The sequence below is a fragment of the Elephas maximus genome, chromosome 5 (assembly GCF_024166365.1).
Source record: "Elephas maximus indicus isolate mEleMax1 chromosome 5, mEleMax1 primary haplotype, whole genome shotgun sequence".
NCBI lineage: Eukaryota > Metazoa > Chordata > Mammalia > Proboscidea > Elephantidae > Elephas > Elephas maximus.
In genome coordinates this window covers 90,833,954-90,978,132 of record NC_064823.1, presented here as the reverse complement: position 1 = coordinate 90,978,132, position 144,179 = coordinate 90,833,954, and the positions used below count along the sequence as shown (strand labels likewise).

Genomic DNA, 144,179 nt, shown 5'->3' with positions numbered 1-144,179 from the left:
TAGCATTTTTATGCCTGATATATACCTGAAATTAAGAGAAAGGATAAACAAAGTAGGAAAAGAAATAATCCAAACATAAACCAGTCCTTTGCTTAAATTACTTGAGGTATAGGACAACATATCCATAGGAGAGCCTGGAAAAGACACACAAGGACCTTTCTTTACTTGTTTCTCATTCAACCCTATTACTCAGGCCTGATTAGCTGTGTGTGGACAAGGCCTATCCCTCTATCTCCACATTAGAGGACTCACTAACAGTTGGGTGTGTTTGTTTCTAAATTACTCAATGGGGAATGAGTCTCGCATCATATTTCACCTAATCAAGAGTTTCAGAACAAATGCCTCTGTCGCCACTACTACCCCATTCTTTTATTGAGAAACAAGGAAGAAGAAGGAGAAAAAAAGAAATTGACGTGTCTGATTACCAAGGAAGTATAGTCTCTTAAAAAGGAAATAATAAAGATAATCAGTTGAATTTGAATCAACTTAATCTATAGATTTTCAAAAAATATCTATTATGTTAAAGCACTATACAGAGTTCTGAGGTTAGAAAGTAGTATGATTAATTTGTTTCTGCAAGAAACTCCCGGGAAAGGCGGATATGGATGTCTAGTATGAAAACAAAGTGCAGAGGGAATAGAGAGAATGGAGCAATTGGCTCTTCCTGGGAGAGATTTCACAGAAGGCCAAGGACTCATGAATGATTAAGATGTTACCAGGCTAATAAAGAAAGTTCACTGCAGGAAGAAAAAGCAACATATACAGAAGTTTGGAGAATTTAATGAATTATGCAATATACTTATAAAATGTTCACAAACAAAAGTTCAATATGAAGAGAATACATTTTTTCTCCTAATCTACATCTATAAGTAATCAAACTCTTCATGCTAGTCCCTTCTAGATGTACCACTATAACAAGCAACCGCAGAACCAGCTCCTATACTAAAGGACATTTTGACAAACTTTTCACTTCTAAAAAACCATCCTGGCAGGTTAAACAAGAGTTAAGTTCTCATTCAAATATAAAGAATAACCACCATGTCACCCCTTCCTTGCTTCTCTTCTTCTTATACTAATTCACATTTTTGGAAGACTCCTTTAATCCATTTAATATACCCGCTCTGTGCTTCATAGGGCATTGTACTTCACCTAGCATAGCACTTATTGGACTTGTAATTGCTCATACACTTGTTTGTGTCCTCCACAACTGTGTAGACTCCTGAAAGACTGAGATCCTGTCCTTTTTTAACCACAGTACCACCAAGGCCCAGCTAAGTGCCAGGAACATAGTTGACACTCAGTCATGATTTATTAAATGAACGAATTCTTAAACATTTGTGCTTTATGGATCCAAGTTCATCTTGCAGGGTTCAGGACCAGGTCTGACCAGGGCAAGGCAAGAGGGCTGGAAGCTGAGGACTAGTTCCTAGGATAGAGCACACTACCTGAGGAGGCCCAGGGTAGAAAAGGCAAGGGGAGTAAATTCAAGTCAATATCCCTGAAGAGAATAGAGTGTCAAAGTCAAGGGAATAAAGTCAAAGGGCAGAAGCAGGGTCTTAAAGGGGAAGAAAAGCTGAGTCTGGGAATCTTAAACTGGGGACCTTGTGTTCCAGGGGCATTCGTTGGGTGCCTCAGAGGACAGGAATCCATAAAAGCAACATGAAACATAGTTCTACAGTGTCAAATTTATTCAATAGTGAGTAATTTAAAACATTCTATTAAGCAAAGATAGATGGGCTGAAATGCAAAATTTCACAGATTTTAAAAATAAAAAGGAAAATTCAAATAACTATTGTTCAGCCAGTCACTTGATTCTAAACTTCCAGTCTCCTAAACAAAAAAAAAAAAGACCAAACCCGGTGCTGTTGCGTCGATTCTGACTCATAGCGACCCTATAGGACAGAGTAGAACTGCCCCATAGAGTTTCCAAGGAGAGCCTGGTGGATTCGGACTGCCGACCCTTTAGTTAGCAGCTGGAGCACTTAACCACTAAGCCACCAGGGTTTCCTCCCGTCTCCTAGGGTTATATATTTTCTACCTAAAGTTGTGGGGCGGGGCGGGGGGGATACTACAATACAAATCTTTGAGAAGCATGGATGGGTTTAGAAGCTGAGTAAAACCAGACTTTCAAGGAAATAAAGCAAGCACAATTTGAGGGGAATCTTGGGCAACTGACAAGAACAATATCAGCCTATCCTTAGCTTAGTTTTATTGATTTTCTTAAAAGGGCTAAGAGAAACTGTTATCAGGTGACTAAATCATTACTTTTTTTGTATTACAAAACAATGCGTGAAACAAGACTTGCTATAAATTGATAATTGCTGAAACGGGGTAATGGGCACTTGAGAGTTCATTATATTATTCCTTCTATTTTTAAATTTATTTGAAAATTTCCACACTAAAAAAGTCAAAAAGACAAAGCAATGCATGCATATTTACAGAGAAATATTACATACAGGTAAGCAAAAGGAAGCAAAATTAAGAGAAACGCAATTTCATTGCCCGGATACTACACATGTTATAGTATTAATTTTCCACATACAGATAAAAGAGAAAGAAAGAATGGAAAGAAGGAAGGAAGGTTTGTTTTAAAAATTGTGTTTGACTCTCCAAATGTATTCTACCATGTTCTCCACTGAATGGCAGAATTCTGATTTTGAAAATTGATCTTAGCTCAATGGGTGAGCCTGACTGATCTAAAGATAATCACATCCTCTTTGTCAATTATCTGTTTAGAAATTGACGTATGATGCAATTCTAACCAATGATATATGTGGAGATGGTTGCTGGAGGCTTCTAGAAAAGTTCTTCTTTGGTTTTTAGAGAAAGTTCCAGTAAGCCATTCTCTCCTTCTCCATCTGAATGTGAATGAGGAAGCAAGTAGTTATATCCAATTGCTCCTGAAATATAGCTTACAATTATTTGGGGAACCATCTATAAGATGAAGCAGATATTTTGGGCAATAGTGCAGAGAACAATAAAGAACCCGGTCCTTCATAGCTTTTTTGGGTCAACCAATCCAGAAGCCTGCCCTTCCTCTGGACTTCTTCAGAAATCTAGTAGTTATAGTAATAAATGTCTCATTCTTTAATTTAGTTTTGATTAAATGCTCTGTTACTTGCAACCAAAAGCATTCTAACTGACACAGTATGGTTTACTCTTTCTACACTTAACAGTATGCCATGAAGAGCTTTCCATGTTAATAAATTCAATTCTACAGCATCATTTTAATGTCTGTGTAGTTTTCCACTGCAAACTTGTTGCTTTTCAACCTCTCTAAAGTTTATTGTTGTGTAATCTTCTTGTACGTCAGCTATGTAAAGTTTTTTAGTGTGAATCGATTAAGGACCAGATCCCCATATCTGTGCCCTTTCTGAAGGCAGAACTGCTCCTCCATTGAATGAACCGGATAAAGAAAATAGCTACAATGTATTCAAAACCATTTTATTTAAGTTTAGGATCTGACACCAAAATAGTAGCTAATTCTTGTGTACCAGCGGCAAGTTTTATATGGTATTGTCTTCTTTTCTACCCCTAATTAGAGGAAAAATTACTATAACCTGATACTAGAACAATTTCTCCACCTCATGTAGAATGCTATGCAAAGCTCCTCCTTGTTGAGGCCGAGGCAAAGGTAGAGCTCCATGGCTTGAGATGTGTTACAATTGTTTGCCTGCATACTCACACATCATTCAGAATCGATAGCGAATGACCTCAAAGGAAGCTCTGGTTATTGTAGGGCAAGGCAGGTTTTGAAAAAAACCTATTTAGGTATTTTTAGGTCAACTTTATTCTTTGGCTGCAATTTTTTTTTTAATTGTATTACCAGATTAAGATGAGGTTGTTAAAGGAGAATAGGCAATGATTTTCCTTTCAACAATAAAATTCCTGACTGTTATTGAGGACCCCCAAAAGGAATGGAAAAAATAGTTTAAAAAAAGGTAAACAGTTCACAGGTATATTATAATGTAATAATTTCAGTAAACAGCCGTATCAAATAATCTACCATGATGAAAAGAACTTTTTTGTTGCTGTCACATGGATTCCAACTCATTGCAACCCTATATGTGCAGAGTAGAGCTGCTCCACAGGGTTTTCAAGACTGTGACCTTTTGAAAACAGATCACCAGGCCTGTCTTCCAGGACACCTATGGGTAGATTTGAACTGCCAACCTTTTGGCCAGTAGTTGAGCACTTAACTATTTACTTCATCCAGGGACTTTAAAAAAACTTACTGTGCCATAAATATTGAAAGTATCAGTGTTCTATTAAATTTGACTGCATCTATGCTACTTCCCTGGTTATTTATCTTTATACTGAATGTTTTATCAAAATCTTAAATATTCATATCATTTTCAATTTCATGTGTACTCGGGTCAAATTATTTCCTATTACCTTCCTTTGTTCTGATCAGATAATGCTGCTGAATTGGCAAGGATCCTAATCCAGGCTATTTTATAAATTAAAGTTATTATCATAAAACAGAGTACAGTTAATATTCACTACAATCTACTTGATTTCCTAGCACATATCCAAAGACATACCTACAGTTCCAAAAATGACCCTGTCAAATATAATCCAACTATTCCATGTGCCACCAAATATAGCTACATCCTCCCTGATGAGAAATTACCCAAAATCATGTCCACTAAACCTACAGAGACAATGTCCTGGGGTCAGTGCTCCTCAAGGCCAGACTTCCTGTGGATTGTACAATCCTCTTCAGTGTAGTTGAATCAGACTCCATTGTGTGGATGGAGGAACCTGGAGTTTACTAGCAACTGAGCCATTGCCCCTCAGCCAGAAGTTACCAAGGGAGGGAGTCACATGGAGTTATCTGGCTTGAGATGAGCAGTTACCTTCAGTTGAGGGACACAACCTATTGTAGGCAACCTTACAGGAAGGGAACCAGGAGATAAGTATCCTGAACTTACCATCTCCCCTCCAGTCCTCATTGGCTGAAACCAACTGGAAATCAAAGGACTTAAAAATCCGGTGAATTTATCTCTGCATGTCAGTCTCCTGTGACAGAGCAGAGTAGAGGAGGGTGCAAAGATAATGCAGAGGGAGAAATAAAGGCTGACCTTTTGGTTAGCAGCTATAGCTCTTAACCACTATACAACCAGGGCTTCCATACCAAAGGCAGAGTCAAAAAAACCAAACCCAGTGCCGTCGAGTCTATTCCAACTCACAGCGACCCTATAGGACAGAGTAGAACTGCCCCATAGAGTTTCCAGGGAGCGCCTGGTGGATTCAAACTGCCAACCTCTTGCTTAGCAGCCATAGCACTTAACCACTATGCCACTAGGGTTTCCAAAGGCAGGGTAACTGTTATAAAATATCTCATTTAGAAAGAAGAAACAGAGGAGAATTATTCCCTGTTAGGAGCATGTACTATGAAATATAAATAATAGAACTAACAGAAATATCACCTGTATCCTTTTATTGACTTACTTCCTGGAAAGCAAGGGAATGTACTTGATGTGCCAATCTGGCACCTTGAGCTCTGCTCCCTAGAGAGTTTTCCCTTGTCCTGTAACTTTCAGGGCTGCTCCTAAGAGAGGTATTAAGGAGACTCTCCCTAGGTGACTGTACTACCTTTGCAAATCCAAATCATTCCTATGGGTATAGATACTTACATCTAAGGATCGCATTGCAAATTGAGCAATCACTGTTCCTAGGGCAAGGATTCCCTCCCCACTCCTCAAAAATTCAATTAGTTTAAAACTCTTGCTGGCTTCAGGTCAATTTCAATTTCAAAGACTCTATTTGCTAATAACTAAATCCAGAAATCTCGTAGAGTCACGCCCATTGAAACCTTTGATTTGCTAAAGGAAAGAGACAAAGTTGGGCCATCTCTGCATCACACCTGGGATCTCTGCCCTTCCTTATTGTTGTTAGGTGCCGTGGAGTCAATTTCAACTCGTAATGACACCATGTGACAGAGTAGAACTGCCCTCACAGGGTTTTCTAGGCTGTACTCTTTATGGGCACAGATCACCAGGTCTTTCTCCTGTGTTGCTGCTAGGTAGGCTTGAACCACTAACCTTTTTTGCTCAGCCAAGTGCTTAAACTGTTGTGCCAGCAGGGCTCCTTCCCTATCCTATACCAAAACAGAACCCGTTTCCGCTGAGTCAGTTCAGACTCATAGCAACACTATAGAACAGAGAAGAACTGCCCCATAGGGTTTCCAAAGAGCACCTGGTGGATTAACTACTGACCTTTTGGTTAGCAGCAGAGCTCTTAACCACTGTTCCACCTGGGCTCCTTCTTTCCCTATAGCAGTTTGTTAATGATCTTTGTCAATGTATTGAGGGTGGGGTTGAGAGCAGCCTTTCTTTTATAATTTGCCCTCCCAGTCAAATTCTAGGGAAATGTGTTTTACAATGGAATGCAATATTCTTTTAGCCTAATTAGGTAGGAGCTGTCAGAGATACTTAAGGAAGTATTCTCAATTCTTCTGGATTCTCCTAGATGTCCCCATTCCAACTGTAAGGATCCCAAGATTTCCTAATTGGTACAATAACTTTGAAGCACTTACTGATTGTCTTGGTTATCTAGTGCTGCTATAACAGAAATACCACAAGTGAATGGCTTTAACAAAGAGAAATTTATTCTCTCACAGTTCAGTAGGCTAGAAGTCTGAATTCAGAGTGCCAGCTCCAGGAGAAGGCAGTCTCTGTTGGTTCTGGGGGAAGGCCCTTGTCATCAATCTTCCCCTGGTCTAGGGGCCCCTCTAAGCAGGAACCCCAGGTCCAAAGGATGCAATCTGCTCCCAGGGCTACTTTCTTGATGGCATGAGGTTCCCCTGTCTCTCCGTTCACTTCTCTTTTATTTGTCAGAAGGGACTGGCTTAAGACAAAATCTAATCTTATAGATTGAGTCCTACTTCATTAACATAACTGCCACTAATCACACCTCATTGACATTATAGAGATGGGACTTACAACTCTTAGGAAAATCACGCCAGATGACAAAATGGTAGACAGTGACACAATACTGGAAATCATGGCCTAGCCAAATCGATACACATATTTTTGGGGTACACAATTCAATCTACGACACTGATGAAGATCAAAGATACAGCCTTTAATATGGATTACACCTCAATAGAAGGAAAACAAAAATCCTCACAATTGAACTAATAAGCAACTTTATGATACAAACATGATAAATAGAGAAGAGACTGAATTTGTCAGTGATTTCATTGTACTTGTATCCACAATCAATCCCCAAAAGACCTCTTCAAAGCGTTAAAAAGCAAAGATATCACTTTGAGGACTAAGGTACGCCTGACCAAAGCCCTGGTATTTTTTAATTGCCTCATATGCATGCCAAAACTGGACAATGAATAAGGAAGACCAGAGAAGGATTGATGCATTTAAATTATGGTGTTGATGAATACCAAATGTACTATGGACTGTCAGAAGAACAAACAAGTCTGTTTTAGAAGAAGTACAGCCAGAACGCTCCTTAGAAGAGAGGATGGTGAGAGTTCATCTTACATACTTTGGATGTGTTCTCAGCAGGGACTAGTCCCTGGAGGACATCATGCTTGGTAAAGGGTCAGCAAAAAAGAGGAAGGCCCTCAATGAGATGGACTGACACAGTGTTTGCAACAAGAGGTTCAAACATAGCAATGATTGTGATGGTAACACAGGACCAGGCAGTGTTTCATTGTGTTGTACATTGGGTCGCTATGAGTTGGGATTGACTCAATGACCTAACAACAACAATGGTAACTTTAAGATGTGGTACAGAACTAAGAAATTTGGATGATTTCCTGACCTCCAAGAATTTCATATCTGGCTATAGAAATAAATTGTTTTAATTAACAAAGTTATATATTTGTCCTGTTTTTTCATATCTGCTTTACAGTGGGCCAGATTAGGCAGAAATTAGTGTCTTTCTTGTATTAATTTTACTTAGCTTTCAGCTTCTTTAAGTAACTCATCTCCTTCAGTCTAGACTACCCAGAAAAACCACCCAGTGCCATCGAGTCGATTCCGACTCATAACGATCCTATAGGACAGAGTAGAACTGCCCTGTAGAGTTTCCAAGGAGTGCCTGGCAGACGACTAGTCCTTCCTAATTCATACTTTCCTTAGCTATAACATCTATTACACTGTATTAGAATTTTTAATCATGTTTTATGGATTTTTTATTATTAAAAAACAATATTGGTCTGTTGTGAAAATTTTGGAAAAGAAGTCTAAAATCTTAATCAAAACACCACTGTCTGGAGCTAATCATTTTGTGCCTTCAAGTGAACATACCTGGGGGTACATTCTCCTCCCTATGTGTATTTGTGCTTCCCTTATTCATTCTCCACAACGCAGGCAGTCTTTTTTACACTGTTGATTAATTAAGTCACTCATGCTATTAAAATTATTTTAAAATTTCCTATTGGCTTTAGGAAAAGTTTTCCTATCCTTATTATACTGATGTGGCCAGGAAAGATCCAGTCTGTACCTACCTTTCTGTTCTTACTGTATGCCAGTCACTTCCTCCATACTGCCACATGGGAGCTCTCACCAATTCATACATACCATGCTTTTTCCCACCTTAGAACTTTTGCCCATCCTATTCTTTCTGCTGTGAACACTTTTATTCCAGATCTTTATGGAATTAACTTGAATTTATCAATTGGGTCTCAGTTTAAACTTTTTTTTTTTTTCAAAAAAGTGATCTTTTAGTCTAGTTTAACTCTAGAAAAGCTGGTATAGCACTTTGTACTTCTGCTTCATAGCATGCATCCTACCAAATTTGTAAACTCTGTGTGTACTCCTCTATATACTTAGTGCCTAACATGTACTTGAGCTACATGAGGTACTCAACACTGCTTACTGAAAAAAAAAAAGATTGAATATGTAATAAAAAATAGGTTTATATCTATTTTTATTTAATAACATATTGTAGATGTCTTTCCATATTAATAAATTGAGGCCCATGTCAATTTTGGTGGCTGCATAACATGTATGGATGTATCATTTCATGTTATTGCTGTTTTCTCTTTCCTTGTGTATTTTCCTGGCTAGAGTAAGAGCCTCTTAAGCACAGGGACTGAGCTTTTTTTCCTGAGCCTCAGCACCTATCATGTAGTAGGAGTTCAATAAATGTTAATGAACAAAGGTATGAGAAAAGCTTACAAACATAACAATAATGGCTACTATTTACTGAGAATTTACTATGTGCTGAGCACTATTCTAAATTCCTTATATGTATTAGCTCTTTTAATCCTCACAACAAGCTTATTATCCCTTTGAAGATGAACCAACTGAAGTCGGGAGAAGTTAAATAATTTTCCGGGGTCACCCTATTAATAAACAGTGGAGCCAGGACTAGGACACAGGCAGTCTGGCTATAAGCATGATCCCATAATGATAATTTTTTTTAAATTGATGGATCAAAGGGGACTTTAGTAGTGACCTTCAAGAGAAAAGAGCAGTGAGGCAGAAGTTGGTTTTTCAAAGTGCTGAAGACAAAGTGGAAGGTTTGAATAATAAGTCAAAAATTTAGTTTGATGGGGAAAGAAGAGCCTCTTCAATAAATGGTCCTGAGAAAATTGAATTTCCACATGTAGAAAAATGAAACACGATCCATGCCTCACACCATACACACACACACAAAAATTAAAATGGATTAAGGACCTAAATGTGCAAACTAAAATGATAAAATTCTTAGAACAAGCTGGGGCAAAGCTGTCAGCCCTAGCTTTCAACAATGGATCATCTAATTTGATAACAAAACACAAAAGGCAAAAGGTGAAATTAATAAATGAGACCTCACAAAATTAAAAACTTTTTTTATCATAAAACTTTACTAAAAAGTTAAAAGACAAGCTACCAACTTGGAGAACATCTTCTGAAACCATATATCCAACAAGAATATAATCACCAAAATATACATAAAACTTCAAAAACTTAACAACAACAACAAAAAATACCCCAATCATAAATGGGCAAAGGACTTGAATAGACATTTCTCCAAAGAGGACATTCAAATGGCCACCAAATACATGAAAAGATGCTCAGTGTCCTTAGCCATCAGAGAAAGACAAATCAAAACTACAAGATATCACTTCACTCCCACTAGATAAAAGATGTAAAAAACAGAAAATAACAAATATTGGCGAGGATGAGGTGAAATTGGAATCCTTATCCATTGCTACTGGGAATGCAAAATAGTACAGCCACTGTGGAAAAACAGTATGGCAATTCCTCAAAAAACTGAAAAGAGAACTACCATAAAACCCAAACCCATTGCCATCGAGTTTATTCTGACTCATAACGACCATATAGGACAGAGCAGAACTGCCCCGTAGGTTTCCCAAGGAGTGGATTGTGGATTTGAACTTCCGACCTTTTGGTTAGCAGCCGAATGCTTAACCACTGCACCATCAGAACTACCATATGACCCAGCAATTCCACTCCTAGGTATGTAACCAGACTTAAAAGCAGAGACTCAAAAAAAGATATGTACACCAATGTTAATTGCAACACTATTCACAATAGCCAAAAGGTGGAAACAGCCTAAATGCCCATCAACAGATGAATAAATGAGCAAAATGTGGTATATACATATATGGAATACTACTCAGCCAGTAGGAGAAATGAAGTCTTCACACGTGCTGCAGTATGAATGGAGCTTGAAGACATTTTGCTGTGACTGAAATAAGTCAGTCACAGAAGGACAAATAGTATATGCCCTCAATTATATAAAAAGACAAGAAAAGGCAAATGTATAGAGAACAAAGTTTATTAGTGGTTCTGTGGGGTGGGAGGAAGGGGGAAAGGTGGGGTTAACAGTGATGGAAAAATTGGATTGATTAAGGGTAGGGTTGCACAGCTCATTATTTTAATTACTGTAAATAAATTGTACACCTGTAAAAAGTTGAATTGGCAAAGGCCGTGTAATAGGTATAACTACAACAACAAAAATAATAGTAAGAGTAGCTTCTAAGGCTGCTTATGTATAATCAACATGTCATGGGAATTGGTTCCTTGGTTTGGAGGTTTAGGGTCATGGTTTCATGGCACATCCCAGTTAATTGGCCTAATAACATGTTTAGTACTTCTGTCCTACCTCCTAGGTCATTGTGTAGTTATTGTGGTCTGAAAAACTTGCAAGAAGCCATTCAAAGCACAGCAATTGATCTCTATCCACCTGCGGCAACAAAGGAAGAAGGAAAGTCAGGAGTTGGAGGAGGATACGGAATGTGTGGCTGCCTGCCTCTATGAACAATTGCCCGCTTTGCCATGAGATCAGAAGAACTGGATAGTGACCAGCTACCATTACTGAACATTATGATCTAAGATTACATAGAAGAACCCTGATAACAGAGGGAAAATGTAGAACAGAATTTCAAATTCTCATGGCCTCTAGACTTCCTGGAGCCATGGAGAATGGATGATCCCCTGAAACTACTGCCCTGAGATATCTTTAAAACTATAACCAAAAATATCCCCTGAAGCCTTCTTCAAACCTAAGAATAGTTTAGCTTAACTAGTAAAAAAAAGGTCTGCCTTGAGCTTTATGCCCTTTTAAGAACTATCTTTAAGGGATCAAAATGACAACAGCAACTCGAAAGATTAGATAGGAACCTTAGAGGGCAGTGAGTTTATGTTAATGAGAGACAGCCAGCTCAGAAAAGGAAAGAATGATCGTACAAGTCAAAGAATGTAATAAATGTCACTAAATTATGCATGTAGAAACTGTCAAATTGGTGTATTTTTTCTATGTATTCTCAACAGGAACAAAATAAATCAAATTCAGAAGAATAAAAAATTAGTATTCTTCTATTGGAAATAAGGATAGGGACCAAATCAGGAATTAGTTAAATGATTGGAGAAAGGCCTGAGGGCCCAGCACAGGAGCATTCATGAGAACCATGGAGAATCACGGTAAGAGTTCTAAGTTAAAAAAAAAAAAAAGCACGAACTCTTGAGGTTGGGTTTATAGATAAATAAAAGGTATAAGTCCAAACAAACAGGATTTTCCGTAACCATTCATGGAGCCATAATGGCAATGAATGAGCCTTACATAAACCAGTGATCCTAAATGACTCTTTCCTTATCCTATTCAAGCCTTGAGTTGCAATATTGAAGGATTCTATGGTCAAAATATTGAACAACCCAGGAAGCATCAAAAGAAGATGGAAGTAATACACAGAGTCATAGTACCAAAAAAATTGGTTAATATTCAACCATTTCAGGAGGTAGCATATGATCAAGAACCGATGTTATTGAAGGAAGAAGTCCAAGCTGCATCGAAGACATTAGTGAAAACAAGACTCTAGGAATTGACTGTCTACCAATTGAGATGTTTCAACAAACAGACATAAAGCTGGGAGTACTCACTTATCTATGCCAAGAAATTTGGAAGACAGCTGCCTAGCCAACCAACAAGAAGAGATCCAAAATTTGCTCATTCCAAACAATGAGTGGACCTAGCAGAATGCAGAAACTATTGCACAATAGCATTAATATCACACGGAAGCAAAATTTTGCTGAATATCATTGAAAAATGGCTGCAGCAGTATATTGATGGGGATGTGGAGTGGTTTAAAATCAGAAAAGATGTGCATCAGGGTTGTATCCTTTCACCATACTTATTCAATCTGTATGCTGAGCAAATAATTCAAGAAGCCAGACTAAATAAAAAATAATGTGGCATCAGAATTAGAGCAAGACTCATTAACAACTTGTGACATACAGATGACAAATCCTTGCTTGCTAAAAGTGAAGAGGATTTGAAGCACTTACTGATGAAGATGGAAGACCAGGGCCTTCAGTATGGATTACACCTCAACATAAAGAAAACAAAAACCTTCACTACTGTACCAATAAACAATACCATAAACAACAGAAAAGGTTGAAGTTGTCAAGGATTTCATTTTACTTGGATCCACAGTCAACACCCATGGAAGCAGCAGTCAAGAAATCAAACCATGTATTGCATTTGTTAAAAACCTGCTGCAAAAGACCTCTTTAAAGTGTTAAAAAGCAAAAAGGTCACCTTGAGGACTAAGGTGTGCCTGACCTAAGCCATGGTATTTTCAATCACCTCATAAGCATGTGAAAGCTAGATAATGAATAATGAAGATGAAAGAGGAATCGATGCTTTTGAAATATGGTGTTGGTGAGAAATATCGAATAAACCGTGGACTGCCAGAAGAACAAACAAATCTGTCTTGGGAGAAGTACAGCTGGAATGCTCCTTAGAAGTGAGTATGGCTAGGCTTCATCTCACATGCTTTGGACACATTCTTAACAGGGACCAGTCCTTGGAGAAGGACGGCATGCTTGGTAAAGTAGAGGGAGAGTGAAAAAAAAGGAAGACTCTCAATGAGATGGATTGACACAGTGGCTGCAACAATGGGCCCAAACATAGCAATTATTGTGAGGATGATGCAGGACCAGGCAGTGTTTCATTCTGTCGTACATAGGGTTGCTATGAGTTGGAACCAGCTCGAAACACCTAACAACAACAACTAAACCATATCCTCCCAGTTTTCCTTCATTGCTTTTCCATCATTATTTAATTAAAGGTTATGTCTTCAAACTATAGTTAAATATACTCATAATGTATGCATTTGCTTATGCTGAGCATATAATATGTATCTGTACATATGTTTAGAGGGAAATGGATAAACCAGAGGGAATGGAAGCCGAGGTAAATTTGTAAGAAATAAATGTTGGAATAAACCAAAAAACCAAACCCGTTGCCATCAAGTTGACTCTTACTCATAGTAGAGAAAAAAATCTAGTTAATTTTTTTTCCTCAGACAATTCCATAAATAATAGTTTGGTTATGATACCAGTGAAAGAACTGTTGGAAGCAGACTTTCAGTTTCAAATTGTGAAATTTGGTATAGCCCCCCTCCTTACACTAAATTCATAGAAATCGAAGAAAGTATTTTTTTTTTAAAGAAATAAAAACAGCCATGGTGTGTGTGTGTGTGTGTGTGTGTGTGTGTGTGTGTGTGTAAGCCCCACCTACAAAACAGTAATAAATCTTCGAAAAATATAGAGCAGAAAGGATTCCATTGGGAAAGTTCTAAACCATGGGGTGGGACCAGCTACACAAATGCTTTATGCCTGGAGTTGATGGAATCCAGGAAAAGGAGGGAACACGGAAGCAACTGACAGGATGATTAGTTGGAGCAACACAAAAAGAGGAACCAGGAAATAGGCAGGTCACACTCCCCCACCCCTCCGCCCACCCCACACACACATCTCTCTGTCCACCACCTCCCACAAAATAAATAGCAGGCTGGAAAGATTAATATGGGCACATACTGCAGAGAGATAGGGCAGTGTATTAGTGGGCTGGCAACACCAAGAAAGAATGGAAAGTACTCACAATCAGACTACCAGTCATCAAGTCACCTCACCAGGCATAATCACCTTTAACAAATTTAGTGAGAATGTACTGGAAGAAATATTTCAGGAAGTAAAAGAATTGACCACCAGCCATCTGTCAGTTTGTTATACTGTGGTTGTTTCCATGTTGCTATCACGCTGGAAGCTATCGCACTGGTGTTTCAAATACCAGCAGGGTCACCCATGATGGACTGTTTTCAGGGGAGCTTGCAGAGTAAGACAGACTAGAAAGATCTATTTCTAAAAACTAGACAATGAAAACCCTATAGATCACAGAATATTGTCTGAAACCTTGACTCTCTTACTTCAGGCTTAACAGCAGGAGGGATCAGTCACTGGAGAGGGATAGTATTTTTGGTAAAGTGAAGGGCCAGCAAAGGCAAGGGAAGTCCTCAATGAGATGGATTGACACAAAGGCCACTAAAATGGATTCAAACATGCCAATGATCATGAAGATGGTGCAGGACTGGGCAACATTTCTTCCTGTTATACATGGGTAGCCATGAATCACAGCCAAATTGCCATCAACTAACAATAAAAAAAAAAAACCCAGTTGCCATGGAGTTGATTCTGACTCATAGTTATCCTATATTGCAGTGTAGAACTGCCCCATGGTGTTTCCAAAGAGTAGCTGGTGGAATAGAACTGCTGACCTTTTGGTTAGCAGATGAGCTCTTAAACACTACACCACCACAGCACTCAATTTTTCAAAGCTGATAAAGGCATGAAAACTCACCAGAAAAGGGCCAGTGGAAACCAAGCAAAATAAAAAATAAAAATACAGACACAGGGTGATGAAATCTTAGAACACCAGGAATAAACAGAAAAATCTTAAAGCTACTAGAGAGAAAAGATAGACTTCTTACATGAAAATAAGAACAAGAGTGATTATCAGACTCTTTATTAGTATGTCACTTGCAATGAAACAACTGAACAAATTGAAGCAAAAAGTTTTGAATTTAGAGTTCTATATCCAGTCAAATCATTAAGTAAACAAAGACACTTTAAGAACAACAAACCAAAAAACCTGTTGCTGTGGAGTTAGTTCTGACTCATAGCAACTGTACGGGACAGAGTAGAACTCCCCCATGGGGTTTCCAAGCAGTGGGTGGTGGATTTGAACTGCTGAACTTTTGATTAGCAGCCGAGGTCTTTAACCACTGTGCCACCAGGGCTCTGCAACAACTGAGAACTTGATGGTGTTTTCTAGTTGTGTGTTAGAATTTGGCTTAACATTGAATAGTTAAGTTTTATCCGTATTTCAGATATAATATATGACTGATCTTATCTCTACACCTCTTGGCAATTGTAATTTCTGTTTTCTCTGCCACTGAATAGATTCTTTGGCAGTTACACTTAGTTTGTTCCTTTGGCTAATATGCTTATTTTCTACCAGTTTTCTTGCACCTCCCTACCAATCTACAAAGAATGAACGCCTAGATTTTAGATTTACTTGAAGCATCATGCCTGCGACCTTATTCCCATATCTCAAAAGCCCATCCTTCTACCAACCCTACATTTCTGAGAGACAGGGGTCATGGCCTCTCCCAATCTAGCTTATTCAAATACCACTTAAATTTTGGATGGGGCAAATTAAAACTTTTAGTATGTTCTTTTAGGGTTTTAGTCTACAATGTGCCAATAATAAATCATAGAGGATAAAACAGTCACCTAAAGCCTTGGATTTAAATCTTAATCTTGCAATTTTAAAGCTGTATGACTCAGGGCAAGTTTTACTAAACATGCCTAAAACCCGTTTTTATAAAATAATAAGACTACCTCCCCTCACGTGTCTGTCAGTTTGTTATACTGTGGGGGCTTGTGTGTTGCTGTGATGCTGGAATCTTTGCCACCGGTATTCAGATACCAGCAGGGTCATCCAGAGAGGACAGGTTTCAGCTGAGCGTCCAGACTAAGACAGACTAAGAAGAAGGACCCAGCAGTCTACTTCTGAAAAGCATTAGCCAGTGAAAACCTTATGAATAGCAGCAGAACATTGTCTGATATAGTGCTGGAAGATGAGCCCCCCAGGTTGGAAGGCACTCAAAAGATGACTGGGGAAAAGCTGCCTCTTCAAAGTAGAGTTGACCTTAATGACATGGATGGAGTAAGGCTTCCGGGACCTTCATTTGCTGATGTGGCATGACTCATAATTAGAAGAAACAGCTGCAAACATCCATTAATAATCGGAACCTGGAATATACGAAGTATGAATCTAGGAAAAGTGGAAATAATCAAAAATGAAATGGAATGCATAAACATTGATATCCTAGGCATTAGTGAGCTGAAATGGACTCGTATTGGCCATTTTGAATAGGACAATCATATAGTCTACTATGCTGGGAATGGCAACATGAAAAGGAATGGTGTTGCATTCATCATCAAAAACAACGTTTCACGATCTATCCTGAAGTACAACGCAGTCAGAGATAGGATAATATCCGTACGCCTACAAGGAAGACCAGTTAATACGAATATTCTTCAAATCTATGCACCAACCACTAGGGCCAAAGATGAAGAAATAGAAGATTTTTATCAGATGCTACAGTCTGAAATTGATTGAACATCCAATCAAGATGCATTGATAATTACTGGCAATTGGAATGCAAAAGTTGGAAACAAAGAAGAAGGATCAGTAGTTGGAAAATATGGCCTTGGGGATAGAAACAATGCCGGAGATCGAATGATAGAATTTTGTAAGACCAGCGACTTCTTCATTGCAAATACCTTCTTTCACCAACATAAACGGCGACTATTTTTTTTTTTTTATACACATGGACCTCGCCAGACGGAACACACAGAAATCAAATTGACTACATCTGTGGAAAGAGACCATGGAAAAGCTCAATATCATCAGTCAGAACAAGGCCAGGGGCCGACTGTGGAACAGACCATCAATTGCTCATCTGCAAGTTCAAGGTGAAACTGAAGAAAATCAGAGCAAGTCCAACAGAGCCAAAATATGACCTTGAGTATGTCCCACCTGAATTTAGAGACCATCTCAAGAATAGATTTGACACATTGAACACTAGTGACCACAGACCAGACGAGTTGTGGAATGACATCAAGGACATCATCCATGAAGAAAGCAAGAGGTCACTGAAAAGTCAGGAAAGAAAGAAAAGACCAAGATGGATGTCAGAGGAGACTCTGAAACTCGCTTTTGAGCATCAAGCAGCTAAAGCAAAAGGAAGAATTGATGAAGGAAAAGAACTGAACAGAAGATTTCAAAGGGTGTCTCGAGAAGACAAAGTGAAGTACTATAATGACATGTGCAAAGAGCTAGAGATGGAAAACCAAAAGGGAGGAACACGCTCAGCGTTTCTCAAGCTGAAAGAACCGAAGAAAAAATTCAAGCCTCGAGTTGCAATAGTGAAGGATTCCATGGGGAAAATATTAAATGAGGCAGGAAGCATCAAAAGAAGATGGAAGGAATACACAGAGTTGTTATACCAAAAAGAATTATTCAATATTCAACCATTTCAAGAGGTGGCATATGATCAGGAGCCTATGGTACTGAAGGAAGAAGTCCAAGCTGCTCTGAAGGCATTGGCGAAAAACAAGGCTCCAGGAATTGATGGAATATCAGTTGAGATGATTCAACAAACAGATGCAGCGCTGGAGGTGTTCACTCTTCTATGCCAAGAAATATGGAAGACAGCTTCCTGGCCAACTGACTGGAAGAGATCCATATTTATGCCTATTCCCAAGAAAGGTGATCCAACCGAATGTGGAAATTATAGAACAATATTGTTAATATCACACACAAGCAAAATTTCACTGAAGATCATTCAAAAATGGCTGCAGCAGTATATCCCCAGGGAACTGCCAGAAATGCAGGCTGGTTTCAGAAGAGGACGTGGAACCAGGGATATCATTACTGATGTCAGATGGATCCTGGCTGAAAGCAGAGAATACCAGAAGGATGTTTACCTGTGTTTTATTGACTATGCAAAGGTGAATAATTAGACTGTGTGGATCATAACAAACTATGGATGACACTGCAAAGAATGGGAATTCCAGAACACTTAATTGTGCTCATGAGGAACCTTTACATAGATCAAGAGGCAGTTGTTTGGATAGAACAAGGGGATACTGATTGGTTTAAAGTCAGGAAAGGTCTGCCTCAGGGTTGTATTCTTTCACCATACCTATTTAATCTGTATGCTGAACAAACAATCCGAGAAGCTGGACTATATGAAGAAGAACGGGGCATCGGGACTGGAGGAAGACTCATTAACAACCTGCGTAATGCAGATGACAGAACCTTGCTTGCTGAAAGTGAAGAGGACTTGAAGCACTTACTAATGAAGATCAAAGGCCACAGCCTTCAATACGGATTACACCTCAACATAAAGAAAACAAAAATCCTCACAACTGGACCAATGAGCAACATCATGATAAATGGAGAAAACATTGAAGTTGTCAAGGGTTTCACTTTATTTGGATCCATAATCAACGGCCTTGGAAGCAGCAGTCAAGAAATCAAAAGATGCATTGCATTGGGCAAATCTGCTCCAAAGGACCTCTTCAAAGTGTTGAAGAGCAAAGATGTCACCTTGAAGACTAAGGTGCACCTGACCCAAGCCATGGTATTTTCAATCAAATCATATGCATGTGAAAGCTGGACAATGAATAAGAAAGACCGAAGAAGAGTTGACGCCTTTGAATTGTGGTGTTGGTGAAGAATATTGAATATACCACGGACTGCCAAAAGAATGAACAAATCGGTCTTGGAAGAAGTGCGGCCAGAATGCTCCTTATAGTCAAGGATGGCGAGACTGTGTCTTACATACTTTGGATATGTTGTCAGGAGGGATGAGTCCCTGGAGAAGGACATCATGCTTGGCAGAGTACAGGGTCAGCAGAAAAGAGGAAGACCCTCAACAAGGTGGATTGACATAGTGTTTGCAACAATGAGCTCAAGCATAACAATGACAGTAAGGATTGCGCAGGACTGGGCAGTGTTTCATTCTGTTGTGCATATTGTCACTATGAGTCGGAACTGACTCTACTGCACCTAACAACAACAACAACAAGAATACCTCCCCTGCCCCGCACAGGTTTATTTTGCAAAACGAATGGCATAAAATATTTAAGGGACCAAACAATTGTGAACTGTCAGCAAATGTAAATTTTCCCCCTTCCTCCTCCTTAACAGAATTGGGAGTTCCACAAATAGAGAGATTAGTTCATTTAATCTTGAAAAATAATTACAGAAATAAAAATAACTTATTTTTTTTTTCAGTCCATCTATTAGACCAACTAAGAAAAGAAAATTAAAACCTTTTTATTTCACATTCACTTAATCCTTTGCTATTCATTTTTGGAAGTAGATTTGAGTTTCTGACCTATATCATTTTCCTTCTCTCTGAAGAACTTCTTTTAACATGTCTTGCAGGGCAGGTCTACTGACAACAAATTCTCTGATTTTTTGTTTGTCTGAGAAAATCTTTATTTCTCCTTCCCTTTGGAAAGATAATTTCATGGGATACAGAATTCTAAGTTAGTGATTTTTTCTTTTTTTCTTTCAACACTTTAAATATTTCACTCCACTCTCTTTTTTTGTTTGTATGGTTTCTGAAGGAAAGTCTGATGTAATTATTATTTTTGTTCCTGTACATTCTGGTTGCTTTCAAGATTTTCTCTTCATCTTTGATTTTTTGCAGTTTGAATAGGATATGCCTTGGTTTAGCTTTGGGGGGATCTATCCTGCTTGGTGATCTCTGAGCTTCCTAGAGCTGTAATTTGGTGTCTGTCATTAATTTTGGAAAATTCTCAGCAATTATAACTTCAATTTTTTTTTCTGCTTCTTTTTCTCTTCTTCTTCTGGTATTCTCATTATACATATGTTACACATTTTGTAATTGTCCCACAGTTCTTGAATACTATCTTGGTCATCTAGTGCTGCTATAACAGAAATACCACAAGCAGATGGCCTTAAAAAGAGAAATATATTCTCTCACAATTTAGGACGCTAGAAGTTCAAATTCACCGTGCCAGCTCTAGGGGAAGGTTTTATCTCTGTATCAGCTCTGAGGGAAGGCCCTTGACATCAATCTTCGCCTGTTCTAGGAGCTTCTCAGCACAGGGACCTCTGGTCCAAAGGACACCCTCCCCTCCTGGTTCTACATTCTTGGTGGTAGAAGCTCTGCCTGTTTCTCTGCTCACCTCTCTCTTTTACATCTCAAAAGAGATTGACTCAAGATACAACTTAATCTTGTGAATGAGTCCTGCCTCATTAACATAACTGCCTCTAATGCTGCCTCATTAATATCATAAAGGTAGGATTTACAACACAGGAAAATCACATCAGATGACAAAATGATGGACAATCACACAATACTGGGAATCATGGCCTAGCCAAGTTGACATACATTTTGGGGGACACAACTTAATCCATAACAAATATCCTGTTCCTTTTTTTTTAATTCTTTCTTTTTCTCTTTTCTTCAAAGTTCAGAAAGTTTTTATTGACATACATTCAAACTCACTGATTCTTTCCTTGGCTGTGTTCAGTCTACTGATGAGCCCATCAAAGGCATTCTATATTTTCATTACAGTGTTTTCCTTTATTTTGTTTCTAGCATTTTCTTTAGATTCTTATAATTTCCATCTTCTTGCTTGCATTACCCCTCTGTTCTTGCATGTCGTTGACTTTTTCCATGAGAGACCTCTCTTTATTAATTAGTCATCTACCAGGTGCTCCTTGGAAACTCTATGGGGCAGTCCTACTCTGTCCTATAGGGTCACTATGAGTCAGAATCGACTCGACGGCACTGGGTTCTTTCTGGGTTGTTTTAAATTAGCCTGATAATGCCAAAATTTCTGACATATTTGAGTTTAGTTTTGATGCTTGCTTTATCTCTTCAGACTGTGTTTTTTGTTTGTTTATTGGTTTTGTTTGTTTGCCTTTTAGCATGCTTTGTAATTTTTTTGTTGAAAGTTAACATGATGTGTCAGGTAAAAAAAACAAAATAGGTCTTTAATGTGAAATATTATGTAAATCTGGTTAGGAATTAGGCTGTGTTTACTGTTTACTGTGTGTCATGGATTGAATCATGTCCCCCTAAAAATGTGTGCATCAGTTGGGCTGGGCCATGATTCCTGGTATTGTGTGATTTTACTATATGCTGTAAATCCTGTTTCTGTGATGTTAATGTGGGAAGATGGGTGGCAGTTGCGTTAGTGAGGCAGGACTCAACCTACAGGATTGGACTGTGTCTTGAGGCAATCTCAGGAGATAAAAAGGAAAGGGAAGCAAACAGAGGGGGACCTCATACCACCAAGAAAACAGTGCCAGAAGCAGGCTTCATCCTTTGGACCCAGGGTTCCTGCGCAGAGAAGCTTAGTCTGGGGGAAGATTGATAAGAAGGCCAACAAAGAAAGCCTTCCGCTGGAGCTGACACCCTGAATTTGAACTTTTAGCCTACTTTGCTGTGAAGAAAAAAAATTTCTGTTTGTTGAAACCATTCGCTTGTGGTATTTCTGTTACAGCAGCACTGGATGGCTAACACACTGTGTCTATGGTGTCAGAAGCTAAAATTTCCTCTAGTGTCCTTGTTTTTGTCTCCCCTGTTGTCTTTGGGCTTTCCTAGACTCTTCTTCCTAAATTAGGTCTTAGCCTTGCCGTTCTTTTGGCTGTAATCCCCTGTTATTACATAGAAGCCCTATTGCTATGGTGATAAGTTATGAAAGGAAGAGAAGTGGTCTAAAATCTTATGATTAGATCTCAATCTTTAGTGACTCTGTGTCCCTGACTTTAGTGAGCTTGTGACCTTCACAAGTGCTTCTCAGCTCCCCTCACCCACTCTTAGGTGAGACAGGGAAGCTAAAGGGGGCCGGAGTTGACCAAACTTTGTTAATTTAATGTTATTCAGTGAATTAAAGGCTAGAGGAATTGGGTATTTCTCTTCTTCCACTTCTGTTAGGCTCTTGTAAAAACCAAGTTATTTTGAGTCTGGTAAAATAGTTGTCCTTGAGAGTAGGCCTTTGTTAAAGATAAGAGTGCTCTGGATTTATTTCAGAATGATTACTTTCCCCCTCCCCCTGCCGCAAGCAGGAGGAGATTTTTCTCAAGTCTTTATCCTGAAAGCCTAGTGGGGCTCCTATAGGTAAAATTCATAAATGTGTGGGGACTCCCTTATGCCTCGGCCTCCAGGATTTTTTCTCTCTCAAGCTAGTCCACACTCAGTCTCCATCAATTAGTCGATTACCCTTTAAGTGTTCTTACCAGGCCCCAGCAGCAGCTCTGCTCTCAGTAAACTGTGATTCTCCATATTTGCCTGTCTCTCGAGTTTTGGAGATGACAGTTTGCCCTGTGACCTCAATTCTATGTTGACTGATGGATCTAAGAGGAGTTGTTGATTTTCAGTTTGTTCATCTTTTTCCCTGTTGTGAAGACAGGAGTGATGACTTCCAAGCTCTTTACATGCCAAACCTGAAACTGGAAGTTATGATTTTTTTTGTTATCCAAATATTCCACACTACAGGAAAACCAACTAGATTGAATCTTATGCTTTGATTTAAAAATAAAGAATTTTCCCAACAGCGACAAGGTACTTAACAACTACACATGGGAAACCTTGTTAATATATCATCCAGTGAATCAAATTGTGTGCTAACAAATGAGAGTGGTGTGTATATAAGACCTGGCTGTATCAAAATTAGGAAAGAATTTACTTTTAATATATCCACATGTCTCTAAGGCCCTTGAATTTAGTAACATAATAAAAGCAGACAGCTATGAAATGGTATTAATGAACCTTCACTGGTATTGAACAGCAGTTGTAGGCACTATTTGTGAGTACTAATTCACTGAACACTAATATGTCCTAGTGTTGACTAGGATTTACAGGATCAAATTTGGTTGTTTAAATGTAACCAGTTTATGTAAGGTTAGAGTTCTCCTGAGGTAATAGTAACATACCATGGTGACGGAGACATAAGTGAGTGATCAGTAAATACCCTCTCCTTAAGGTCATCCTAGGTCTGGAGTGTGAGATTGGGCCATCAGATGATCAGGGCTAGGCTACTGGAATGAGTAGCTGAATTGGTCTCACAATTTCTTCCACATTACTTCTTCCAATACCTTCCATTTTTGCTTCTTGACATTGTTATTATTTTGTTTCTGTATAATAGAGAAAAATAATGTTTCATTTTCACACTATTGTCACCTCTGAGGTCTCAAAATAAATTATAAAGGTTGAGTGAAATGTTTTCCTAATGTAAAATTTTCTTTTTTTCCATATTAATCAGAAATATCACAAGTTATGTCCTTATATTCAACTCTGGTGAGAGCCACTCTCTCTCTCACCTTTAAAATTTTGACATTCCCAATTAGCTTTATGTTGAGAATTGTTTCCTGATTTGGGGTCACAAAATCCTCTACCAGTCTTCTTTCCTTCACCTCTGTTCTTTCTCACTTTGGTGAGTATTCCTATTACTCTTGAGATTTCTCATTGTCCTCTGCACTCTTTCCTTTCTAGCCCTTCTCTAAACTACATTTGTCTCAACCCATACACAAGAAATAGGTTCCTGTACTGGACTACTTCCAAAACTTAAAGCCTCTGTTTTCTTTTTTCCAGGTAGGTTTTTCTAGAATTTATTCCAAATGCTCATAATGACTCATACTATGAACAGGTATCTTTCCTGACAAAGAGAGAGAGAGAATACATGCTCATCTTCATAATAAGGACTAGAATACTTTGTAACTACATACTCTTGCTTCTAGGCCATTTTAGAAATGACTTAAATCGGAGAAGACAAGAAAGAGAAGAGAAGGAGGAGGTGAGAAGGGAAAGGAAGAAGAGGAGGAGGGTGAGAAAACATTAATCTAAATGTCTTAGTTATCTAATGCTGCTATAACAGAAATACCACAAGTGAATGGTTTTAACAAACAAAAGTTTATTCTCTCACAGGCTAGGAGGCTAAAAGTCTGAATTCAGGGTGCCAGCTTCAGAGGAAGTCTCTCCACCTCTCTCTCTCTCTCGGCTCTTGGGGAAGGTCCTTGTCATCAGTCTTCACCTGGTCTAGGAGCTTCTCAGCACAGGGGCCCTGGATCCACAGGACATGCTCTGCTCTGGTTATTTCTTGGTGGTATTAGGTCCCTGCCTCTCTCTCTGCTCCCATCTCTCTTTTACGTCTCAAAAGAGATTGACTCAAGACACAACTGAATTCTGTAGATTGAGTTCTGCCTCATTAACATAACTATCTCTAATCCTTGCTCTTTAACATCGTACCATACCTATTGCCATCAAGTTGATTCTGGCTAATAGCGACCCTATAGGACAGAGTAGAACTGCCCCATAGAACTTCCAAGGAGCAGCTGGTGGATTTGAACTGCCAACCTTTTGGTTAACAACCAAGTCCTTAACCACTGCACCACCAGGGTTCCTGTTAACATCATAGATGTTAGGATTTATAACACATAAGATAATCATATCAGATCACAAAATGGAGGACAACTACAGAATACTAGGAATCATGACCTAGCCAAGTCGACACACATTTTGGGGAGAGCACAATTCAATCCAGAGCACCGAACATATTTTGAAATGATTTCTTTTTTATATTTTCTATTATAGTAAGTTTTTTTTAACATAATTAATGTATGCTCCAGTTTTTTATGTTTTTCTTTTCACATTCTTGAAATTTTTCAATGAACATGTGTTACTTTAGAGAGTTTGAAAAAAAAATAGCGAGAGACTGAAGAAGAAACAGGAAACAAGATAACATTGAGGTTATCAGTTACCACCATAACCAGTTTGGGGCCTTCTAGAAGTTTGCCATCTGGGCCTGGAGGAGTCATTCCCTTTGGTAAACTATAATCTGCTAACCTTGGTGGTTGAAAGGTCTGTTGCTTCCTCAGACACAGGTATTATGAGGGAATAACAACAAGTGAAATTAAATGAGAGCAATGACATCCAAGAAATAGGTGAGCCAGAAAACCATCCAAGGATAGTTTTGATCTATAAAAAAGGGATGTTAAAAATGGGGATAATTAAAAATAATGGTAAAATGTCCCTTTCCTCTCCAATCAACCATGGCTAGGAGCCAAGCAAATAGTTAATAATCCTTGCCTAAGAAAATAAGTCACTCAAGAACTTCTCATCTGAAAATTTTTCTCCCATCTTCCTGTTTTTTATATATTAATTTATATTCTTATCTGGGTTTTAGAATAATTTAAGGTGTATTTTTTTTTTGCCACTGAAAAGAGATATTCATAATTATTTATGCCTTGCCCATTTTTTGAAAAGCAGTATAGCAATGTTTTTAATACAGTAATTGCCAAATGAGTCTGACACATCCATTCGTGCATATACAAGTTCTCATTAGGCATGACAAATGCTGAGTGACATGTAGAAATTAACTTTAGCAAAAATCCTGACGTATGGCATATGCCTTTACAGAAAAATTGCCTAGCATGGCACGTATGCAACCAGAGATTTTTGACTAAGGAAAGGTACAGATGTACATACACTTTGCTATTCTGAGAAGTGATTTATTTTAATTTGTTGAATGTAGGTTCATTTACATCACACAACAGAGACTCATAACAAAAGAACAAAAAATTCTCAAATTTTCAGCGAAGACAATGAAGCCTGCTTAATCCAGATTACTATTTGGGGCAAAAAGAAAGAGAAAGATTGTATTTACTGATTCCTTTGAAAAGTTGGTATCTTGCTAAGCTTGCTTTTCTTAGAGGGAATCACATTTCCCTGCTTTTTAAAATGCCACTTAGAAAAAAAAGGTTTGTAAATTAAATCCTGAAATGCGGAAGCTCAGTATCAGTCTTTAGTCTCAGTATCTCTGGTACTGGATTCCTCTCCTGGAAACCACTTACATGTTTATAGGTTTTTTGTTGAATAATAAAAGATTAAGAAAAAAATCCTTTTGCACATTTTTAAAGCCCTCAATCCCAGAATTATCATCTCTCTAAACTCTCTTCTTTTCTACATAATATCAAGGTCAAATGCTTTCCATTCTGAAGCCTCTTTTGACATCTTCATAATCCCAGGAAGAAATTCCTGCTTATTCAACTCCCAGGATGAGAAAAAAGACAAAAAAAAAAAACATGACTAGCCAGTTCTACTACATTTCAAAAGTAGAAAGATAGTTGGATCAAGAGGGAAGAAAGCATCCTACCTTCAGATGTGTATAAGAACTTTGCAAGGAGACAGGGGTGGAGCATGCAGAAAGCACCTCACCCATGTCAACAAAGCTCATGAGGGTGCCCTCATCATCTGCACAGGAGCCTGTGGAAGCCAAGATCCACGGTGACACCCATGTTTATAGCTAGAGCAACTGCACCACGTCAAAAGGATTACTCTACTGTCACAATTCATTAAGGGCCACCCTTGAAATGAGAAAATATAGGCTTGAATTTTTGTTTTGAGTGTTTGTATTTTTTAAATCACTATTCTGATCTGATCTAGGCCTGTAAAATCAACAAATCCTAAACTAATAAGCAGATTTTCACACTATTTTAATTGTTTTTTAATACTGAACAGAGTTGACCTGTGGGATTTTTTTTTTACTTAAAACAATCATGCTGATTAAATTATTGCATAATTTTCATATTTTAATTTGTGACAGGACAGGTTCCTTGTCCCAGTTCTCTTCATTTCAAATAATTCTCAGTCATTATTGTCTATTTATTCTTCCAGGTAAACTTTTGAATCTTTTCATCAAATCTTCCCCCAGGAAAAAAACCTCTAATTTTTTCACCAAAATAAATTCCACACAGTCTTCAGTTAAATATAAACATACAAACACCAGGAACAATTAGAAAAAAATCGTAATTGAATAAGTCTCATCTCTAAGCATAAAAGGACTTCCTAAGCATAAAAAGTAAAGGGAGAAACATAAAATAAAGATTGATTGGTTTGACTATTCTTGGCTTTCTCTTTTTTTTTTTCCTAGATTAGTTTTACTAGCTGGGTAATCTTGAGCAAAACACATAACCCCTCTATTTCTTTGTGTCCTCATCTAGACAGCTGAGAGATAAGCTCAGTTATGATGAGTTTACGGAGCATCCACTGTATAAAACATTGACCAGGAATTTAAAAACATATTGAAGAAGTATAGGCATGGAAACAAAAAACAAACAACAACAACAAAAACTAATCTTTTTAAGTAGTGCGGTATTGTCATAAGAATTGACCTTGGTTTTGAAAAAAACCTAGGTTGTAATTCTGGCTTTGCCCCTTCATTACCTCTGTAACTTAGCTATGGTCATAACAATACCTGTTTAAAGGGTTGTTTTTAGAGTTAGAAATGGCAGAGGCTGTAGTATAAAACCCTATGCAACAAAGTTCTACTCTGAAACACATGGAGTCTGCATTAGTCAGAATCACGCAACTGGCTTGGTTTTGTTTTGTTTTGTTTTTTATAGTACAAAAATGACTGTTATTGTCCAAAAGGGTAAACCAATTGTCTTTATTCTAATTCAGTCCAAACACCACCACACATGTCCCCAACTCAACCAGTGCCTTTGTGATGAATCATCTGACCAATCATCTATCTTTGTCTAATTTCCCCGATAACAAGTTTACTGCCATCACCACGATCTACGTATAAAAGCATGTCAAATAGATAAGAAGGCAATTTATTAAAAAAATAGAATACTTAGAATCCACTTGACAAAGGGTTAATGTCCTTAATATATAAATAACTCCTAAAAATCTATATGAAATATGAGCATATTCAATAGAAAAAAATATGTAAATAACTGACAATTCATAAAATAATATAAACAAATGGTGAAAATATTGGAAGATGATCAGTCTCATTTCTAATAAAAAAATGCACATTAAACCAAGGTATACCATTGTTTACTTATTAGTATCAAGGATTAAAAAGAACGATAAAACTTTTTTGCAGACAATAAGGGTAAACTGGAACTGTAGTTAAGTTTGTAAATTGGTACAACCAATTTGGAAGGCAATTTGGCGATATACACAAAAAATGTATTAAAAGCTTAAATTCTCTTTGATTTAGCCATGTCCCTTCAAGGAATTTGGCCTGAAAAAATCAGGCAGAAACAGGAATATTTAAGTACATCCATGTTTATTGCAGCACAATTTAGACAAAAAAGGAAAATAATATAATCTGGGTGATGTTTTGATTGCAAAGAACTGGGGCAAATATTGGCGAAAAGTTAGATAAATATGCTGTTGCCATTATTGGCCATTATAACAACTACTGAAAATCATGAATTCAAAGCCTATTTAAAAAATAAAGTAATGCTTATCACTAAGTGTTAAATGGAAGAAAAAGGATACAAAATGCATTTCTTATACCTTTCCAGTTCTGAAAATGAACCATGCGACTACGTTCACACATACACATATATATGGATGTTGTTGTTGTTGTGTTAGGTGCCGTTGGGTCAGTTCCGGCTCATAACAACCCCATGTACCACAGAACGAAATACTGCCCGGTCCAGCAGCATGCTCACAATCGTTATTATGCTCGAGCCAATTGTCGCCCCTGCATCAATCAACCTTGTTGAGTCTTCCTCTTTTCCCCTAACCCGGTACTTTACCAAGCATGATGTCTGTCTCCAGGGACTGATTCCTCCTGACAACACGTCGGAAGTCTGTAAGGCACAGTCTCACCATCCTCGCTTCTAAGGAGCATTCTGGTTGTACTTCTTCCAAGAGAGATTTGTTCGTTCTTCTGGCAGTTCATGGTATATTCAATGTTCTTTGCCAACACCAAAATTCAAAGGAGTCAATTCTTCGGTCTTCCTTATTCATTGTCCAGTTTTTACATGTATATGATGTGATTGAAAATATCATGGCTTGCGTCAGGCGCACCTTAGTCTTCAAGGTAACATCTTTGCTTTTCAACACTTTAAAGATATCCTTTGCAGCAGATTTGCCCAATGCAATGCGTCTTTTGATTTCTTGACTGATGCTTCCTTGGGTGTTGATCGTGGATCCAAGTAAAATGAAATCCTCCACAACTTTAATCATTTTTCCATTTATGATGATGTTGCTCATTGGTCCAGTTGTGAAGATTTTTGTTTTCTTTATGTTGAGGTGGGAAACCCTGGTGGGGTAGTGGTTAAGTGCTACAGCTGCTAACCAAAGGGTCAGCAGTTCGAATCCACCAGGGGCTCCTTGGAAACTCTATGGGGCACTTCTACTCGGTCCTATAGGGTCGCAATGAGTCAGAATTGATTCGACGGCACTGGGCTTGGGCTTGGGTTATGTAGAGGTGTAATCCACATTGATCTTCGTCAGTAAGTACTTCAAGTCATCTTCACTTTCAGCAAGCAAGGTTGTGTCATCTGCATAATGCAGGTTGTTAATGATTCTTCCTCCAATCCTGATGCCCCATTCTTCTTCATATAGTCCAGCTTCTCAGATTATTTGCTCAGCACACAGATTGAATAGGTATGGTGAAAGGATACAACCCTGATGCACACCTTTCCTGATTTTAGACCACTCAGCATCCCCTTGTCCTGTCTGAACAACTGCCTCTTGATCTATGTACAGGTTCCTCATGAGCACAATTAAGTGTTCTGGAATTCCCATTCTTTGCAATATTATCCATAATTTTTTAGGACTCACACAGTTGAATGCCTTCGCATAGTCAATAAAACACAGGCATACATCTTTCTGGTATTCTCTGCTTTCAGCCAGGATCCATCTAACATCAACAATGATATCCCTGGTTACATGTCCTCTTCTGAATCCAGCCTGAATTCCTTGCAGTTCCCTGTCCATATACTGCTGCAGCCACTTTTGAATGATCTTCACCAAAATTTTGTTTGCGTGTGATATTAATGATACTGTTCAATAATTTCCTCATTCAGTTGGATCGCCTTTCTTGGGAATAGGCATAAATATGGATCTCTTCCAGTCGGTTGGCCAAGTAGCTGTCTTCCAAATTTTGGGGCATAGATGAGTGAGTATTCCATCAGTTCCTGGAGCCTTGTTTTTTGCCAATGTCTTCAGTGCGCCTTGGACTTCGTCATTCAGTACAGTCCATTCTGATCATATGCTACCCCTTGAAATGGTTGAACGTCAACTAATTCTTTTTTGGTATAACGACTCTGTGTATTCCTTCCATCTTCTTTTGATGCTTCCTGTGTCATTTAATATTTTCCCTGTAAAACCCTTCACTAGCAACTAGAGGCTTGAATTTTTTGTTCAGTTCTCTCAGCTTGAGAAATGCCAAGCATGTCCTTCCCTTTTGATTTTCTATCTCCAGCTTTTTGCATATGTCACTATAATACTTTACTTTTCTTCTCGAGCCGCCCTTAGAAATCTTTTGTTCAGTTCTTTTACATCATCATGTCTTCTTTTTGCTTTAGCTGCTCAATGTTCAAGAACAAGTTTCAGAGTCTCTTCTGACATCCAATTTGGTCTTTTCTTTCTTTTTAATGACCTCTTGCTTTCTTCATGTATGATGTCCTTGATGTCATTCCACAACTTGTCTGGTCTTTGGCCATTAGTATTCAACACATCAAATCTATTTTTGAGATGGTCTCTAAATTCAAGTGGGATATACTCAAGGTCATACTTTGGTTCTCATGGGCTTGTTCTAATTTTCTTTAGTTACAACTTGAACTTGCATATGAGCAATTGATGGTCTATTCTACTGTCAGTCCCTGGCCTTTTTCTGACTGATGATATTGAACTTTCCCATTGTCTCATTCCACAGATGCAGTTGATCTGATACCTGTGTATTCCATCTGGTGAGGTCCATGTGTATAGTAGCCGTTTGTGTTGGTGAAAAATGTGTTTGCAATGAAGAAGTTGTTAGTCTTGCAAAAGTCTATCATGCTATCTCAGCCATTATTTCCATCACCAAGGCCATATTTTCCAAATACCAATCCTTCTTCTTTGTTTCCAATTTTCATATTCAAATCACCACTAATTATCAATGTATCTTCGTTGCATGTTTGATCAATTTCGGACTGGAGAAGCTGGTAAAAATCTTCAATTTCTTTACTTTTGGCCTTAGTGGTTGGTGCAAAAATTTGAATAATAGTCATATTACCTGGTCTTTGTTGTAGCTTATGGATATTATCCTATCACTGATAGCATTGTACTTCAGGAAAGATCTTGAAATGTTCTGTTTGACAATGAATGCAATGCCATTCCTCTTCCAGTTTTCATTCCTGGCATGGTAAACCATATGATAGTCTGATTCAAAATGGCCAATACCAGTCCATTTTAGCTCATTAATGCCTAGGATATTTATATTTATGCATTCCGCCTCATTTTTGATGATTTCCAATTTTCCTAGATTCATACTTCTTAAATTCCAAGTTCCAATTATTAATGGATGTTTGCAGCTGTTTCTTCTCATTTTGAGTTGTGCCACATCAGCAAGTAAAGGTCCAGAAAGCTTGACTCCATCTGTGTCATTTAAGATTGACAGTACTTTGAGGTCTCTTGTTTGGTACTTTGAGGAGGCAGCTCTTCCCCAGTCATCTTTTGAGTGCCTTCTAACCTGGTGAGCTCACCTTCCAGCACTGTATCAGACAATGTTCTGCTGTTATTCATAAGGTTTTCACTGGCTAATTCTTTTCAGAAGTAGACTGCTGGGTCCTTCTTCATAGTCTGCCTTAGTCTGGAAGCTAAGCTGAAACCTGTCTGCCATGGGTGACCCTGCTGGTACCAGAATACCAGTAACATAGTGTCCAGCATCACAGCAACACACAAGCCCCAAGAGTATGACAAACTGAGAGCCTCATGGGGGTACATATGCATACACAGAGAAAAGACAGAAAAACATAATAATGTTAACAGTGAATATCTCTAAATGAGATTTTGAATTATTTTTATTACCTCTTTATCAATATTTTCTGAAGATTTTACTACATTTCCTACTTTTAGGTTAAGAATGAATGCAATGTTTATTTTTCTTCCCCCAAAATATGACTACCTCATATGCAAGTGACTTTTCTTCTTTCTACTTTAATTTTTCCAAATGTTTATTTCGAAAACAATAATAAGAAAAAATATTCATTATTTACTTTATTTTTTAAAAGGCCTTGGCAATGAAACTGTTCATTTTTGTGTCCTATAAGCACACTATAAAAAATTCTGAATGAACAAATGAGAAATAATTATGGTAGCTATATACGATGTTTTAAGCCCAGCTGAATAAGATTTGGTTTAAACGATTTGGTTTAGACTTAGGCAAATTCACTATAGTGGCATTCCCCATAACATGAACTGTTGCACCAAGCCATAATCTCTGCCTAGCTAGAAAGATAAAAAAAAAAAAAAAAAAGACAACTAAAATGATTTGGAATGGAGTATGAAATTAAAAAAAAATTAATAGTAGACATCTTAGTATTGGGTAACTACGAGTTGGAATCAAGTTGACGGCAACAGGTTTGGTTATTTTGGTACTTTGATTTTAAGAGGTTTTTCTTGCCATGAAACCAGAAATTAACCATAAAAACCCTAACCAAAACTGCAAAAGTACTGCAGTCTGATGCATTGCTTTTACATGGCCTTTTTTGCCATGGTCTTATAACTTCCACGCAAGTAATTAGGTTAAAAAAAAAAAAAAATCTGTTGCTGTCAAGTCGATTTAACTCATAGAGACCCTATGGGACAGAGTAGAACCACCCCATAGGGTTTCCAACTAGTGGCTGGTGGATTTGAACTGCCAAACTTTTGGTTAGCAGCAGTGCTCTTAACCACTGTGCCACCAGGTAATTGTGGCCCACCAATGGAATTGGCCAGTTTTGCCATTCTGCTAGACTTAAAATGAGCCAACCCAGAGGCGAGAGGGCAGGATCTCACCACCACCAAGGAAGAAGAATCAGGAGCAGAGCACATTCTTTAGACCTGGCACCCCTGCACTGGGACCCTCCCAGACAAAGGAGATAGAGAGAGAGCTTTAACATCAAAGATGGCAAGAGAAAGTGGCAGAAAAACAGTGGCAGCAGAGGCATATTGGCAGGAGAAATAGTGGCAGGAGTTACCAGCAAGAGACAGCACAGTGGACTTGCATGTGAAGTTAAAGGAGGTTATATGCCTCCACCACACCATTTTGACAATTGGTGTCAGAAGCAGGATTTGTTGCAATGGCTCCAGACTTATGGAAGCATGGGACTTTGTAAGAGAAAGAACAAAAGGACGTGGGAAGTAAAACTTGGGATTCTTGAGTAGTTACTTTGTTTATTATTATCTGTAATAGTTGATAGGAAAGTAAAAGATTTTATACCGCAGCTGAGGAGAAAAGCCACTTCTGGAATGGCTTGAGGTAAAACCCAGGCCAGCTGAAGGAGATGATTGAGAGGAGGCCAGCGTCTACTGGCTCTACCCAGCCAGAGGCCCAAGAACCATATGACTTTCAATGGGGAGATAATCAAGGGGTGGAGAAGAGAAGATGAAACTGGAATATTCTTTTTTTTTTTTTTTTTAAGGGTTACATGTATAGAATTATGTGTTTATTTGAATGTTCTAAGGATATTGAAGGTTTCTCCTACCTAGTGTTATAAAACAAACCTAAATATATGACGGAAACAAATTTGGGGTATTAGAGATTACAGAGAGCGTGTAACTCTGCCTTCAGCCAATACCAAAGCTAAACCAAACCCAGTGCCGTAGAGCCAATTCTGACTCATAGCGACCCTATAGGACAGAATGGAACCGCCCCATAGAGTTTCCAAGGAGTGCCTGGTGGATTCGAACTACCAACCCTTTGGCTAGCAGCCATAGCGCTTAACCATTATGCCACCAGGGTTTCCCCTTCAGCCAATAGTTGATTGGATATGCTAAAAGGGGAACTAGGATTTGTTTGAAAAAAACACAGACTTTTTGTTTCAAGCCAGTAGCCCTGTGAAGAGTAGGGGCTTAGGCTGGAAAACTGAGCCCCACCCAGATTTTGCATTTGAAAATACATGTAGACCTACCCAGAAATGCTGATAGAACAGAAGATTTGCATTTGAAGAAAGGACCTGCAAGGGAAAAAAAAAAAAAAGATTGCTTTGCTTTTTGAATTTCTAGCAAGAAAGTGGCTTGCCTTTGGGTGCACTGAAGCAGGAAAAGCCAGTGTCAATCAGAAGTAACCCCCTTCCAGGTCTGGAAGTTAAAGGAAGCCAGCGAGTAGACAGCTTGGTATGCTTGTTTGTGGTGACAACCTGTGCTCACTCATGAGTGGAAGAGGGGGAAGTGCAGCAATGAAGAGCCAGGCTAAGTTTGGACATGTTCCATTGGTACCCATTGACCTAGCCCATTGAGACTAGGAATGAGAGAGAGAGGAAAGGCTGGCTGGTAAGAAATGCAGGGAGTTGCATGGACTCCTGAGTTTATGGGTGCAGCCAATTCACCTAGCCCAAGGGGGATAGGAATGACAGAGAGAGAGAAGGGGATGGCTGATCTGAAGTGCTGAGAGGTCTGTGTGAACTCTCCAGCCTAAGGCTGGTACCCATTGTGACCTAAATTGGATGGCCAGGGATGAGCTGACCATAAATGACTGAATGAAAAGAAAGATAATTTGACACCATGAGCTGGTGTAGATAGTTGCAATTTGATGGTTTACTCTGGGCTGGACTTTGCTTATGGATGCAGATGCTCAAAGTTCCAACTGGAGCAAAAGATTCTTCAAGACCAAGGAACATGCTTGTCTTCTCAGGGTACTGGTTTAATAAAATCCAAAAAACCCATTGCTGTCAAGTCAATTTCAACTCACGGCAACCCTATAGGACAGAGCAGGACTGTCCCATAGGGTTTCCAAGGCTGTAAATCTTTATGGAAGCAGATTGATACATGTTTCTTCTGCAGAGTGGCTGGTGGGTTTGAACCACCGACATTTTGATTACCAGACAAACACTTTAACCACTGCGCCACCAGGACTCCTAAACTGGCTTGATATGGATGCACAGCTTAAACATTGGCTATCTAAAATGGGGGCGATAAAGACATGAAGTGTCTGACTTACACATTTTTGTGGATGTGCTTGCACTCAAAATGAGGGGGACAAGAGAAGGTCTCCACTGAATAGATTCCTGTCTTCCTGATAGGTCTGGGGAAGAGAAGGTGGGGGAAGATGTTAATAGAATTGTCTGATTCAGCCATGAGTAATGATTGTTAACAGGGTTAATTGTACTTGTAAAAGCTGTAATTATAGAAGCCGTAAGTGCAAAAGAGTAGACGAAGGGGGAGGCACTGCTAGACTTGAGTATAGTGGCCAAACCCAAAGACCCTTAAAGGTTTTGCTGATATCTTTTAAGGCTCAGGGCAAGGAAACAATCTTCTGTCAGTTAAATTTTATCAGACACCAGAAGGGGTGAAGCCAAGATGACTTTTGGAGAGTCTGATCAGATCAGATGTACACCTGTAACAGACCTGAATGGCTGGTACCTGAGTAGCCGCACCCTGAGGACTCTTTGCCCTACAGAAGTACTAATTATTAATGACTGTTTTGGACTGGTAAAATGATTGGGAGGGGGAAGTTATCCTCCAACACTGAAAAAATACATGGCTAGAAAAGACAGAGGTTGGCCTGCACTGTGATGGATCTCTTTTATACAATCTTCCTCACCATAGTCTAGTAGTTCCCACCCAAGTGATTGGGTGGGACTATGCAAATAAGTTAATTGTGGCCCACCAAGGGAATTGGCCAGTTTTGCCACTCTGCTATGCTTAAAATGAGCTATCCCAAATGCAGGAGGAGAGGGTCTCACTACCACCAAGAAAGAAGAATCAGGAGTAGAGTGTATCCTTTGGACCTGGCATCGCTGAGTTGAGATTCTCCCAGAACCGGAGACAGAGCTGTAACATCAAAAACAGCAATATGGTGAGAAGCAGTGGCAAAGAAACAGAGGCAGCAGAGGCAGGAGACCAGCAGGAGAAATAACAGTAGGAGAGACCAGCAGGAGACGGTGCATTGGGCTTCCCCGCCCATGGAGCAAGAAAACTGAGTGCCTTCAGGCAGGAGGCTTGCTGGCAGAGTACATTGCCTCCAGGCACTTGGTGGAGCTAGGTTTGCCCACTCAGGGAACTAGAGTTGAGTGCCTTCCGGCTGAGACTTCCCGGAGGAGTGGGGTACCTCTGGGCACTTATTGGCAGAGCTAAAAGAGAGCTTTGTAATGTTTGCAGGAGCAGGGCAGAGGCTGAGAGGCCAAAGAGGGGAGTGGCTGCAGGTATGGTTAAGAAGAGGTTGTCCTGATGGAAGAACTGTATCCTGACGGTTACTGAACCTGAATTATAACCTGTAACTTCCTTAATAAATCCTGTAACCATGAGTATGATATGTGAGTTCTGTGTGGTCATTACAACAAATTATCGAACTCAGCAGAGAAGTAGAGAGTGCCACGGGAGGGACGGTTGGTGTCAGAATTGGTAAAGATGGCAGACAGATGTTTGACCTCTGCCTCCTAGGAATCAGCCTTGGGTTGTTGATCTTGATTTTCCTTCCTCCTTGTGAAGTGAGAGGATGTCAGAAACTTCTGCTACACCATTTTTACAAGTATTGTTTTTTTCACCAGAAACCAGAAAGAGTGGTATAAATTTGTCTTTTCCAGCTAGAAAAGTGTAATTAATAACAAACCTATTACCTTATGATTTAACAAAAATGGACTGTGTGCTTGCTCAACTTTAATTTCAAGAACTCTCAGGACTACAAATCGGTGAAGGCCAAATTTTCAGGAGCTACTTTTTAATGTTAATTCAGTAACCATTAAGTACTCAGTCACCATAGAATCTTGTATTCATTATGAAAAAAATATTTAAGCTTCTGTGAAATCTCCAATCCTCAGGAGCAGTTTTTCTTCATTTTTCCTCCGTGCAAGGACACTCAAACACTCTTCCAATTTGTAAATTGTTTATTATATAATGAAACAATCAAATATTATGTTATTGTTTCAAGCTAATTTAAAAGTTTACTTTTTACAGTTGTAACTAGCCTACTTTCAGCCATGTTTTTAGAAACAAAAATCATCTCCCTGCATGCATATAGAATGACTGCTCAGAATAATCCTTATGTTTCAATTTCTTGGAGTATTGATTATTTTTAACAGGAGAAGAAAACAGGCCCAATTTACTCATAGTATCAGGGACTCTTCAATGAGCTGTCTAATCACTCAAATAATGTTAATTTGAGTTTGAGATTGATGGGAAAGGGCCCAGGGCCAGAAATAACTTAAGGAGATCTGCAGGCCCTACACAACTTGAAAGTGCAAGTCACTTCATCTCCTGGGACAGCCTATTCAGTAGTAAAATCAACATTTCTATGGTCTTTCTCAATTCTAACATTCTGTGACCTTGAGTGCTGTTTTACAATAAGTGAGTTTAAGTACATTCAGGGACTTCCAGTCTTCTGGTTTCACTCTGGGAAATATTGGACTGAAATGAAATTAATAGCAGAAAAAATCGTTGAAGATTCATTATCGTATAAAGACACGAAAAAGAAGCTACTAGATTGTAATTTTAGCTGTGGTTCTCAACAGGAAAATGCCTGAATGTTCCCTAAATTACTGCATTATGTTCTTTATGAGGGAATACCCCTAAGCAGGCAGCATGTGGTTAAGGCAACAACCCTCACAACTCCCTTCAATTTAGTTCTAAAGTGCCTAGCCAACAGCAACATGGTGGAATCTTTGAACCTGACCCCTTGGCCCCATCATGACAACATTCAAACATTTTAACAACATGGATGTTAATAACTGTGGTCACCTGCATAATTTCTCTAGGAGTTCGTCTGTTAATCTCACCATTCACAGAAGCAGTTGTGAAACTGTTGATGTGTGTAGTTATTTTTAAAAAGCCTCAAGATGGTAATTACAGTATGGGGGTGGGTGGATGGCACTGGATGCATATAATTTGAGATTTTAACCCAGAGATCCCTATCTAGAAACTCTCTGACAATGAATTTTTTTCAGAGAGACAAATGCTCATACACGTAAAGGGGAAAATTAGAAGAGAGGGTGTAGTCAAGTCAAAAAGAACCTAGGCGGTGCTTTGGTTGCAAACCCCAAAACTAGTATTTCTCTTTGGCAGCCTTCCTTTTGCTTTAGTCTTCTAAATGCTACACAGACTCATTCACAGTAAATTCTAAAATTTTGAAAGTCCTTGGGAAAGAAATTAAGTAGTTGGCAGTACTTCATTTCGGAAAGCAAAGAATCTTATTATTCCGTCCAGAGAAGAGGCAGTATTTTTCAGGAGATTGGTAAATCCTTCCACATTCTTACCTAGGAAAGACCCCTTAGAAGTTGTTTGATCTTTCATACTATCTTAGCTAGAATAGTAAACTGAAAGTATGGTATGTGTTTCAGACATCTTTTCTCTTGCCATTGGAGCTAGTATCATTGGCTCATTTCTAAGAAGCCACCTTGAAGCCCTCAGGTAAGGAGTCACTGTTATTACTAAGTTGAGCAAGTTTAAATCAGTGACAGAAAATTTCTAAAGTGAGAGCCAATCCTCTTCTTTGCTCTAAATAGAGACATAATTTCTGCATTCTGTTGGATCACCTTTCTTTGGAATGGGCACAAATATGGATATCTTCAAGTCGGTTGGCCAACAGTCTTCCAAATTTCTTGGCATAGATGAGTGAGCATTTCCAGGGGTAGCATCAGTTTGCTGAAACATTTCAGTTGGTGTTCTGTCAATTCCTGGAGCCTTGTTTTTCACCAATACCTTCAGTGCAGCTTGGACTTCTTTTAGCACCATTAGTTCTTGGATATGCTACTTCCTGAAATGGTTGAACATCTATTACTTCTTTTTGATACAGTTGCTCTATGTGTTCCTTCCATCTTCTCTTGATGCTTTTTGTGCCATAAAATATTTTCCCTGTAGAATCCTTCAATATTGCAACTTGATGCTTGAATTTTTTCATCGATTCTTTCAGCTTGAGAAATGCTGAGCATGTTCTTGTACTCTTTTGGTTCTCCAACTCTAGGTCTTTGCACATGTCATTATAATACTTTGTCTTCTCAAGCTGCCCTTTGAAATCTTCTGTTCAACTCTCTTACTTCAACATTTCTTCCTTTCGCTTTGGCTATTCTACATTCCAGAGTAAGTTTCAGAGTCTTTTCTGACATGCATTTGGTCTTTACTGTCTTTCTTGTCTTTTCAGCGACCTCTTGCTTTCTTCATGTATGATATCCTTGATGTAAATCCACAACTATCTGGTCTTCTGTCATTTGTGTTCAATGCCCCAAGTCTATTCTTGAGATGGTCTCTAAACTCAGACGGAATATACTCAAGGTTGTACTTTGGCTCTCGTGGACTTGTTCTAATTTTCTTCTGCTTCAACCTGAACTTGCGTATGAGTAATTAATGGTCTGTTCCACAGTCAACCCCTGGACTTATTCTGACTGAAGACATTGAGCTTTTCTATCGTCTCCTACCCCAGATGTAGTCGATTTGATTCCATCCAGTGAGGTCTAAGTGTATAGTCACTGTTTATATTGTTGAAAAAAGATATTTGCAGTAAAGAAATCATTGGTCTCACAAAATTCTATCTCATGATCTCCAGCATCGTTTCTATCACCAAGGCCATATTTTCCAGCCACTGTTCCCTCTTCTTTGCTTCCATCTTTCACATTCCAATCACCAGCAATTATCAATGCATCTTGGTTGCATTGTCAATCAATTTCAGACTGCTGAAGTTGGTAAAAATCTTCAATTTCTTCATCTTTGGCCTTAGTGTTTGGTGTAAAATTTGAATGATAGTCATGTTAACTGGTATTCCTTGTAGGTGTATGAATTTTTTCCTATCATTGATAGCATTGTACTTCAAGACAGATCTTAAAATGTTCTTTTTGACAATGAATGCAATGCCACCCCTCTTCAAGTTGTTATTCCTGGTATAATAGACCATATAATTGTCCAATTCATAATGGCCAATACCGGTCCATTCCAGCTCACTAATGCCTAGCATATAGATCTTTGTGTGTTCCATTTCATTTTTGGTGACTTCCGATTTTCCAAGGTTCATGCTTCATACATTCCACATTCCTCTTATTAATGGGTGTTTGCACCAGTTTATTTTCATTTTGAGTTGTGCCACATCAGCAAATCAAGGTCCTGAAAGTGTGACTCCATCTACGTCATTAAGGTCAACTCTACTCTGAGGAAGCAGCTCTTCCACAGTTGTATTTTGAGGGCTTTCCAATCTGAGAGGCTCATCTTCTGGCACTATATCAAACAAGGTACTGCTGCTATTCATAAGGTTTTCACTAATTTTTTTTCAGAAGTAGACTGCCAGGTCCTTCTTCCTAGTCTTAGTCTGAAAGCTCAGCTGAAATCTGTCCACCATAGGTGACCCTGCAGGTATTTAAAATATCAGTGGCATAGCTTTCAGCATCACAGCAACATGCAAGCCACCACAATATGACAAAGCGACGGAAAGGTAATCCAACACAATATGGAACTTATCTAACAGTATCATTAATATCACTGTCTTAGTTTCTGCTATAACAGAAATACCACAAGTGGATGGCTTTAACAAAGAGAACTTTATTTTCTCACGGTCTAATAGGCTACAAGCCCAAATTCAGGGCATTGGCTCCAGGGGGAGGCATTCTCTCTCTCTGATGGGTCTGAAGAGAGGTCCTTGTCATCAATCTTCCCTGGATTAGGAGCGTCTCTGCACGGGAACCCTGAGTCCAAAGGATGTGCTCTGCTCCCAGCACTGCTTTCTTGGTGATATGAGGTCTCCCCTCTCTTCTCACTTCCCTTTCCTTTTTATTTCTTGCGAGATAAAAGGTGGTGCAGGCCACACCCCAGAGAAACTCACTTTACATTGGATCAGGGATGTGACCTTAGTAAGGGTGTTACAATCCCACCCTAATCCTCCTTACCATAAAATTACAATCATAAAATGGAGGACAACCACACAACACTGGCAATCATGGCCCAGCCAAATTGATACACACAATTTTGGGAGGACAAATTCAATCCATGACAATCACACACAAGTAAAATTTTCCTGAAGATCATTCAAAAGTGGTTGCAGCAATACATCAACAGGGAACTGCCAGAAACCCAAGCCAGATTCAGAAGAGGATGAGGGATGAGGGATATCACTACAACTGTCAGATGGATCTTGGCTGAAAGCAAGGAGTACCAGAAAGTTGTTTACCTGTGTTTTATTCACTATGCAAAATCATTCGACCATGTGGATATAACAAATTATGGATAAAATTGTGAAGATTGGGAATTCCAAAGCATTTGTTGTGCTCCTGAGTAACCAGTACACAGATCAAGAGGCAGTCATTGGAACAGAAGAAGGGGATGTTGAGCTGTTTAAAGTCAGGAAACGTGGGCATCAGGGTTGTATCCTTTCAACATACTTATTCAATTTGTATGCTAAATAATGCGGGAGCCTGGACTATATGAAGAACGCAGCATCAGGATTTGAGGAAGACCTATTAACAACCTGCGATATTCTCACTTGCTGAAAGTGAAGAGGACTTGAAGCACTTACTGATGAAGATCAAAGACGATAGCCTTCAGTACAGATTGCACCTCAACATAAAAAAAAATCTTCATAATTGGACTAATAAGCAACATCATGATAAATAAAGAAAAGATCGAAGTTGTCAAGGATTTCATTTTACCTGGATCCTCAATCAACACTCATGGAGTCAGCGGTCAAGAAATCTAACAGCACGTTGAGAAAATCTGCTGCAAAAGACAGCTTTAAAGTGTTAAAAAGCAAACATGCCACTTTAAAGTCTAAGGTGAGCCTGACCCAAGCAATGGTATTTTCAATCTCATTATATGCATGTGAAAGCTGAATAAGGAAGAATGAAGAATTGATGCCTTTGAATTATGGTATTGGTGAAGAATATTGAATATACCATGGACTGTCAGAAGAACAAAGAAACCTGTCCTGAAAGAAGTACAGCCTGGATGCTTCTTAGAAGCAAAGATTGTGAGACTTTGTCTCACATAGTTTGGACATGTTATCAGCAGGGGCCAGTGCCTGGAGAAGGACATCATGCTTGGTAAAGTAGACGGTTAGAGAAGGAGAGGAAGACACACAATGAGATGGAATGACACAGTGGCTGCAACAATAGGCTCAACCATGATAACAATTGTGAGAATGGCGCAGGGCCGGGCAGTGTTTCATTCTGTTGTACATATGGTTGCTGTGAGTTGGAAGCAATTTAAGGGCACCTAACAATGACAACAACAAAGCTATTAACAGTACGTCTATTGTAAGATGCAATCTAACAGAGGGCTAAAAGGAAAAGGAGAGATAGAGGGAAGGAGGAAGGCAGAGAAAAAAGGAGAGAGACAAGGAGGGAGAGGGAGAGGGAGTGAGAGAGAGAAAACTGGCTTTACAGAACAAGTTACAAGGATTAAAAGGTTATAATAGAACTGCTTCTACTCAGATTTATTTATTCATATCGTCAAGTGAAATGGCAGAGTCTGATTGAAATTAAAAATAAAGATCTTTTATTGAGAGGCAGGGAATTTGCAAATTGGAACCACAAGGTCCAGAGGATTCTGAACTAAGTGCCTGAGAAGGAGACAGTTCAGGGAGTTTTTATAAGAAAATACCAGGAATTTCAATAAAAATTTAGTGATTGGCTGACATTTAGGTAAGAGTTCCAAAATTCAGTGAGGGTATATTCAATTGATAGGAGAGTACATAAGTTTCTAAAATTGTTTTTATTAAAGTTACAAAGTAATTAAGTTGGATACATCGGCTTCTAAACAATCACAAGACCCTCCTTGCGTGACTGTAGGGAGGTCACGCATAATGCTAAAATTTATCTTGAGTGAGCATCCATTCTGAGAATTGTTTTGGACCTGGTTTTCTGAGCAGGGTGTATTCTGAAGCAAGGAAAAGACCTTGAGCAAACAAAATCACATTCTTCTCTAAAATTATTAAGTAATTTTCTCAGAGTATAATGGAGAGTTACAGAAATGACAGGCTGTATTCTTGTTGCAGAAATTACTTTTGATTCAAAATGGAGTTTTGGCCTCAGACCTTAACATAGCCACCATCTCATGTCAAAAACCCTGAGTTAATTTGGGGTGATCTTGCATGTATGACCTCTACAGGCATAAATACTCATTTGGGATGGAGTCATCCTCTGCTTGATGAGTTAATTCTGATGGATTCATCTTGACCACACCCTCTAAAGACTGATATGGTTTCTAAAGTCCCTCAAATATGGTTAACTAGTCATTTGTACTCCTTCGTCTAAAAGTCCATTTCCTCACAGGTCCTTCCTCACCCTGCAGGCTAAATTAACCACTTCCTCCTCTTTGCTCCCAAAGGGCTTTGTAGATACTCCTATTATAATCATAGCTAACACATACAGAGCTTACTATGTGCTAGACATTGTTCTAAGTGCTTTAAATATATTTACTCACTTAAAATTCAAAGTAACCCTATGAGGAAAGTTCTATTGCTATCCCCATTGAGGCACACAAATGTTAAGTAATCTTTCAAAGCCCACACACCGAGTAAAGTGAATAGCTGGTATTTGAAACCAAGCAATCTGACTCTAAAGTCCATGATCTTAATGAAAAAAAAAACAAACCCATTGCTGCCGAGTCAATTCCAACTCATAGCGGCCCTATAGGACAGAGTAGACCTGCCCCATAGAGTTTCCAAGGAGCAGCTGGCGGATTCGAACTCCTGACCTTCTGGTTAGCAGCCATAGCTCTTAGCCACTACACCACCAGGGTTTCCATGCTCTTAACTGCTATCTATTTCATTGTATTATAACAGTGTCTTTACATGTCTAAGTCATATTTATAGACTATTCTCTCTCTGAGGGTCAGGGTTGTAACTTATTTATCTTTATATCCCCACTGCTGAACTTAATAGTTTAATGTAGAAAAGCCACTGTCTCTGTTGAAATGTCTTACAAATGCTTTAAAGACTAAAGTCTTTTTTTTTAACATTATATAGTGTACAGTGTACTTTGAATGGGGTGTACACTGAAAATGATAAATAGACGTAGATAAAGGCATGGATTTGTCTCCTCATGAATAGGATAAATCTTATTGTAGGGAAGGGTAGCAAATGATGTAAAATATAAAATAAAAATGGAACTTATTTTTAAATAGGGTATCTTAGGGTTCTCTAAGGACATCATGCTTGGTAAAGTAGAGTCAGCAAAAAAGAGGAAGAAAATGAAATGAATTTTCACAGTGGCTGCAACAATGGGCTCAAACATAGCAATGATTGTGAGGATGGCACATGACCAAGCCGTACTTCATTCTGTTGTACATACGGTCGCTATGAGTCAGAACCAATGGCATGTAACAACAATTGGGTTCTCTAGAGAGAACAGAACCACTGCGATACTCTATGTACATAGAGAGAGATTCACTTTAAGGGTTTGGTTAAAAGTGTGTGGGGGTGGCAAGTCCTAAAACCACAGGTCAGGTGACATCCTGGAGACTCCTGCTAGTTCACAGGATTAGGAGGTAGGGAAACTGGCAAGACCAAAATTTGTAGGTCAAGCAACAGGCTGGAGACTTCTGCAGGCTTGCATCCTGAGGTCTGTAGGTTAAGTGATAGTAAGACGGAGTGGAGAGAGAAAAAGAGAGATTTATGTCAAAATAGTTATAGTCTGGAGGAAGACCACATCCTAAAGAAACTACCCTTTCAACTGATTGATTGGCTATATTAGGTTACATTAAGGAAGATGATTATATTACATTGCATTAGATTACTTTATGGAACAGCATCTAGTCTAGTGTTTGGCCAAACCATTGGGAACCATAGCCTAGCCAAGTTGACACATAAAAGTAACCATCACATAAGGGAACTGTTAAAGGAAAAAAAAAGTGATCTAATCTGATTCCCTTCTTAAAATTCATTTCTTCTTTCTCCTTTGTAAACACTCCAGTAACTTACTTTTCTTAAAATTAGATTTTCATCATCTTATGTACTGACCAAACTTGTCCATGGGAATTCTTAACCTTTCATATTTTAGACGAGCAATTCTGAGCTTATTTATTTATTTCCTCTTTGGCACAGATGTTGTTCCTTAGAAGAGACGAGCTCACACAAAATTCCCATCCATAGGACTCGCTAAAACTCTACCCTTTCCTCCAAGAACTTTTTCCAAGTCACTTAAATGGCTCCCCCACTCCTTTCCTATATTCTCCCCTGGGCAAGTATTCCCCACCTGCCATCCTCATCACCAATCCAAAACCCTCAATCCAGGCTCACCAGATGATATGCAGTCCTTTCCATCAGGAATAAGAAATATAGCAGTTACAGGTTTGGACAAATTCTGAAATCCCATAAAAAATAGGACAGAGAAAATCATTGATTAGACTCTGATTATGTTTTCTGGGGTTGTTGTCAGTTGTGGTCAAGCCCACTCTCACTTCATAGAGACCTCATTTACAATGGAACAAAATGCTTCCCAGTAGTGCACCATCCTCATGCTCTGTTGGGGATTGGACTGTTGTGATCCATAAAATTTTAGGTTTTTCATTGGCTGATTTTGGAAGTAGATTGCTAGGCCTTTCTTCTTTGTCTGTGCTAGTCTGTAAGCTCCACTGAAACCTGGCCAGCAACATATCCACACACAAGCTTCACTGATAGGTGGTAGCTTCACATGAGATGTGTTGGCCAGGAATCAAACCCATGTCTCCCATAGGGGAGGGGAGGTTTCTACCACTGAGTCATTGATATCCTCACATTTTCTGCAAAGGACTCCCTTATCCAGTGTTCTTATGGCCCCTGCCTTCACCTTCTGGAAGGTTCCTCCTTTTCCAGTATTCCCCTTTTTAGGGGCTGTAGAAAAAAAAAAATTTTTTTTTTTTAATTGACTCATCAGCAACGAACGATACTTGATGTAAAAGCCTGCCTCATGGTTCAAGGTTGGAGATCTATGGATTGCTGTAAATCTTAGTATCCCAAGGACTTTTTTTTTTTTTATTACAATTCCATGGTTTAATTGGCAATGCCACTTCTTCAAAACGTTCTGATCTATTTGTTTCCATATACCAGTACCATACCAATAGTTTCCTCCTTGACAAAATTCTCCAGTTCAATTTGTTTTACTTCTTTGTGCTTATGTCTTTATCTTTTTATTTACTGCTAGTAACTTGGAGTAAAAGATATGAAGGACATACCCTTAATCTTAACTTTGCCAGGATTCCCTTTATCCAAACTTCAAACTGTTACAGGTTTTTTCATTCAAAGCTTTTTGTAAGTCCATCTCTTACTACTTAGGGTTTAGAAGTTAGGCCTGTTCAGCTTCAAGCCCCTGGATTTCTGTTTTTCCTCTCTATTTCTTATCATTTCTGCTTCTCAACTGGCCGATTTTTTCATAGATCGTCTGTTTTTAATTACATTTTGTCAAACAAACCAATAGTCCCAAAAAATATGGCTAACATTTGCCTTCCCAAATTCTTCTTCTAGATCTACAAGTACAATAGGCCCATAGTCTGCCTCATAATCAAAAGCAACACATAACATAGATCTCTAGGTGTGCAGCCAGCTGTATCTCTTTCCTCACTATATAGTCAGCATACTTGAGTTAATACCACATATTTTAGGTTTTTATTATGGCAGCACCTCACTTTTGCTACCAATCTCTGTGTTAATTGGAGTAAAGAGCATTACCTGCTCTAATAATAAACTGCCAAGTCACAGGGAGTTAATACAATAAAAAGTTGATTCCCACTTATATCAGTCTGATACAGACCAGGTAGCTGTCAACTCCTAGTGAAGTCACAGAGATTTGTGTTCCTTTTATGATGAGACTCTTCCATCTAACTTGGACAGAAAAAGAGTATGTAAAAGATTGAGAATGCATTTAGTGGCCAAGTCTAGAAGGAGCATACATCATGTTTGCTCATTGCCCATAAACCAGTCACATGGCCCCAAACTAATTAAAAAATAGGCCGTTGAGTGTAGATTTTCTGCATGCTTTGTTGTTGTTGTTGTTAGGTGCTATCGAGTCAGTTCCGACTCATGGCGACCCTATGCACAACAGAATGAAACACTGCCCGGTTCTGAGCCATCCTTACAATAGTTGTTACGCTTGAACTCATTCTTGCAGCCACTGTGTCAATCCACCTCCTTAAGGGTCTTCCTCTTTTCCACTGACCCTGTACTCTTGCAAGCATTACGTCCTTCTCTAGGGACTGATGCTTCCTGACAACATGTCCAAAGTATGTAAGATGCAGTCTCGCCATCCTTGCTTTTAAGGAGCATTCTGGTTGTACTTCTTCTAAGATAGATTTGTTCATTCCTTCTACAGTCCATGGTATGCTCAATATTCTTAGCCAACACCACAATTCAAAGGCATCAATTCTTCATTGGTCTTTTTTCTTCATTGTCTGACTTCCGCATACATATGATGCGATTGAAAATACCATGGATTGGATCAGGCGCACCTTAGTCTTCAAGGTGACTTCTTTGCTCTTCAACACTTTAAAGAGGTCCTTTGCAGCAGATTTACCCAATGCAATGCATCTTTTGATTTCTTGACTGCTGCTTCCATGACTGTTGATTGTGGATCCAAGTAAAGTAAAATCCTTGACAACTTCAATCTTTTCTCCGTTTATCATGATGTTGCTCATTGGTCCAGTTGTGAGGATTTTTGTTTTGCTTATTCTGATGTGTAATCCATACTGAAGGCTGTGCTCTTTGATCTTCATTAGTAAGTGCTTCAAGTCCTCTTCACTTTCAGCAAGCAAGGTTCTGTCATCTGCATAACGCAGGTTGTTAATGAGTCTTCCTCCAATCCTGATGCCCTGTTCTTCTTCATATAGTCCACCTTCTTGGATTATTTGTTCAGCATACAGATTAAATAGGTATGGTGAAAGAATACAACCCTGATGCACACCTTTCCTGACTTTAAACCAATCAGTATCCCCTTGTTCTGTCCAAACAACTGCCTCTTGATCTATGTAAAGGTTCCTCATGAGCACAATTAAGTGTTCTGAAATTCCCATTCTTCGCAATGTTATCCATAATTTGTTATGATCCACACAATCAAAGGCCTTTGCATAGTCAATAAAACACAGGTAAACATCTTTCTGGTATTCTCTGCTTTCAGCCAGGATCCATCTGACATCAGCAATGATATCCCTGGTTCCACCTGCTCTTCTGAAACCGGCCTGAATTTCTGGCAGTTCCCTGTCAATATACTCCTGCAGCCATTTTTGAATGATCTTCAGTGAAATTTTGCTTGCGTGTGATATTAATGATATTGTTCTATAATTTCCACATTCGGTTGGATCACCTTTCTTGGGAATAGGCATAAATATGGATCTCTTCCAGTCAGTTGGCCAGGAAGCTGTCTTCCATATTTCTTGGCATAGACAAGTGAGCACCTCCAGCGCTGCATCAGTTTGTTGAAACATCTCAATTGATATTCCATCAATTCTTGGAGCCTTGTTTTTCGCCAATGCCTTCAGAGCAGCTTGGATTTCTTCCTTCAGTACCATCGGTTCCTGATCATATGCCACCTCTTGAAATTCTTTTTGGTATAAGGACTCTGTGTGTTCCTTCCATCTTCTTTTGATGTTTCCTGTGTCGTTTAATATTTTCCCCATGGAATCCTTCACTATTGCAACTCAAGGCTTGAATTTTTTCTTCAGTTCTATCAGCTTGAGAAACACTGAGCATGTTCTTACCCTTTGGTTTTCCATCTCCAGCTCTTTGCACGTGTCGTTATAATACTTTGTCTTCTCGAGACGGCTTTTGAAATCTTCTGTTCAGTTCTTTTACTTCATCAATTCTTCCTCTTGTTTTAGCTGCTCGATTTTCGAGACCAAGTTTCAGAGTCTCCTCTGACATCCATCTTGGTGTTTTCTTTCTCTCCTGTCTTTTCAATGACCTCTTGCTTTCTTCGTGGGTGATGTCCTTGATGTCATTCCACAACTCATCTGGTCTTCGGTCACCAGTGTTCAATGCATCAAATCTGTTCTTCAGATGATCTCTAAATTCAGGTGGAATATACTCGAGGTCATATTTTGACTCTTGTGGACTTTCTTTGATTTTCGTCAGTTTCAGCTTGAACTTGCATATAAGCAATTGATGGTCTGTTCCACAGTCGGCCCCTGGCCTTGTTCTCTGACTGATGATATTAAGCTTTTCCATCATCTCTTTCCACAGATGTAGTCAATTTGATTTCTGTGTGTTCCGTCTGGCGAGGTCCATGTGTATAAAAAATAGTCACCGTTTATGTTAGTGAAAGAAGGTATTTGCAATGAAGAGGTCATTGGTCTTGCAAAATTCTATCATTTGATCTCCAGCATTGTTTCTATTACCAAAGCCATATTTTCCAACTACTGATCCTTCTTCTTTGTTTCCAACTTTTGCATCCCGATCGCCAGTAATTATCAATGCATCTTGGTTACATGTACGATCAATTTCAGACTGCAGCAGCTGGTAAAAATCTTCTAATTGCTTCATCTTTGGCCCTACTGGCTGGTGTGTATATTTGAATAATAGTTGTATTAACTGGTCTTCCTTGTAGGCATATGGATATTTTCCTTTTACTGACAGTGTTGTACTTCAGGATCGATCTTGAAATGTTCTTTTGACGATGAATGCAACACCATTCCTCTTCAAGTTGCCATTCCTAGCGTAGTAGACCATATGATTGTCCAATTCAAAATGGCCAATACCAATCCATTTCAGCTCACTAATGCCTAGGATATCAATGTTTATGTGTTCCATTTCATTTTTGATGATTTCCAGTTTTCCTAGATTCATACTTCATACATTCCAGGTTCCAGTTATTAATGGATGTTTGCAGCTGTTTCTTCTCATTTTGAGTCGCATCACATCAGCAAATGAAGGGCCCGAAAGCTTTACTCCATCCACATCATTAAGGTCAACTCTACTTTGAGGAGGCAGCTCTTCCCCAGTCATCTTTTGAGTGCTTTCCAACCTGCGGGACTCTTCTTCCAGCACTATATCAGACAATGTTCTGCTGCTATTCATAAGGTTTTCACTGACTAATGTTTTTCAGAAGTAGACTGCCAGGTCCTTCTTCCTAGTCTGTCTTAGTTTGGAAGCTAAGCTGAAACCTGCCCTCCATGGGTGACCCTGCTGGTATCTGAACACCGGTGGCATAGCTTCCAGCACCACAGCAACATGCAAAGCCCCCACAGTACGACAAACTGACAGACATGTGGGGATCTGCATGCTTAGTAAAGAAAAGTGGATTGTTTAGTATATAGTCAACTCTGCCACATTGTGTTAGAGTAAAAAGGGCCCCAGAGTTAGAGTGGTTAAGTTTGAATCCTGGCTCTTATTCTCACTAAATGTTTGATCAGAGCCAAGTTAATTTCTCTCTCTTGGCCTTTGTTGATTCATATACAAAACAATATTCATAAAACCTACCTTTATAAGGTTGTTGCTGTTGTCAGTTGCTGTCAAGTCGATTCTGACTCATGGCAACCACATGCTCCAAAGGGTTTTTAAGGCTGTGACCTTTCAGAAGCAGATCACCAGGCCTGTCTTCTGAGGTGCTTCTGGGTGCGTTTGAACTGCCAACCTTTCAGCTAGAAGTCGAGTGCTTAACCATTTGTGCCTCTCCAGGGACTCCCTTATAAGATTATAGAAGTACGCAATTCAATTCAGGTTATTAACACAAGTAACAGAACCAACTCTAAGCTGAAACATAATTTACTGAAAAGATTCTATGCAGCTAAGAGAATTGCTAGAAAGTCTGGAGAACTACTTTCTGAAAAAGTGAAAGGACAAAAGACACTAGGCAGCAGTCAGGACCACACCGTGGATCCAGGGAGGTAGGGCATTGCTCCCACCATTGCCAAATGCTGGATGCCACCATTTGCAAAGTCAGCACTACTGGTATAGACACCATATGCCACAACTAGTTACACATCCATTACTGCCCTGGAACAGGTTGTTGCTTCCATACTACTGCCACTATCAGATTCTCCACCATTCCAGCTTCTTTGTATCACTAGCTCCAATTATAATGTAATATATTTATATTATAGTATAATATAATATATTATATTATACTATAATATAGTATATTAATTATATTATAATTATAATATTATATTATATTGTGAGGCTAGCACAGGACTGGGCAGTTGTACATAGGGTCTACTGTCACTATGAGTAGGAACCAACTCAGTGGCACAGAACAACAAGATCATTATAATGGATTTTTGATATTTATTATTTTTATACAGATTTATGTCAAAATATCCATCTAATTTAAGCTTTAGCTTAGTCTACTCAAAGAGCCTAGACGTCTGACTCTATGTGCACATTATATTTAACTAATAATATTTGATGAAGATTAGCTGATAGCAACTTGAAAGGTACAAAGTACACAATATGTGAGTTTCTGTGATTTCTATTTAACTAGTAAAGCTGTAGTAACTGATACAGCAGAAGTATCACCTGTATTCCTATGGGGCCATGTCAAAAAAATTAAGGGAAAAAAAAAGGTAAACAAAATAAAAATAAAAGTTACTTGTTTCATACAATAAATAGAGATTTTGAAATTTCAGAAAATATTTTCATAAAGGAGCATATTACCTTTTGTACATTATGAAATAAAAGAATTGTGGATATCTGAAGAGTATCTCTACTTACAGGGAACTGTGTCTCTCCCAGGGCTCAATTATTAATTAACCAGCAGTGAATTGAATGGCTGATCTTCTGAAAGTAAGCATTGTAGGTCATTCTTAGTTACTTAAAAAATTGTGGCAATGAACCAGGGAATTTGTGATTTAGCCTGATCCAGATTTTTTTTTAGAGAGATAGGACAAAATCAAAAGTGCAACCATGTTTCACAAATGCTACTCTATTGGGAACATATTTTGAGGAACAGGTGATTAGACCAGCAAATCAATAAGTAAATGTAAGAAAATAAATGAAATCTTATGGTTCGAACAGGAATCACTGGGTATTCAAACAGTTAACACTCTAGGCTGCCAACTCAAAGGTTAAAAGTTCAAGTCCACCCAGAGGTACCAAGAGAAAAGTCCTGGTGATCTCCTTCCAAAAATTGGCCATTGGAAATCCTATGGAACACAGTTCTATTTGGACACACATGGGGTTGCCATGAGTTAGAGTCAACTCCATGGCAACTAGTTACTAGTTATAATTCCAATACTATCAGATCTCAAGTGGTTAGCTTATTTAACTGTCTTTGAATTTCAAAATAACTATTTTGCAAGTGCAAAATCATTTTGAAATCCAATATGTATAAAAATTCACATGAAATAGCCAGAAACCTAATTATGATAAAAAATAAAGAGAAAAGCAGTACCACCATCAATCTACAGGGTAAATACGACACATTTTTCCATAATAACCAGTTCCTAAGGTTATCATTCTTTTTTTAAGGTAATCATTCTAAATCTATTCCTTCTCAATTCACCTAGTCAAAGAAATAAGTAATCTCACTTTGTCCACTGGTTACTTGGTCAAAGAAACAGACGATGGCTGAATTATAATGATCACTTTGAGTGATATAATAATGTTTTTAAGATTTTTTTCTCAGTAGGCAATGTCTATTCTTCCTCTCCCTAAAAAAATACAAAATGTATATTCTTCCCTGTAAAATTTGTGAAGCACTTTAATCAGCAGCCAGAAACTTTCTTTACATTCCCTACGATGGGAAGTTGGCATTTCCCCAGTCATGAACATTCATAACCATCAACTAAGGAGGAATCAGTGATGTTAAAATGCACTGTATATAATTAAATGTTCTACATGAAAGCATAATACCCTCAATATTCATATTCAACAGTTAAGAAAATATTATCTTAGTCATTTCCTCTAATAAGCTTTGCTGTATACTCCAATGCCTTCTTTTGTCTTTTGTGATTGTTCAGAGGAAGCAAGACAACGAGGATATAGCACAGGTAATTGCAAGTCAAATAATTTTGAGAGGTACCGAGGTTCAATGGTAATCATTATTAAAGGTCATTAATGATAACTAAAGGAAGATATAATAACAGCTTCAACTGAAGTAATTTCTAATGATGACACATCAAAATCCATGAATGCACTTTAAGCCTCATACCGATTAGCAATATAATTGCAAAAGAAATTCCACTGTGAAAAAAATTACCATATTTATTATGTGGAAAGGTCAGATTTTTGATGATCATGGTACCTCACACTCTTTTTAAACATATTATCCACATTTATGTTTACTAATATAAATAGGCACATCAAGTTAAGCTTTATAAATTATTTTGTTATTATCATTTGCCAAATTAAAACCAGAATTAAAATATAACTACTATCAAAAATACAATTTCCACAGTATTACATGTATGTACAAATTCACAGGTTTGTTTTTCAGTTCATGAATTTTGGAATTTCTGATCTTGAATCAAACAAGAGTTCCAAAGAGTGGTACAAAGCAAGAGGTTTTTTAAGCGCAGACATATGGGAACAAGAAAGCTGTACTGGGCAAATTTCAAATTGGCTGACAGACATTTTGTTTCCTTATTTGGGAATAAAGGGGAAATTTTAAACTTGGCTAAACTGAATAGGCATGCCCTAACTGGTTAGCTTAGGTTTCTGGTTTCAGGAGGGTCAATTGATGACCTGAATTTTGGCTAATGGAGAGGTTAGGCTTTTACAAGAAATAGAAACTTAGGTTTCAGTTCGCTGACATGGGGGTCAGCCCAAGTGACTCCATCTTGTACCTAGTACAGTTAGGTTAACACTTCTGAGATAATTATTATCTTTATTTTTTTTATTTAGACCCAGAAAAAATCTAAAAGCAGGGCATCATCAGAAGCATAAGAATGCAATGTACTCATCCTCAAATAGCAGTGACTTTCATATTCTCTCCCAAATTCCCCTAGCCCTCATACTCTGGATTCTCCTGTTTATTATTTTTAGAATATCAAGTGGACAAAACTGAATTACTCACACTCTCCATTTCATTGTATACTACCAGCAGCTATATATGTCCTTTCTTTATTTTACTTTTTTGCTTTTATTTTACTGTTTTTCCATTCATCTACCATCTCCATCCCCACTTTTATTTATTTAATATCCATCCTTTCAGTCTGTCATTTCTATGTTTATTTAGATACACATGTATTCTTAAAAAGAAGTGTAGCATTGTTTTCTGGGTATGTGTGTAAAATCTCCGTGGAAGGCATTCTATTATAATTTTTTTTCCCTTTGCTATGATATTTTAAGACCCATCTAGTTATATATTAATCTAGGACCTTGTTTCTGAGTGCTGTATGTAACTTCATTATGTGCCTATCTCTCGTTTTATTTCCCATTCCTTTCCTGATAGATATCTAGGCTTCCCCCATCCTTGTAACTATAGTGCTGTGATAAACACATTACTGGGTAAATTAGGGATATGTGCAAGGGACCTAGGTGTGTAATTGCTACATCATAAAATATAAGTATAATCTACCAAGTACTTCCAAGTTGCTCTCTGAAATAGTTGTGCTGTTTTCTTTCCCTCAAGCAGTATAGATGGTTTCTTATTTTGCAACTTCCTCACCACTGATATTATCAGACTTTCTAATTGTTTTAATTTGTATTTTTCTAATTACTAGTGAGGGTGAACATCCCTTCATATGCTTATTAGCCACTGGAATTTTCCTGTTTATTTGTGTGTTGCATTTTTGTATTTCATAGATGCTGTTGTTTATTTGCACCTTCTTTCTTTTTCCTGATTTGTTTTTATCACAAGTTTGACTAATCAATAATTTCAAAAGAAACACCAGCTTTGGATTTTGATAGCAATGCCTACCAGATAGTGGGTGTTCAGTATATGTTGAATGAATGATGAATAAATGAATAAGAGAATGGAAGAACGTCTTTTGCTGTATGACAAACAACCCCACAACTCTATGGTTTATAACAACAAATCTTTATTTCTCACTCATGGGTGTGAACACCTTGTCTGCAGGTAGTTAGGGCTCTGCTGAGATCTGCTGGACTTAGCTCCAGCCAGCAGTTTAGTTGAGGTTGCAACGAGAAGAAGCAGTTCTTTATATTTAAAAAAATCTTTGTTTAATAGGTTCTATGTTTTAAATTGTCTTCCTTTAAAACATAAGAGAGAAGATGATACAAAATATTTACAACCCCATGAGCCAAACGAAAACCTTGCAAGCTGATTTGTCAGACAAATATCTCAATTATGCTTTCTTCTTTATTATACATGATTATGCTCGCTTCTTTGTTATAACTTAATAATATCCTCTACTTACATTTTCTGACTTTGAATATAAAAAAGATAAGATTCTTCTAAGTGTCAAATTGTTTTACTAAAGAGACTATCTTAATCTCTTAGAAATGTGCCTACTCAAGATTTGTTTTAAAAAACAAATAAAGCGGAGGCGGGGCCAAGATGGCTGACTAGGTAGAAGCTACCTCGGATCCCTCTTGCAACCAAGACCTGGAAAAACAAGTGAATTGATCACATACATGACAATCTACGAACCCTGACCATCAAACACAGATCTAAAGAGTTGACCTGAGTGACAGAGACTGAGAACGAACAACCACGGGGAAGCAGCGACTGTTTTTGGAGCCTGGAGCCAGCATCCCAGTCAGGAAACCTTGGCACCAGGCTTTGGATCGGGTGCAGGGGAGCTGAGCACGGCATCCTGAGACAGCGCAAACACAGGGCACAGCCCTAGCCCCCTGAACTGACCTTGGGGGAAACCCAGCCAGTGCACGCAGGCAGCACAGCGATGTGGCTGACAGGAGGAGAAGTCACCGAGAGGCAGCAACTGGTTTTGAGCTGGGAGTGCGGCGTCCCAGCTGGGGAAACTTGGTGCTGGGCTTTGGACTGGGAGCGGAGGAACTAACCGTGGCTTCTGAGACAGCGCAAGCACGGACGCGGGCCTGACCCTAGGGGGCAATCTCCACCCAGCCAGCTCACACAATCGATGCGTCCCCCTCAGGAATCACAGATAAAACAGTCATCCCAAGCAAGATAAGTAACTTTGTCTATATTCCGGGGTGCTACTCTCTCCTCTTTATCTGAACCCTCCCCTCCCCTTCCCAGGTGGCTTCATTAACATTGGAATTTCCTGAGCCAGAGAGTGAACCGCTCTGTGGTTTTTCTTTTCTTTTTTTTTTTTTTTTTGGTCTTTCCCTAACCCATTCTCCTGGCCTGAGAGAAGCAGCTACAAAAAATCCAGGGACCAAAAATCCTTCCCTAATTGGACTAAAAACACAGAACCAGCTCCAGCCAAGCATATGTGAACCACAGTCTTGGGGTTTCATCCCTACATGGAACAAGTTGGCTATTATAATGCAAAGGCCTTTCTGATAGGGATCTGACTGTAACTGTTTTAGCGGATTACTGGAAAGACAAGTTTCCCAGGTCTGATATCTCTGCGTATTCAACAGAGCCCTCACTGACCCACAACAGGGAACTGAGGGCTGAAGCTCCCCCCAGACCACCTAGCCTCCTGTCTTAGGGATCTAAGGAGGGTGACACCTACCAATCTGTAGAGGTACTTGCATTGGGGGCCTAAGGTACAGCTGCAGAGCCCACCCACCAAGGTGCTTTAGGAATAGAGACACACTTACCTCACTGACACTTGGGGGAAGCCTGTCAGCATCCTGCGCCCCCTAGAGTGTGAACTCCTGCTGCTACTAGAATCTGGTGCACACAACTATCACCACTACTTCTCTGGGTGGATAGGTGACAGTCTGCACTACACACTTGATGATCCAAAATCAGATTCTACTCAAGAATAGTGAAGGGACTCTTAGGCTTATATATCTGGTAACAGCCCAAACCAGCTGGTAATAGGACATAAGTGACTCAAGGGCTACAATAATCAAGACAGTGCAATCTAGTAGCCCATCTACATATAATGAAAGAAAACAAAACAAGGTAAGACTCAGTGAGCAAATACAGAATAAATCACTACAATATCTTAGTGATGGCTCGGAGACAGCAGTTAATATCAAACCACATAAAGAAGCAGACCATGATTGCTTCTACAACTCCCCAAACTAAAGAATCAAAATCTTTCCCAAATGAAGATACAGTCCTGGAATTGCCAGATGCAAAATACAAAAACCTAATTTACAGAATGCTTCAAGACATCAGGGATGACCTCAGAAATGAAATAAGGCCATCTACAGAAAAAGCCAAGGAACACACTGATAAAGCAGTTGAAGAAATCAAAAAGATTATTCAAGAACATAGTGGAAAAATTAATAAGCTGCAAGAATCCATTGAGAGACGGCATTCAGAAATCCAAAAGATTAACAGTAAAATTATAGAATGAGACAACTCAATAGGAAGTCAGAGGAGCAGAATCGAGCAATTGGAATGCAGAGTAGGGGAGATGGAGAATAAAGCAATTGACACCAATATAGTTGGAGAAAAATCAGAGAAAAGAATTAAAAAAAATGAAGAAACCCTAAGAATCATGTGGGACTCTGTCAAGAAGAATAACTTGCGTGTGATTGGAGCTCCAGAACAGGGAGGGATAACAGAAAATACAGAGAGAATAGTTGAAAATCTGTTGGCAGAAAACTTCCCTGGCATCGTGAAAGACGAAAGGATATCTATCCAAGATGCTCATCGAACCCCATATAACACTGATCCAAAAAGAAAATCACCAAGGCATATTATCATCAAACTTGCCAAAACCAAAGATAAAGAGAACATTTTGAAAGCAGCCAGGGATAAAAGAAAGGTCTCCTACAAAGGAGAATCAATTAGAATAAGTTCAGACTACTCAGCAGAAACCATGCGGTCAAGAAGGCAATGGGATGACATACATAGAGCAATGAAGGAGAAAAACTGCCAGCCAAGGATCATATATCCAGCAAAACTCTCTCTCAAATATGAAGGTGAAATTAAAACATTTACAGACAAACACAAGCTCAGAGAATTTGCGAAAACCAAACCAAAGCTACAAGAAATACTAAAGGAAATTGTTTGGACAGAAAAACAAAAATATCAGATAACAATACAACACAAGGACACAGAACAGAACATCCTGATAGCAACTCAAATAGGGAAATCACAAAAACAAATTAAGATTAATTTTAAAAAGAAAAAAACACTCAAAACAGGGAATCATTGAAGTCAGTATGTAAAAGATCACAATAATCAAAAAGAGGGACTAAATACAGGTGGCATAGAACTGCCATATGGAGAGGGATACAAGGCGATATAGGACAATACAAGTTAGGTTTTTACTTAGAAAATTAGGGGTAAATATTAAGGTAACCACAAAGAGGTCTAACAACTCCATAGCTCAAAATAAAAACCAAGAAAAACATCAGCAAACATAAAGTCAAATACTATGAAAATGAGGAACACACAATTTACAAAGAAAAATGTCTCAGCACAAAAAAGTAAGTGGAAAAATGAAATTGTCAACAACACACATAAAAAGGCATCAAAATGACAACACTAAACACATACTTATCTATAATTACACTGAACGTAAATGGACTAAACTCACCAATAAAGAGATAGAGAGTCTCAGACTGGATAAAGAAACACGATCCGTCTATATGCTGCCTACAAGAGACACACCTTAGACTTAGAGACACAAACAAACTAAAACTCAAAGGATGAAAAAAAATACATCCAGCAAACAATAAGCAAAAAAGAGCAGGAGTAGCAATATTAATTTCTGACAAAATAGACTTTAAAGTTAAATCCACCACAAAGGATAAAGAAGGACACTACATAATGATTAAAGGGACAATTGACCAGAAAGATATAACCATACTAAATATCTATGCACCCAATGACAGGGCTGCAAGATACATAAAACAAATATTAACAGAACTGAAAAGTGAGATAGACACCTCCACAATTATAGTAGGAGGCTTCAACACACCACTTTCGGAGAAGGACAGGACATCCAGTAAGAAGCTCAATAGAGACGTGGAAGACCTAATTGCTACAATCAACCAACTTGATCTCATTGACTTATACAGAACTCTCCACCCAACTGCTGCAAAGTATACTTTTTTTTCTAGCACACATGGAACATTCTCTAGAATAGACCACATATTAGGTCATAAAACAAACCTTTCCAGAATCCAAAACATCGAAATACTACAAAGCATCTTCTCAGACCATAAGGCCATAAAAGTGGAAATCAATAACAGAAAAACAAGGGGAAAGAAATCAAATACTTGGAAACTGAACAATACCCTGCTCAAAAAAGACTGGGTTATAGAAGACATGAAGGAGGGAATAAAGAAATTCATAGAATGCAACGAGAATGAAAACACTTCCTATCAAAACCTCTGGGACACAACAAAAGCAGTGCTCAGAGGTCAATTTATATCAATAAATGCACACATACAAAAAGAAGAAAGAGCCAAAATCAGAGAACTGTCCCTACAACTTGAACAAATAGAAAGTGAGCAACAAAAGAATCCATCAGGCACCAGAAGAAAACAAATAATAAAAATTAGAGCTGAACTAAATGAATTAGAGAACTGAAAAACAATTGAAAGAATTAACAAAGCCGAAAGCTGGTTTTTTGAAAAAATTAACAAAATTGATAAACCATTGGCTAGACTGACTAAAGAAAAGCAGGAAAGGAAACAAATAACCTGAATAAGAAACGAGAAGGACCACATCACAACAGAGCCAAATGAAATTAAAAGAATTATTTCAGATTACTACGAAAAATTGTACTCTAACAAATTTGAAAACCTAGAAGAAATGGATAAATTCTCGGAAAAATACTACCTACCTAAACTAACACAATCAGAAGTAGAACAACTAAATAGACCCATAACAAAAAAAGAGATTGAAATGGTAATCAAAAAACTCCCAACAAAAAAAAAGCCCTGGCCCGGACGGCTTTACTGCAGAGTCCTACGAAACTTTCAGAGAAAAGCTAACACCACTACTACTAAAGGTATTTCAAAGCATGCAAAATGACGGGATACTACCTAACTCATTCTATGAAGCCACCATATCCCTGATACCAAAACCAGGTAAAGACATCACAAAAAAAGATTACAGACCTATATCCCTCATGAACATAGATGCAAAAATCCTCAACAAAATTCTAGCCAATAGAATTCAACAACATATCAAAAAAATAATCCACCATGACCAAGCGGGATTTATACCAGGTATGCAAGGCTGGTTTAATATTAGAAAAACCGTTAATGTAATCCACCATATAAATAAAACAAAAGACAAAAACCACATGATCTTCTCAATTGATGCAGAAAAGGCATTTGACAAAGTCCAACACTCATTTATGATAAAAACTCTCACCAAAATAGGAATTGAAGGAAAATTCCTCAACATAATAAAGGGCATCTATACAAAGCCAACAGCCAACATCATTCTAAATGGAGAGAACCTGAAAGCATTTCCCTTGAGAATGGGAACCAGACAAGGATGCTCTTTATCACCGCTCTTATTCAACATTGTGCAAGAGGTCCTAGCCAGAGCAATTAGGCTAGACAAAGAAATAAAGGGCATCCGGATTGGCAAGGAGGAAGTAAAATTATCTCTATTTGCAGATGACGTGATCTTATACACAGAAAACCCTAAGGAATCCTCCAGAAAACTACTGAAACTAATAGAAGAGTTTGGCAGAGTCTCAGATTATAAGATAAACATACAAAAATCACTTGGATTCCTCTACATCAACAAAAAGAACATCGAAGAGGAAATCACCAAATCAATACCATTCCCAGTAGCCCCCAAGAAGATAAAATACTTAGGAATAAATCTTACCAAAGATGTAAAAGACCTATATAAAAAAACTACAAAGTACTACTACAAGAAACTAAAAAGGACCTACTTAAGTGTTAAAACACACCTTGCTCATGAATAGGAAGATTTAACATAGTAAAAATGTCTATTCTACCAAAAGCCATCTATACATACAATGCACTTCCGATCCAAATTCCAATGTCATTTTTTAATGTGATGGAGAAACAAATCACCAACTTCATATGGAAGGGAAAGAAGCCTCGGATAAGTAAAGCATTACTGAAAAAGAAGAAAAAAGTGGGAGGCCTCACTCTACCTGATTTCAGAACCTATTATACAGCCACAATAGTCAAAACAGCCTGGTACTGGTACAACAACAGGCACATAGACCAATGGAACAGAATTGAGAACCCAGATATAAATCCATCCACATATGAGCAGCTGATATTTGACAAAGGACCAGTGTCAGTTAATTGGCGAAAAGATAGTCTTTTTAACAAATGGTGCAGGCATAACTGGATATCCATTTGCAAAAAAAATGAAACAGGACCCATACCTCACACCAAGCACAAAAACTAACTCCAAGTGGATCAAAGACCTAAACATAAAGACTAAAACGATAAAGATCATGAAAGAAAAAATAGGGACAACGTTAGGAGCCCTAATACAAGGCATAAGCAGAATACAAAATATTACCAAAAATGGCAAAGAGAAACCCAATAACTGTGAGCTCCTAAAAATCAAACACCTATGCTCATCTAAAGACTTCACCAAAAGAGTAAAAAGACCACCTACAGACTGGGAAAGAATTTTCAGCTATGACATCTCCGACCAGCGCCTGATCTCTAAAATCTATACGATTCTGTTAAAACTCAACCACAAAAAGACAAACAACCCAATCAAGAAGTGGGCAAAGGGCACTTCACTAAAGAAGATATTCAGGCCGCTAACAGATACATGAGAAAATGCTCTTGATCATTAGCCATTACAGAAATGCAAATTAAAACCACGATGAGATTCCATCTCACTCCAACAAGGCTGGCATTAATCCAAAAAACACAAAATAATAAATGTTGGAGAGGCTGCAGAGAGATTGGAACTCTTGTACACTGCTGGTGGGAATGTAAAATGGTACAACCACTTTGGAAATCTATGTGGCATTTTCTTAAGAAGTTAGAAATAGAACTACCATACAACCCAGAAATCCCACTCCTTGGGATATACCCTGGAGAAATAAGAGCCTTCACACAAACAGATATATGTGCACCCATGTTTACTGCAGCTCTGTTTACAATAGCAAAAAGCTGGAAGCAACCAAGATGTCCATCAACGGATGAATGGGTAAATAAATTGTGGTATATTCACCCAGTGGAATACTACGCATCGATAAAGAACAGTGACGAATCTGTGAAACATTTCATAACATGGAGGAACCTGGAAGGCATTATGCTGAGCGAAATTAGTCAGAGGCAAAAGGACAAATATTGTATAAGACCACTATTATAAGATCTTGAGAAATAGTATAAACTGAGAAGAACACATACTTTTGTGGTTATGAGGTGGGGAGGGACGGAGATTCGGAATGGACTCGATGGCACCTGACAACAATAGTTATGAATATTCTGTTTACTGTCCAGCAGAGGTATTCTGTTCATTTCCAAATTATATGTCCTGGCACAGTATCAAATTAAAAACATGGATTATTTTACATGGAGAGTTTATTTATATAAAAATTTTAACAAAATAATAGTGAGGTTTATCTGATGCTTTATTACTTTTTAAGTGTTTGGGTGCAACACTCACCTAGTTGCAGTGGAGTTGACTCTGACTCATTGTGACCCCATGTGTATCACCAGAACTGTGCTGTATAGGGTTTTAAATAGCTATTTGAAAGCAAATCAGCAGCACTTTCTTCCGAGGTACCTCTGGGTGGACTTGAATCTCCAACTTTTCAGTTAACGGCCGAGCATATTAGTCATTTGCACCACCCAGGAGCTTCCCAACACTCAAGTGTCAGAGTGTTCCTTACAGGAACTTGCTTTCAGTTAGCCCATCTTGCCACTAGGTGGAGAATGATGATAGGTTATGATCTTGCAGTCAAACTAGTCATCCTTCAGCTATAACTGATTAAGTATGTGTATATAAGGGATCTTTTCCTAATCTGGTTAAAAATTAATATTCTCATTTCAAAGGTGAATTTAGAATAAAGTGCTTTTCCTTCTAAATCACCAAATATGAGTAAAATAAGCTCTTGTTTTAATGACTCCTCTGAACTTCGCTATACTTACTTAGGAAGAAAAAGGAAGATCTTTAGCCTCCTACCCCGCCCCCCCAAAACCCTGTTGCCATGGAGTCAGTTTGGATTCAGCTATCCTATAAGACAGAGCAGAACTGCCCCATAGGGTTTCCAAGGAGCAGCTGGTGGATTTGAACTATAACATTTTGGTTAGCAGCCAAGCTCTTAACCACTATGCCAACAGGCTCTTCCTTAGCCCCAGGACAGTAAAAGATACAAAGTTCTCACCATTTCAGACTGGGTGCTGTATACATGCTGCCTGCTAGAAGAAAATGAGGAGGGAGCTGTTGTCCTAACAGCTTGGGGGTTCTCCAGGAATTCATTCATCCTTATCAAATCAGGGAAGGTTAGTGATAACACCAGCAGGTTCCAGCAAGCAGAAGAACAGCAATGATGAAGATTTCACTATGTGTTTGGGCCTTTCTGACAACTCTGAGTCACAGACCTTCCGTTTTTCCATGACATTTGCCTGAAGTGGCCAGACATTCAGAGCCTGGTCCTATGCACAAATAACCAACAGACATTATAAAATTACATTATATATTAAAAATATAGCATTTGGATATAAAGTGAGTTCATGATAATCAAGTTAGATAACCTTGCTTTTAAGTTAAGCCTACACGTTTCATCTAAATTTAATTCTGGAGACAGTGAGAAAGAAAGTTACCTTGGTATTTCCTTGAAAGACCTAGTCACTAAAGAGGATGGTCTATGTAACCATATAGGGCTACGGTAAGGGGTCACTAGATCTTTAAGTTACTTATTTAGCCAGTGATAATTATACGTAGATGAACAAAACAATCATGCTAAATTTCCCACCGTATGAGATAATTTATAAATGCATTGCCGAGAAAGACGAAGGAAACAGGTATTCTAAAGACTGATTGTAATTCAGGTACGGTGAGAATTAAAATGTTTAAATTTAGCAGCAAAAGAAATACAAAGTTTAAAATAATATTTTTTAAATTACAAGCAAATGTATTAATTGTGAATGACAATGTGGAGCAAAGATGAACTGGAAGGAGTATGAACTAGATAAACATTCAAAAGGACAATTTTGCAATAATTATAAAAAATTTAAAAAGTATTAATACCGTTTGACTCAGAAATTCCATCCCTAGAAATTTATTCTATTTATTTATGGAAGAGAAAAAATATTTAAACAACCTAAAGACTTTAAATTCAAGGAATGGCTAAATAAATTGTAATACATTACTTCTAACGTGCTTTCTGTGGCTTTTAGGTTTGGAAGGTAAAAAACTACGTTTCCCAGGCGCCCTTGCAGTTCTAGTTGCCGAAGGGTTTAAGCTCCACCAGTCAGATACACAGGATCCGTGGCACAGGGCGGGGCAGCAGTGGTCTGCGGACGCAGGTAGAGGCTGCGTTGCTCCGGACGCCAAGCTCGGGGTTTGGCGGCTCCTTAGTGGCAGTGGTAGTGGTAGCTCTCAGATGCGGGTGTGGCTTTGTGATTTTAGAGTGTGGAAGTTGTTCCTGGAAGCTCACTTAGTGCTTACTCCTCCAACAATTCTGAAAAGTTTGTAAGCCATTTAATTAAAACCAGTAGTAAATGACTTTCTGCTTAAACTAGATAGAGTGCGGTGGTCTACAACTGAACCTATACACATCAATTTAAAAATCACATTGCCAATTTTTAAAGTTACAAGAGTAAATTCTGTGACTTTTTTACTGGCTTAATTCATTTTTCACTGATTTGTAGTTTATCAGTTACTGTTTATGCCAAAAACTGTTTTATTAAAGAGACTAAGTCTTTTTTTTAAAAGGAGCCCTGGTGGCACAGTGGTTAAAGCGCTCCGCTGCTGATCAAAGGTCGAGGTTGGAACCCACCAGCTGCTCTGGGGGAGAAAGATGTGGCAGTCTGCTTCCATAAAGATTTACAGTTGGGAACCCCATAGGGCAGTTCTATTCTGTCCTATAGGCTTGCTATGAGTTGGAATCAGATTCCAAGGCAGTGGGTATTTTTGGTTTTATGTCTTTTAAGGCAAACAAGGAAACCCTGGTGGCATAGTGGTTAAGTGCTACAGCTGCTAATGAAAGGGTTGGCAGTTCAAATCCACCAGGCGCTCCTTGGAAACTCTGTGGGGCAGTTCTACTCTGTCCTATAGGGTCGCTATGAGTCAGAATCGACTGGACAGCACTGGGTTTGGTGTGGTTTAAGGCAAACAAAGGTGATTCAATGTAGTTGTAGGGGAAAAATAAATATGATTTTTTAACATGAATGACGAGTAGAATTTTCCACTTCTTGGCTTAGCCACAATTCTGTTGCTATACCTTAGTTTCACTCAAAAGCATTTGTTTTTAATTGTAATCCAGCTATCAGGTAGAGTAGCCTGCCCTTTAAAATTCAAACGAATTTTGCTCAAACCCTATTTGATATAAATGCAGAAGCCTTACATTCGTGGTAGCAATTGCTCAGCCAATTCTTCAGAATGAGAGAAAAAGTGGGAGAGTGCTTAGATTTTTTTTCTAGACAATTAGTTTAATGGTCTTGCTGTCCCTATTCTTTATGAGAGGGGAAGGAAACAGTACAGAGGTGTCTTTTCCCTATGATGTGAATTATACAACCTTTCTTAGAAGGTAGCAACCAGTTGCCAGTGGAGTCAGTTCCAACTCTTGGCCACTCCATGTGTTTGAGAGTATAACTGTGCTCTGTAGGGTTGTCAAGGTTGTGACCTTTCAGAAGCAGATTGCTAGGCCTTTCTTCTGAGGTGCCTCTGTGTAGATTCGAACCACCTACCTTTCATAGTAGTCAAGTGCTTAACTATTTAAGCCACGTAGAGACTTCCTTAGTAGAAAAAGCACAATTTTAGTTTTAATTTTTTTTCTACCTCCATTACACAAGGCTATTTAGTCCTTACATTTTCATTTGAAAACACCAGGACTTCAAACTGATTAAGTCATGGCCAACAAAGTGAAATCAGGAGAAACCCAAATTTTTAAAATTTGGGTGAACTGAAACAATAACCGAACTGAGAAAAATTATGGATCGAAGCCCTGGAATGGGAATCTCAGAAGAGCTGTAGTGAGCACGTTTAGGAGCCTGATGGGTGAGGTTCGATTATTGGCAGGACTGTGGAGAGCGATATCCGTTCCCACTGCCATCTTGGAATGGGACATGGCTGTTTCCACCTCCACTGAAAATCCAAAGGGCAAGAGATTTGATTGCTATGCAATACGTACATTGCCCTTGCAACCCGTAATTTTTCCCATTCTGGTTATTGTTCTGGTTCACCCAAAATTTTTAAAACTCGGGTCTGTTCCAGTGTTGCTTCCTTGGCCATGACTGAACCAGGAAGAACCAGTTTGAAGCCTTGGAAAACACTTTAGTAGATCTGAGAACACACTAGTATGTTTTGCGTATGTTTCCGGATACCTATGGGATAAATAATACTGGAATAAAGAATATGTAGTGTAGATCAAAGGTAGGTCAGTCATTAAGAGAAAGGAGTTAAAGACAGTTTTTGAAAATGTTCCTTTTTTTTTTTTTCCTCAAGATTTTAGAGTTTTGGAAAGAAGCATGCACTGGACTATGCAGAGTTCAGAGCTAATCGTGTGGCTTGGCCTTTGTTGTCCTACTTAGTCTTCTCAGGATGCCACAGCCACTCTAATATTTTTCAGAATCCTAAACCACCGTGTGGCTGGAAAGCAGTTTGTTATACAGGCTAACACCATGGGATTTAAGATCAAATATTTTGAGTTCAAGTCTAAATTCTTTCCCATATTTGCATCTGGCCAAATTAACTCAAGCTTCAGTTTCTTCATCTTTAAAAATCGGGATTGTAACAGTCCCTACCTCATTTAATTTAAATGCATTTAAGTTTAACATTTAACAGTGGCAGACCCTCTGTGTATGTTGGTGAAATTTTTTACCCAAAATGAACTCCTTATCTTTCTTAACAACCTTGGTTTGTCTAGATGTTCCTTATTTCTATTAATGACATCTTTGTCAAGAGCAGAAGCTATTTCCTTCTCTAGGCTAGATACAACTTTGGTACTTTAAAAATAAGCAAGGAGATAGAAATTTCAGGACAGTAATAATAGCAGTACCTTTCACCCAGATAAATGCATGATGTCTTAATATCCTAGAGCTGCTGTAACAAATCACCACAAACTAGGTGGCTTAAAACAACAGAAATGTATTCTCTTACAGTTGTTAAGGCTAGAAGTTAAAACTCAGGGTGTTGGTAAGGCCATGTTCCCTCTGAAGGCTCTAAGGGAGAACCTTCCTTAGCTATTTCTACTTCTGGTTCTTCCTTGGCATTCCTTGTCTTACAGCTTTATCACTCTAACTTTGCTTCTCACATGGCCCCTTCCCTCTGCATTTGTGTTTGCTTCCTCTCTTCTCCATGTCTGTGTCTCTAAATCTGTCTGCTTATAAGGACATTAGTCATTGGATTTAGGGCCCTCCTTAATCTAATTTTCTTAATTGATTACATCTGCAATCTGAAAAGAGCCTGTTTCCAAATAAGGTCACTATCCTAGGTAATAAATTTCTCTTTGTTAAAGCCATCCAGTTGTGGTATTTCTGTTATGGCAGTGCTAGAAGGCTAAGACAGTGACATCTTTGCTTATCAACACTTTAAAGAGGTCCTTTGCAGCAGCTTTGCCCAATGCAATGCATCTTTTGGTTTCTTGACTGCCACTTCCATGGGTGTTGATTATGGATCCAAGTAAAAGAAAATCCTTGACAACTTCAATATTTTCTTTGTTTATCATGATGTTGCTTATTGGTCCAGTTGTGAGAATTTTTGTTTCTCTATTTTTTTTTATATTGAGGTTAGAAACCCTGGTGGTGTAGTGGTTAAGTGCTACAGCTGCTAACCCAAAGGTCGGCAGTTCAAATCCACTAGGCGCTCCTTGGAAACTCTGTGGAGCAGTTCTACTCCGTCCTATAGGGTCACTATGAGTTAGAATTGACTCAGTGGCAATGGGTTTGGTTTTGGGTTATATTGAGGTTAGGACTTTAACGTATCTTTTTAGGTGACACAATTCAACCCACAACACATGAAAACTTTAAAATAAAGTCATTTTATTATGACTATTTTTATTAACACAGTCATTTCTGGGGCAGGGAAGATAACACAAGCAGTCAGAAGAGCCCTCCCTTTCAAAGCAGTCATCTAGTTGTGCCCCAAGAGCCTGACCGCTCATTGTGGACAAAACTTTATGTCCTATCCCTTTTCCCTCTAAAAAGTGGGGCCATGGCAAAACTCTACCAACAATAATAATAATAGCTACCATTTTTTTGAGCGTTTATGATGTGCCAGATAACTCGTGTTTAACACTTGTTAAATTTGCACAGTAACCCTCTGTGGTAGGATATTCTGACCCCCATGCCCCCTCAGAAATGAGAATACAGAGGTAAAAAGAGGTTAACTTGACCAACACAACATAGCTCCTAAACAGCAGAACCTGGATTCAGAGAGCCTGATTCCAGAGCTCTTAAAGAGAGATAGATAAAAATTTAAAGTTGGGCTGCTGGAAAACCTAAGCACTAGTTGTTCTATTAACCTCATGGAGGTTTACAGAGTTACTTTTAAATGCAAATTAGATGTCATTCCCTTGAATTACTCGATATGCATGTTAAAATGTCAAATTCCTGGGCCTATCACAGGCCTCTGAATCTGATCTTTGGGGTTAAGGCCAGGAATCTGCATTTTCAACCAATTTTCCTTGTCATTCTTGTGCACAGTGTTGTTTAAGAGCCCCTGATCAAGAGGATCAAGTTCAAACTTTTTATTATGACATAAAAAATAATGCTTTGCACAGAGCCTGGCATGTAATAGTTGTCCAACAAATATTTGTGAGATAAAATTCAGGAAGGCAGGGAGGGAAGGATATGAGAAAGTTCAGTCAGGCTTAAATTTTGGTCGAAATTAAGGTTCGATAAGGGGAAAACAGGAATCAGACTAGATCTCCCACAGAAATCTTACACAGTGTCCTCTACAGTAATTCCAATCCTTAGTCTGTTTTCTGCCTTGTTTTTCATTTTTTTCAAGGGTTAGGTAGCCCTTGAAAAACAAATGCAAAGATTAACTAAGTGCAAATTTAACTACTCAGCTTTTAAATGCCTTCACTCTTCCTCTCTTTGTACTGGACCTTTGAACCTGTACTTAGATCAAGAGGCAGTCTTTTGAACAGAACAAGGGGATACTGTGTGATTTAAAGTCAGGAAAGGTGTGCGTCAGGGTTGTATCCTTTCACTCTACTTACTCAATCTGTATGCTGAGCAAATAATCCGAGAAGCTGGGCTATTTGAAAGAGAATGAGGTATGAGGACTGGAGAACTCATTAACGACCTGCAATATGGAGATGACACAAGCTTGCTTGTTGAAAGTGAAAAGGACTTGAAGCCCTTACTAAGGAAGATCAAAGACTATACCTCAATTTAGAGAAACAAAAATCCTCACAACTGGACCAATAAGCAACATCATGATAAATGAAGAAAACATTGAAGTTGTCAAGGATTTCGTTTTACTTGGATCCACAACCAACACCCATGGAAGCAGCAGTCAAGAAATCAAAGGAATCATTGCATTGGGGCAAAGCTGCTGCAAAGGACCTCTTTAAAGTGTTGAAAAGCAAAGATGTCACCTTGAAGACTAAGGTGCACCTGACCCAAGCCATGGTATTTTCAATCCCATCATATGCATGCAAAAGCTGGACAATGAATAAGGAAGACCAAAGAAGAATTGATGCCTTTGACTTGTGGTGTTGGCAAAGAATATTGAATATACAATGGACTGCCAGAAGAACAAACAAAATCTGCCTTGGAAATAGTACAGCCAAAATGCTCCATAGAAACAAGGATGGTGAGACTTTGTCTCACATACTTTGGACCTGTTATCAGGAGGGACCGATTGCTGGAGAAGGACACCATGCTTGGTAAAGTAGAAGGTCAGCAAAAAGGATGAAGACCCTCAACCAGATGGATTGACACAGTGGCTGCAACAGTGAGCTCAAGCATAGCAATGATTGTGAGGATGACACATGACCAGGCAGTGTTTCATTCTGTTGTGCTCAGGATCACTGTAAGTCAGAACTGTCTCAATAGCACCCAACAACAACAAGAATTGCACTGGCATGTGAACTGATTATTCCAGTCAAATGAGTCAGTTTACATGGTAACATTAATTTATAGGCACACGCTTGTATTGAGGTCTTTCTCATGTGTTGCAGAGACATGCACAGTTACTCATGCACAAAATCAGTGGCTGCACATCTGTGCACCTCAGATAACCCACAGAATTTCTATAATATTCCTGAAAACTTAGCCTGGAAGCTGCTTCAGAAAAGGCGCAATTTAAGTCCAAATTTACCCAAATAAGAAGTTTCCTATTTACCTTGGAGCACTTACTGATGAAGGTCAAAGACTACAGCCTTCAATATGGATTACACTTGAACATAAAATGAAAGTTCTCACAACTGGTCTGATAAAAACATCATGGTATATGGCAAAGAAATTGAAGTTGTCAAGGATTTAATTCTACTTGACTCGACAATCAATACAATGGGAGCAGCAGTCAAGAAACCAAATGACATTGGTTGGAAAAATTTGTGCTACAAAAAACCTCTTAAAGTATTAAAAAGGAAAGAAGTCACTTGGATGACTAAGGCCTGACTCAAGCCATGGTCTTTTTAATCGCCTCACATACACATGAAAACTGGACAATGACAAAGGAAAACAGAAGAACTGACGATTTGGATTGTGGTGTTGGTAAAGAATGTTGAATATACCGTGGACTGCCAGAAGAACAGACAAATGAGCCTCGGAGGAAGTATAGCCAGAATGTTAGAAGCAAGAATGGTCAGAGTTTGTCTTGCTTACTTTTGGCTCGTCATCTGCAAAGAACAATCGCTAAAAAAGGACCTCATGTTTGGTAAAGTAGAGGGTCAGCAAAAATGAGGGAAACCTTCAGTGAGATGGCTTGACACAATAGCTGCAACAATGGGCTCGAACATATCAAAGATCATGAAGATGGCAGGGGACCTGGCAACATTTTATTCTGTTATACATAAGGTCACCATGAATCAGAGCCAACTCCACAGCAATGAAATGTTACCAGGTGGAAACCCCAGGTTTTGCTCGGTATGACTGGTATTGGCCAATAAATGAGAAACTGAGGTGGGAGAAGGTAAAGGTGCCTTTTATTTCATTGCGCAAGGAAGGAAATAATTGGGGCTGCTGCCTCCAAGACTGCTTCGCTCTTGAGCAAGGAAAATAGTTACTTTTAAAGGTATTACAAGTAGGGAGTTCATACAAGTTATGACAGCAACACTAAATCATACCAAGCGGGTCAAGCAAAAGAACTGCAATTCTAACACAGATTGCCAAGCAATGGTCAAGGCAGCAGAGCAAAGGAACTGCAATTCTGGTGCACATTACCAAGCAATGGTTCTGAAAATGGTGAGGCTGGTGGAGCAAAGAAGCTGCAATTCTGATGCGGATTATGAGGCCAGCTAAGCAATGAAACTGGAAATGGCGAGGCCACCCAGGCAAGCTGCAGTGTAATTTTCTGCAGCTTGGGGACTTCTGTATTATACCAGCAGCATTTACCTTCATAAGAAAAGTTTCACAATTATTTGTGACTTAATTTTTCAGCTACTTCCCATAACACACCAATCAAAATGAGAAAAAAAAAAGACACCCCATTGCTGTCGAGTTGATTCCAACCCATGATATGTAATTATAATTCTATCCATACCACTGATTAGAGTAATAGAAAATCAGAGCAAGAAAGCAGCCCTGATGGTACAGTGGTTAAAAGCTTGGCTGCTAACCAAAAGGTTGGCAGTTTGAATCTACTAGTCGTTCCTTGGAAACCCTATGGGGCAGTTCTGCTCTGTCCAATGAGTTGAAATTGGCTGGAAGGCAATGGGTTTGGTTTTTTGATTAGAGCAAGAAAGAACCTTAAAGATAATGTGGGAAAAAGAACTTAATTTGGCCTTTTGACTCCAGTTCCTGAAGATAGCCACTGGAGTTCTTGAGCAATCGAGGTTTCTTTGTTTTTCTAAACCAGCTAGGCAACACTTAAACCCATTGCCATTGAGTCAATTCTGATTCCGACTCATAGCAACCCAATAGAGCAGAGTAGAACTGACTCATTGAGTTTCCAAGGTGGATTTGAACTGCCAACCTTTTAGTTAGCAGCTGTAGCATTTAACCACTATGCTACCAGTGTTTCCACTTAGACATGCAAATGAATTGGGAGCCTCTGACTGAGCACCCGTCAAAGGAAAGGACGGGAAGGGGGCATGATGCAGTAGCCTTGGCAACAGTCCACCACTCCCCAGCCTCTGAGGCCTGATGTTTGCCAAACCAAAAAACCCATTGCTGTCGAGTAGATTCCAACTCATAGCGGCCCTGTAGGACAGATTAGAACTGCCCTATAGCATTTCCAAGGAGTGGCTGGTGGATTTGAACTGCCGACCTTTTGGTTAGCAGCCGAGCTCTTAGCTACTGAGCAACCAGGTCTCCAGCAGGGTAAAATAGATACAATTCCAAGCTAGGTTCCCATATGTCTGACCATCCCTTCTGCTGGGGTGGTCTGGTGGGAAAATCTACATTACGCTCCACGTACAGTGTCACATAGGCTTTGGGGTATACAAATGGCTGGGGGAGGAACTTCTGAGTCCCTCAGCTACAATGCTAGGTAGAAGCATGTATAGCAGAGTTTTTTAGTCCACCTAACTAAGCATATCTAGCCAGGGGGTATTGGTGCCAGGAAGTCCCTTTGAGTCCCTTGCCTACAGTGCATCACGCAGCATGCATTGAAGAGTTTTTCTCCCTGCCCAGACAGCCTTTTTGAGTCTGGGAGGACAGCTCAAAACTGTATCCACATCTGCCAATGGTTAAGCACTCTGTTGCTAACCGAAAGATTGGCAGTTTGAACCCACCTTGCAGCTCCTCTGGAGAAAAGACCGGGTGATCTGCTGCTGTAAACATCACAGCCTAGGGAATTCTAGGGGCGTTTCTCCTCTGTCACATGGGGTCACCAAGAGTCGGAATCAACTCAACGGCATACAGCAACAAGTATATCTGTAATGGAGGCGTACAAATGTAGTGGGGACACAAAAGGGGCACCTAATTCTGTAAGGGAGGGGTTGTCGAGGAAGGATTCCTAAAAGAAATGCAGAAGGAGCTGAAACCTGCAAGTAAATAGTGTTTTTCTCAGGCAGTAAGTAGAAAAAGCTCATTCAAGAAAGGAAGAATACATGAATAAAGTTTCACGAATAATTATTAATAGAGTGATTCCCCTATGGTGCAAATGGTTAACATGGTTAATGCAGTCATCTGCTAACCAAAAGGTCGGAGACTACAGTTCATCCCAGAGTTGTCTCAGAAGAAAGGTCTTATGATCTACTTCCAAAAGACCAGCCACTGAAAGCCCTCTGGAGCACAGTTCTACTCTTATACCCATGAGTTCACTATGAGTCAAAATCGGCTAGATGGAAACTGGCTTTTCTATGTTATTCCTGTTGTAACACTTGTCACCCAGAAGCATAAACTATCCCTTGTCTGTATCTTTCGCTTCCTCCCCCCTTCCACGGACTGCAAGTGAAGGTCAATTTTAGGATGATTCCCAGATCCTTAGCGTAAGTAAACTGGTGGACTGTGAGGGTGAGGATAGATCAAGAGATTAGTGTTGAGCTTTTTAAAATTGAGCTATCCAAAAGAAGACATCAAGCAAGCAATTGATATCAGTTGAGAACACTAGGCTTAAGTAATCATGGCTGTATAGATGGTGATTAAAGTCATGAGGGTGGATGAGCTTGCTTAAGGGAGGCAGTTTGATCCAAAAATGCATTGCAGTAGAAACCTAAAGAGAAGGTAGAGTCTTCTTAAATTGTGATTTTTTTTGTTGTTGTTGTCAGAAAAGAGATTTCAAATATTTATCCTGATGTTTGTTCTTCATTCATTAACAGAGTTAGGGCAAAGTTCCCTGTTTTGGTCTGTAAGCTATAGAGCAACTGAACATTTCTCAGTTTGTATTATACAATTATTATTGAACTGATTCTGGTATTTCATTTTTCCTCTGTGTTCATCTTTTTGTTTTTAAATAACAAAAACCAATTCAAATCACTTTAAGAGAAATGAAAAATTATTATAAGGAAGTAAAATTATCTGTCCGAGTATAAGAATAGAATGCAGTCAGAGGTAAGGAAGAACTTCAGCTGAAAACTAGAATGCTATCAGACAACTAGGATGAGTTTTTGCCCATTTCTGCTTTTCCTTTTGCATGTCTTTTCCTTCTATACTGGAAGGTCAATCTCACTACTTAGTCCACAATGAATCAAAATTTACTGCTCTTAGTTTCCAGTATTCAAACGTTAATTATCGTTTCAGCTACTCAGAGAGAATGATTCCCAGTTCATTCCATTTCCAAATTCTAAGGGAAGTGACTTGGGGCCTATTCCTATCCGTATTTACTCTTATCAGTTGTGTCCCCAAAAACCAAACTGATTGCTGTGGAGTTGATTCTGGCTCATAGCAACCCTACAGGACAGAGTAGAACTGCCCCATAGGGTTTCCAGGGAACAGCTGGTAGATTCAAACTGCTGACCCTTTTGTTACCAGCCATAGCTCTTAACCACTGCACCACCAGGGCTCCAATCAGTTGTGTCCAGGATGTACTATAACATCATACAAATATGGTTACTGAGAGCTGTGTACCTGAGGGGCAGGTAAGGATAGTGGTATGCTAGAGCCAGCTTATGCCAATTTGCAAGAGCCAATTTTCATAAAATTTGCAAGTTGGTTAAACACAGGGATGTTTAAAAAATCATATAAAATTACAGCTAAGGAAATTATATTAAAAATAAAATTAACACCTTAACACTCATCACTTCCTAATTCTTTCAACTAAATTTTGATATTATCTATGCTCTTGAGATTATTTACATTTACATCTATTTTTTTGTGTACAGTGGATATACAGATAATCAGTGTGTTACTTTACTACACACACTTCTCCCAACTCCATGTTCAGTGATGTCATGTTGGTTACCTGAGATTAGTCATGGTGGGAGTATTTATACCACAGAAATTAGCAAACACTAAAAATAAGGTTTTTTCTTTCTGTAGAGCCAGTTGTTAAACATTTACTAGCTTACCATTGGCTAAAGGAGTCATTATCAGAAAACACCCTTTACTATCTACTATTTCTACTGCACTAGAAAATGGAAAAAGGAAAAAAAGAAAAAGTTGCTGTCAATTCATTCTGACTCAAGGTAACTTCATGTCTTACAGAGTAGAACTACTCCATACGGTTTTCTTGGCTGTAATCTTTACGGAAGCAGATCGCCAGGCCTTCTTTCCACAGAGCTGCTGGATGGGTTTGAACTGCCAGCCTTTAGGTAGCCACTGATCACAAACCACTTGCACCACTCAGGAACCTGTACTAGGAGATAACTTCCTTCAAGCTAAGAACAGCACAAATGATTCTAAGAGAATTGTTTCTTTTATAATTTTCAATATTCTAATCAAGTTTTGGAGTCCCTGGGTGGTGACTTCCAGCTAGTAGCCAAAAAGTTGGCAGTTCCAACCTACCCTGAGGCACTTCAGAAGAAAGGCCTGGTGATCTGCTTCCAAAAGATCACAGCCTTGACAACCCTATGGAGCACATTTATACTCTTTGTTATGCTGAGGCAAGATTAGTAAGGGTGTATCTTGAGTCAATCCGTTTTGAGATATAAAAGAGATTAAACAAGCTAGCAGAGCAGAGATGAGGAAGAGACATGCCAAGCCACATGAAGATTGCCCAGGACCAGAAGCTCAGAAGAGACAAGGACCTTCTTTCAGAGCCAGAGAGAGAGAAAGAGTTCCCTGAAAGCCAGCACCCTGAATTTGGACTAACCTTCTAAACTGTGAGACAATAAATTTCTGCTCGTTAAAGCCATCCATTCATGATATTTCTGTTATAGAAGCACTAAATAACCAAGACAATCTGTTTCCCTCATCCCTAGCTTTCTGAATCCTCCCAACATACACAAATATATATAAGCTGCTCACCCATATATTGCCTGTATCCTCAATGTAATAGGCCAGTGCTCAATTTAGATTTTGAAGTTAGAATCTCAAGCAACAATCAAAAAAACCTTTTTTAAAATTTATTTTTCATTCAATAAATATTTCTTGAGCAGCTATCACCTTAGCACTAAGAGAATAAAACAAAGGTCACACATTTCTGCTTTTCCAAAAGATTTCTAAAAATTTCTTTCCCATGTTTCCTAAAAAACACTTTATAGGTTAACTTTTATTGAAGGTTAATTGCATGCAGATTAGTGCTAAGTGCTCCACCTACATCATTTAATGAGGTAGATATAACAACCATTGTATTATCCCTGCCTTAGGGAAAGGAAATGAAGTTCAGAGAGATTAAACAATTTACTGTGTTTCAGAGCAGGGATTCCAGCTACATCTCTGACTCTGGAGACAAGGCTCTGAACGTCTATGTTACGCTTACTCAAAGGTTAAATAGCTGCTGGGTAGTAGATCTATGTTTAAATGCAAATCCAAATCCCAAGTCCTAGCTCCTAAACACTTGGATGGTGTATGACAGATTATAATATTTTGCAGCTGTTTTGCAGGAATCACAGAGTTAAGACCCAGCCCAACGTTTTTCAGGTCTGAGTTGGCTCCCAAGGGTTTCCTTTCTTCTTCACCACAAGTCCCAAGGACTGCAGTTTACTTGATTCTTCTCTCTGGAGTGCTCCCCCTGCATAGCATCTCTTAGAATCCTTTTTTTCTTAAGATTGGCTACTGAAAACCTCACTATCTCCCCAGCTCTCCCTTTGTTTGTTCACCCTGAATTAAAGGCCAATACTTCCCTATTTAATAGTTGTTGCTGCTGTGTTTGTTTACTTTTTGTAACCCCTATAGGGTCGCTATGAGTCGGAATTGACTTGACGGCACTGGGTTTGGTTTTTGGTTTTTTATGGTTAAGGAGGAGCTCTGGTGGCACAATGGTTAAGAGCTTGGCTGCTAACCAAAAGGTCAGCAGTTCAAATCCACCAGCTGCTTCTTGGAAACCCTGTGGGGCAGTTCTACTCTGTCCAATAGAGTCACTATGAATCGAAATACACACGATGGCAATGGGTTTGTTTTTTTTTGGGGGGGGGTTATGGTTAAGGAGGCAAAAATCACGTACACAAAAGCTTTAGAGATCATAATTGTTCTTTCTATAGTTTTTGATTTTGTTTCCTAAGTTGTACCTTGCAGCGCTACTGGATTCTCTATCAGCAAAGGGGGAAGAGTGGTTAAGAGCTATGGCAGCTAACCAAAAAGGTTGGCAGTTCAAATCCACCAGGTGCTCCTTGGGAACCCTATGGAGCAGTTCTACGCCATCCTATAGGATTGCTATGAGTCAGAATCGACTTGACAGCAACAGATTTGGTTTGGAATATGTGTGCAAAAGCTGGACAATGAATAAGGAATACCAAAGAATTCATGCCTTTGAATTATGGTGTTGGCAAAGAATATTGAATATGCCATGGACTGCTGGAAAAATGGACAAATCTGTCTTGGAAAAGGTATAGCCAGAATGCTCCTTAGCAGTGAGAATGGCAAGACTTCTTCTCATATACCTTGGACATGTTATCAGGAGAGACCAGTTCCTGGAGAAGGACATCATGCTTTGTAAAGTAGAGAGCCAGCAAAAGAGAGGAAGATGCTCAATGAGATGGATTGACACAATGCCTACAAATGACGGGCTCAAGCATGACAATGGTTGTGAGGATGACGCAGGATTGGGCAGTATTTCATTCTGTTGTACATAGGGTTGCTATAAGTTGGAACTGACTTAATGGCATGTAACAACATGTTTAGGCAGATAGAGCCTAGTAGGGTATCCCTTGGTTTTTCACTGTGTAGAACAGGTCTAGAAATTCCTATGTAACTCTGGAGGAATGCAGGAGGTAGCTATGAATTGAGTGAATTTGCTTCCTGGGAGTCACCATGGCAAAGGCCAAAATTGGGGGCCAAATGGACCATGCACATAAGGATCCACAGGACCAGCAAGAGCTAAGGTGAGAGTGTAGTCAGTAGGAGGAGATGGTTGGTCATGGGCCCTAAAAGAAATCGTCATACATTGCCTGGTCAAAAGAACAAACCTCAAGTTACAGCAGCCACATATACTCCAAAACAGAGACTGAAACCGGAAAACCAAGGAAGGCAAGATGCACTCGACAGAAGTCATTAGGTTCTAGGAGGGAAAGACAGCACTTAGATCAGACCCTTTTCTCAGCTTGTAAATCATGTTCTGTGATTTTCTGCTTTCCACGAGTCAGGCTCCCTTCAGAAAACAGATGGCATTCTCAAACTGGATGACCTATTAGAAAAAAACTAACATAACATCTTTCTCCCACAGAGCAGCTGATGGGTTCGAACCGCTGACCTTTCAGTTATCAGCTGAGCACTTAACCACTGCACCACCAGGAATCCTAGGATAACCTATACAAAAAAACAAACCTGTTGCTGTTGAGTCGGTTCTGACTCATAGCCATAGATTCATAGCAGCCCTATAGGACATAGAAGGTGGCTGATGGATTTGAACTGCCAATCTTTTGGTTAGCAGCCAAGTTCTTAACCTCTGAGCCACCAGAGGGAAACCCTGGTGGCATAGTGGTTAGGTGCTACGGCTGCCAAATGTTCAGCAGTTCCAACCTGCCAGGCGCTCCTTGGAAACTCTATGGGGCAGTTCTTCTCTGTTCTATAGGGTCGCTATGAGTCGGAATCGACTAGATGGCACTGGGTTTGGTTTTGGTTTTTGGAGCCACCAGAGATCCAAGGATAACCTATAGGAGAGTTTAATAAAGGTACTGTTTACAAAGGTGTTGGCAGTTTCACTATAAGGGATAGTGCCTTATTGCCTCAGGCCTGAAGGGGCAAGAAAAGGGCAGGGTTACTAGAACCTGAGTGAGATAACTGTATAAAAAATAAAAAACCAAACCCGTTGCCATCAAGTTGATGCTGACTCATAGCAATAACTGAATAAAAAAAAAAAATAGAGAGGGTTAAACTCGAACCAAACGCATAGCCATTGAGTTGATTCCGACTCATCGTGACCCTTGTGACAGAGTCGAACTGCCCCATAGGGTTTTCTAGGTTGTAATCTTTAAGGGAGCAGATCCCTGGGTCTTTTTGCCCTGGAGCCACTGGGTGGGTTAAAACCGCCAACATTTGGTTAGCAGCTGAGAGCTTAACCTTTGCTCAACCAGGGCTCCTTACAGAGAGGGTCACTTGCCAGGAGTGGGGGCCACGGATAAAGGGACAGCGCCAACCTCTGTTAACTCTGCAGGGAAGGAGCCAGGGAAATAGTTTGATCATTACTCTCTTCCTACCCTCGGATCTCCTACTGATGCCTCCCATTGTCTGGACTCAACCAAAATCAAGGGAAGACACTCAGTTGCTTCACCTATATGGGTCATCCTCCTAGCATACACAGCAGGGTGAAGAAGTGTGGAAAATGGACTGGAGGGGTCAGAGATATCTAGCACACACCTGTGCCAAGATGTTACCAAGAAAAAAGGAGAAAAGGAAAACAGGGAAAACCCTAAAAGGCTGAGAATTTACTCAAAAGAGGATTAGAAAAAGCAGTTACTGTCTAGTAGATTCTGACTCATGCAACCCTGTGTGTGTCAGAGTAGAACTGTGCTCCATAGAGTTTTCAGTAGATGATTTTCTGGAAGTAAATCACCAGGCCTTTCCTCTGAGATGCCTCTGAGTGGACTTCAATCTCCAACCTTTCATTTAGCAGCCAAGTTTGTTAATTGTTTGCACCATCCAGGGCTCCAAAAGAAACTTACTTTCTCAGTAAAATAATGATAAAAGTAATAATTCATAAGGTTGTTATGTGGATTAACTGAGGTAAAACATAGGCAGACACAGCAGACATGGCACACAGTCAATACTCAATAAATGTCTAAATTGGCTGGGCTAAACTGGTTGTGGTGATTTCTGGTTGACATTTACTATACCACTATGCACATCCTTTTACATGTTGCTAGGATGTATACATAGATGTAAAAGTTGCTCAGTTATGAAAATTTTGTTTTTTCACTTCCTTACTGAAATTTTGCATTATCAAATATTAAAATTTGCAGTCATGAGACTCTTGTGTAATAGATACATACTATAAAACCAAACCAAACCTGTTCCTGTAGAGTCAATTCTGATTCATAGTGACCCTATAGGACAGAGTAGAACTGCCCCATAGAGTTTCCAAGGAGCATTTGGTGGATTGGAATTGCAGACCTTTTGGTTAGCAGCTGTAGCACTTAATCACTACACCATCAGGGTTTCCAGTAGATACTATACATATTAGATACTTTGTATAATAGACACAATTGATCGGGAACTGACCGATATGATGTTATTTTCCCTCTAAAGGAATAAAACACTTTTTCTTTAGTACTGGATCACTGACATCATTGCTTGCATCTATAAAGCATGCTATTTTCTGTGTGCAAAAATGATGCTAATGCCCCTTCGTCCACATGATTTGTTACTTTCTTCTAAACGTGCAGCCATGCACTCATCCTGTCTTTCTGAAGACCAAGTCACACATCCATTTGTGAGGTAGATAACTGAGCCTAAATATATATGTACAGAACTTGTTTTAGCCAAGTCATTAAAAAAAAAGTCAGAGATATTAGACATTGTACCCAAAGTGATTGCAAAGGGAATAAAACGGGAAAAAGCAAATTTCTTAAGACTGTCACTTAGTTCACGCAGCTTAGTGAAAGTAATGTAGCATTATACTGGTACATGATCTTAGCCTTCTTCAGGTTTATCATCAAACTACGATTAATGGTGACTCTGCAAAAACAATTCATATGTAGTAGTAATCGTCAGCCAGAATGTTCCTTAGAAGCAAGAATGGTGAGATTTCATCTCACGTACTTTGGACATGTTTTCAGGAGAGATCAGTCCTTGCAGAAGGACATCATGCTTGGTAGAGTAGAGGGTCAGTAAAAGAAAGGAAGACACTCATTGAGATGGATTGACACAGTGGATGCAATGATGGGTTCAAGCATAGCAATGGTTGTGAGGATGGCACAGGACCAGGCAGTGTTTCGTTCCGTTGTATATAGGGTGGGTATAAGTCAGAACCACCTTGATGGCACCTAACAACAACAGTAATCATCAATATGGGAGTCCCTGGCTGGTGCAGACAGTTAAGCACTCAACTACTTCCCAGAATTGCCTGGGAAGAAAGGCCTAGTGATCTGCTTCTGAAAGGTCACAGCTTTGAAAACCCTATGGAGCAGTTTTACTCTGTACACATGGAGTCACTACGAGTCAGAATGGAATCAAAGGCAACTGGTTTGAGTTTTTTTTAATTATGGCATGTAACAGCAACAACAACATGTTTAGGCCGATAGAGCCTAAGAGAGTGTCCCTTGGTTTTCCATTGTGTGGAAGAGGTCTAGAAATTCCTGTGTAACTCTGAAGGGATGCAGGGGCTAGCTATGAATTAAGAGAGTTTACTTCCTAAGAGTTACCACGGCAAAGGCCAAGCACAGCAACGATTGTGAGGATAGCGCAGGACGGGTGGTATTTCATCCTGTTCTTGATAGGGTTGCTATGAATCAGAAATGATTCAATGACACCTAACAACAACAACATGACAAGTGTATGTTAGCTTCATACGTAGCTGCCAAACGATTTTCCAAAGTGGTCGTACCATTTTACATTCCCACCAGCAATAGATGAGCATTCCAACTGCTCCATATTCTTGCCAACATTTGGTATTTCTAATCTTCTTTAATCACTTCATTGTGGTTTAAATTCCTGATGATGTTGAGCATTGTTGTCACATGGTAATTGCCTATTTACGTATCTTCTGTGGTTAAAATACCTGTTTAACTATTTTGGCTATTTCTTTTAAAATGGAATGTTTGTTTTCTTAATATTGAGGTGCAGGACCTTTATTTATATTCTAGAAATCCTTTGTCAGACAAATGTTTTGTGAATATGTTTTCCCAGTCAGTGACTTCCCTTATTATTTGATTGATTGATTGAGATGATGCTTTTAACTTTAATGAAATCCAATTTTATCAATTTATTTTATGGTTAATGATTTTTACATCTTATATAAGAAATCTTCGCCTACTTTAAAGTGTTGAAGATTTTCTCTCATCTTTTGTTGTAGAAGCTTTATAGTTGTTCTTTTATATTTAGGTTTATGATCCATTTTGAATTAATTTTTTGCATATGGTGTTAGGTAGAGTTCATGGTCATTTATTTCCAATGGATATCTAATTGTTCCAGCACTATTTGTTTGAGGATTGGAGGAAGATTCAACACCTCTGATATGCAGATGACACGACCTAGCTGCAGAAAGCGAAGAGGACTTGAAGTATTTAGTGATGAAGATCAAAGGTCAGTATGGATTACACCCAAACTTAAAGAAAACAAAAATCCCACAACTGAATCAATAAGCAGCATCATGATAAACGAAGAAAAGATGGAAGCTGCCAAGGATATCATTTTACTTGGATCCACAATCAACAACCATAGAAGAAGTCAAGAAATCAAACTACGATTGCATTGGGCAAATTTGCCCTCTTTAAAGTGTTGAAAAGCAAAGATGTTGTCCTGAGGGTTAAGGTGTGCCTGACCCCCCAAAAAAGCCATGATATTTTCATTTGCCTCATATGCATGTGAAAGCTGCACTATGAATAAGGAAGACTGAAGAAGAATTAATGTCTTTGAATTACAGTATTGGCAATGAATATTGAATATACCATGTACTGCCAGAATGAACAAGTCTGTCTTGGAAGAAATACAGCCAGAGCACTCCTTGAAGTTGACAATGATTAAGACTTCATCTCAGGCATGTACTTTGGACACATTATCAGGAGGGACCAATCCCTGGAGAAGGACATCATGCTTGGTAAAGTAGAGGGTCAGCGAAAAAGAGGAAGACCCTCAAGGAGATAGATGAACACAGTGGCTGCAACAATGAACTCAAGCATAGCAAAGATTGTGAGGATGGCACAAGAGCTGGCAGTGTTTCGTTCAGTTGTACAAAAGGTCACTGAGTCAGAACCAACTGGACGGTATCTAACAATAACAACATTGAACACTTAATTGAATTTTTCTAATCCTTGGAAAACATTACAGTAACTCTTTGAGAATAAGTTTTCAATTCCCATTTACAAGGATACGAAAGATTGTTGTTAGCTACCATTGGGTCGGCCCCCAACTCATGGTAACCTAGTGCAGAACAGGATCAGATCATTGTAATCCATTGGCTGATATTTGGAAGCAGATCAGCATGCCTTTCTTCCTTGTCCATCTTAGTCTGGAAGCTCCTCTGAAACCTGTTCCGTATCATGTCGACACACAAGCCTCTACTGACAGGCAGGTGATGTCTGCACGTGAGGTGCATTGGCCAGGAATCAAACCTGTCTCCTGCCTGGAAGGCAAGAATTCTACCACTGAACCACCACTGTTCCCTTAGATTGGTCATAATTCTTTATATTGGGCATCAAGTAATAACAAACTGTGGACTGCTTGTCCTTTTGTGAACGTGAAACTAAACCAAGCTGAACCAGTGGTTTTTGGAAGCAGTTAGTCTAGATGATTCCGACTCACGGTGACTCCATGTGTATCAGATCAGAATCCCTGTCCACAGGGTTTTCAAAGCTGTGACCTTCTGGAAGTAGACAGCCAGGCCTTTCTTCCAGGGTACCTCTTGGTGGGTTTGAACCACCAATCTTTTACTTAGTAGTTGAGTACTTAACTGTGTTCAACACCCAAGGACTCTGAACATGGTATTAGTCATTATATCATAATGTTACCTCTTTTTCAAATTTTCTTTACCTTGTGAACTTACTTTGCAGTGAAGCCAAATTATATTTTCACTCCTTTGAACTCATAATTTCTTTCATAGATTTTACTACATTATGTAGCTATGTAATTTTCAGCCACTTTTGTAGTTTCGATTCCTCAATGGTCTGTTTAATCAACTGTGTACCTCAGGGCGTAAATGATTAATACAAATTTGTTATGTGCATTAACAAAGTTATATTAAAATACGGTATAATTCCTTCCCCCAATTTAAAAACAAACAAAAACTATGATTTTTTGGCAAGAGAGCTGCATTCCCTGCGATGCCTTTGGGTAAACCTGGGGGCCTTAAGAAAAACATCTCATACACAGAAAAAGTGGTGGCTTCAGAGGAGCCAGCCTGGACTTGTTCTAAACAGGATTCTGATTTCCAGCACTAAATTGGGAGTACTGCGGGACGATTTGGGACGACAAAACGGACACGTTACAGCGCCACAGCCTCCACTATGCGTTTCGGTTGAGAAGCTACGCAACTGAGCGGTGAACACGGCCCTCAACCTGGCTAACCTAAGCCCCCGCAATAAGACTCTTTACGAAGACGACGGGGCTGCGGGGGGCGGGGCGACGTGGTGACGTCCCGCTACTTCCCTTCCCCGTCTCGCCGCTCCGCCCCTCTCCGCACTGTGACGTTCCCAGACAGGAACGAAGCGTAAACAGCGAAGGGCATTTCGGGAGCGGGATTGTTTCACGCAGGAAGCAGGCTCCATTTTAGCGCCGCCCGCCGTCGCCATCTGTTTCCTTTCCCTCCTCTTTTCCCCCTCCCGTCCCCAAGCCCTATCGGGAAGGCTGGGTCTAGGCCACAGGAGCCTGGCGTGAGAGGAGAAAGGGGGAAAGGGGAGAAAAAGGGTGAGTCGAGAAGGGTGAGTGGGAGAGGCCAAGGTGCGAAGCGCGCGGCCCGGCGGACGGACTGACGGACGGGCCCGTGCTACTGTTGCCGCGGCTGCGGCGCCCGCGCGAGTCGCGTCGAAGCGGCGGTGGCGGCGGCAGCAGCAGCGGAAACAGGAGGGGAGCAATGGCGGCCGACAGCCGGGAGGAGAAAGGTTAGTGAGGAGAAAGGTGACGGGCGGAGGCGGGACTCGGGAGTGGGAAGATGGGGCCTTGGTCGTTGCGGGGCGGAGGTGGGGGTTGGGGAGGTTAACCTGCCTCGCGCGGAACCAGTCGCCGCACCCAGATACTGGGACTCGATGGAAAGTAATAGGCCTAACCTTTCGTCCTCGGTCTTCGTGTGGCCTAACTTTCCATCCCGCCTAGGGGTTTTCTTTGATCCAGATTCCCCTCTTCATTTTCTATTTAGCTGTCCTGGGAGGGGCTGAAGGAGATTTAGCTGGCCTATTAGAAGTTGCAGGCCTCTAGGTTTATTTCCTGGTAGGATTATGCGGATATAATGCGTAGATTCAGAACAACGCTTTCTGTTAGGCTGAATTTCGAAAATCCCTTATGCTATGATCAAAACCGGTAGTTTAGTAAATGAGCACGTATAAGAAGTCGTACAAGTGGATTATTAATCCTGAGAAGTGTCTACAACTAACTTCTGGGTGTTCTGTTAAATAAGCAGAGTGGCATGAACTGCACGTTCTGTTCTTCGAGCGCTTATTTTGGGAAATAGGGTTTTTTAAAAAAGATAATTAGGATTAGGGCTGGTCAGGAAATCCTGGACATTACTTTGATAGAAACACATTGTGCGTATCTCTGAGAGGGCACAGTTAGGAACAAATGGGTGGAAGTTATGGAGAATTCGGGGGATAAAATTTCAGTGAAATATAGGAAGAACTGATACTGCCAGAATAGAATTTTTTTTTTGATATACCGAGCTCCCAGACCCTGAAAGTGTTAATGTAGATCCTGAATCAATACCTGTTTGGAGACGGGTCTGGATTAGTTGGTAACCTTAAGGTCTTTTTCAACTTTTAAGATTACTATGATAGTCTTGGAAAGGTTATAATTGATGAAAATGTGGCACAGGTGGTGGTCTGTGTCTATTGTGTGGCTAATTATTTGGTGTGGGGGCTTTTAAAAATTGACTTCAGAGTCAGTTGTATTAGGCCTGTGATCCTCTTTGATTTTTCTTGTTCCTACATTAGGAAAGTCTTCGTGCTTCAGTGATCATGTAACAGTAAATGGTTCCTAAAGTGCAGTCTCTCAGTTGTCGAAGATAGTTTATTTACTTATCTGAATGCTGTCTTTGTTTCTCTGCCCCTGTTTTCCTTGTGCAGTAAATAATCTCACTCCTTGAATCTGGGTGTTTTTTGTTTTTTTTTTTGCCTTTGACTATAGTGTGTTTGCCTTCCTTCAAATACATATCAAAAACAAAAACTGACTCACTCTCCAGACCAAATCAGATCATCTTTCCAAGTGTCCCCCTACAGTGTATGCATAATAACATTTTGTATATTTTTGCTAGATAGGATAAAATGACAGTAATACTTCTCTTTTCTGTATATATGAAATCTCCTGTAAGGCTCTTTCCTTTCACATGGCTCTTTAGAGATTCCGTTATTTTAAAATATGAATAGTTCGTGATCAAAAGAATAAGGATGTTGGAGTCAGGCAAATCTTGATTCAAGTCCTAGTTGGAACCTAGAGCAAATTACCTAGTTTTTGTGAGCCATAATTTTTTTGCCTATAAAATGGGGATACTAGGGCAGGTAGTCATGGGATTAAATGAGTTAATGAGCAGTGCCCACATATAACAGTTCATAAAATCATAGTTTCTGCCCTATATCTTTCTGTTTTGGCACCCTTGCTCAGTCTTGAATCTCTCCATGCCTGGATAACTACAAATGTCTCTGCTTGGCTTCCTGACTTATTTTGCTCATCCCTAGCACATGCCTGGTCCACTGCTGCAGAGTTATCTTTACAGAACACTGATTTATTGTTTGTCTTGTTCTCAAATCCGATTCTTCAATCAAAGACTAAATTCCTTTAGCAGATTTTATAAACTTGTCCACAGTATCTTTCCAGTGTTCTCTCTTTATGTTATACTAGGAAAGATGATAGGTGTAAATTCATATAACAAATATCTTAGATTGGAGATTGAAAAGAGAAAAGTAAAGCAGAGAGTTGATCCTCATTAGAAGTGAAGTGTCAGTGCCATTCTATGAATTGTAGATATATGTAGATGGTATTTAATTTCTTATCAATCTTTCTAGTAAGGTAAAAGTTGGCAACCCTGATACTCTGTGTCTGTCTCCAATTTATTTAGGTTCTTTGTTATTTTATTTTGCTGTATTCCATGAAATCCAAAAGTTGCTCTTGGGAGATTATTGTTTTGCAGTTCTCTGTGCTAGACTTATTCATTCATTTAACTGATACTCATTGAATGACTGCTGGTACTGCTGGCCGCTTGGGTAGTGGAGTTGGTGGAAATATGATTAAAATATTGCCCCTGTCTTAAAATACTCCATTGATTAGGTTGTGGCACTTTATTTTAAGCTAAATCTTTTAAAAATTCACACTCCCTTTGTTGGTGAAATTTAAAAACCAAGAAGAAATGTGAAAATAAGATTGCATGGTAAGTGATGGAGACTGTTTTCAATTACTAGAAGAATCCATTATTAAAGTAGGTGATTTTAGTCAGTAAGAATTCAGTCAACATTTAATGTGTGAGAATATGATTTATGAGCTGAATACAATTTATGGGTGTAAATGGGAGTGGGCAGTGGTTGTGGTAGGGTAAGATAAACCAAATACGGGATGAGTAAAACTCAGTACTCATCAAGCATTCTTTGTCTGTTAAGGTGGACAGACTTATCAACTGTTAATAGGTACAGTAATGCACACTGAGGAGGGAAGGCAGATGGTGTTTTAAAAATCTTTGATTTCAGAAATGGGTTTAGCGATGAAATTGCAGTCCAAATATGCAAACTTAATAACTGTTGCTGGAAGGTAGTGATATCACATACTAGTAAGTTAGTCAGTTGCCCAACTTCTGCCAGGATTGTTTATTTAAATTTGAAATGGGAAGAGTTCTGGAATAACCTACTTTACAAATAAGGAAGCTCAGTAGAGAGTTCTCATTTACTTGATCATTGCCACACACCAAAGAATCAAAATCAGAATTGGAATCAATACTTGACTCCTCTGTCTCTTATACTTGAGTGAGAAATAGTGGGAATCTAAGTACGTCATTGTCGTTAGTTATTTTTTATGAAATATTAAGAGATTATAAAGAAAAACTCTAAGGATCTTAGACATGTCACAAACCATTAGATCCCTTCTAAGTGGTTCCATAAATAATGTAAGCTCTTGATAGGTAGATGATTTTAAGTTGCAGGAATTTGCTATTATATTGATAACGAAAAAGTTCAAAGACTTTAGGTAATAGATTCTTGGGTTATAGGACTTTGAATATTAGCTGTGTAATAAATAAACAATTTTATTTCTAAACCCATATCAAGTTTTCTGTGAAGAAGTTAATAAAAGTTTAATCTACTCAAAATAATGTCTAGAGAGTTACTACTTTCAGAAGTAACATATTTTCCAAACGACCAGACTGGAAGCTCGGTGAGGGCCAGGAGTATGTTGTCTTCTTCACCAAGTTCCTGGTGTGTAGAAGGTGTATCTTAATGCTTTGAATAAGCATTATTTACTTCATTATTGGACTTTATTAATAACTGACCCTCAGTGGAGATGAATTGACACGGTGGCTACAACAGTGGGTTCAGGCATAGCAATGATTGTGAGAATGGTGCAGGACTGGGCTGTGTTTTGCTCTGTTGTACATAGGGTCATTATGAGTCAAAACCAACAATAACTGACTAATTATTATGTGACATTTTCTGTATGATATCCAAAGCCAATAGTTTCCCTTTAAGTTTTGTACGTACAGACACACGAGTATGTATACATACTGTAGCCCTCACTATAGTAAGCTCTTGGGATAAAGTTGACTTTCCTGGTCCACTTTAGTTAGTGCTCTCTAAAGCATGGAGTGTCTAAGTTTGTAATTGAGATTCCACCATGTTTGTTTTATCATCTTTTTTATAAAAGGGAAATTTTATGTTTGTAATAGCAGTAGGGTGGAAAATTAAACATGCTGTTCTTAGACCTCAGCTGTGTTTTTTGGAAGACAGGAGGTTTGGATGGGATAGGAAATCGAGGTCTCTGAGCTTTAGAGGGAAGACAATTTTGAATGACAAAAAAGTAACTGAGTGCTTTGCAAGATAACAGAGAAGAGAGGTTCCAGGAAATTTTGCTGTATTGCCACGTTCCACTGAAACTATATTGAATGAATTAAAAAGATACAGTGTACTTTTGATGTCTTGTGTTGGAAAACAAAATCTGGTATATTTAACCTCCCAGTTCTTTTAATTTAAATATAAGAGGCCTTAGTCTGATCCTGGCCTCTGAAATAAGTAGCAGCACTTTGTATTTTTGGACCTAGAAGCTCCTGAAGTAAGAAAATGGACTGTGTCCCTTATAAAGGTTAATTTTTTATACAGTACTGATAATTCCTGGAGTTTGCGGCCTTCCTGGGCCTAGAATTTCAGGGGTATAATTCTGATATAGTGGAAGAAGTACTGAATTCAGAGTTCTGAGATTTTAATCAAGTCGCTTAAGTTCTGTGGGCTTCAAATTCAATTTGGAACTCTTGTTATGTACATAACCTTCCTAGGTTAAACTACTTTGAAAGCCATTTGGATTTTTAAGTTCCCATGTTTATCTAAAACAAAAATCCTGAACAAACAATGAAAAACTAGCCCCGTTACTTCTAATATTTTAGAGTTTTTGAGCAGGCTGTAAAAACAGTGCTCCTTTTTTTTTTTATTTTTTTTTTTAGTTGTTTGACTTCCTGTATCTCTGGGAATCTATACCTTTATCTGAAAACTCAGTTTACTAACAATTTCAGATAGCTAAGATTGTGCTTGTGGTACTAATGCAGTGCATATGCATAAAATAATATGAATCAGGGCATTCACAGGTCGTTGGACTTCCACAGGCTGCCTGCTTTTTGTCTTTTATTTTTTAGTTAGGGTGATATTTAGAAGTTAGAAATTCCAAATAAAAATCTGGATTTGGGATTCTTCTTGAAAATTTGGAAGATCTGACAACGCTGTGCTTGCATTCTGTCAAGGTAATAATCCATTAAAATTGAGTAGGATTATTCCCCTTAGATGGAGCACTGGTGGCATAGTGGTTAAGAGTTTGGCTGCTAACCAAAAGGTTGGCAGTTCAAATCCTCTAGGCGCTCCTTGGAAACCCTGTGGGTCAGTTCTACTCTGTCCTATAGGGTTGCTTTGAGTCGGAACTGACTGGACATCACCTAACAACAACAATGTCGCCTTCAGAGTTCAATTTTTAACTCACAAAGTATCCTACATACGAAAAGTGGAGTTTGTTGTAGTGTTTCTGTGCATCAGTGTTTACTGAAATGAGCCTTTTAGTTATGTACTATTGGTGTTATTCAGAGGTTGTGTGCAGGGTCTGGTAGGTAAAGTACTTGTTTAATACAAAAGGTAAGTATTAAAAAAAAAAAAAAAAAGCAGGGTCTCTGTCTAGGCACTATTAGTAAAGAACACTGATTTCAGTCACCAGCTGTAAACCCAGATTGTCATGCAAAACCTGGGCATAGGGTACTCTCTTTGTCTTTGTAGAGGATCAAGACTGCTCCAGCTAGTTGTTTTTAGGCAAGAATATGGGCTCATAAAGGAGCCCTGGTGGTGCCATGGTTAAAGCAGTTGGCTGCTAACTGAAAGGTTGGCGGTTCGAACACACCAACCACTCCTTGTGAGAAAGATGTTTGAGTCTGCTTCTGTAAATATTGCAGCCTTGGAAACCCTATGGGGCAGATATACTCTCGATGATTGTGGGTTTGAGTGTGGGGTATATGGGCCCATAATTATCAAAGATTTCTTTAAAAAAAAAAAAAAAAAGAAAAGCCAGGCAAACAACAAAAAAACCTCCGAAGTTTAGGGTCTAGATTTTTACTTTAAATCCTTGGAGTTTTCAAAAATAGCACATCTGAGGGCTGGATTCAACCAGCCTACATGCTGCTAGTGTGCAACTTTTGGGTGGATATGAGTTGTAGCTCTAATTGGAAATAACTTTTTAGTGAAGCATTTTATGTTTCATTTGAGCTAATTCATTGCCCCGACACATTGAAAAATTTATCTCATTGTGGTATCTTAATTTTGGAACAGAAAAGTGTAGAGGTCTTAAAATGTCTGTGTATAGTTCTCTGTATAGACTTACAAAAAAAAAGATGTTTTAATGTGAAGTGCTGTATTCTACAGAAATAATGCCTTAGGATTATTCTTGTAGTACATGAGTTGTATGTTCATGAAACTTTTCTTAACCTGACCTTCACTGAACTTTGTTCATTTTACTGTTAATTTTCTTAGGGTGCTGCTGTAAAAGCACTATGAAGTAATTGTATACAAATCTCTATTCATACAGACTATCAATATTGTATTTCAGTGCAAAGAAAGAGTGATTTAAAACTATTAAGGCAGTTCAAAGAAAGTCACCCTAGTGAACTCTAGTGGGTATTACTTCATCCCTTAACGAGATAATTCTTTCTTTGCAAAATCACATGCCAGTGATGATTAGTCTTTAACAGCAGTGGCTTCAGAGAGTATTAAAATGTTTCCTTTCTTTACAACTAATTCATCCTAAGTTGGAAAAATGAGTTAAAATACACAAAATATACTTTTCCTAGCCATGAAGGAATTGGTGAGAAGCAGCAGCTTAAGTTGGCCTTGCAACTCAATAGTGTAAGCTTTCACACTGACCTTTTAAAACCAGCTTTTAAAGAATATGCCCTACATTTATAACTAAAATCCTGAGTACATCCACCAAGTACTTGATACCTCTCTCATCAATAGAGGGAGTCTTTGTCTCTTGCTCCTGAACCTGGGTGGGTTTTTGTGATTGACTGTGTGAATAAAGTGCCATGGTTTAGTGTTGGCGGTAGTCTTGATAGTAGTGTTAGCAGGGCTTTCCCCTGACCTGTTTTTCTCTTGAGTCATAATCCTTTAGAGCCCCGAACCACCACGTAAGAGAGGCCTGACTGCCCTAAAGCTGCCATGGTGGAGAGTGACCGTAGAGAGGGAGTTTGAGAGAAAATGCCCAAAAACCTCAGCTGTTTTGAGTCTTCTCCACTCAGGCATCCCCCAGACATGTGAATAAGCAAGCCTTCAGATGATTCCAGCCCAAGCCACCATGTGATTGCAAACACATGAGAGACCCTAGTTGCGCTCCAGCACCATGGGGTGGTGTATTATGCAACAGTAGCTATTGGAACGTGTGCTTGTTGTATTGAAGAAAGGATTTTGTTTTGTGTTCTGAACCAGATTTTGTGTATCATGTAGCCTAGCCATTCACAAAAGGGTTGGGGAGGGTTTATTAGAATCTGATGATGTTAGGAAAGGCTTGTAGGTTGAAAAACTCATCAGGAGATTCAAATCACTTCTTTTCCCTTCCCAAACCCCACTGATTTTTGTATTCTAAATATCAGAGGTGATGAAACCAGAGCTCAGAAAGACTTCAGACTTTCCCAAAGATACCTAGCTACTTGGTGGTGACCTGGATTCCTCACCTCCTAAAGCAAATCTCTTTTCCCTGTATCGTCATATTTTAGTAAATATGTATGTAGTTTCAGTGATGTAGGAAAGTAACTTAAAATGTGATAGTTTATGAGGCGTTGGCAAACTTTTTTTGTAAAGGGCTTTGTGGACCACACAAGTTCTCTGTCATTCTTTTTTTTTTTTTTTTAAACAACTCTTACAAATATAAAATTCTTATAGGCCATACCAAAAAAAAAAAGTCATCAGTGGAATTTGGCCTACAGGGCTTAGTTTGCCTACCTCTGATTTATATGATCGTGATCAGACCACAGTATATTGATGTCATGGATTATTTACAGTATTAATATGTAGACCATCAAAAGAGTATGTTATGGCTGACTTTCAATATTTTAGCAAATTAAAAATTTTGTAATGTTGGAGGTACAGAGCTTTCTGGTGCACTACTTTGAAATTAGTCTGCTAGTTCATATTACCTTTTAAGAATGTTTTGCCATAACCATAGTTTTGCTGTCTCATCAGTTTTCATGACTTTGCACTTTTCCCTTGCCATACCTTAAAGTTGAAAGATACTTTTGATACCAGAATACTTAGTGTTCAAAACATTTACCATTTAGCTTTAGTGCATTGCCAAAAAATCAGTTTAAAGTGGTAATTATTTGCATATATTTCAAAGATTTATTTTGCAGTGTTGGACGTGGCAGAGGGTGAGGGTTGGGGGACAAAGCTGAGTTCACAGTTTTCGTGATCATCGAATATGTCAGTATAGTCAGTTCTCTTCTCAGATGTAAGTTATACTTCTGTAGTCCATACCAGTGACCTGCAGACTGTTGTGGTTGTGTATCACATCAATAATTTTTTTCTTTTTAACTTTTTTATATTGACATACTTTCAGATACACAGAAAAGGTACAATAGTACAAAGAATTTCCTCTTACCTTTCCATCATATTCCCCAAATATTAACATTTTATCACATTTGTGTTTCTCAATATATGTATGTGCATACGTGTACACACACATGCACGCAGATACATACACACCTTTTCCCCCTGAACCGTTTGACAGTTGCAAACATGATGCCCCTTTACCCCTAAATACTTGAGTATTTGTGTCCTAAAAAACAAGGACTTTGATTTCCTTAACCACAGTACTATCAAAATTTGGAAATTAATGTTGCTGCATACTATAATTTGTTCAGATCTCACCAATTTTCCCAGTTATCCTAGATCCTCTCCTATATTCACTTGCGTGTCTTTTTATATCCTTTAACCTGGAATATTTCCTTTAGTTTTTTGTATTTCCTTGGAAATTTGACATTCTTGCAACATACAGGTTAGTTATTTTTGGAATACTGCTTCATTTGAGTTTATCTGATATTTCCTCATGATTGCATTGAAATTTTGAGTTTTCCTCAGTGGTACCACACAAGCATTTTTATTCTCAGGGTGTCACCACGAGGCTTGTGATACTGATTTTTCCCATTACTGATGATATTAAGTTTAATTATGTAAACCGATGTCTGTCAGATTTTGCCACTGGAAAGTTGATAAAGTATTTCCCTTGGTAATCAGTAAGTATTTTGTGGGGAGTACACAGCCTTGATAACCCCGTGGGGTACATATTCCTGACTTTGTAGACCAGAGCTCTGTGCTGACTTCTTTTGCATTGTTTTATGAGTGTTGGGTCTTAATCTGAAATATAAGCTTCTTGAGTGTTAATGCTCTCATACTTCCATGGCCTCAACACACTACGTACTCAAAAATAAACGCTTAATAATACTGATTTCTCCCTATTAATTTTTTTGTTTTCAGATGGAGAGCTTAATGTTCTTGATGATATTTTGACTGAAGTACCAGAACAGGATGATGAACTGTATAACCCAGAAAGTGAACAAGATAAAAACGAGAAAAAGGGTATATAAAGTTACTATTATTTTGCTAAAGTAATGGTAGTTAAATAAAAGAGAATTTCTGAAGAAAATGACTAGCTTTTGTATTTGTTCCTTGAGGCAGTTGACACCAAAAGGACAGTCAGTATAACAAACTGTTGTATACTTTTCCATATGAAACTTCTCAAATACATGAGTTTATCCCGTATATTTGAAAGCTATGTTTTCTTTTAGATTAACTTTGGAATACAAGTGTTTCAAAAGACATTTTAAAGAAATGAAACTTTTTTCTCCCTGATATATATCATCTGTTGATCTTTTTGTGAGATAAATAGAATACTACAAACAGTTTTATGTCTTTTTAAATCATATCTTTAAGGATCAAAAAGAAAAAGCGACCGAATGGAATCTACTGACACCAAACGACAAAAGCCTTCTGTTCATTCAAGACAGTTGATTTCAAAGCCACTGAGCTCATCTATTAGCAGTAACAAAAGAATAGTTAGTACAAAAGGAAAGCCTATCACAGAGTATAAAAATGAGGAATATCAAAGATCTGAAAGAAACAAGCGTCTGGATGCTGATCGGAAGATCCGTTTGTCAAGCAGTGCCTCCAGAGAACCTTATAAGAGTCAACCTGAAAAGACTTGTCTCCGGAAAAGGGATCCTGAAAGGAGGGCCAAATCCCCAACACCAGATGATTCTGAGGTAGTAAATATTGCAGATATAAAACAGAAAGCAATTCGTTTTAGAGCTATTTATTCACCCTGACCTTGTCTGTTAAATATGACTGTTGATTCCCTTTTTCTTTAAACATCAGAGAATCGGGCTTGATGTGGATAGACGCGCAAGCAGATCCAGCCAGTCTTCTAAGGAAGAAGTGAACTCTGAAGAATATGGTTCCGACCATGAGACTGGCAGCAGTGGTTCTTCTGATGAGCAGGGGAACAACACTGAGAATGAAGAGGAAGGAGTGGAAGAAGATGTGGAGGACGATGAAGAGGTAGAAGAAGATGCGGAGGAAGATGAAGAGGTGGATGAAGATGGAGAGGAGGAGGAGGAAGAGGAGGAGGAGGAGGAAGAAGAAGAAGAGTATGAACAGGATGAGAGAGACCAGAAGGAGGAGGGCAATGATTATGACACTCGAAGTGAGGCTAGCGACTCAGATTCTGAGTCTGTTTCCTTCACAGATGGATCTGTCAGATCTGGTTCAGGCACAGAGGGATCAGGTACTACTTTTTGTATGTAAAAAATTGTCTTTTTTTTTTTTTTTAATTGATTTTATTCTTGAGAATGCTTAAATTAAGTTACAAACTTTTTGAGGAAATTGGAGGATGTTAATGTGATTGTTCTGTAATCTTCTGTAGTTATTTGTTGTTGGGTGTTATAAATACATTTGAGTAATTTTAAGTAAAGTTTACATACCTTAGTAAAGACATTTCCCAGCTACGGAGTGTGTTGTAAATGAATACAAGTCTAATACTTTGTTTCCCTATAAGGAAATCTATTTCAGGTTGTAATGTTGTAAGGTCTTAGAGTTTCATAAAAGAGTTTCATACCAGTTGACAAATGCTTGTTTTAATACTGATGTACTTGAAATGTATTCAGGTGGAACCTGCCCACTATATTACTGTGTTTCCGTAGTAAAATGCCTCTAGGTTTCCATCATGTGAGGATAAAATCAAAACACATTTCTTTCTTTCTTTCTCTCTTGAGAGCACATACTTTTAATTCTTTGTTTTTGGGTTGACCCGAGACAGGGTCTACAGAGGGCTGGGGTGTAAAGATACAGAATGGAAAAGAAGAATGTAAAATTCTTGTGGAGAGATTGGGTAAGAATCATCTTGGGTCATTTCTTCAATACCACATGTCCTACCACTTTATCCCTATTTGATCCATGAGGTGAAAGCATAGAAATAGCAGGAAGTTGTAGTCACTAAACTGAGGGTCCCTCTTGGGGGAAATTCACAGGGTATAAGCAAAGAGGGATTAGGGTACTTAAAGACCCCTGAGATTATACTGGTATGGCTGTCTTAGGCTACCAGATTTGCCCCATAAGCAGAATGTACTATATATTGGAATACAAGAAAATCATATTCTTTTGATGTATGGGATACTTAGTTTTATTATAAAGTTTTATCATTTAACAGTGTATTGTTAGCAAATCATGTTTTTGATATAAAGTAAGTGGCCAGCTGTGTTCTAGTTATTGGCAACTGAAGCTTTTCCTCTCTAGAGTTCCTGGTTTGGGAGCTTTGATAGTTTTTTTTTTTTCCTTAATTTTATTGTGTTTTAGATGAAAGTTTACAGCGCAAATTAGTTTATCATTCAAAACTTTATACACAAATTGTTTTTTGACATTGGTTGCAATCCCTACAGTGTGTCAGAACTCTCCCCCTTTCCCTTTCCACTCTGGGTTCTCTCCATCCATTCATCCAGTTTTCCTGTCCCTTCCTGCTTTTTTGTCTTTGTTTTTCAGCAGGTGTTGCCCATTTGGTCTCTTATATGTGATTGAACCAAGAAACACATCCCTCACTTGTGTTATTGTTTGTTTTATAGGCCTGTCTAATCTTGGTCTGAAAGGTAGGACTTCAGGAGTATTTGATAGATTTTTAAAGAGGGGTTAAGAGTTAAACTGAATGGATGAATAGTTGGGCTTGGTGTAGAAACTTGGGGAATCTTTAATTATATTTTCTCATCATGCTTTTTGCAAATGGATGGAATTTTTTTTTTTTAATAATTTATAATGGTGGATAGGGACCAAAAATGGCATTGGTAAAATGAATGAGTGTTGATTTATTGTGGAGAGTGTGTGAAACTACCCACTGGGGTAGGGAACATTTTGTAGTAGGAATCTTTAGTATCTCTGTTAGGAACAGTGTTTCTCAGACTTGAATATTTGGCTTATCTAAGTTAAAAAAGGGGGAGACTTATCTAAATGAGGAGGGCCCAAGATAATCTGCACTTTTCACAAGCATCCCAGATGATGCTGATACTATAGAAAGGGAGTTGATAGTACTTTATTTTTGTGGAGAAGACATTTTAAATTGAAAGGTAGCCTATAGTTAAAAAAAAAAAAAGGTATTAAAACTTAGTTAATAGAAGTTTATTGTTTTAAGTAAAATGCCTGGAACCCTTCTTTTCCTACTAAGGGTTTATGTGAAGTATGCTTTAGATACTCTCTATTTAGTATACAGGAAATTATTAATTTTTCTTTGAAGTAGTTCTTTTTATAATGCATGAAAGAAAAATGGATTGGATTTGGAACTCCTTGGTTAGGAGATGTCAGTTTTTAAGTACAGGGGGTCACAGTTTAGTTTTGTGCCATGAATTTTCTAGACACCATTTTATTTTACCTCAGAATGTTTAGAAACTTCCTTACAAAAGTGGTACAGTTTAGTGTTTGATAAAGCATTGTATTGTTCCTTTGACATGAGAGTAATAGTGGGGAGAGGGAGCGGATAGAGAAACTTAGGAGCAGTGGGATTTACTTACACAAAAATTATAATGGTGTTTTCTCTTTTTTTTTTAATACTAGGTTTAACATTAAACAGTTGGGTAGAATCTTCTACTCCGGTTATTTTTCCTGCATTACCTTGGTGATTCTTTTAGTATTGTGAATCATAAAATATTCTCTTCAAACAGTAACAAGAGATTGTATTATCTTCAGTCTGATAATTCATAAAATGCTTAAATTCATGAAATAACATCCCAGAAAGAAAAATAAACATGTCAGAACTCCGGAAAGAAATAAAGGAAAAAATTTAACAAGGTTTTATTTTCAGTTCTGTTATATTCGTTGATTCAACTAATCAGTTTCTGCTGTGTGTCAGGCACTAAATAGAAATGTGTAGTCAGTGAACAAAACATGTGTATGAGGAAAACATTTGGGAGTTGACAAAACCTGCTCCTCTCTATTTTGGTGAGATCCCCAGTCATTTTGTAGTAAAAGGCTTCAGTCTATTCACTTGGGATCTCGTGGTTTGCCCTTCAGGGGAAAATTTTAAAGTTTTTGAAAGCCGGGTATTTTTTCTTGATAGCCAGCTATTTTAAATATCATTATGGACCCATGGTTCTAGCTTTAAATAGGCTTGGTTTTGTAGTTGTGCCAATGTATGCTGCTTTCCTCCTCCCTTACAGGCCTAAGTTACAGAAATCGAGGTCATTTGCAAGCTTTCTGTTACACGTATATGGAAAAGCAGTTTAATACATTGCAAAAGGAAAGATGCTTAAACTTAAAGGAACTTAAAATGTACTTAGAGTTTTCCATTGTTAAACTGTCTAGACATAGAATCCCTTTTCAAGAGTAGTAGTCAAATATCTTTTCCAGTTGCTCTGTAAGAATAGAGGCTTGTATTCTTAAGTCAGAGGGCCTGCATTTGCAGCTAGATTCTGCAACCCAGGAACTTTGTGACCCTGGCCAAGTTGTCTAGCCATCCCTCTAAGCTGAAGTTTCCTTATTTGTAAATGAAAATAATTACTTATTGTATGAACTCATTGTGAAGATTAAGTGAGATAATTTATTTAAAGCTTTTTAAATAGTTTTAGTTGTTATTATATAGTGGGATGTTGTATAAGCATGATCATTGATTGTTATCTTTCGGCTTTCCATCGTTTTTATAAAAGTAAGTACGGGTATTTTCTCTCTTCATATGCCTTTTATCTCCCAGGTGAAGGATAAAGGAACATAAAACCCAAACCAAACCCACTCCCATCAAGTCGATTCCGACTCATAGCGACCCGATAGAACAGAGTAGAACTGTCCAATAGAGTTTCCAAGGAGCACCTGGCAGATTTGAACTGCTGACCTCTTGGTTAGCAGCCGTAGCACTTTAACCACTACACGACCAGGGTTTCCCAAAGGAACATATCATGATAGAATTACAGTAGTAATAAACAGAGATAGGAGAACATCATTCACTCCCTTTTAGATGTATACCCCCCCCCATACACAAAGTGGCAAATTAGGCTTGAAATGGCCCTTACATGATGGATAAACCAAACCCTTTCTGTCTATTTAAGATTTCTAGCTTTCTTGTGGAAATACATAGATTGTCATTGAAATTTTAGGGATAAATTTTAAATTTTAATTTGAAATAAGAGCAGTAATCCAGGAAGGAAATGATCAAGAGAATGGCATTGAAGAGACAAAAGAAAGCAATGGCAATCTGAAGGGAATCACTAATTTATTTTAGTATATTTTCACCAGTAGAAAAGCTTTGAGTTCTGGGGTTTATCCAATATTTTAAAGCCCAATATAGAAATTAACACAGAATGAGATTTGGAATGTTCATATTGTGATGGGAAATGATTGTATAATTATATATAAAAAAAAAGAGTACAGTGGTGCCTGATGCATAGAAGGGACATAGTACATTTTTATTAAAAGAAAAACAGTAATTACATTGCAGATAGTTCTTTCTTCTTGGAATCCTTTATTCAAGATCTCCTTTATACAGTAAAACCTGTGAAAGCCAGAACCTGTGTAAGGCAGAAACGTGCCAGAGAAGGAAAACTCAAATATTTTCCACTAACAGAGCAGTAGAAAAGTGGTAAGACTGCACCCTGTCAAAGGCGGAATATTTGTGCGACCCAGGAAAACAAGCCCTGGTGAGTTCTGGCCATCGCAGGTTTCACTGTATATACAGAGTCTCTGGGTAGTTCACGTGGTTAATGCTCTGGGCTGCTAATTGAAATGTTGGAGGTTCGAGGCCAGAGTCCACCCAGAGACACCTTGGAAGAAAGGCCTGGTGACCTACTTCAGCCATTGAAACCTTGTGGAATGCAGCTCTACTCTGACATGCGGGGTCTCTGAGTTGGAACTGACTTGATGGCAACTGGTAGTTTATGTATAGAGCAATTAAGTCCGTGAGTTTTTAGTCACAGGCATGTGTTTTTGGATTGAAGTTGGTGTGAGAAACAACAAAATGTTCTTAATTTTAGAACAGAAAGAATGTGAAATGGAACACATTCTTCAGAGGAAATTGAGGGGTCAAGAAGATAAGCAATGAGTAGTACTTAAGGGCTGTACAAAAACCAGACAAGTAATGATCTGTTCTAGTTTGAGTACCTGTGTTAATTTCTATGTGTGTGTTTTTTTTTTTAATCTTGTTTGGATTCCTTTTAGATGAGAAAAAGAAGGAAAGGAAGAGAGCTAGAGGCATATCTCCAATTGTTTTTGATAGAAGTGGAAGCTCTGCATCAGAGTCATATGCAGGTATTCTCATTGTTTTTATTATCTGACTCAAGTGCAATCTGTAGAAGGTGTGTGAAGACTAGCTTAGTGTGAACTTGTTGATGTCCATTAGTATTGATTTTTGGCATGTTCAATGTAGTAATTCTAGAGGAAACTAAGCTTTTTCTTATTATTTTAATACTGTTCTGTTACTGCTTAAGTGGAATTTTCACTTTTTTTTTTTCTTGGAAGATGATGATTCAGTGACTAGTTTTCTGAGTGGGAAACTGTTCAAATATATATATTAAAAAAAAAAAATCCAAACAACCCAAAAAGCAAAACACTCGTACACATTGAGAAGTATTTTATTGTGTGTGTGGGTGCGCCAGGAAGAATAATTTGTCTTGAATGAGAATTATATGTGACAAGACTGTAGAAATTTTGTCTTATCTCTATTAAAGCTCAATCTGAACAAATGTACTTTGGCTAAATACAGGTTCAGAAAAGAAGCATGAGAAATTATCATCTTCCGTTCGTGCTGTCCGAAAAGGTATCATTTAAATTTGAAATTGTTTTCATTGCATGCTGCATAAAGTCATAATTTTGCCTTATTGGTTTTCCATTAATGGTTTTAATGTAGTAATGTTCCGATATATTGCATTAAGGGGAGAAAAAGTAATGCAGTCTTACATAGAGAGCTCCATGACTACTTCTAATTGCATATCTTTTAGAACAGCAGACATTTCAGGATAGTTCAGTTATCCTGGAATTCAGTGTGAAGACACAATGTATGATTGATATATTTTTAAGTAGCATAATGGTCTTTCACAAATCTTTAAAGGAATCTAATAAAAGAATTCTGTAAAGCTTTTAGGCATTTTCGTACTTGAATATGGATATATCGGAACATCACTAGATTAGATTTACCTTCTTGCAGAGTGTTGGTGTCTTTTCTTAGCTTTGCATTTTTACGTGTTGTGGCTTTGCTTTCTAGGTCGAATGGGTGATTGTGAGTTTTAAAATTTTAGCTGGGTTATGGAGGGCTAATTTTAGTTAGTACAATCTGTACCCCTTTGTGTGATAGTGGCCTAATCAATTTGGATTTCTTTTTTTTCAGATCAAACCAGTAAACTCAAATATGTCCTTCAGGATGCAAGATTTTTCCTCATAAAGAGTAACAACCATGAGAATGTGTCTCTTGCCAAAGCTAAGGTATTAGCATCATTTCTGTTGAAATTAACTTAATCCTAAAATTTTTTAGTGGGAAGTTGGACTAAGTTATCTTGAGTAGTATACGATACATGGTATAAAGATACTGTAATTTTCATGAAAGCTGTAGAGATCAGTAGCCAGGTTGCTGTTTAGGATCTGGTTTGTGGCTGGTTAGTTAACCATTTAATGGTCAATTGTTTGAGTTTTCTTTAAATCTTTCAAAGGTGATTTTAGAAATCAGAATACTTGATATTCAAGATGATATAATTTTACACCATAGAAAATGTGTTTCTATTGATTTTTGTGTTTTTATCTTTATTCAGTTTCTAATACATGGTGTTAACATCTTTTTTAAAGTTTCTTTTGTTAACTGATCTTATCTTGTATGTATACTTCTATGCTTCAGAGTCTTTTTTAACCATCAGATGTTTATTTTATTTTTTTAATTAAAATTAAGGAAAAGAACAGATTCATGATATTTTACCCATCAAACTTGTTATCCACCTAAATGTCTGTTCAGTTTTTGTTGTGTTTAGAAAGAAAAATTATCCAACAGGCCTTACAAGAAATGAATTCTTGTTGGAGCCCTGTGAAATTTACTAATAACTTGGATTGTATCTCCTACCCTTGCGATTCTTTTGAAAAGAAATCATTCCTGTATGGAAAGTTTATTTTGTTTAGAAGAAAAGGGAAGAGTTATCTTAAAGATCCACCCTAGACTTTTCAAAGAGAATATGCCCAGTTGCTGTAGGATATTGTATGTTATTAATTTTTCTGTTTGTTTCTGGTACAAAAATGCATCTGCGTGTTACACCAACTAAATATCTTTTCTAGGTTTAAAATGAGTTTCTGTATAGTTTCTACTGATCTACAGAAAATTAAAACTAAAGTTAAATATTTTATTATATTTCTTTCAATATCCATATTGTTTTTCTAATTTAGGTCAAGGATTATCTATAAAGCTGTATGGACAATATACTAAATAGCCTACCTAAACCAAAATGAAACCCGTTGCCGTTGAGTCGAACCCAACTGATAGCAACCCTATAGGACAGAGCAGAACTGCCTCATAAGGTTTCCAGGAAGTGCCTAGTGGAGTCAAACTGCCGACCTTTTGGTTTGTAGCCGTTGCTCTTAGCCACTGCTCCACCAGGTCTCCAGATAGTCTATTTAATGGTATATTTTTCTGTTCTTCAGCTGGAGCACGGTTTAGGCAGAACTAACTAATCACTTAATATGAATGAAAAGACCCTAGTTTGAATGAACAGATGGATTTAAACTGAATCAGAGTTCTGCCTTACCCCTCCCCATTTTATCTATTTTTGACTTCCATGAAGGGAAATTTCATTAAAATGCTTCAGAAATTACTAAATAACCATTCCATCAGTACTTGAAAAGGTAAAACACAGGTTTCTTCAAACTATTGGTGAATAAAATTTGAGCTTAAATAGAAAAACTGAGAAATGGTAGAATCTTGAAAAATTCTTTCGGATTTACAAATACAGTAATTTTTAATTACTTGATTAGGTACAGTTTTTCAGGAAGACATGTTGTACAATTTGTGATTCACCTTTAAACAGAATGTATTTACCAGTCAGTGATTGTGATTTTAAAATAATTTTAGGTGAATGGTTTTATTACATAGAATTCTACGCCAGAAAATTCAACCCATGATGTGTTTTCTTGTTCTAATTTTATTAAGACTGAAGATTTTCTCCATATCTCTGCTGAGCTTTTTATAAATTAATACTGCATTATTTTGATAATTAATAAATAAGACATTATGGCTTATTTGAATTTAAAATATACCAAAATCAGTAGCCTCACTCTTTTACAGATATAATTAGAAACATGTGTTTTGCAGTTAACTTCAGTTTGTGATCTTTACATATTTTTGTGTAGGGTGTATGGTCCACGCTACCTGTAAATGAGAAGAAATTAAATGCTGCATTCAGATCTGCAAGGAGTGTTATCTTAATATTTTCTGTAAGAGAGAGTGGAAAATTCCAGGGTAAGAATAATAAAAATAATTTTGACATATAAAAACATTGATTTTATTGACGTCTGTTTTTTTATATATTATGTTGAGATCTTGATTCTCTTAGGGTTAGCAAGATTTTCTTCAGAATCACATTGTGGAGGATCTCCTAATAATTTTGACATATAAAAACATTATATTGGCATGTATATATTATGTTGTGGTTTCATTCTCTTAGGGTTTGCGAGACTTTCTTCAGAATCGCATCATGGAGGATCTCCTATACACTGGGTGCTTCCAGCAGGAATGAATGCTAAAATGCTGGGAGGAGTCTTTAAAATTGACTGGATTTGCAGGTAAATCACACGCTTTAATGTACAGAGACCATGGAGAGGAGGGTTTGTGTGTGTGCGTGTGTGTGTGTATATATGTATATAGGTGGGATAGGGAGCCACCTTTTTTTTTTTTTATGAAACAGATGGTTACTAAAAGAGAAAAAAAGACAAAGATAAATAGTAATGTGGGCCAGACTAAGCACTTAAACCCTTACCATAGGCCAGTGAAGTAATATGAAGATATATGGGCAACGATAACAGTGTTAATAGTGTGTTAGATTGATTGTTAATAGAGTAGCAAAAAGCTATATGTTCTCAAATACTAATTATGGTTTATCTAATATGCAGAAATAATTGTCTGTGTAACAACATGGAAAGACGTATTCAGTGTAATAAATTATGTTGGAATGCTAATGTTGGAGTGGTGAGATTGTAGGCTATACCTCCCCAATCTCATCGCCCCCAGGGTTTTTAAAAATAAGCTTAGAGTTATTTAGAATATATATTCATAAAATTTAAAAATCTGGTGACGGCTTATTAGGGAAACCAAGGTGAAGATTATTTTTTAGCAGAGAGATAGACATTTTTATTTATTATTATTATTATAAAGGCCAAAGGATAGGTTTGTCAGCATTAGGTTTTATAACTAAAAAACATTTGTAGTATTGTTGGAAAATATTTGGAGGTAATACTGCCTTGGAAACAGGAGAGAATGTAATTATTCATTTTAAATTAGTTGCAGTAGATCTTTTTTTTTTTTTATTTTTATTTTTTTGTGGAAAAAATATAACAAAAAGCTTACAATTTTATCCATTTTTAAGTGTACAATTCAGTGACATCAATTACTGTAGTTTATGCAAATAATTTGCACCTTCTGCATTTGTTTACCAACCGTGCCCTCTCACCATGAGCAAATACCTCATGGGTACTGTCACCACGATATATTTCCAAAAGCTTTACATCACCTCAAACAGAAACTCCATGCATTCTCAGCAATAACTCCCCCCAGTCCTTTATAACTCCTAATAAATTTTTGTCTCTATACATTCGCCTATTCTAGATATTTCATACAGGTGGGACCATACAGTATTTGTCTTTATGCGTCTTTATTTTATGTAGCATAATGTATTCAGGGTTCATCCATGTTGTAGCATGTATCAGAATTCCATTTCTCTTTATGGCTAAATAGTACAATCTTGTTTTGAATGTTACTTCTTCTATTAGGCTTCATTTTCAGTTATTGATATGAAAAGTTGTTTCTTAGTTTTAAAAGATGAACTTAGTTTACTCACAGATTATTCAGTCTTATTCCTCTTCATTTGTTTTTCAATCGTGTTACTACCTGTTTGAAGTGTGTATAAGTGTATAGCAGAGATAAAAACCCAGAGAGGCTATACAGCCAATGTTGGGTATAAAATTTGGGATCGTAAAGTGCTTTTATTATTTTAAAGTAAGTTTTAAGTTATATAGAACCTAGAAAGAATTTTTGTAAGTAAAAAACTATACTTTTAATTTTTCTTAAATACTCATAAGTCTTATTCAAGAGTAATTTTAAAATACTTAGCAGTTCCAGAGGACATGTAATATTTATTGAGTTGATATTTCCTTTGGTAAATCACTTGAACTTTTGAGTTTTCTGTATAAAATGAAAACTTCTTTTTGCTTTCAGAATTAAAGGGATTTAGCTTTAATAAATATATGTATATATTTTTAGGTATGTTAAACATCCTTTGGATTTAATAACAACTAGACTTAAGTTTTTTTTTTCTTTTAGACTTAAGTTTATTTAGGTGTAGCCCCTGCATCTCTTGCATCAATAGTGAGTATTAAAAATACAGATTCCTGAGACCTACCCTAGACATGTTGAATCTTAGGTATTTTGTAGGCCCACTGAAGTTTGAGATCAGATAAGATTTATATTAGCAGGTAGGAGAGGATGCATGAAAATTCACTTATTTAAGTTGCCACCTGGAATTACTAAGTTAAAGTAAGGCTATAATCTGTGAAGTGTTATTCATCCAGAATTAAATTCATTGTTTCTTAGTTAACCCTTTTCACTTCTGTGTCAAATTACCCATTCCTTTTTCCTTACAGGATCTCTCCATTATTCGGTAAACTTTCATACCCAAATGATTATTCAGAACATAAACACATCTGCAGTTTTATGTTTGTTAAATTTGCCCCATTTAGTGAGCCGCTTAGGTCAGAGAGTCCCTCCCATGGTCTATAGGACCCTTAGTAAGATAGCCATCTGTAGGCTTCTTCATAACACATCTGCTCAAAAGGTAATTGTTAGGATAGCAGTTCTATAATTGAGATCCTAAAAGGACAGGATACAGTAAGGATGAGGACCATAAATGAAGGACTTGCAGTTTCTTTTAATTTATTCTGACTCTTAGGTAACTCCTGAGCCACAGCGGGTACATACCTCATGAATCTAGTTAGAGCCGATAAGAACAAAGAACCTTAACCCCAAATGACTCAGCCAGCTGGGCGTGTACCTTTATTTTGGATCTTGAGTATTCCATTACTAATAGTTAAATTGTTGTTGTTGTTAGGTGCTGTTGAGTAGGTTCCAACTCATAGCAACCCTGTGCACAGCGTAATGAAACATTGCCTGGTCCACATATTTAAATTAGTGGTAATTTTATTCTGTAATAGTTTGTGATCTTGTAGCTTAGTGACAGTAGATACTCATTTGTTATTTTTGTGTAACTAGTCTTTGACTGGCAAATTAAAGGAAAACTTTAAAAAGTATTTTTTTTCTTTTTATAGCAACTTTAAAAAAATTTTTATTTATTTTGCTTTTGTTGAGAATATACGCAGCAGAACATACACCAATTCAACAGTTCCCATATGTACAATTTAGTGACATTGATTACAGTCTTCAAGTTGTGTAATCATTCTCACTCTGATTTTCTGAATTGTTCCTCCTTTGCTAATGTAAACTCAAAGCCCCCTACATTTCCTACCTACTCTTTTGAGTTGCTGTTGTCAGTTTGATTCCATATAGATAGATCTTGAAAGAGCACAGTGCTCAAGGTAGACATTCTTTACTAGTTAAGCTAAACTATTGTTTGGTTTTAAGAAGACTTCAGAGGATATTTTTGGTTTAAGGTTTAAAGATTATCTCAGGGCAATAGTTACGGGGGTTTATCCAGCATCCATGGCTCCAGAAGTTTGGAGTCTGTGAGAATTTGAAAATCTGTTCTATATTTTCCCATTTTGATAGGATTTTCTCTATAGAATCTTTAATCAGAATGTTCAATAATGGTAACCAGGAACTATTCCTTTATTCTGGTTTCATGGCAAAGAAGGCAGTTGTTCATGGAGTTAATTAGCCACCCATTCCATATCCTTCTTAAGAGCTGTGGCTGCTAACCAAAAGGTTGGCAGTTTGAATCCAACAACCCAGTGGGGCAGTTCTGCTCTGTCCTGTAGGGTCGCTATGACCCAGAATCGACTTGATGGCAACAGGTTTGTTGTTCCAACTAAACAGAGACCAGTTGTGCCTTGGACGGCCGCTTACAAGCTTTGAAGATTCATGGTACTACATAATGAACTAGGAGGTAGAACAGAAGGCCTAAACATGTTATTAGGCCAGTTAACTGGGATGTGCCATGAAACCAAGGTTAAAAGTATTATACAAAATGCAAAGGAATGTTAACTAGCTCTGTTCCTGGGTGTTCTAAGCTTTTGGTATGAATTTATTCTAGTTTTTCGTAGGGCACTACTGAATCAAAACCAAACACACTGCCATTGAGGCAATTCCAACTCATAGCGACCCTATAGGACAGGGTAGAACTGCCCTATAGAGTTTCCAAGGAGCGTCTGGCAGATTCGAACTGCCGACCTTTTGGTTAGCAGCCGTAGCACTTAACCCCACTACGCCACCAGGGTTTCCCATAGGGTACTAAAAAAGTTACCTAATAATAGTCTTTTTATCTCTGACACCTGGAAAGAGGGAAAGATATGTATATACTCTTTTGAAGCACTTTTGATGTGAAGTAAGATGTGTATGAGACAAAGAATACAAGTTCTTTAGCAATACCTAGTGGGCATTTACATCACTCACTACTCTCATCCTCCATACACGTGTCTCACCACCACCACCCCAAAGCTTGCTGTCATGTTAATTTACCTTTGGACTTAATTCTATGTCCGATTTTTTTCTGAGATTTTAAAAAAAATTATGCAAAATCCGAACATTTAATAGTCACCTTAAAGAAAATAAAGTTAGAAAAAATGGTTATGTAGCTCGTCCACTGGACTGAATTACTTGGTTATGTTTTCTTTCTCCATTGTGCCTTTGCTCAAGCCCTTCTCTTTTCTTCAGATAAAACCCTGCCTTACCTCTCAGTATGTGGTTTCACCTGAGTCATTTTTCTTTCAGGCTCAGCCCATATGCCACATCTAAGAAGCATTTTCAGATTACTTTCTTTAAAATAGATGTCACCCACCACTTCCTCATGGGGGGAAAAAAAGTATTCTGTTGATGTCGCCCACTCTCTTATAAAATATGTATGCTTATTCTTTGCTGGTATGGAAGAAAGGGTGGGCATGCAAGCTGCTACTTTTTGTCTTACTCTACTCTGTATGTCCTTTGAGCCAGCAGTTTTCATTTGTATAGTAGGTACAATAAATATTTAATCAAAGCTGGTCACTATTTATTAATTTGGTATTATGTACTTGTTTTATACATAGATAAAATCATTGAATACTGTTAATTTCTGATCATTCCATGACAACCAACAAATATTTATCTTTGTACTCTTTGTGTTGATGGAAACCCTGGTAGCATAGTGGTTAAGTGCTACAGCTGCTAACCAAAAAAGGCCAGCAGTTCGAATCCACCAGGCGTTCCTTGGAAACTATGGGGCAGTTCTACTCTGTCCTGTAGGGTCACTATGAGTCAGAATCGACTCGACAGCAATGAGTTTTTCTTTGTGTTGATACATAACTATAAAAGCATAGATTACCTTTTTTAAGTTTGGTGAGACCATTTTGTACTATTTCTCTCATTTTAACTGATGAAATTGAGTCAGTGTTTAAATTATATAGATTCTGTCCTGTAGTATGGCCAGTAAGTAGTAAATTGAAGGCATAATTAAAGCACAGAAATATATAATTTTATAAATACACATTTGTATCGTACAACTCAAAAGCCATTCCATGGATGGTGGGGACTATTGCTTTATTGAATATAGGGGAGGACAGTTGAATCTGAGAAAGCAAGTCTGAACCAAGGATGGGGAACCCTTCCATTTTCATTTGTTATTAGGCATTAAGGTTCAGCTTGTTGATCCAGAAATAATTACTACAATTTTTTGGGTGCACTGATAGAAGGCCTGTGCTTAACATTTAAATAAGTCATTATTTACAAACTAAAAACAACTAGGAAATGGTTGGGAATATTCTGGTTGATAAAATGAAAGAAACTTAGGCTCAAAGAAGTTGGGGGGTCGGGGAGAGAGAGCAAGCTGGGACTTAAAACCTAGAACTGTCTGTTTCCAAACCCTGTGCTCTTAAGCACTGTATCATACCGCTTTTTTTTTTTTTAGAATATGGTGGAGTATGTGGTAAGAACTTCTTGGAAGGCATTTTGTCTCTAGGGTATAAGCTCTACCAGTCTAATTGATTTTATACATTTTAGTTTCATTTAAGCCATAATTAGCATAGGTATCCATTACTGAAGTAGTACAAAGTCCTTACTGCAAGATTCTGCAAACGAATGTAAGTGATACTACTTTGTATTTAGGCGTGAATTACCCTTCACTAAGTCGGCTCATCTCACCAATCCTTGGAATGAACATAAGCCAGTAAAGATCGGACGTGATGGACAGGTTTGTCATTTTAATTACTTCTTTAAAAAACACATATATTTAATTGACCCATTTAGAGATCTTTATTGAAGGACATTTTAAAACCTTTTCTGAAAGAATTTATATGAAAGATTAAGGGAAAATATTCATCTGGAACTCATATTTACTGTGATTACAGCTGATTAATGAGACCTCCATTGATGTTGAAGTGTAGGTAGCTTTGTATGGTACTTTAATACAAGTGAAGAGAAAATTTTTAAGAGCATTGGTCTGCTTTTAAGTGGTTTTTTGTTATGTTGTCACTGTTGAGCAGATTCAGTACCTTGCATGATACATTTTAGAAACGCCATTTAACATCTTTCTTGATGTTTTCTGAATAGAAGGAAGCTTTATGAAAAGAAGATTTAAGTATTTATGCTCAGGTTTTCAAGTCTACAAATTAAATTGATTTAATGTAAACCCAAACCTTTGTCCTCTGTAGTTTCCACACGGTTCTGAACTAGAAGTAATATTGTGTTCATTGCTCGTAATTGAAAATAAAAGCTCATCATAAAAAGCCCAGCATGGGATAGTGTATTTCAGTGTATTTAGCAGTTCATAATTATTAAAGTTGCTGACACGCACTAACATAATCGATCAGTTAATAGTATCAGTTTATATTTCTGTTCTTATGAATATAGTTACTGATTCTTATAAATTATATGCCACATAAAAGTATTTTCATGGAAATTAATATACGTATTTTTCTACCATCATATTAAGATGAATGACTTTGTCTTAGTGTTTTTTTATTTTGGACAAAGAAATGCTCCTTTGTTTGCAGAATGTGATTGTCACAGGGTTTTAAGCAACTGCGTTTGTGAATCTAACTTTAGAGATTCCATACTTTCAAATTTTATCCTTTATATAAATACATGAAACGCTTTTGAAAGATTTCATAAACCTGAAAGATTTACAAATGGAATCCCATCTGATCATCAGTCTCGGGAAGGAAGCCTCTAGCCAGTCTGTTTTTGGTGTTTTACATCAGGAAAATGCAAGTCTGTTGAAAGGTTCTCCTATTGTCAGCTTGTAAATTGTTACTTTCATATTCCAGGAAATTGAACTTGAATGTGGAACCCAGCTTTGTCTTCTGTTTCCACCTGATGAAAGTATTGACTTGTATCAGGTCATTCATAAAATGCGTCACAAGAGAAGAATGCATTCTCAACCCCGCTCAAGAGGACGTCCATCCCGTCGAGAACCAGTCCGGGATGTGGGAAGGTTAGAAACGTTCTTTGGACTGATAATAGGCACATGTATCAGAATAACATGATGGAGGAATATGATTCGTCAAAAGTTTGTCCTGCGGTAAAGAAGAAAAAGAAAATCCTCAAATCAAGCTGCATGGACTAGTTTGTGGCTTCATTGAGGATTTCACATGGTCACCTTGGTCTCTGTCATTTTTCAAGAGGAAAATGGGGATCTTTCCTTATGCAGAAAAAAGTATTTGCTAAAGAGTGATAGCCAGTTTAGATTAGATAATATTCTGATAATACAATTGAAAGGAGGGTAGGCATTTTTTACTAAGAACAGGCTAGAAAGGACAAGGAGGAAGTCTTTGTTTGCAAAAATTGTTAATATTTTGTAAAAAGCCTTTTCTTTCAGGTGTGTCTCTGGATAATCCTTATGAGATATGGGACTTTTATAAAGGATCACTTATAATTTTTCAGAAGATGACGCCTCATTTTAGAGGATAAAATATTTTAAGTTATTTTGATATTCAAGAGGAGCATTATTGGGACTGTTTCAAATTTTACCACCGTGATGTGTTAACCCCATTGCCAAATATTCTCTAACATGTGCCCACTGAATTCACACATCTTGCTGAGCTTCTGAAAACAATAGGTTCTTTCCAAAGGGAATCAAGTGGCCCTGGGAGACCCGGCAACAAACCAAAAAGAAGGGCTGTTGCTGTGTCTGTTAACAACTTTTCCAGATGCTGGCAGTACCTGTGGACTTAAAAGTGTTTGTTAGAGGATCGCCATTGTTGTTGATCACTACCTTATGAACTAAACAGCATTTTCCAGGAAAAGGGGGTTTAACTTGTTACAGAATTGGAGAAGTCTTTGCAAAGGACTGATTTAAGCCCTTCTACCCAACACCTTTCCCTGTATAGATTTGCATACAGCTAAATCTAAAATATTCTGCTAAAGACTGTTGGAAGTGTGGTTGATGGGATGAAACCTTTGGTTAAGTTTCCTTTTGGTGGAAACATCCTGTGGTAGGTACAGATTATCCAACAAGAGCCCCCATTTCTTTGAGCTTAAAAAGGACAATGTGGAGTAGGTAGGAGGAAACCTGGCAGAGCCCCCTTATTTTTGGCCTAAAAGGACTGAGCACCAAGATGTCTTTTGAAGTTTTAAGCTAAGAGGTTTCCAGTGCAATACAGTATATACAAATGAAGTTTTTACCTCAGTTTTGCAATGGACTGCAAACTATACTTATACACCACTACACCTTCTCTCAAGCCTGCCAGGGCCTCCATTTATGTATGTGGCTTACAGCTTAAAGTCAGTAGTTGGACTACTATATGAACTGTTACTATCATGTTTTATACCGGTCGTAAATGCACTACCCAAACTACAAGAAAGCGGTATGTTTATGTTTTAAACCAGCTTTTAATTTTCTTAGTCTTAATTGTAGATACAACTGCTTTTATTCTGTTGGGGGGCTTGGTGTTATTTCACTTAACTTTGCAGTTTGACTAAATAAAACAGCTGTGTTGTTAAAAACAGTATTTAGAAAACTAGCTGAAAACCTAGTGATGTCAGGTTATTTTAGAGTTTTTATTTGGCATTAAAGGTAAAAAGATATATTTAGTACTAAAAACTTGATTTTTAAAAATTTTGTTTAGCTCTTTACTAAATGCTAAGTAAAATGAAGTGTATTTAATGATGTCTTAAAACAACCATCGAGGTTTTTGGAAGACAGTAAAGAGCAACCCTCTGCAGACAGTAAAATTTCACCTTCTAAAGAATACGCTTCGAACTAGTTTTATGAACTGTTAAGACTGACCCTATTACTTGGCAGTATTTAAAAGCCAATTTTACTTTGGGAAAAAAAAAAATCCTTAATTCCTAAATGTTATTAATTGTAGAAATTAGTTTTTCAAAGTATAAAGGTTTTGAAAAATTTCATGTAAATTTGCTTTTAATAAGTATCAAATTTTATGTATAATTATGTGAAAAGTATAATTTTGTGCAAGCAGAAGAAAATTTTAAAGAATTTCTTAGTTTTGTTTAGATTTATCTGAAGATGACTTTAAAAGTTTTAAATACATAGAATTCAGTTACTTCATTGTATAATGATGGTAGGTTTTTTTTTTTTTTTTCCTTTCTTTTACACCTGAACAGAGATACTATTTCAGAAAATGTTCTGTTAAACTGAATATTTAGTTTAAACGTGACTCATTATTTATGTTCAGAATATACTAAAATGTGATTTGCATGTTTTGAGCAGGTGGCTCTTTCTACGCATCTCATTATAGCATGAGATTGTGGAGTAATACTACTTCAAGCAATATATTTAAGGTTTGGTTTGTAGTAATTTGGAGGAATTAAAATTTATGAATTTTAAGATTATGTGCTCACCAAAAATTAAGACATTTTTTAAAGGAAATGATGAGCTATCCTCTGTACTTGTTTCTGTCAAAAACTCTTGCTTTGTTTTTTGTTCTCCCAGCTGTTTTTAGTTTAATTTCTAATGTGTCTAATTTGTGTAGGCGTCGACCAGAAGAGTATGATATTCATAACAGCAGAAAGAAACCAAGGATTGACTATCCCCCTGAGTTTCACCAGAGACCAGGTTAATATTTTATAATCCTGCAGATATTTCACTTAAAATTATTTTAAAAAAATACATACACTTCTGTCATACTCCTTAACTTTTAGAAGTGAGAAACTTTAGGACATGAATATTTAAACCTTAGGAAGTCTTATTGATTGTCCCTACTCTGTTAGGATTGTCTAATTTATTCCAGTATAACTTATCATAATCTGTTATCTGAAATAGCTAATTTATAAGTAATAGAAAAATGAAAACTTACCTACACATGTATTTAAAAATTAAATAGACGTTAAAGAAAGCTAATGACTTTATTATACCCTTATGCCTTTTATTCCCTGTGGCATTTAGTAATTTATGTGGCATATAGCTTTAATCGGAAACTGAAATTATGCCATATGATTTTAACTAAAAAATTCTAACTTCACGTTTTTGAGAAGAATGGGGAGGTATTTGGTTTGTAATCTAAAGGCAACTTTTTAAATAGCCCATGTCCTATCTTACTGGCAAACTATAAGAAAAGACATATTTAAAACAGTCAGTGGTACACTTATAAAACTTAGGCAGTTTGGAAATTGGCGTTAGTGTTAACAGTACTGTTAAACAAGTGACTTAATAAACCTCATTTTATCTCACACTGGGTAACTTTTAAAAAGTGAAATTAGTTTTTCTGTAAAAATAGGGCTACTCACTTGTTTTTACATTTTAATTTGCTGGGTCCTGACTAAAAGAAGGGAAGAAAAGAATATTTGTCTTATCTCCATGGTTCTTTCCTTTAAAATATCTCTCTTCATTTGTACAATTTTGATGCCCTCCTCAGATTTGCATTTTTAAAAACTGGTTGTCTCAGCAAGGCCTGTGTGTACGTACTCAAGGTGGAAGATAAACATTTATATTAAGAAAGTCCATTGCAGTGTCTTTTAAATAGCTTCCTGTCCTTATCCTTATCTCCTGTTGTTCAAAATGAATAAATTTTTTGTGTAGGTAGATTAGGGGTGTGAACTTAGAAGATGCATACTAAAGCCTCTCTAAAACCAAAAAACCAAACCCAGTGCTGTTGAGTCAGTTCTGACTCATAGTGACCATATGAGACAGAGTAGAACTGCCCCACAGAGTTTCCAAGGAGCGCCTGGCAGATTCAAACTGCCGACCGACCCTTTGGTTAGCAGCTGTAGCATTTAACCACTATGCCACCAGAGTTTCCAAAGCCCCTCTACCAGTTTATAATTCTGTGGTATGAAGTAACTTAGGTACTTCCTAAATTTAGGTAATTTAGATTATCATGTAAACTGAGAAGAAATTTGAGAATGAAATAATACAGTAGTGTCACTTAAATATTTCATGGACAGAATTGAGTGGTAGGGAAGGTTTAATTGCTGATGCCATCATAAAAAATTATATATTTGATATACTAAAATGCTTGCTGTTTGAACAGGGTATTTAAAGGATCCACGATACCAGGAAGTGGACAGGTAAGTTGGGTTCACTCTTGCTTGGTTTTGAATTACATTCTTGGAACTAGTTTATGAATTACCTGAATTTAGTTTCACAAATCTTATTCCCAACAGACGATTTTCAGGAGTTCGCCGAGATGTGTTTTTAAATGGGGTAAGCATTTCATTTTATAGATTTAATGTAGATGAAATCAGGATCTGATCTATTTTGTAGTTGTGGGATGTTTTGTATTTAATATTGACATTGTCATCTTTCATTTTAGTCCTACAATGATTATGTGAGGGAATTTCATAACATGGGACCACCACCACCTTGGCAAGGAATGGTTTGTATTCTATTTTTGCAAGTTACCTAACTTTGTTAGCAGTTCCTAGTATTTTGGGTACTTAACTTGGTATATGATTAGTACAGTTATCTATTGAGAGGCTTAAAATACATATTAAAATTAATAAGCTGACAGGCTTTATTGATAAGTATAGTAGCTTATTGTAGTGGTTACTAGTACACACTGCTTGGGTTCAAATGTATTCTCTTTTCTTCCCAACTCTGACCTTGGACAAGTTTCATTATATATTGCTTTGTTTTTATCATTTGTAATACTTACTGGGCATTTGTTTATGCTTTGGCTTATCAAGCAAGTATTTAGTACCTACTCTGCAAGGCACTGTGCTTACTATAGGTATACAGTGGTGAGAGAAATGTACATTATGCCTTTGTGTGCTTACAATTTAATGGAATAGTATCAACCTCATAAGGATTGTTGAGCTGATAATTTCAAATAATACATGTAAAGGTTAGCATTTGTTGTTAAGTGTTGCCAAGTTGGTTCCGACTCAGCAGCCCTGTGTACCGCAGAATGAAACACTGCCCAGTCCTACACCATCCTCATAGTCATTGTTAGGTTCAAGCATAGTGCCCCCTAATACGTGTAAATTGGTCTCTGTTTAAACTAAGCCTAATTAAACTCTGATTTTTCCTAATTTCTATTTCCTTTCTTTAAGAAAACAATGTTCTTATAGTGTGTGTATTTATTTGCTTTTGTCTCCCTTTTTTAAAAATATATTGTGCATTAGGTGAAAGTTTACAGAGCAAATTAAGTTCTCATTCGATAGTTTGTACATAAAGTGTTCCATGACATTGGTTTCCTTCCCCTAATGTGTTAGCACTTTCCCTGTTTCCATTCTAGGTTCCCAGTTTTCTCTCTGTCCTTATTTTCTACCCCTTCCTGCCTTCCCATCTTTGCTTTTGGATAAATGTTGTTCCTTTGATCTCAGATAATGGTTGTTCTAAGAAACATGTTCCTCTCAGATATCGTTTATATTATGGACCTGTCTTTGGTTCTTCTGAAACGTGATCTCTGGAAATGGCTTCAGTTCCAGTTCACAAAGGTATCTTAGGGCATATTCTAGAGATCCCTCCAGTCTCTTTCAGATCAGTAAGTGTGGCTTTTATTGTGAATTTGATTTTTTGTTTGACAATTTTTCTCCAGCTCTGCCTGGGACCCTCTGTTGTGATCCTAGTCAGAGTGGTCGGTGGTAGTAGCTGGGCATCATCTAGTTCTTCTGGTCTCAAGGTTGCATAGGTTCATGTGGTGCATTAGTCCTTTGAACTAATTGCTCCCTTGAGTCTTTGGTTTTCTGCACTCTACTTTGCTCCAGACGGCAAGAGACCAATGCTTGTATGTTAGTTGGCCCCTCTCAAGCTTTTACGATCCCAGACGCTACTTACAAAGGAGATTGCAGAACTTTGTCTTTATGAACTATGTTGTGTCAGTTGACATCAGTGTCCCCTTAATCTCTGGCCCTTTGCCTTTGAGCCTAGGTACTTTGCCCCACGAGGTGTTTGGTTATGTCTAAGAAGTTGCCTTAACTCCTTGACTGTGGCACTTCTGTGCTCTATTGTCTTTATTAATATATAAGCTGCAGCTACAGTTATGTATGTAGAAATAACCACCACCAAACCTATATCTGCAAGTTGGTGTGTTTCATTATACCCTCCCACATACCTCTTGACATACCTATGTACCTATGTATCCATTTGTAAATTAGTGTTTTTTAATACTATCATTGCTGGATTGTCTCTGCTATAGTAATTACTAGTTAGTTTTGTTGCCCTCTGTTCTTTATTTTCTCTCAGTGTCCTCCCATGCTTTGTTCATGTTTTGCTCGCTTCCCCTATATTGTTTATTGGCTTTCCCTTCACTGATTATCTATTTGGTAATTTTCCATCCCTCTCACTCCCATCCATGGTGACCATCAAAGGACTTTTTTTTTCTGTATGTAAACCTTTTTTTACTCCTTTATAATAGTCTGTCGTAAAATATTTGTCCTTTCGTGATTGACTTATTTCGGTCAGCATCCTCCAAATTCATCCACGTTGTGAGATGTGTCACACATTCGTCATTACTCTATCGCTGCGTAGTATTCCATTGTGTGCATGTACTACAGTTTGTTAATCCATTCGTCTGTTGATGGACACTTAGGTTGTTTCCATGGTTTTGCTGTTATAAATAATGCTGCATTGAACGTCGGTGTGCATATATCTATTTGTGTCACGGCCCTTAATTCTTTAGGGTATATAACAAGGAGTGGAATTGCTGCGGCATGTATTCTATTTCTAGCTTTTTAAGGAAGTGACATTCCATAGTGTTTTCCATAGTGTTTGTACCATTTTACATTCCCACTAGCATTGTATAATACTTCCAGTATTCCCACTAACTTTCCATCATTTGTTATTTTCTCTTTCTTTTGAGTAGTGCCAGTAATGTTGGCGTTAAATGATATCTATCTCATTGCAGTTTTCTTTTGCATCTCTCCGAGGGCTCATGGTTACAAGCATTTCTTCATGTGTGTGTTAGCTGTCTTCAGTGTCGTCTTTGGTAAAGTGTTCATATCCTTTGCTCATTTTTCAGTGGAATTGTTTTTTTGTTGTTAAGGTACTGAAGTTTTCTATAAATTTTAGAGATTATGATATGTCGTAGCCAGGATTTTTTTTTTTCCCACTCTGTAGGTTCTCTTTTTTACTCTTTTGCATAAGCTTTTGGTAAGTGTTTAACTGTTAACTTTTTAGGAGATCTCATTTAGCTAGTTCATCTTCTCCTGTTTATACATGTTTAGTTATGTTTGGTATTCAATTTATGCCGTATATTAGGGCCACTGCTCTTGTCCTGTTGTTTCTTCCAAGATCTTTATAGTTTTAGATTTAGATCTTTGATCCATTTTGAGTTATTTTTTATTTACGGTGTGAGGTATAGGTCTTGTTTCATATTTTTTTACAAATGAACATCCAGTTTTGGCCAGCAGCAGTTGTTAAGCAGACTGCCTTTTCCTCATTTAATGGATTGTGGCCCTTTGTCAAAGGTCAGCTGTCCAAAGGTGGATGAATTTACATCTTGGTTCGTAATTCTGTTGCATTGGTCTATGTGTCTGTCCTTACACCAGAACCAGGCTGTTGTGACTACCTTGGCTTTGTGGTAGATTCTGAGATCAGGTAGTGTGAGGCCTCCTTGGCTCTTCTTCAAGAATGCTTTACTTATCTGGGGCCTCTTTTCTTTCCGTGTGTTAGTGATCGGTTTTTCCATCTTGTTAAAGAGTGTTGTTGGATTTCGGATCAGGAGTGTCTCATATATGTAGATCATTTTGGGTAGTACTGACATTTTCACAATGTTGAGTCTTCCTATCCATGAGCATAGTATGTTTTTCCATTTATGTAGGTCTCTTGGTTTCTTGTAGCATTTTGTAGTTTTCTCTGTATAGGCATACCTCAGAGATACTGTGAATTTAATCCCAAACCACTGCAGTAAAGTGAATATTGCAGTAAAGAGAGTCACATGAAGTTTTTGGTTTCCCAGTGCATATAAAGGTTACGTTTACACTATAGTATATTAAGTGCGCAGTAGCATTATGTCTAAAAATGTGATGTACATATATTAATAACGTTATTGCTAAAAAATGCTAACTGTCACCTGAACCTTCAGCAAGTCACAATCTTCTTGCTGGTGAAGGGTCTTGCTTCAGTGTTAGTGGCTGCTGATGGATCAGGGTGGTGGTTGCTGAAAGTTAGGGTGGCTGTAGCAATTTTTAAAAATAAGACAACAATAAAGTTTGTCATATTGATTCTTCCTTTCACATAAGCTTTCTCTGTAGCATACAATGCTGTTTGTTAGCATTTCAACCAAAGTAAGAACTTCTTTCAAAACTGGAGGCAGTCCTCTCAAACCCTGCCCCTGCTTAAATAAAAACTAAGTTTACATAATGTTCTAAATCCTTTGTTGTTATTTCAATAAGGTTCACAGCATCTTAACCAGGAGTAGATTCTATCTCAAGAATCCACTTTCTTTGCTTGTCCATAAGAACCAACTCCTCATCCGTTAAAGTTTGATCACGAGGTTGCAGCAATTCAGTTACATCCTCAGGCTCCATTACTAATTCTAGTTCTCTTGCTATTTCCAGCAGAACTGCAGACTTCTTCCACTGAAGTCTCGAACCCTTCAAAATCATCTATGAGGGGTAGAGTCACCTTCTTCCAAGCTCCTGTTAATGTTGATATTTTGACCTCCTGTGAATCATGAATGTTCCTAATGGCATCTAGAATAGTGAATCCTTTTCAAAAGTTGTTCAGTTTGCTTTGCCCAGATTCATCAGAGGAATCACTATGGCAGCTATAGCCTTATGAAATGCATTTTTTAAATAATGAGACTTGAAATTCCTCCTTGATCCATGGGCTACAGAATGGTTGTTGTGTTAACAGGCATGAAAACATTAATCTCCTTGTACATCTCCATCAGAGCTCTTGGGTGACCAGATGCATTGTCAATGAGCAGTAATATTTTGAAAGGAATCTTTTTCTGGACAATAGGTTTCAACAGTAGGCTTGAAATATTCAGTAAACCGTGTTGTAAACAGATGAGCTGTCATCCAGGCTTTGTTGTTCCATTTATAGAGCACAGGCAGAGTAGATTTAGCCTAATTCTTAAGTGGCCTAGGATTTTTGGGATGGCAGATGAGGATTGGCTTCAACTTAAAGTCACCAGCTGTATTTGCCCCTAACAAGAGAGTCAGTCTGTCATTTGAAGCTTTGAAGCCAGGCATTGACTTCTCCTCTCTAGCTATGAAAGTCCTAGATGGCGTCTTCTTCCAGTGTAAGGCTGTTTTGTCTACATTGAAACTCTGTTGTTTAGCGTAGCCACCTCCATCAGTTACCTTAGCTAGATCTTCTGGATAACTCACTGCAGCTTCTTCTTCAGCACTTGCTTCACGTTGCACTTTTATGTTACGGAGACGGCTTCTTTCCTTAAACCTCATGAACCAGCATCTGCTAGCGTCACATTCCTTCTGCAGCTTCCTCACCTCTCAGCCTTCATAATTCTGGAGAGAGTTAGGGCCTTGCTTGACTTAAGGGAACCTTGTGGCTAGTTTGATCTTTGATCCAGACCATTAAAACTTTCTCCATATCGGGAATAAGGCTGTTTTGATTTCTCATCATTTCTGTGTTCACTGGAGTAGCACTTTTAATTTCCTTCAAGAATTTTTCCTTTGCATTTACAACTTGGTTAACTATTTGGTGCAAGAGGCCTAGTTTTCAGCCTGTCTTATTTTTTGACATGTTTTTCTCACTTAGATTGATCATTTCCAGCTTTTGATTTAAAATGAGAGACATGCGACTCTTCACTTGAACACTTAGAAGCAATCGTAGGGTTATTAATTGGCTTAGTTTCGACATTGTTGTCTCTCAGGGAATAGGAAAGCCTGAGGAGAGGTGGATAGATAGGGGAATGACAAGTCCATGGACTAGTTAGAACACACACAACGTTTATTAAGTTTGCCATCTTACAGGGACATATTTCCTTTTGCCCCAAAACAATTAACAGTAGTAACATCAAAATCAAAAGTCACCATAACAGATACAGTAATAATGAAAAAGTTTTAAATATTGTGAGAATTACCAAAATGTGACAGAGACACCAGGTGAGCACATGTTGTTGGAAAAGCAGCACCAATACAATTGCTTGGCACAGGGCTGCCAAAAACCTTCAATTTTTAAAAAGCGCAATTAAGCAAAAGTGCATTAAAATGAGGTGTGTCTGTGTAGGTCTTTTACCCTGGTTAGATTTATTCCTAAGTATTTTATCTTTTGTGGGGCTATAGTAAGTGGTATTGTTTTCCGAATTTCCTTTTCAAGGTTCTCTTTGTTGGAGTAAAAGAATCCATTTTGATGTTGTATCCTGCTACTTTGTTGAAACCTTCTATTAGTTCCAGTACTGTTCTTGTGGAATCTTTGGTGTTTTCTGTGTATAGGATCATATCACCTGCAAATAGGGATATTTGTACTTCTTACCAATTTGGATGCTCTTTATTTCTTTTTCTTGCCTTACTGCTCTAGCTAGGACTCCCAGCACAATGATGCAGAAGATAAGTGATAAAGGGCATCTTTGTCTGGTTCCTGTTGTCAAGGGGAATGCTTTCAGTCACTTAAAGTGTATTTTAAGGTATTGGAGATGATGGATGAAGTATTAATTACCAAGAAATAAAACTCAGAAGTTTAAGTAGCTTTTATTATTTTTTAACTTAAACACTGCTTTTATGTAGTTTCTTTATCTGACTCTATTTAAGGTAGTATATAGTTGTATACTACTGTATACAACTTGAAGATTTCTTTCCTTTAGAGTCTATGAAATTTAAAAAATGGAAGTATTTAGTATATTATCTTGACACTTAAAGTAATCTTTGATTTCCCCTCTATAAAGACATTTAAAAGTTTATTAAATTCTTTTTTTTTTTTTTTTAAAGGTATAGGTTAGTACATAGTGGTGTGGAGATCATGGATTCTAGAACCAGGATGTCTGGCATTGTATACTGGGCCCACCCCTTTGCTAGCAGTGTTATCTTAAGGAAGTTACTTAACCACTTGGTTCCTCATTTTTCCCTGTTTCATAGGTTTACTGTGAGAAATAAGACATGTAAAGTGTTTAGGTCAGTGCTTAGCTCTTAGTAAGTGTTAACGTGTTTGCTATTTCTATTAGTATTTAAGTAATATGGGTAGAAAAGTGTAAACCTGTTAAATCCTAAAAATGTGAAGTTAAGTTATTACACACATTGTGTATTCAGCAATCGGACATGTGAGGATGCTTGATGTCATCAAAGTGAGTGGCTAGTCAGCTTAAATTACTTGTTTAGGGGGTGTTGTGGGTGGAACGATCCTAAGAATGGTTGCTTTATGAGAGTATTTGGTAGATTCTTATGGAAATGGTTCTCTGTCTTTTTTTTTCTTAGCCCCCTTACCCAGGAATGGAACAGCCTCCACATCATGCGTACTATCAGCATCATGCTCCACCTCCTCAAGCCCATCCCCCTTACTCAGGACATCATCCAGTACCACATGAAGCAAGATACAGAGATAAACGAGTAGTAAGTGCATGAGAAGGCAAAGGTGTGAGGGAACTATTTAGAAGTCTGTAGGTAATTTAAATGAGGGAAATACCAGATTATGTTGACTGATGAAGCATTTCATATTCTTACTGCAGACTGTTTTGGAGTAATTTACAACTTATTTTTATTTGAAATAGCTCATCATGCCCTTTTGGATTGTTTAAAATATACTATATTCCTTTTGCTGATCAAATCACAAACATATGGCTTAAGTTTAGATAATTCCTGTATATAACTTTTAGGTAATGCTAGGTATATTTCCTTTCTGTACGTGTGTTGTAATCACACCTTACTGACCGTCCCATTATATGACATTTCTCATTTATGACACTAAAAAATCTATCCAACTGCTTTGCCCATTAAATGACGTACAGGTGGCAGCACTGAACGCAAGGTGTGAGGCAGGAGTAACGCTGGCTTTGGTGGTTAAGGTTATGTGTCAGCTCGGCTGGATCCTGGTTCTCAGTGGCCTGGCAGTTATGTAATGATGTCGTTTGGAAGTTATGTGATGACATAATTTGGTATATGTAATCTTCCATTTTGTGATCTAATGTGGTCGTTCTTCATTTTCGCATTAACACCAATTTCTCTTAACGACCTGGTCTTTGGAACCTAACCATGTTGTTAAGTGAGGAGAGGGTGTATAACTATGTAATTAATACTGCTAATGGGTATTTCTAAGCTTTTTATATATTCTCAGTTTTAACTCTCATAGGGTAGATGGTTCGTATTAAGTTAGTCATCAAATATGGTATCAATCTCGTTTGTTTATATATTTACCAATTTTTGTTGAAACTGGTATCCAAGTGAATTGTTTGACCTCTGCTCTGCCTTTGGTTCGTAAAATGATGCTAGCATATGACAAACTGATGTTGAGAGATGCAGCTATCTCTAGTTCATGGTTTCTTGATCTTCATTATACTAGTGGGACTATTAATTAAATGGCTTCTTTTTTTTTAAATAGTACTTTTGTTTTAAATAGTAGAAATTGTCTCCTGGCACTTGTTGAAAGTTTAAGCCATGTGCATATAAGTTTAATAGTCTTAGAAAGGTAGTTTGGTTGTTAAAGTAGAGCGTAAAAGTTGGAAGTTATTATTATTATTATTATTTTTGCTTGAGTGTGCATTGAGCCAGGCAAACATCCTCTGTGTTCCTGCTAAATGAAGAGCACACATATTTGAGAGGGTTGGTCAGAGTAATAGTTTCCTAGCTTATCTTTGAAATACTTTTAAGCATTTTCATTTATTTCCTTATCATTAAAAAAAAAGTTGATGCTTTAAAATTAAGACATTTAACATTCAGTAAAACAATTTGAGGATCCTGACTAATAGGGTTCCTGGCAGTGCAGTGGTTAACAGTTTATGCTGCTCACCAAAAGGTTGGCAGTTCAAATCTACCAGCAACTCCTTAGAAATCTTACGGGGCAGTTCTGTTCTGTCCTACAGGGCTTCTGTGAGTTGGAATCAACTCAACGGCAATGGGTTTTTGGTTTTTAACTGACTAGTAAGGAGCCCTGGTGGTACGCTGGTTAACTGCTCAGCTGCTGACTCAGCAGATTGACCCACCAGCTGCTCTGCAAGAGAAGATATGGCTGTCTACTTCTGTAAAGATTACAGCCTTGTAAACCTATGGGGCAGTTCTGTTCTGTCTTATAGGGTCTTTGTGAGTCGGAATTGACTCAATGGCATTGGTTTTTTTTTTTTTTTTTTGGTTTTTAAGTGATTGATGCAGTCCCTGGGTGGTGCAAATGGTTAACCTGTTGGGCTGCTAACGAAAATTATGGTGGCTTGAGTCCAGCCAGAGGTGCCTAGGTAGAAAGTCCTCATGATCTATTTCCATTGGAAACCATGTGGAGCAGTTTTACTCTGACACGTAAGGTGTCAGTGAACCAGAACTGAATTGACTGATGGTGAACTACGTGTGTGTGAGTAGAACAGTGCTCCGTAGCGTTTCAGTGGCTGATTTATTGGAAGTGGATCGCCAGGCCTTTCTTCTGAACTGAGTAATTACAAATTAGCTTTTCCCAGTTAGTCACACAAGAAGGAGATGCAGAGTTTGTGATGATGTCTATTCACTAAGTGGTTACCATGCTTTTTAAAAATGCCTTTTTGAATGATAGGATTTTCAAAATAAGAATTCATTTCACGATTCTTTTACTAAGCATACCCTTTTTGACAAGCTGTACCATTTCTTGGACCTTCGTATAGTAATTTTTTTGGTTTGTATATATATTTCGGAATTGACTGGACGGCACTAGGTTTCTGGGTATATATATTTCATGCTTATGTAAGATGCATAGATTCATTATAAGTAATAGTGATATATAATTGTATGTGATTGTGTTTCGGAGCCTTATGTCTGCAGTTATTTAAGCTGACTTGAAAAAGGAGTAGATTCAGTTAAGTAAAGTTGTGAACCTAGGATAGAAAGCTTAAACTGGAGCAGGGATTGTTAGCTTTTCCTTTGCACTCATGTTCACAGTTGCTCATCTTTCCCTTCGTTGTCTTCTTCAGTCTTTTATGCATTGTTGGCTCTTTGTGGAAATGACTTGGCATTTTTACTGAAGTAATATTTTCTTACCAAAAAAAAAAAACCTGTTGCCGTTGAGTCAGTTCCAACTCATAGCAACCCTATGGGACAGAGTAGAACTGCCCCGTAGAGTTTCCAAGGAGTGCCTGGTAGATTTGAACTGCCAGCCTTTTTGGTTAGTAGCCACAGTACTTAATCACTATGCCATCGGGATTTCCTGTTTTCTCATATTTTGATCTAATTCCATAAATCATTTATCAACAGCAGTTTAGGTTGAAAGAAAATTTTGAACATAAAAATTCCTAATTTCACCTTAAGAGGGCAGAGTTGATTCAGATTAGTTTGTAGAATTGTAGGATGGAAAAAAGTTGGTTTAGCCTGTTACAGAAAAGCATTAATACAATAATCTTGTTAAAAGGACTGTATGGAAAAGTTAAATAGGAAACCTTATGCTTGAAATGGTTTTTATGAGGTTTGAATAGCCCTGTTGTTATGGGTATTTGATTACTGAGACATTAAAAATCCTTTTTCTGAGCAGTGCCTAAATTATAATTCTGTGAATTAATAACTATATTTCTTTAGATTTGTCTGTCAAATAAAAACTACAGTATAGGGACTCAAATTTCAGTGGAAATTTTGACATGCCCAAACTGTTTCTTCCCTTTTCTAGCATGATTATGACATGAGGGTGGATGATTTCCTTCGTCGCACCCAAGCGGTTGTCAGTGGCCGGAGAAGTAGACCCCGTGAAAGAGATCGGGAACGAGAGCGAGATCGCCCCAGAGATAATAGAAGAGACAGAGAGCGAGATAGAGGGCGAGATAGAGAAAGAGAAAGAGAGCGATTATGTGATCGGGACAGAGACCGAGGGGAGAGAGGTCGATATCGAAGATAATGCGCTTTTGGAAGCACTGATTGTTTAAAGATAAAAAAAAAAAAATCTTTTTTTTTGTTTTTTGTTTTTGGTGTGTGTTTACAAGTAGTAAATTTATTTTCAGCTGTCTACTTAAAGTTCATTGTGTAGAAGGATTTATTATGACCCTCTTTGTTCCAAGCATGCAGTTTACTAAGAACTGGAAAAACTCAAATCCGCCAAAAATGCACAGTTGACAATTGAGTTGACACACACGGAGCAGAATGGAACAGTCCAAGAATGTAGATATTGATTCATTCTTCATATGTTCATCTACTTATAGTGTGTTCATCCTAAGGTTATTGTTTGTTTTCTTTCTTTTGAATCTTGATTGATAACTGCCATGACATTTTGCTTTGATGTGTTTCTACATGTAGTTGCACACGGTTCAGTAAAATAATGCTGCTATCAAGTATGCAAATATTGAAGTATGATGGTTTGACTATATGGCAGTGTTGTAGCAGCCTCTTGGTTTTTCCCTTCCTTTCCCCCTTTTTTAAACTTATAACGTCACTTTTTATTTTTCTTCCATCTTCAATGATGAGAGCAATATGAAGAAGACATTGCTATCTAATTTTAAACCTTTTTGAAAAATAAAAAATTCTTAAGTTCAGTAGCATGGTTGATGCTATTGTTTAGCCTTCCCCTCCAAAAACTGTACATTGGCTTGGAATATTCACAACTTGCGTGCGTGGCAGCGGAAGATTCCCATATTCTACATTGCTACTGTTTTGTATAAAATAAATTGGTAAAGATAGATACTTTTTGTTGTATTTTTTTTTTGCCTTGTTACAAATTTGTTTATTAGGTGTTAGTAGACAAGTGAATGTTAATGTTAAGAATCCCATTTGCTTTTTGTCCTAAGGCAACCTAAGCTAATGATATTAAAAGCTTATTTCTATTTTTATTGTAAGAACTGATGAAATACAGTAGAATTACTGTATTTTTACACAAATAACATACACCTTCTATGTTTACTTACCAAGCTCTTCGTTCCGCCCTTCCCAGCAAATAATTTTTGCAAGTGTGCTACACTAATTTTTTTACAGCAACATATTAAAAAAATTGGTATAGCAGCACCTGTGAAAATACCTAGTGGGGGGGAGGGAGTAGTAGTAAACTTAGAAAATCAACCCTCTTATAGTCAGTTTCTGTATTTTAAAGTTAACTGTCAATTCTTCCTGATAAACTATAGCATAGAAGTAGAGTCACCCAAGAAAACACAGCTGATAAAAGAATTGTTTTTCATTTTCTTGAATTATATCTGAAATTTTGGCCTTTATATAGTTGAATCTGTAAACATTTGGGAGAATCTGAATGACTGCCTGCTCTTAACAGTGTATGTTTCTATACAATGTCATATTTACAGTTTTACTCAGCACCAAATCTTGATACATACAGTTTAACATTTGATCTATATTTATGGGACTATATGAGGAACACAGGAACACTGCTCTTGAAAGATATTTAAACTATATTTTGACTGGCTTCGCACTCTTGGCATTTTCATGTATTCCCAATGAATAGTTTTTTTTTGTTCGTTTTTACCTATTTTAGAAAAAAAATCCTGAGGATGTATGCAGTCTGATAGAGAAGAGAGAGCATTAAACTGGATGTTATAAAACCTGGGTTCTAATTTCAGTATTGCCTTTAATCAAACTAAAAACAGTTGATGATAGAAATGTCTTTTTGCTGACATTTTGTTTGTATACATAAGTTAGACAAGTTAATATCTAAGGTTCTTTTCAAGTTGTTAAACTGAAGTATATCTAAGGTTTACAAAGAATCACTAAAAATGTTATTAAGAAATGACCAGTTACATAAAACTTGGTAATATTAAAGTTGTTTTCTGGAAATAATGGTAAAGTTATAAATTATGTTGTGTACTTAGTACATAACAAGGACTTGCATTTCCATGTACTGACTTCCTTCATCCTCATATAATCCCAATCATCCCTGTTTTTATAGATGGGGAATGAGGCCCATAAAGGCTAGGAACTTGCCCAAGATTGCAAATACTGAAATTGTAGCACCCAAGATTCAAGCTAGGATGTCTTAACAGCTCCACTAAACCATTGTACTATATGCAACATCCTGTTTGTTCATTCAGTTACAGTCCCTCATCCACAGGGATTGGTTCCAGGAGCTTCATGGGATACCAAAATCCATGGATGCTGAAGTTGCTTATGTAAAATGGCATGGTATTTGCTTATAACTAATGCACGTCTTCTGGTGCACTTTAAATCATCTGTAGATTACTTAAACCTAATACAAGGTAAATACCATGTGAAGAGTTGTTTCATTGCAGTTGACTTACTCCAGAAGGTAGTCTTTCTCTGAGTTTCTTGAGCTCTTTTCTGAACACTGATACTGCGTGGGCATCAGCCAGTGCCAGTTCTGTAATTTTGAAGTTCATGAGTCTGTAAAGCATTACATAGCTAGCCAGCCAGCCCCTACAAGCCTTCAACTCCTTCCTCTCGCTGTCTTCAGCACTCTCACACTTAGCCTCTTAGAGATTGCTTTGACCACTTAATTGCTTTTTAGGAATCACTTCTTCACAGAAACAGGGTGCACACAACAAAAGTAGTGAGCAAAATGCAAGGCAAACAGTGCATAAATGAGCGAAATGAGGATCTGAAATGGCAGGAGGCTGTGGCAAGGGATGTCTACACATCATTCTAGTGTTTGGTCTGTGGCAAATTTAGGTTCTGGTTTTTGCAACTTTTTTCCCGAATGTTCTCAATCCAGCTTTGGTTGAATCTGTGGATGTGGAACCCACTTATACAGAGGGCTATAGAGTTAATAAGATGTCTCAAGATTTATCAGGAACCATAGAGGGGAACTGAGATATAATCATCCTTGTCCATAATTGTGAAAACACCAGGTTGTGTGCTTTAGTGTTTATTCTAGAATAGCAAATGAAAATGCAGATTTCATTTAATAATGTTCAATTTGCTTTTTCCTAAGAAGCCACTTTATCTTTTTGGGGGAAGAGAAAATAGAAGCCAAAAAAAAAAAAAAAAAAAAAAAAACCAAACCCAGTGCCCTGGTGGCGTAGTGGTTAAGTGCTATGGCTGCTAACCAAAGGGCCAGCAGTTCGAATCTGCCAGACACTCCTTGGAAACTCTATGGGGCAGTTCTACCCTGTCCTATAGGGTCGCTATGAGTTGGAAAAAATAGAATATACATTAAAATAGCACTAAATTTTACTGTGGGAATTTTAAACATTCACATACCCTTCTAGATTCTTCATTAAGTGGAGAGTTCTCCTAAGGGGTCCAGTTACTTAAACAGCAACTTATGCTTTGTATTCTGGGTATTAAGATAAGTTAATCTTAAAAAACAGCCTTGAGACTTGAAAGGCAGGGCCAGGACTGCAGAATAAATGCTTCCAGAGAGCCCTCTTAAAGACGCGAAAAAGCAAATGAAATGAGTGTATTTATGACAAGCTAGGATCCCTGAACATTAAAGGCAAAGTTAGAAAATGAACTGAGTGGCAGGAGGAGGTAGAGACGGTTCAGAAGTGGAGAGGAGTTACTGGACTGAAAATGCTGGGAGCCCTCAGGCACCATTCCTGTGAGTGGCTGTGGCAGGCTGGTACTAGCATTTGGCTGCACTTTGCTCAGGGAGAAGCAGCCAGCCACACAGCTTACTCTCACCTCCGGAACCAGGGAACAATGGCACTTGACAAAAGCTAAGTACTTCTGAATGTTTTACCGCGCCCCCCTGCCCCCAAGCCTGCTTCACAAGCTGTTGATTTCCCTGGGCCTCAGATAGGCCCTGTTGAGCTCCTAGAGCTATCGCTCTGGCCTTGGAGAAGAAATAAATTTGCAATTGCGGGAAAAGGTAATTTGCCAGCTCCACTAAACGAGGGAGCTGAAGACAGAAGCAGCTCCTGTTCAGGTATAAACGGTCCGTGGACTTTGAGTACCATTCCCCCCGCATGAACCTGTGTGGGCCTATTTCAGGAGAATAGGCCCTTGTTGGCAGACTAAACTGTTTCAGCTGTGCAGGGAAGATGTTGGTGTTTGAAGTTTACCACTGCCTATTAAACGGTCCTCACCTACCCATGTCAGGGGCCTAAGAGCTGTTGGCTCCACTCAGGTCACTCAGCCACCCATGATAGGGGTCCAAGGATAACTGGTACCTCCCAGTCCTTACAACCAAAAACATTAGGTGCCCACAGTCTGCGGAACCCACCCACCTGTACACTCTAGGGAAGAGAGAAACGCTTTCCACAGAGACACTTGGGAGATGATTCTCATTCCCCCGCCTTGTTCAGAGTGTGACCACCTGCTGGAACCAGATACTGGTACCTACATCAATCACTCCGCCCCTCTAAGACTATAGGACAGAACCTGTACCACACGATGATCAGCCACCAGGACACCTGAGGTGAATTCAACAAGAAAAGTGAATGGACTCCTAGACTGATCTACCTGATAACAGCACTAGCCATCTGGAGGCAGAGCTCGAAAGGTGAAAATAATCTAGCTCACTCAACCCATTTGGGCATATCAGAACAAGACAAAGCAAGAAGCTATGATACAGTAACAAAGTATAAAATAAGCTAATCCAATAAATTATAGATCGCTAGGAGACAACAGTCAGTTATCAAGTCACATATAAACCATGATTGCCTCAACAAGCTCTCAAAGAATCAAAGGATCTTCTGGATGAAAGTGCCTTTCTGGAATTACCAGATGCAGAATACAAAAGATTAATATACAGATCCCTTCAAGACACCAGGAAGGAAATCAGGCAATACACAGAACAAGCCAAGGAACACAGAGATAAAGCAGTTGAAGGAATTAAAAAGGTTATTCAGGAACAAAATAAAAAATAAGCTGGAAAAATCCATAGATAGCAATCAGAAATTCAGAAGATTACCAATAAAATTACATAAGTGGACAAGAGAAAGTCACAGGAGCAAAATTGAGCAAGTGGAAGTCAGAATTTGTCAACTCGAAGACAACACTTGGCACCAGTATATGGGAAGAAAATAAGACAAAAGAATTCATAAAAATGAAGACTTCAGGATCATGTGGGACTCTATAACAAGAGAAATAACGTATGAGTGATTGGAGTACCAGAACAGGGAGGGATGACAGAAAATACAGAGAGAATTGTTGAAGATTTGTTGGCAGAAAACTTCCCTGATACTGCGAAAGATGAGTAGATACCTAGCCCAAGATGCTTATTGAACTCCACATAAGGAAGACGTTAAAAGAAAATCACCAAAACACATAAATCAAACTCGCCAAAACCAAAGATGAAGAGAGAATTTTAAGAGCAGCTAGGGATAAATGAAAAGTCACCTACAAAGGAAAGTCAATAAAAATAAGCTTGGACTACTCAGCAGAAACCATGTAGGCAAGAAGGCAATGGGATGCCTTATATAAAGGATTGAAGGAAAAAAATTGCCAGCCAAGAATCATATATCCAGCAAAACGGTCTCCAAAATATGAAGGTGAAATTAGGACATTTCCAGATAAACAGAAGTTTAGGGAATTCATAAAAACCAAACCAAAACTATAAGAAATACTATAGGGAGTTCTTGGTTAGAAAATCAATAATATCAGGTATCAACCCAAGACGAAAACACTGGACAGAACAATCAGATGTCAACCCCGACAGGGAAGTAGCAAAAACAAATCGAGGCAAAAAAATAAACAGGGAAACAGCGATGTTATTATGTAAAAGAAGGCAATATTAAAACAAGAAAGAGGGACTAAGAAATGTAATAATAAATCTTTCATATGCAGAGGAAGACAAGGCGATACAAAGACATAAAAGGTTTAAATTTACAAAAGTAGGGGTAAATATTAAGGTAACCACAAAGGAGACAAATGATTCTACGCATCAAAATAAAAGAAAAAAAAAATAGAGACTCAGCAGAAACAAAAGCAACGAATATGAGGAAAAGAATATATAAACTAAAAAAAATTAAGTGGGAGAAAGAAACTCAACACCACACAAAAAAAGACATCAAAATGGTAGCATTAAATTCATACCTGTCCATAATTATGCTGAATGTAAATGGACTAAATGCACCAATAAAGAGACAGAGGGTGGCAGAATGGATTGGAAAACACGATTCATGTATATGCTGCCTAAAAGAGACACACCTTAGACTTAAAGACACAGATCAACTAAAACTCAAAAGGGTGGAAAAAATACACAACAACCAAAAAGGACCAGGAATGGCAATATTAATTTCTGACAAAATAGATGTTGAAGTTAAATCCACCATAAAATATAGGAAGGACACATTTAATGATTCAAGGGACAATTTACCAGGGGGATATAACCATATTAAATATGCAGCCAGTGACAGGGCTGCAAGATACATAAACTAACAGCACTGAAAAGTGAGATAGACAGCTCCACAGTAATAACAGGAGACTTCAACACACCACTTTCGGTGAAGGACAGGACATCCAGATAGAAGCTCAATAAAGACACAAGATCTAAATCCCAAAATCAACGAAATTGACCACACAGACATGTACAGAACACTCCACCTAAAGCACCCAAGTATAATTTCTAGTGCACACGGAACATTCTCTAGAATAGGCCAAATATTAGGTCATAAAGCAGGCCTTAGCAGAATCCAAAACATTGAAATATTACAAAGCATCTTCTCTGACCATAAGGCCATAAAAGTAGAAATCAATGACAGAAAAACAGGGAAAAGAAAGAAAACACTTGGAAACTGAAAAATACCCTGCTCAAAAAAGCCTGGATTATACAAGACATTAAAGATGGAATAAAGAAATTCATAGAATCCAATGAGAATGAAAACACTTCCTACCAGAACCCTTGGGACACAGCAAAAGCAGAGCTCAGAGACCAATTTATATCAATAAATGCACACACCCAAAAAGAAGAAAGAGCCAAAACAAAGAAATATCACTACAACTTGATCAAATAGAGAGCAACAAAAGAAACCCTCAGGCACCAGAAGAAAACAAATAATAAAAATTAGAGCAGAAGTAAATGAAATAGAAAACAGAAAAACAATTGAATTAGCAAGACCAAAAGCTGGTTCTTTGAAAAAAATCAACAAAATTGATAAACAACTGGCCAAAGTGACAAAAGAAAAACAGGAGAGGATGCAAATAACCTAAATAAAAATGAGATGGGCAATATTACAACAGACACAACTGAAACTAAAAGAATCATGTCAGATTACTATGAAAAATTGTACTCTAACAAATTTGAAAACCTAGAAGAAATGAATGAATTCCTAGAAACACACTACCTACCAAAACTAACACAAACAGAGGTAGAACAACTAAATAGACCCATAACAAAAGAAGAGATTGAAAAGGTAATCAAAAACTCCCAACAAAAAAATTCTGGCCCAGATGGCTTCACTGCAGAGTTCTACCAAACTTTCAGAGAAGAGTTAACACCACTTCTACTAAAAGTATTTCAGAGCATAGTAAAGGATGGAATACTCTCAAACTCAATTCTATGAAGCCGCCATACCCCTGATACCAAAACCAGGTAAAGACTCCACAAAAAGAAAATTACAAACCTATATCCCTCATGAACTTAGATGCAAAAATCCTCAACAAAATTCTAGCCAATAGAATTCAACAACATATCAAAAAAATAACCCACCATGACCAACTGGGATTTATACCAGGTATGCAGGGATGGTTCAACATTAGAAAAACAATGTAATTCATCATATAAATAAAAGACAAGAATCACATGATTATATCAATTGATGCAGAAAAGGCTTTCAACAAAGTTCAACACCCATTCATGATAAAAACTCTCAGCACAATAGGAATAGAAGGAAAATTCCTCAACATAATAAAGGGCATTTATACAAAGCCGACAGCCAGCATCATCCTAAATGAAGAGAGTCTGAAAGCATTCCCCTTGAGATTGGGAACTAGACAATGATGCCCTTTATGACCATTCTTACTCCACATTGTGCTAGAGGTCCTAGCCAGAGCAATTGGCTAGAAAAAGAAAAGGCATCCAGATTGGCAAGGAAGAAGTAAAAGTATCTCTATTTGCAGACAACATGATCTTATACACAGAAAACCGTAAGGGATCCTCAAGAAAACTACTGACGCTAATAGTTCAGCAGAGTATCAGGATACAATATAAACATACAAAAATCAGTGGGATTCCTCTACACCAATAAAAAGAACATCGAAGAGGAAATCACTAAATCAATACCATTTACTGTAGCCCTCAAGAAGATAAAAATACTTAGGAATAAATCTTACCAGAGATGGAAAGGACTTATACAAAGAAAATTACAGAACACTTCTTCAAGAGACCAAAAGAGACCTAAGTAAGTGGAAAAACATACCTTGCTCATGGATAGGAAGACTTAACGTTGTAAAAAGATCTATTCTACCAAAAGTAATCTTTAGTTTTAATGCAATTCTGATCCAAATTCCGGTGACATTCTTTAATGAGACGGAGAAACAAATAACCAACTTCATATAGAAGGGAAAGAGGCCCCAGATAAGTAAAGCATTACTGAAAAAGAACAAAGTGGGAGGTGGCCTTCTACCTGATTTTAGAATCTGTTATACCGCCACAGTATTCAAAACAGGCTAGTACTGGTGCAACCACGGATACACACACCAACGGAACAGAACTGAGAATCCAGACAAAATCCATCCACATATGAGCAGATGACATTTGACTAAGGCCCCAAGCCAATTAAATGGGGGAAAAGACAGTCTTTTTTAACAAATGGTGCTAGCATAACTGGATATCCATCTGCAAAAAAATGAAACAAGACCCATACCTCACACCATGCACCAAACAAACTCAGAATGATTCAAAGACCTAAATTGAAGATCTGAAACAACAAAGATCATGGGAGAAAAAATAGGGCAACATTAGTAGCCCTAATACATGGCATAAACTGTCTACAAAAACTAGATAACCTGGAGCTCCTAAAAATGAAACACCTATGCTCATCCAAAGACTTCACCAAAAGAGTAAAAAGATTACCTACTGATTGGCAAAAAGTTAGCTATGACATTTCTGATCAGCACCTGATCTCTAAACTCTACATGATACTGCAAAAACTCAACTACAAAGAGACACATAACCCAATTTAAAAATGGGCAAAAGATATAAACAAACACTTCACAAAAGCAGGCATTCAGGTAGCCAACAGATACATGAGGAAATGTTCACGATCATTAGTCATTAGAGAAATGCAAATCAAAGCTACAATGAGATTCTATCTCACTCCAACAAGGCTGGCATTAATCCAAAAAACACAAGTGTTGGAGAGGTTGTGGAGAGACTGGAACACTTATACACTGCTGGTGGGAATGTAAAGTGCTACAACCATTTTGGAAATTGATTTGGCGCTTCCTTAGAAAGGTACAAATAGAACTACTATATGATTCAGCAAACCCACTCCTTGGAATATATCCTAGAAAATAAGAGCCTTTACATGGACAGATATGTGCATGCCCATGTTCATTGTCGCACTGTTTACAATAGTAAAAAGATGGAAGCAACCAAGGTGCCTATCAACAGAAGAATGTATAAATAAATTATGGTATATTCACACAATGGAATACTATGCATCGATAAAGAACAGTGAGGAATCTGTGAAACATTTCATAACATGGAGGAACCTGGAAGGCATTATGCTGAGTGAAATTAGTTGCAAAAGGACAAATATTTTATAAGACCACTATTATAAGAATTGGAGAAATAGTTTTAACAGAGAAGAAAATATTCTTTGATGGTTACGAGAGGGGTAAGGGAGGGAGGGAGAGGGGTATTCACAAATTAGATAGTAGTAAGAACTACTTTAGGTGAAGGGAAGTACAACACACAATGCAGGAGAGGTCAGCACAACTTGACTAAAAGCAAAGAAGTTTCCTGAATGAACTGAATACTTCGAAGGTCAGTGTAGTAGGGGCGGGGGTTTGGGGGCCATGGTTTTAGAGGACATCTAAGTCAACTGGCATAATAAAATCTATTAAGAAAACAATCTGCATCCCACTTTGAAAAGTGGCGTCTGGGGTCTTAAACGCTAGCAAGCGGCCATCTAAGATGCATCAATTGGTCTCAACCCACCTGGATCAAAGGAGAATAAAGAACACCAAGGACACAAGATAATTATGAGCCAAAGAGGCAGAAAGGGCCACATAAACCAGAGACTCCATCATCAGCCTGAGACCAAAAGAACTAGATGGTGCCCGGTTACAACCCATGACTGCCCCGACAGGGAGCACAACAGAGAACCCCTGAGGGTGCAGGAGAGCAATGGGATGCAGACCCCAAATTCTTGTAAAAAGGCTAGACTTAATGGTCCAACTGAGACTAGAAGGACCCCGGTGGTCATGGTTCCCAGACCGCTTGTTAGCCCAAAACAGGAACCATTCCCAAAGCCAACTCTTCAGACAGGGCTTGGGCTGGACAATGGGATAGAAAATGATGCCGGTGAAGAATGAGCTTCTTGGATCAAGTAGACACTTGAGACTATGTTGGCATCTCCTACCTGGAGGAGAGACGAGAGGGCAGAGGGGTCAGAAGCTGGTAGAATGGACATGAAAAGAGAATTGGAGGGAAGGAGGGGGCTGTCTCACCAGGCGGAGAGCAATCAGTAGTATACAGCAAGGTGTATATAAATTTTTGTATGACAGCAAAGACTTGATTTTGTAAAGTTTCACTTAAAGCACAAAAACAAAACAAAAAAAGCTTTTATTGAGTCTTTGCAACCTGTCAAGCCTTATTCTAAATACTCCCGTAGTTCATTTAATCCTTACTGTAACTTGTTTCCCTGCTCCCAAAATTTTTAAAAATGATTTTTATTGTGCTTTAAGTGAAAGTTTACAAATCAAGTTAGTCTCTCACACATAAACTTACATACACCTTACTACATACTCCCATTTACTCTCCCCCTAATGAGTCAGCCCGCTCCTTCCAGTCTTTCCTTTCGTGACCGTTTTGCCAGTTTCTAACCCTATCTACCCTCCCATCTCCCCTCTAGACAGGAGATGCCGACACAGTCTGAAGTGTCCACCTGATACAGGTAGCTCACTCCTCATCAGCATCTCTCTCCAACCCATTGTCCAGTCCAATCCATGTCTGATGAGTTGTCTTTGGGAGTGGTTCCTGCCCTTGGCCAACAGAAGGTTTGGGGACCATGACCACTGGGATTCTTCTAGTCTCAGTCAGACCATTAAGTCTGGTCTTTTTATGAGAATTTGGGGTCTGCATCCCACTGTTCTCCTGCTCCCTCAGGGGTTCTCTGTTGTGTTCCCTGTCAGGGCAGTCATTGGTTGTGGCCGGGCACCATCTAGTTCTTCTGGTCTCAGGATGATGTAAGTCTCTAGTTCAAGTGGCCCTTTCTGTCTCGGGCTCATAATTATCTTGTGACATTGGTGTTCTTCATTCCCCTTTGATCCAGGTGGGTTGAGACCAATTGATGCATCTTAGATGGCTGCTTGTTACCATTTAAGACCCCAGACGCCACACTTCAAAGTATGCAGAATGTTTTCTTAATAGAATGTATTTTGCCAATTGACTTAGATGTCCCCTGAAGTCATAGTCCCCAAACCCCCGCCCTTGCTCTGCTGAACTTTGAAGCATTCAATTTATTCAGGAAACTGCTTTCAGTTTAGTCCAGTTGTGCTGACCTCCCCTGTATAGTGTGGTTTCTTTCCCTTCACCTGAAGTAGTTCTTATCTACTATCTAATTAGTGAATGCCCCTCTCTCACCCTCCCTCTTTCCCCCCTCGTAACCGCAAAAGAATGTTTTCTTCTCAGTTTAAACTATATCTAAAGATCTTATAACAGTGGTCTTACACAATATTTGTCCTTTTGCCTCTGACTAATTTCGCTCAGCATAATGCCTTCCAGGTTCCTCCATGTTAAGAAATGTTTCACAGATTCGTCACTGTTCTTCATTGATGCATAGTATTCCATTGTGTGAATATAGCACAATTTATTTAACCATTCATCTGTTGATGGACACCTTGGTTGCTTACAGCTTTTTGCTATTGTTAACAGTGGTGCAATAAACACGGGTGTGCATATATCTGTTCGTGTAAAGGCTCTTATTTCCCTAGGATATATTCCGAGGAGTGGGATTTCTGGGTTGTATGGTAGTTCTATTTCTAACTTTTCAAGATAATGCCAGATAGATTTCCAAAGTGGTTGTACCATTTTACATTCCCACCAGCAGTGTATAAGAGTTCCAATCTCTCCGCAAGCTCTCCAACATTTACTGTTTTGTGATTTTTGGATTAATGCCAGCCTTGTTGGAGTGAGATGGAATCTCATCGTAGTTTTAATTTGCATTTCTCTAATGGCTAATGACCGAGAGCATTTTCTCATGTATCTGTTAGCCGCCTGAATATCCTCTTTAGAGAAGTGCGTGTTCATATCCCTTGCCCAATTTTTAATTGGGTTGTTTGTCTTTTTGTGGTTGAGTTTTGACAGAATCATATAGATTTAGAGATCAGGCACTGATTGGAGATGTCATAGCTGAAAATTTTTTCTCAATCTGTAGGTGGTCTTTTTACTCTTGGTGAAGTCTTTAGGGGAGCATAGGTGTTCGATTTTTAGGAGCTCCCAGTTAATCTGGTTTCTCTTCATCATTTTTGGTAATGTTTTGTGTTCTGTTTATGCCTTGTATTAGGGCTCCTAACGTTGTCCCTATTTTTTCTTCCATGATCTTTATCGTTTTAGTCTTTATGTTTAGGTCTTTGATCCACCTGGAGTTAGTTTTTGTGCATGGTGTGAGGTATGGGTCCTGTTTCATTTTTTTGCAAATGGATATCCAGTTATGCCAGCACCATTTGTTAAAAAGACTATCTTTTCCCCAATTAACTGACACTGGGCCTTTGTCAAATATCAGCTGCTCATATGTGGATGGATTTTTATCTGGGTTCTCAATTGTGTTCCATTGGTTTATGTGCCTGTTATTTTACCAGTACCAGGCTGTTTTGACTACTGTGGCTGTATAATATGTTCTGAAATCAGGAAGAGTGAGGCCTCCCACTTTGTTCTTTTTCAGTAATGCTTTCCTTATCCGGGGCTCCTTTCCCTTCCATATGAAGTTGGTGATTTTTTTCTCCACATTAAAAAATGTCGTTGGAATTTGAATCGTAAGTGCATTGTATATATAGATGGCTTTTGGAAACCCTGGTGGCGTAGTGGTTAAGTGCTACGGCTGCTAACCAAAAGGTCAGCAGTTTGAATCCACCAGGCGCTCCTTGGAAACTTTACAGGGCAGTTCTACTCTGTCCTATAGGGTTGCTATGAGTCGAAATCGACTCGACGGCAGTGGATTTGGTTTGGTTTTTGGTTTGGTAGAATAGAGATTTTTACTGTTAAGCCTTCCTACCCATGAGCAAGGTATGTTTTTCCACTTATGTAGGTTCCTTTTAGTTTCTTGCACTAGTACTTTGTAGTTTTCTTTGTATAGGTCTTTTACATCTTTGGTAAGATTTATTCCTAAGTATTTTATCTTCTTGGGGGCTACTGTGAATGGTATTAATTTGGTGATTTCCTCTTTGATGTTCTTTTTGTTGATGTAGAGGAATCCAAGTGATTTTTGTATGTTTATCTTGTAACTTGAAACTCTGCGAAACTCTTCTATTAGTTTCAGCAGTTTTCTGGAGGATTCCTTAGGGTTTTCTGTGTATAAGATCATGTCATCTGCAAATAGAGATAATTTGACTTCTTCCTTGCCAGTCCGGATACCTTTTATTTCTTTGTCTAGCCTAATTGCTCTGGCTAGGACCTCTAGCACAATGTTGAATAAGAGTGGTGATAAAGGGCATCCTTGTCTGGTTCCTGTTCTCAGGGGAAATGCTTTCAGGCTCTCTCCATTTAGAATGATGTTGGCTGTTGGCTTTGTATAGATGCCCTTTATTACGTTGAGGAATTTTCCTTCAATTCCTATTTTGCTCAGAGTTTTCGTCATGAATGGGTGTTGGACTTTGTCAAATGCTTTTTCTGTATCAGTTGATAAGATCATGTGGTTTTTGTCTTTTGTTTGATGTATATGGTGGATTACATTAATGGTTTTTCTAATATTTAACCAACCTTGCATAAATAAAAAACCTTGCATACCTGGTATAAATCCCACTTGGTCGTGGTGGATTATTTTTTTGATATGTTGTTGAATTCTATTGGCTAGAATTTTGTTGAGGATTTTTGCATCTATGTTCATGAGGGATATAGGTCTGTAATTTTCTTTTTTTTGTGGTGTCTTTACCTGGTTTTGGTATCAGGGATATGCTGGCTTCATAGAATGAGTTACGTAGTATTCCATCATTTCTTATGCTTTGAAATACCTTTAGTAGTAGTGGTGTTAACTCTTCTCTGAAAGTTTGGTAGAACTATGCAGTAAAGCTGTCTGGGCCAGGGCTTTTTTTGTTGGGAGTTTTTTGATTACCTTTTCAATGTCTTTTTTTGTTATGGGTCTATTTAGTTCTACTTCTGATTGTGTTAGTTTAGGTAGGCAGGGTTTTTCTAGGAATTCATCCATTTCTTCTAGGTTTGCAAATTTGTTGGAGTACAATTTTTTGTAGTAATCTGACATGATTCTTTTGATTTCAGTTGGGTCTGTTGTGATATGGCCCATTTCATTTCTTATTCGGGTTATTTGTTTCCTTTCCTGTATTTCTTTAGTCAGTCTGGCCACTGGTTTATCAATTTTATTAATTTTTTCAAGGAACCAGCTTTTGGCTTTGTTAACGCTTTCAATTGTTTTTCTGTTCTCTAATTCATTTAATTCTGCTCTAATTATTATTATTTGTTTTCTTCTGGTGCCTAATGGATTCTTTTGTTACTCACTTTCTATTTGTTCAAGTTGTAGGGATAGTTCTCTGATTTTGGCTCTTTCTTTTTTATGTATATGTACATTTATCGATATAAATTGACCTCTGAGCACTGCTTTTGCTGTGTCCCAAAAGTTTTGATAGAAGCGTTTTCATTCTTGTTGCATTCTATGAATTTCTTTATTCCCTCCTTAATGTCTTCTATAACCGAATCTTTTTTGAGTTCAGTTTCCAAGTATTTGATTTCTTTTCCCTGGTTTTTCTGTTATTGATTTCTACTTTTATGGCCTTGTGGTCTGAGAAGATGCTTTGTAATATTTCGATTTTTCTGATTCTTCAAAGGTTTGTTTTATGACCTAATATGTGATCTATTCTAGAGAATATTCCATGTGCACTAGAAAAAAAAAGTATACTTTGCAGCCTTTTGGTGGAGTGTTCTGTATAAGCCTATGAGGTCAAGTTGGTTGATTGTAGCAATTAGATCTTCCGTGTCTGTATTGAGCTTACTGGAAGTCCTATCCTTCTCCAAAAGTGGTGTGTTGAAGTCTCCTAGTATAATTGTGAAGGTGTCTATCTCACTTTTCAATTCTGTTCAAGTTTATTTTATGTATATTGCAGCCCTGTCATTGGGCGCATAAATATTTAATATGGTTATATCTTCCTGGTAAATTTTCCCTTTAATCATTATGTAGTGTCCTTTTTTTTCCTTTGTGGTGGATTTAACTTTAAAGTTTATTTTGTCAGAAATTAATATTGCCACTCCTGCTCTTTTCTGATTGTTGTTTACTTGATATATTTTTTTCCATCCTTTGAGTTTTAGTTTGTGTCTCTAAGTCTAAGGTGTATCTCTTGTAGGCAGCATATAGACGGATTGTGTTTCTTTATCCAATCTGAGACTGTCTCTTTATTGGTGCATTTAGTCCATTTACATTGAGCGCAATTATACATAAGTATTAGTTTAGTGCTGTCATTTTGATGCGTTTTTGTGTGCATTGTTGACAATTTTATTTTCCCACTTTTTTGTGCTGAGAGTTTTTCTTTGTAAATTGTGTGTTCCTCATTTTCACAGTAGTTGAATTTATGTTCGCTGGGTCGTTATGTTTTTCTTCATTTTTATTTTGAATTATGGAATTGTTAGACCTCTTTGTGGTTACCTTAATATTTACCCCTATTTTTCTAAGTAAAAACCTAACTCGTATCATCCTATATCGCCTTGTTTTCCTCCCCACATGGCAGATCTATGCCTCCTGTGTTGAGTCCCTCTTTTTGATTATTGTGATATTTTACGTAATGACTTTAATGATTCCCTGTTTTGAGCATTTTTTTCTTTTTAAAGTTAATCTTAATTTGTTTTTGTGATTTCTCTATTTGAATTGATATCAGGATGTTTTGTTTTGTGACCTTGTGTTGGTATCTGATATTATTGATTTTCTGACCAATTTCCTTTAGTAATTCTTGTAGCTTTGGTTTGGTTTTTGCAAATTCTCTAAGCTTGTGTTTATCTGTAAATGTTTTAATTTCACCTTCATATTTGAGAGAGAATTTTGCTGGATATATCATCCTTGGCTGACAGTTTTTCTCCTTCAGTGCTCCATGTATGTCATCCCATTAACTTCTTGCCTGCATGGTTTCTGCTGCATAGTCTGAACTTATTGATTCTCCTTCGTAGGTGACTTTTCTCCCTGGCTGCTTTTGAAATGTTCTCTTTATCTTTGGTTTTGGCAAGTTTGATGATAATGTCTTGGTGATTTTCTTTTCGGATCAATCTTATATGGGGTTCAATGAGCATCTTGGATAGATTTCCTTTCATCTTTTATGATGCCAGGGAAGTTTTCTGCCAACAGATCTTCAGCTATTTTCTCAGTATTTTCTGTTATCCCTCCCTGTTCTGGAACTCCAATCACATTCAAGTTATTCTTCTAGATAGAGTCCCACATGATTCTTAGGGTTTCTTCATTTTTGAGAATTCTTTTATATGAGTTTACTTCAACTATATTGGTGTCACTTGCCTTATTCTCCATCTCCCCCACTCTGCATTCCAATTGCTCGATTCTGCTCCTCTGACTTCCTATTGTTTAATTCTGTAATTTTACTGTTAATCTTTTGGATTTCTGAATGCTGTCTTTCTATGGATTTTTGCAGCTTATTAATTTTTCCACTATGTTCTTGAATAATCTTTTTGATTTCTTCAACTGCTGTATCAGTGTGTTCCTTGGCTTTTTCTGTAGATTGCTTTATTTTATTTCTGAGGTCATCCCTGATGTCTTGAAGCATTCTGTATATTAGTTTTTGTATTCTGCATCTGGCAATTCCAGGATTGTGTCTTCATTTGGGGAAGATTTTGATTCTTTAATTTGGGGAGTTGTAGAAGCAATCACTGTCTGCTTTATTTGGTTTGATATCAACTGCTGTCTCCGAGCCATCTAAAAGATATTATAATAATTTATTTTTTATTTGCTCACTGAGTCTTATCTTGTTTTGTTTTCTTTCAGTATACCCAGACGGGCTACTAGATTGTGCTGTCTTGATTTTTGTAGCCTTTGAATCACTTATGTCCTATTACCAGCTGGTTTGGGCTGTCACCAGATATATACGCCTGAGAGTCCATTTGCTATTCTTGAATAGAATCACCTTAGATGTTCTGATTTTGGGTCACCAAATGTGTGGTGTAGGCTGTCACCTATTAACTTAGAGGAGTAGTGGTGATAGTTGTGTGTACCATATTCTAGTAGGCGCAGGGGGTCACACTCCGGGGGGGGCAGGATGCTGACAGCCTTCCCCCACATGCCAGTGAGGTAAACGTGTCTCTATTCCTAAAGCACTTTGGTGAGTGGGCTCTGCAGCTGTACCTTAGGCACCCAATGCATGTACTTCTAAAGATTGGTAGGCGTCAGTACCCTCAGACCCCTTTAGCAGGTGGCTAGGTGGTTTGGGTGTAGCTTCAGCCCTCAGTTCGCTGTTGTGGATCAGTGAGGTCTCTGTTTAATAGGTAGAGATATCAGGCATGGAAAACTTGTCTTTCTAGTGATCTACTAAAACAATTACAGTTAGGTCTCTATCAGAATTGCCTTTGCATTATAATAGCCACCTTGTTCCCTGTAGGGATGAAAGCCAAAGACTGTGGATCTCATATGCTTGGCTGGAGCTGATTCT

At 38.1% G+C, this 144,179-nt stretch overlaps 1 protein-coding gene across 4 annotated transcripts; it reads left to right on the top strand.

Moving 5' to 3' along the window:
- Positions 1-84,799: 84,799 nt before the first annotated feature.
- Positions 84,800-126,986, top strand: YTHDC1 (YTH N6-methyladenosine RNA binding protein C1). Of its 4 annotated transcripts, none has more exons than XM_049886100.1 (17): positions 84,800-85,183; positions 94,478-94,579; positions 94,934-95,262; positions 95,375-95,783; positions 100,682-100,771; positions 101,226-101,279; positions 101,847-101,941; positions 103,844-103,952; positions 104,158-104,275; positions 110,013-110,097; positions 111,173-111,339; positions 113,840-113,922; positions 115,337-115,373; positions 115,470-115,509; positions 115,619-115,681; positions 122,628-122,762; positions 125,983-126,986. In XM_049886100.1, the coding sequence occupies exons 1-17, from the start codon at positions 85,156-85,158 to the stop codon at positions 126,205-126,207; spliced, it is 2,169 nt and encodes a 722-aa protein (XP_049742057.1). In that variant the 5' UTR covers positions 84,800-85,155; the 3' UTR covers positions 126,208-126,986. The 4 variants fall into 4 exon arrangements, with proteins under 4 accessions (XP_049742057.1, XP_049742056.1, XP_049742059.1 ...); XM_049886099.1 differs by having other exon boundaries at positions 115,446-115,509; XM_049886102.1 differs by lacking the exon at positions 101,226-101,279.
- The last annotated feature ends 17,193 nt before the right edge of the window (positions 126,987-144,179 follow it).

Bases quoted from the DNA above. Each gene is read 5' to 3' on its own strand.
- YTHDC1 (XM_049886099.1), top strand. From the start codon at position 85,156: ATGGCGGCCGACAGCCGGGAGGAGAAAG. The intron at 115,374-115,445 runs GTAAGTTGGGTT...ACCTGAATTTAG, and splicing joins CGATACCAGGAAGTGGACAG to TTTCACAAATCTTATTCCCA. The intron at 115,510-115,618 runs GTAAGCATTTCA...CTTTCATTTTAG, and splicing joins GAGATGTGTTTTTAAATGGG to TCCTACAATGATTATGTGAG.